At 38.0% G+C, this 144,179-nt stretch overlaps 10 protein-coding genes and 4 pseudogenes across 10 annotated transcripts; 2 read left to right on the top strand and 12 right to left on the bottom strand.

Moving 5' to 3' along the window:
- Positions 1-38,010: 38,010 nt before the first annotated feature.
- Positions 38,011-38,925, bottom strand: LOC113294266 (annotated as a pseudogene).
- Positions 38,926-44,127: 5,202 nt separating this feature from the next.
- Positions 44,128-46,703, bottom strand: LOC113293004. The gene is made up of 7 exons (XM_026541789.1): positions 46,594-46,703; positions 46,414-46,480; positions 45,567-45,681; positions 45,278-45,356; positions 45,078-45,170; positions 44,737-44,828; positions 44,128-44,281 (listed from the first exon to the last, which is right to left on the bottom strand). Exons 4-7 carry the CDS (start codon positions 45,344-45,346, stop codon positions 44,131-44,133), a joined length of 405 nt encoding a protein of 134 aa, XP_026397574.1. The 5' UTR covers positions 45,347-45,356; positions 45,567-45,681; positions 46,414-46,480; positions 46,594-46,703; the 3' UTR covers positions 44,128-44,130.
- An 11,078-nt stretch (positions 46,704-57,781) lies between these two features.
- On the bottom strand, positions 57,782-59,513 carry LOC113294265 (protein MAINTENANCE OF MERISTEMS-like). Its single transcript, XM_026542666.1, has 5 exons — positions 59,454-59,513; positions 59,016-59,375; positions 58,291-58,935; positions 57,965-58,067; positions 57,782-57,831 (listed from the first exon to the last, which is right to left on the bottom strand). Exons 1-5 carry the CDS (start codon positions 59,511-59,513, stop codon positions 57,782-57,784), a joined length of 1,218 nt encoding a protein of 405 aa, XP_026398451.1.
- Positions 59,514-65,307: 5,794 nt separating this feature from the next.
- LOC113294264 lies at positions 65,308-67,938 on the top strand (annotated as a pseudogene).
- Positions 67,939-83,058: 15,120 nt separating this feature from the next.
- On the bottom strand, positions 83,059-85,010 carry LOC113300559. Its single transcript, XM_026549764.1, has 5 exons — positions 84,900-85,010; positions 84,596-84,736; positions 84,364-84,412; positions 84,202-84,279; positions 83,059-83,378 (listed from the first exon to the last, which is right to left on the bottom strand). Exons 1-5 carry the CDS (start codon positions 84,945-84,947, stop codon positions 83,326-83,328), a joined length of 369 nt encoding a protein of 122 aa, XP_026405549.1. The 5' UTR covers positions 84,948-85,010; the 3' UTR covers positions 83,059-83,325.
- Positions 85,011-94,942: 9,932 nt separating this feature from the next.
- On the bottom strand, positions 94,943-96,817 carry LOC113292699 (annotated as a pseudogene).
- Positions 96,818-97,941: 1,124 nt separating this feature from the next.
- LOC113294263 (pentatricopeptide repeat-containing protein At1g63330-like) lies at positions 97,942-100,225 on the bottom strand. The gene is made up of 2 exons (XM_026542665.1): positions 100,096-100,225; positions 97,942-99,772 (listed from the first exon to the last, which is right to left on the bottom strand). Exons 1-2 carry the CDS (start codon positions 100,223-100,225, stop codon positions 98,001-98,003), a joined length of 1,902 nt encoding a protein of 633 aa, XP_026398450.1. The 3' UTR covers positions 97,942-98,000.
- Positions 100,226-103,029: 2,804 nt separating this feature from the next.
- Positions 103,030-107,670, bottom strand: LOC113294260 (F-box protein At3g07870-like). The gene is made up of 3 exons (XM_026542661.1): positions 107,496-107,670; positions 107,134-107,351; positions 103,030-103,122 (listed from the first exon to the last, which is right to left on the bottom strand). Exons 1-3 carry the CDS (start codon positions 107,668-107,670, stop codon positions 103,030-103,032), a joined length of 486 nt encoding a protein of 161 aa, XP_026398446.1.
- A 336-nt stretch (positions 107,671-108,006) lies between these two features.
- Positions 108,007-111,671, bottom strand: LOC113294259 (annotated as a pseudogene).
- Positions 111,672-113,475: 1,804 nt separating this feature from the next.
- On the bottom strand, positions 113,476-115,415 carry LOC113294257 (pentatricopeptide repeat-containing protein At1g12300, mitochondrial-like). Its single transcript, XM_026542659.1, has one exon. The coding sequence runs from the start codon at positions 115,413-115,415 to the stop codon at positions 114,303-114,305; it is 1,113 nt and encodes a 370-aa protein (XP_026398444.1). The 3' UTR covers positions 113,476-114,302.
- On the bottom strand, positions 113,574-114,302 carry LOC113294258 (pentatricopeptide repeat-containing protein At1g62680, mitochondrial-like). The gene is made up of 2 exons (XM_026542660.1): positions 114,053-114,302; positions 113,574-113,917 (listed from the first exon to the last, which is right to left on the bottom strand). The coding sequence occupies exons 1-2, from the start codon at positions 114,300-114,302 to the stop codon at positions 113,574-113,576; spliced, it is 594 nt and encodes a 197-aa protein (XP_026398445.1).
- Positions 115,416-119,892: 4,477 nt separating the features above from the next.
- Positions 119,893-121,693, top strand: LOC113296537 (cinnamoyl-CoA reductase-like SNL6). Its single transcript, XM_026544842.1, has 5 exons — positions 119,893-120,203; positions 120,279-120,442; positions 120,549-120,743; positions 120,829-121,175; positions 121,304-121,693. Exons 1-5 carry the CDS (start codon positions 120,038-120,040, stop codon positions 121,380-121,382), a joined length of 951 nt encoding a protein of 316 aa, XP_026400627.1. The 5' UTR covers positions 119,893-120,037; the 3' UTR covers positions 121,383-121,693.
- A 2,672-nt stretch (positions 121,694-124,365) lies between these two features.
- LOC113294256 (uncharacterized mitochondrial protein AtMg00810-like) lies at positions 124,366-125,706 on the bottom strand. The gene has a single exon (XM_026542658.1). The coding sequence runs from the start codon at positions 125,704-125,706 to the stop codon at positions 124,366-124,368; it is 1,341 nt and encodes a 446-aa protein (XP_026398443.1).
- A 2,780-nt stretch (positions 125,707-128,486) lies between these two features.
- On the bottom strand, positions 128,487-130,412 carry LOC113294255 (pentatricopeptide repeat-containing protein At1g63330-like). The gene has a single exon (XM_026542656.1). It carries the CDS (start codon positions 130,410-130,412, stop codon positions 128,583-128,585), a length of 1,830 nt encoding a protein of 609 aa, XP_026398441.1. The 3' UTR covers positions 128,487-128,582.
- Positions 130,413-144,179: the final 13,767 nt, after the last annotated feature.

The following is a 144,179-nucleotide window of genomic DNA, read 5'->3' as shown; positions in this document are numbered from 1 at the left end:
AGCTACGCCGACCATGGATCTTGAGTCATCGAGATTTGGGGTGAAACAAAAACCCATCCGGTAGAGCACCTTAGTTGAAAGACTAAGGTAAGAAGCTCTCTACTAAGGAGTGGAGAAACTCGATCAAGGGGTCGAGGTACACAGTTGAGTCAAGAGTGCCTGGGGCGTCTGGACCGTACCTGGCCATTCTTGACAAGTCTTGACTATGATGCACTCGGTTCGAAGAAACCCCACTTAGGGTGTGGTCTTGTAACCATAAACCATATCGGTGGAGGGATAAGAGACCGCGAAAACAACTGGTTGTTGCATTACTGGATGGGAGGAGCCCACCCTAACCCGATAGGGGTACGCCTCCTTGAAGGGGAAATCAGGGGGAATATAAGGACGACACCCTCCATTAGGGAGCTGAATTGTGTCAAAAGATGCAAATGTCATGAGACTTTTTACTCACGGAAGTATTAAGACTCGTCATATTTGCGCGACAATAGAGCCTGCATAGGCAATAATACTAACAGATGATAAGGCGAGATCAATAGGTCATTACGCGAAAGCGTAAAGACCTCCCGCGATCTCGTTGCAAAATAAAATACAATATATTAGGCAAAATAAGACATTTACTTAGGAAGGAAATATAAGACCTCATGAGAAAATCAAAGCTCGCGCTAACCTTATTCTGCAGGTTACATAAAGTTACCTAAAGTTGTTTCCGCGTTTTTTTCCAGGAATATAATAAGAGGCAAGTATGGAGATTCAAATAAATTAAGATATTATCTTCCTTATCAAGAAACGAATGTCAAAGGCAAGAGTAAGTTTCGAGGAATACAAATTAAAAGGCTAAGTAAGAGTATGTCTCAAATTACATGTGCGAAAATGTAAAAAAAAATAGGAAAAGACTAAGCATTATCAGAAAGCAGATCTTGAATAGTAACGGAAGATTCGATATGGGTTTCATTATTAAGATCTTTGGTTAATTCTTCACCAGATTTATTCTCCTCAGATGATCTTCCAGATGAGGAATTTTAGGATCATCCTCCTCATCTCTAATATAATCATAATCGCTATCAGGATCAGCAAGATTTTCGTCATCACTTATATCAAGAGGTGGAACAGACACCAAAGGGAGTGATTTGTCAAGGAGAATCTTGTTCACAATAATTTGAGCTTTAGTATGTACTTGGCGAGCACCTTTCTCATCATTCCTTTTGTCAGCTTCCATAAAGTTCTGAAGAAATGAGAACCTCCTTTCTGCTCGACCGCGAGAAGCAGTGAGTGCGGCTGAAAGATCTTTGGAAGCTTTTGTTTGCTTCACACGCTCTTTGCGAGTCTTGACCAAATCAGATCTTAGTTGAGAGATGGTAGATTGGTATGACTTTTCAGAATCTGCATAAAGAAGTTTGGAGTTATAATAAAGGCGAAGATTAAGATTTAAATATATCAGAGAGAACAAGTAAAGTGAGGCAGTCAGCTCTATGTGACTACCTTCCCTTTGAGAGATAAGATATTGAGTTAAACTAAGGCCACCATTCTTCATATTCTCCATATCTTCATCAAAATCATCACCCACCAAACCTTTAAGAAGAGATCGAATTATTTTCTCATCTAAAGAGAGAGCAGTTTTCTCTTTCATAAGAGCATCATGAGATTCTTTTAGTCGAGTATATTCTTCTTGAAGTTGATTCATCTTCACCGTCAAATTAATCTTACTCTGAATAATCTTTTCGTTAATTTTCATCTGGGCAGTTAATTTCTCAGTGGACTCATCAAATTGATTTATTAATGAGCGAAAATATCTTTCTTGGTCATTGCAAACCTTATGAAGAATAAGATATTGACGCGTAAACATCGCTTCCTTCTTTAGAAAAGATCGCTTCTCTTTAGATAAACCTTGGTTTTCATCTGATAAGTTTGATGCTTCAAATAAGCACTATACAACAAATTAGATAGATGGGAATTTTGGGAGCCCAACGTCTCGCATTGCTGAGATAAATAGATATTCTGATTTATTAGATTTTCAATCTGGCCAAGCGAATACGAATGTTCATTATTTAGCTGAATTATTTGGTTTTGTAGTTCTCATTGTCAGATCGACCGTCTTCAGCAGCAGATTCAAAACTATATCTCTCCATAATATGCTTCTGATTTAAATCTTAATGTGCATGCGAACAAACTCAAAAAACATAGAAAAGAAAAGAAAATCGTGCTAAGAAAGATTTATAAAGGTAAAAAGAAGGTTACCTCTCAGTTTTTCATTCTTCTTGCGGAGATCATCAGATTCGAGTGCGGCAGTTTGGAGTTCCCCTTTCAGTTTAAAAACTTCTTCCTTTAAGGCAGTATTTTAATGGGATAGTTCCAAGGAGGAGTGGCAGGATTCGAAATAACCTTCAGCCAAAATCATACGGCGACGAGCTTCCTAAAAAGGAGAACAAAAGAAGAATAAGAATGAAGCAAGGAGAATATGAATGGAAGAATGTATGCGAAGTTATGTTCACCAGGATATCAAGAAGAATGTGTACACTCGGATCAATTTGAGAGAAAATTTCGGTTTTGGTCGGCTTATTGGGTGGAGAATCACAAACCAACTTGTTCAGAGCACTACAAATGCGAAGCTTAAATGGATCATCAGTAGACGAGTGAGCAGAATTTATGAGATCAGATAAAGCTTGCGAAGCAGAATTCACCCCCTCCAAAATCTCCTTATCAATAGAAATGGACTCTAAAGAAATAGGAGAGAATTTAGAAATGGTTGAAGTAGAAGTAGCTCTTATTGGTATAGAAGAAGCAATGTAAGCAGATATAGGAGCAGCAACATTCGCAATCGGTGCGACATTCTCCACCGATACAGGAGCGATAACATCACCTGAATATGTGACATTCTCTACAGGTGTGGGAGTACGTGAGAAGAGAGGAATATTGATGAAGATAGAAATGGTTTAATCCACTGTTGGTGCGGTTGTCTATGAAGAGGCAGGGTTATTCCCCATTGCATTATCAGTAAAAGAAATCTCCTTAGGAGCGATATTTTCATTCTCTGAAGTAGCTGTACTCAAAGGAGTGGAGGCAATCAGGCCTAATGCAGGATTGTCAAGGTTAATTTGAGAAGGAGCGTCAACTTCTAGATAATTGAAATCGGGAATGATAAGACCCTTGTTAATTGTAGCTTTGCGAATCTTTCTAACTTTAGTCTTCTTCTCACCAACCAACTCACATTCGGAACTCTGCGAAGAACAATGCAGATAAGAAATAGAGGCAAAAATATTGTTTTAGAAAGAAGAAAATATTTCTTACTCCTTTGTCGTGCGAGGATTTCCTCTTCAGAGATGGTTGCTCTTTCAGATTCGAAGAAGCATTAGGGTTAGGTACTGTGAATTTGATAGTACCAGATGAAGAACTTTTGCTGAACTAGAACCAGTATGGAGATTAATACCATAGAAATTAATAAAACAACAGATTAACATCATGATAAGATCTATTTCAGAACGTACAAACCTTTGTTGAGGATTCATGGAGACAACAGCAAAACTAAAACTGAAGCTATAAAGAACACGAAGATGAAGAAACGTGGAGGGGATGAAGATTTGCAGAAGAATATGTTTACAAAGATAAAAAGGAGAGACGAACTGAAAGAGAAAAGTTTATCTCTCTACAAACTCAGCTGTTAAATAGACAGAAAGACGACCGGTAAAAATCGAATGTGCCGGTAAAAAAAGGGAAGAAGTCAACACGTGTAGACGGTCACACTGAAACCACGAAAATTTGTCGGCAGAAAAGAATACGAAAAAGTGAATGGGTGCGGCATTACAAATTAGAGTTTCTCATATCGCTACCTTTCCAAAGAAACGACATGAGAAGAGGAAAAATGTAGATACTAAAAACTGCATGTTTATTATGTACGCAAAGTAATAGTTCGATAAACGAGCGAAGGGTATCGCGTACAGTAAATTTAAGATGACGCATCAGATGACGTCAGAAGAATCATGAGTAAAGTGTGATGGTCGTGCGAAGTTATAGAGCACGTGCGAGAAGAGTCAAGATAAGCGTGCGATAATGACGCACGCTAGATCCGCTAATAAAGGTTTTATTAGCTGTCATCCACTATGTAAATCCCTATATAAGGGGACCGGGCGACCTTGTAAAGGGAGAGATCTTTTGAGAGAGTTTTAGGCTTGGAGTTTAGGAGAGAGAAAGACTGTTTGTTCTCCAAGTTAGAATTCTTCTTAATCTTTGTAATCATATTAAAGATTTTATGAATGAATGTATGAAGTTTAAGATGATCACTTGAATTGTTATTAGATTTCATTAAGGGTGTAGTGGTAGGATTTCCTGCAACTACAGATGCATCAACCCCATTATTTGTTGAGAAGATTCCTTTGAGAAGGGATTATCACCCACCAACTCTCCCATTTCCCATCTTCATTCTCGTTCTCTTCCTCTCCCTCTCCATCCTGTTTCACAATTTCAGGGGTTTCAAGAACCGTATAATGTGAGATGGTGAACTTGGGCTTTTGGAACGTAAACCCATGAAAATCTCGAGGATTGGATAGGCCGGATCCAGCAGGATTAGGCTCCAATTACAGGGTATCAGACCCATCTCCAGATTTACCACCAACAACGTCTTAACGATCTCCCGCCAATAATAATAATTGTTTCTTCAAAAAATATTGAAACTCAAGAAGATTTTTGAGTATGCTCAAAAAAATCAGCCACCAATCTGCGGTATCCCCCCAAATTAGCCCGGATTGTAACAATCCCCAACTTCATGACTGCTCAGAACACTTGATTGAACAAGCTGTGGAAAGTCTCTATCATCATGGACTGGATTTTCAACTCCTTTCCAAGTTCAGAAGCAACTCAAGCAAGTGACACTCAACTCACCATCTTGTTGCCTTTCAGAATACAGTACGATTTTTCGGCATCGCCTCTTCCCAATCTTGATTATTACATAAATAAAATCTCCAGCTAAATTATTCTCAACCGCAATAAGAAAATCGAATCCCCATCCTGGTTTGGCAGTTGACAATAACTTCAAAATTACCTTCAGCATCTCTAACAACCAAACAGAAATCTCACCACAGAAATGCATCCAAGAAAGAAAACGTCCTCTCTGCCTCTCCACCAACAGTCATATCAATAGAGATAGGCAAAAAGTTTCACTCTAAAAAGATCTCCTCATTCTAAGTTTTGTTTGATCCCTAGAGAAGCCATTCAAGGGGAACAAAAGCATGACAGATTGACAGCTAAAATATTATGAGAAAACTAAACACCCATCTTATATAACCAAATTCCAGTTGCAGTGATCAGAGATTGATAGTGTAATTGGGACACAAGGACTCTCTGCGCCACAAACCAGCAAAAGTTAAGAACTGTACACAAAAACAGCTTTGGAACAAGCAGACAAATAGTTAACTGAACTCAAGACCAGTTAGTCGATAAACAAAGAAACGCCTCCAGCGCAATAGGTCCGTCACTGTGAGAAGGTAACTAGAATGAGTGACCCATCAATATATGTATGGTGCTTACACACGAGAGCCTCAGTAGCCTGCTCCTCTGTGTCAAACATGACAAGTGCATATACTTTACCATTCTCTTCAACAAGGCTGGTACTTATAATTGTTCCATGCTCCTCAAAGTGGGAACTAATATCCTCTTCTGTAGTTTGAGGCGAAAGTTTGGACACGCGGATCAGCTTTGTAGGTGAACAGCAGGAGGAGTAATCCATTGCCCCATTTAAATCAGAGTTTTTGTACGAATAGGTGTCGCTTGTTGGGGACATGCTGTGATGCCTAAGCAGGTGGTAGAGATCTGCACGGTCTCCTCTCGCAGAAGACACAACGAACTGATTAAACCCCCACAAAGCTTCAGTAAAACAGCATACTCAAGTTTCTCTCCCTACTGCCATCTCACAGAAAGCAAATAGCTGGTGTACTACTTTTTCTCTGATGCCTACAGTAATAACACATCAAACTAAATTGCTGAAGCAAATCCATACAACCTCAAATCAGGTGGTTGTTGAAGAAGTTAAGCTACATCACAACTAATTAAATTTACCATGGCAGGGTTACTGTGTTCATGTAACTATTTTTACTGGAACTGAACTAAGATAAAAAATAAAATAAAAAATTGAACAACTGAACTACTTGAGTCTTATTTAACGATTTTTTTAGGTTCCATAAAAAATCCAACACATATCTATCTCTGTATATATACACACAATTAAGCTATAGATCATTTAATTAACATAATAGTAAAAGAATAGTCAGAGATGAGTCACCTCTCCTGGGGAAGACACCGATGGGACTGTTTTGTGCACCCTTCCAGCGGAGAATGCAACATTCTTCTCCAATTGTGTTCGACCATCTTTCCTCCTCCCTTTTCTGTGAGAAGTCTGTCCAGTAGGAACCAGGGTCTTCTCAATAGGAGCCTACAAAAATAAAACAAAACAATATTTAGTTTGATCAGCAAACTGATTGTTCTAGGTTCAAGCATTAACTCAGAAAGAACACTTATTCTTTAGTAACATGTATTCAACGCCAAATATCGAGTAGAAGGTGGGACTCATCCTTAGGAGAATTTTCTTACAAAAAAGGAAAAAGTCTAACACATATCTATATCTACCGCCAGCTCTGGTTGTCTAACACATACAAAAAATCATCTTACTTAACCCATAAGACGTTAGTTTCTCTTCATACAAACCTAATCTTTCCTACAATTCCACGGAAAAAAGGATATCAGAACATTAGTTTCAAGAGTAGTTTGGTGCGTCAAAGCTAAGCTATCAAAATCATTGATGCGAGACGACAACAAATTATCGAAACAAACAGAAGATATTAGTAAGGTTTGCATCTGTCAATTTTCTTGCCACAGTCATTCGTATGTTGTTGTTCAGATTCAGGATCGTATATGTTTAATTCAAAGCTGTGGCATAAAATTAAAACATTCCTCACCGGGAGAAATAAACTTGGAGAACGTATGTCACCTATACCCTATCTTAATCTGAGGCTAACATTTGCTCTAATTCTCTAACCTCTTCCTATAAGTATGAACAAAATCACTCACAGTCCACCCGAATGATTGTTTCCCAATCATTACGACTGGCACATATTATTTGGATTCCAGGATTGCTTTTGAGGTTCCGTATCCCTGCAGACACACACACACATAAAATGCACCACTCACCCTCTTAAACACTCAATCTCAAATCTCCTAACCAAAGCAGGCACCAAAACTAATTTAAATTTACCAGTGTAGGGTTATTGCATTCATGTAACTATTTTTAATTAGAACTGCTTAAATCTTTTCATGTTTGTAACCCAATAGTTAAACTCTCACAGTGGACCACACAAGAGTGTCTGCAGTATCTTCTACTCTCTGTCACATTACCTGAAACAGGTTGGTCTCACATCCCACACCAAACCGAGGTTTAAACACAAAGTTTACAGATTACAATCTAATGGCAAACTACGTACCCACTTACAACCAAATGAAATACTATGTAAGCTCAGCTCGGTGGTATCAACTTACTACTCCATTAGACCAACTCTCAAAATTAAACAGAAATTGATGGAAGTAACACATATCCATATCTATTTATATACACACACAAACACATATCCTGTGCAGGTTCTTCCTCTTCCTCCTGAACTTTGTTTTTTCTAGTCCTTGCTTTTACTTGGATGCTCCCTTGTGACTCATTCAACTCTTCCTTCTCGGTAGTTTGAATCGACTTCGACTTCTGTTTCAACGCTTCACTTCTCGTCACCATCTTCTTCAATATATATATATGGATTTTCAGAAACCTACTCTAAATTGATTGGGATGAACCGAGAGACGAAATATCGAACCCCCAACCTAAATTGATCGGGAATTTGGACCCCTCACTCTCACTTTACACATATACTCGATGCATTTTTACCGACTCGTGTAACGAAGCATTTTAGAATTTCTTTCTTTTTTTAGATAAAAGAAAATTTATTGATGAATCTCACGATACAACAATGAATTCATCAGACCTGACTTTTTTTGGAGATGGCATTTAACATAGTTTTGATATCTCTAAGAAATACTAGTATATTGTTTTCCCATCTGACATAAACAGTATCACTATCAAATATCTATTTACATTGCTTTCAGTTCTCAATTTAAGATTACACATGATGATCAAATATCTTCCACTTGAAGTATGAACTTCACTCTATGCTTTGCATGTCCAGTCCAATTCATTGTTTAATAACCTTCTTTATCCACTCTGCTGATTATCATAGATTCATACAAGAATCATGGATCATCGAAATTCCCACCCAAGTTCCAAATCCAAACATAAAGAGGAATAAAAAGTATCTGAAGTAAAACCCAATACCCATGCAATCAAAACTCTGCTAAATCTTGTCAACTTGTGGAAGTGTGAACAACAGGGTAGTTGAGATGGAGATGGAGATGGAACAATAGCCTTTTCATTTGGATTCCGAATTTGTGTTTTAGAGACCTCTAGTTTTGCTCTAGACGTTGACAAAAATCAAGTATTTTCCCATGAATCATGACTATCAAAATTCAAAATGTTGATATTCGCTAAGATGAACGGATCTTACCATCCATATGTTCCCTAGGAGTACCTCGAGGAACAAACTCTGTAACGATAATGCCCGCGTTCCCTTTGTCCACATAACCAAGTAGCTTGACTAGACTACGATGTTCAATTTTATAGCAGTTCAACTTCCTTGTAGACAGTTAAGGTTTTCCTGTTTCCATTTCAACACGAAATTAGGCCAACTTATTTGTTGAAACTTGAAAGCATTTTGATGAATGCACCAAAAACAAAATAAATCTTAAATTAACCACATCAGCTCTTAAATTTAGAACAGCACATCATACCATGATAATTCAGCAAACTGTGGTTGCACAGAAATAAATAAATTCTACAAAGTAAAGAAAAGAATTAACTGATCAACAACTTGACATTTAACTGTCCCTACTAGTGAGTTCCGATTCACGACTACGAAGTTGTTACTGCTTTAAGATGGAATCTGATTCTTCGGTCAATTTTTATCTAAAGGGTTGGGATTCTTTTATGATGTGAACAAAGGATAAGGATTCTATACCTTATTTAAGATTCGCTGGTGCTTCTCTCCTCGACAAACCATTCCCCTGTACATCTTCCTATCTTTCTCCTATTGTCGAAGTGATGCAGAATTATGAACGATGTTCTCTTTTTATAAGGTTGACCTTTCAGATCACCGAATCAAACTGAAGGGGTACAATCAGAAAGAGAATATCATTCAAACTCATGGTTTGATTTTTGTCCGGAAAAATTTCTGTCACTCAGAATAGATTATTAATCATCTGTAGACGTTCTCATTTTCCCATTTGGAAACACCAATTATGTACCATCTGGTTGTTTAGACCATACTGTAGACAGATTTACAACACACTAGCTCCTAACCTTAATAGTTTCGGGTTCACACTACAGAATTGTCATTTAGAATGCGATTTACGGAAAAGAAGATATCCAGAAAATTTAAAGATATGAGTCAAGAGAGAAAGGAAGGTTCTTCACACAAGGTGGTGGGAAAGTACACCCTTCTGTGAGAGCATGACCGTCTTTTCGCTCACTTATGAAACAACACGCTCTAAGTTAAGGATACAAGTGAACTATGAACTTAAGACTTGTGAGAATGCATTGTTTGAATTGAAAATAAATTTCAGTACCAGTGGAGCAGCAAAACCTACCTCGACATTCCCACTCTCCAGGGAGAAGCTGCCTCTTCAGACACTTGGCATAACGTTACAAGCAGTCAGAATATTCTTAAATCACACCTGAAACAGATATCCACCGCCATTTAGTCAAACGAAAAATTATTCCGAAACTGAAGATTGAAATTCATGAAATAAATCAAAAATAATACCTTGTGTTGTTGACATAATTGCTAGTGAACTTTCTTTCGTAAACACATCATCTAAATGAAAGCACCATGTTCCAACTCTAGGGAACAAGCTGGGAGTATTCGAAACCACTAGTAATGTAAATGATCTTCTGTAGAACCCAGATTCAAGATCTTTAGGATTAGAGCAACAACGCTCAAAGGTCTCTATCACTGAGCTAAAAATTTCTCTGGCAACTGACAACATGGGGCAACTAGATAAAGCGGAAGCGGCTCAACCCAACAGATAACCAAATGCACAACTTGTTACCCTATCATTCAAACTTTTCCTGAACATCAGAAAAAGGAGAAACATCTAATACATCCTGCCCAAGAGATTGAATCTTCTTACCATTTATGTATATGGGAGGGAAGCTCACTTTGGATAAAAGACTGAGCAAAGACTGGATGTAATTTAAAACCAAAAACACTTGATATAAAGTAGGGAAAAAGAATCCCCAATGAACCTTCAAAAACTTGAATAGCAAATTGACCAGTTTCAACAATGTCAACTGATGGAACAAAACTAACTAATAGAAACTATAAATTTCTACCGAATATCTTGGCATATATACCCAACCTGCAGGTTTTTTATCCTCACTATCCATAGTCTGCCAGAAATCCTCGCAAGTAACGAATTTCTTAGTTGCTTCTTCACGGACAAAGGTTTTTAGAGAAAGGATGTTCTCCGGTTGAGCGTGCAGCTGATAATCCATGTACGGGCAATGACCTGGGGGATTTCCTTTCATCTTAGATTCAAAAATATCACGATTCCACTTATTACTGCATTTGACCACCTTGATCTGTTTCATTTGCAAGTTGTAGAATACAAGACAGCTTCCATCAAACCAATACAATAACAGCTGATCATTGAAACTTAGCATGCGTGTAGGAGGAGGTTTAGTAGTGGTTTTGTCAAAGTAACTAGAGAATGCAGCTGGTAGTAAGCCTTTCTCCTTGAGTTGAACATCGAACATCTCCTCCTCGATCCATACTTGCTCAACCTTGTCCTTTAATAAATACAAATGAATCTTAACAGAACAACTACTACTCTTATTAATACAATGACGGAGAAAATGACGAGGATTGCTACTGTTGCCGTCTAACATTAATGTTTCAGAGCGTGCAACACAAGGATATCCTTTAAACTCCAGAAGATGATGATCAACCACTAAATATTGTTGGTCATTCACTGTAAACGACGGGGTCAGACTACATTGATCAGTAGGGAGCCGCACAAACTGAAGCTTCTCATTGTGGATGTCGAACGAGAGCAGCATTTCGAACTTATTCTTATGATTACTATTACCAGTAGTATTAGTTATCCACCAGAAAAGATCACCGCCGCAGATAGTAGCTGATTTACGAGTAACTCTTGAAGCTGTTGTTACCATTGAACTAGGAAAGGAAGAATAACCTGGTGGCGGTTTGATCTCAGAAGTACTGATGACTATCTTCCTCCATGAATTACTTCCTCCTAGTGTAACGACAATGCAAACAAACTCCTGATGATTGATTGCTGTTGAAGGAGTACTAATACCCATTTCCTCCTCCCTTTTTCTGACTGAAGGACTAGTAAAGATAATCACAACCTTATACTCTTCTGATAAAGAATCAAAACCAAAACCATGACATAAATAATTCCATAATCTGGTACTCTCTGAACGTGGAGTTACATAGTTGAGGACTAGTGATTCATGTTAAAAATATAAATTAATTTGTGGTGTTAAAGAGTGCATATGGGTTAAATATGAAAAGCCCAGAAGAATAGATTTATCCGGCCCAAAGGGAGAGCTAGAGTACGGGGCTTCCTTCTCCAGCATCTTCTGTAGTTTTCTAGAGAATTCTTTCTCTAGATTTTTCCAAGTTTTTAGGCACGTGTTTCTCTAGAGAATTTAGTCTCTAGACTGTTGCTGTAAAGACGGTCCACTTAGTCTAGAACCTTCAGTGCCTTCTCATGGTCGGTTAACTTAGCCTATAAATAGGCAATGCTGGGTTCATTTGTAATCAATCCAAAAACTCAAAATGAGTAAACAAAAGTAAGAGTAGAGTGAGAGTTAGAGTTAGAGCAAGAGCCAAAGTGCCTCTTTGTAAACAACTAGTGTAAGCCAAAGTTGCTACACAAGCCTCTTGTAACGTTTTCATTTTCATACTAATCAAAGCCTCACTTTCAATTAACCAACCTCTCTTCCAAAATCATTTCCATAAACCCATCACATTTCCGCATTGTGCCAACAAATTTGGTATCAGAGCAAACCTAACCCAGTAATCCTAAAACTCTACCCATGGCAATTAACCAAAGTATTCAAGATTTCAATTATGCCCAAAGTCTAATTCCAATTTTTGATGGTGAGAGTTATGATTATTGGAGTTTACAAATGAAAACATTATTCATTTCACAGGACTTATGGGATTTTGTAGAAGATGGTTATAAAGTACCAGAGTCGGCAGAAACTCTGTCGTCATGGACGGACGCAGAGAAAAAGGAGTATAAGGAAAATAAGAAGAAAGATGCTAAAGCACTACTGTTTCTACAATAGGGCGTAAGCAAAGCTATTTTTCCTCGAATTTCGGTGGCAAAAACTTCAAAGGAGGCCTTGAATATTCTCAAAGTAGCATTCCAAGGATCAGAAAAGGTAATCTCCATTAAACTACAAAATTTATGGCGAGATTTTGATAATTTACTTATGAAAGAAAATGAAACTATCCAGAACTTCTTCTCAAGAGTTACTGGCATAGTAAATCAAATCAGTAATTATGGAGATACCATTGAAAATAAAAGAGTGGTAGAAAAGATATTAAGAAGCTTACCATTCAAATTTGATCATATCGTCTCGCTGCAATGAGGAGTCAAAAAAATTTATCGACTCTCTCGGTAGTTGTACATGAATAATGGGTCATCGAGGCGCACGAGAAAAGATAAATAGGTTCGCGGGGAGAAAAACCATTTGAGCAGGCATTTCAATCAAAAATAAATTCGGTGAGAAAGAAAAATACAGCAGAAGCCAGAAAAGTCCAGAGGGGGATCATCATCCAACTCGCCAATACGAGGGAGGATCCACGTCAAATCAAGGTCCCAAAAGTTTTACCGCGGGATGTGGAAAAGGAAAAGGAGGTTATAAAAACAAACAACAATCAAAGGTACGGAAAAAATTACTCCTCAAATCTCGATGCGTGTTTGCAAAAAGTTTGCCATTTGGCCATACAACTGAAAATTGCAAGTACAAGTGCCACCAAATGTGAAACTAAATCACATGAAAAGATGTTGGCTAAAAATAATGAAGCCAACTATTCCGAGAAAAATGATTCTCAAAATCAAGTATTTTATTCCTGCCTCACCTCGCAACAAGAAGCGCAAGGTATATGGTAAGTCGACAGCGGATGCAGCAGCCACATATGACAGGAAACAAAGAATATTCGTAAAATTGGAGGAGCAAGAGATTCCACGGTCAAGCTTCGAAGATGGAAAGTTCCAGAAGTTGGAAGGAAGGGAGTCATATCCGTACGTACAAGGTCAGTTAAAACTCGATACATATTGATGTTCTTATCTTCCTTGCCTAGCTCAAAATTTATTAAGTGTTGGACAACTATAAGAGAAAAGGGTACTCACTACATTTACGGAGAATGCACATTTTTGATAAAATTAATAAACAATTGGTGGCAAAAGTAAAAATGTCAGGAATTTTGTCTTTCCTTTATCTATGCCATCAATTGAAAATTGTGCAATGAGTACCAATCATATAAATGAATGCAAGCTATGGCATATGAGATACGGGGCATCTCAACTACAAATCCTTGAAGGTTCTAAATCAAAAGAACATGGTAATTGGTCTTCCTAATATCAACGGTGGAGATAAAATATGTGAATGTTGTATTTTGCTGGGAAGTTCCATAGACTTCCATTCACAAACAAATCGTGGAGAGCAAGAAGGCCCCTCGAATTGGTGCACGCCGATATCTGCGGTCCGACAAGAACAACTTCACTCACAACAGAAGAGATTTTCTCCTATTCATGGATGATTATACCAGGATGATGTGGGTGTATATTCTCGAGCAAAAGTCCGAGGCATTCCCTAAATTCCTAGAGTTCAAGGCGTTGGCAGAGAAGCAAAGTGGTCACCAACTAAAGGTTTTCGTACAGACCGTGGTGGAGAATTTACCTCAAATGAGTTTATCAACTACTGCAAAAAGAAACGGTATTAAGAAGGAGCTTACCGTCGATACACTCCACAACAAAACGGCGTCGCGGAAAGGAAAAGAAAAAATCGTACGATCGTTGAAATGGCTTGCAGCATGTGAAAGCAAGGAAGCTACCCAACAGTTACTGGGCAGAAGCGTCAACACGGCGATCTACATCCTTATCGTTCGCCAACAAAAGCAGTTCTCAACAAAACTCATATGAAGCTTGGCATAAAAATAAGCCCGAGGTAATTCTTTCAGAATTTAGGGTTGCGTAGCATACTCACATATTCCATCCCAACATAGAGAAAAGTTCGATGAAAAAGGAGAAAAGCTAATATTCATCGGATACAGCGAAGATTCTAAAGCATATAGACTTCTAAAGCCAGATACAAAGGAACTGGTAATTTCAAGAGATGTTATTTTTGATGAATTCAAATCATGGGATTGGAATGATGAAGCAGACAACTACGAGTTGCCACTACTCATCGCAGACGAGCCAGATCAGCCACGTCAAGAAGAAAGTACTCCACCAGCAAGCCCGCGATCTTCTAGTCCAACACAACAAAGTCCAAGTTCATCGGAAAAAAGTCCCCCACCTAGAAAGGTGCGTTCCCTAAGAGATATTTATGATACATCTAATTGTGCATTTATAGCACTAGAACCTCAAAAATATGAGGAAGCGGCAAAAGAAGAAAAATGGAGACATGCCATGGACGAAGAAATGCGAGTGATCGAGAAAAATAAGACATGGGAGCTTGTCAATCAGTCAATTGATAAAGAAATAATTGGTCTGAAATGGGTCTACAAGACAAAGTACAACGAAGATGGTTGGATTCAAAAGCACAAGGCAAGGCTAGTTGCAAAAGGATATTCCCAGCAATCAGGAATCGACTACAACGAGACATTCGCCCCAGTCGCTCGCATGGAAACAATCAGGATGGTGTTAGCTTTGGAAGCTCAACTAAAAATGAAGGTCTACCAATTGGACGTAAAGTCGGCGTTCCTAAACGGAGAACTTGAAGAAGAGGTGTACGTTGAACAACCTCAAGGATATGTCCGAAAAGGAAAAGAAAACATGGTTTATCGTCTCCGCAAAGCACTATATGGCCTCAAGCAAGCACCGCGTGCATGGAACAGCAAAATCGACAAGTATTTCCGAGATAATGGATTCGAAAAGAGTCCAAGTGAGCCATCCCTCTACATAAGAAAACAAGGTACGGATTTCCTAATCGTCTGTCTCTATGTTGATGATTTAATTTACGCCAGCACAAAACAAGACATGGCAGAAAAATTTAAGAAGGAAATGATGAAAGAATATGAGATGACAGACTTAGGATTTATGCGATATTTTCTTGGGATTCAAGTAAAACAATCTCCGGAAGAAATATTCATTTCCCAAGAAAAATATGCAGAAGACTTACTGAAAAGGTTCAACATGATGGATTGCAAACCAATTGCAACTCCAATGGGTACCAATGAGAAGTTGGTAAAAAATGATGGAGCGAAAAAAGTTGATCCAACCTTATTCAGAAGTCTAGTCGGCTCAGTGATCTACTTAACAAATACAAGGCCAGATATCGTCAATGCAACCAGCATTGTTTCTCGGTTTATGAGCGAGCCAAGCAAATTACATTATGTCGCTGCAAAAAGAATTCTTCGATATATCAAGGGAACAAAGGATTTTGGCATCAAATATACAAGAGAACAAGATAATGATTTAATTGGATTCACATATAGCGATTGGGCAGGTTCTATTGAAGACCGAAAGAGCACATCAGGCTATGTTTTCTGTATGGGAACAAAAGTTATCTCTTGGAGTTCTAAAAAACAAAGTACGGTGGCACTATCATCAGTCGAAGCAGAGTACATAGCATCAACAAGTGCAGCATGTGGAGCAGTATGGTTGAGAAGAATAATGACCGACCTACAACAAAAGCAAACGCATCCGGCAACTATCTACTGTGACAATATGTCTACAATTGCAATGACAAAAAATCCAGTCTTTCATGGACGAACGAAGCACATAGAGCTACGACACCACTTCATCAGAGAGATGGTCGAAAACAAAGAAATCGAGCTCCAATTTTGTCCAACGCAAGAACAAAATGCGGACATTTTCACAAAAGCAGTCACGGTGGATAAGTTCAATCATTTCAGAGAAAAGCTTAACATCACAAATTAAGAGGGGGTGTTAAAAATATAAGTTAATTTGTGGTGTTAAAGAGTGCATATGGGTTAAATATGAAAAGCCCAGAAGAATAGATTTATCCGGCCCAAAGGGAGAGCTAGAGTACGGGGCTTCCTTCTCCAACATCTTCTGTAGTTTTCTAGAGGATTCTTTCTCTAGATTTTTCCAAGTTTTTAGGCACGTGTTTCTCTAGAGAATTTAGTCTCTAGACTGTTGCTGTAAAGACGGTCCACTTAGTCTAGAACCTTCAGTGCCTTCTCATGGTCGGTTAACTTAGCCTATAAATAGGCAATGTTGGGTTCATTTGTAATCAATCCAGAAACTCAAAGTGAGTAAACAAGAATAAGAGTAGAGTGAGAGCTAGAGTTAGAGTAAGAGCCAAAGTGCCTCTTTGTAAACAACTAGTGTAAACCAAAGTTGCTACACAAGCCTCTTGTAACGTTTTCATTTTCATACTAATCAAAGCCTCACTTTCAATTAACCAACCTCTCTTCCAAAATCATTTCCATAAACCCATCACATTTCCGCATTATTCACCCGTGAGTGGGTGAACAATAAAGACCACACCATTACGATCAGAAGCTCCACTCACTACTTTTTTACAAGCTAAACCATTACAATAACCTACTAGTTCACACGGGAGCTTGCAATTGAAGTTCCCTAAACATTTGTAAATGAGAAATTTTTCATCATCATCATCCCTTTTTCTCTTTTTTGAAATGGGAGGAGGAACTGTGGTGTCGTCAAATTTATCCTTTCCTAGAGTGAAAAAGTAAGCACCTTGAGATACATTGGAGAGACTAAAGACTAGGTTTAATTTATTCTTATTTTGAGTAAAGTTAGAAGAAGCAAATTTTGAATCTTTGAAAGTGTAATTGTACCATAACTTACAGACGCAGCTGTACCTGGCTACATCCTGAGCTTCTAATCTCGTTAGAATATTTTCCAAAAATATTTCCTGAGGAAGATATCGAGGAGAAGGATCATCAAAATCGGCATTTTCCAAAGATATTTCTCTTTGCATCTTCTTCTGCTGCTGCTCTTCATAAGCCATAATTTAACATATATACATATAAATTATACTGAAGAAGAAAAACCCACACTCGTTTAGGAGATTATATACGTCTAGGATCTAATTGACTCAGAATTGATGGATGAAGAAGAAACCCTAATTGAATTGAACAAGCACAGAGGGGAAGAAGAACAAGTGAAATGAAATTGGGAAAGTTAGAAGGAGATAGACTAATGAAAGTTAACCGGTTTGGTCGGTTTCAGGTCTTATTGCACACGTGTAAAGTTGACTGGGGAACTGTTTTTCTTTAAAGACTTGGCGTCTGACCATGTCCTGAATCTCCGTTGACCGTTCTACTTTTATTTAAAAAGAAATCTCCGGTGTTGAAGAGTTCTAAATTTTGATCAAAGATCCGATCCGATCCGATAAACGAATGACGACGTGGGAGTGCGATCAATCATAACAAAAAGTTCAAAGGAGCAGAATGGATTTTTATGAGATACCACCAACCAATAAGCTTTCTTATATATACCTCAATAATTCAAAAATATTTAGACGAAAAAAAAAAAGAAATCATCTAAACTAGGAAATAAACCAAAACGAGTAAAATAAAGAAATCACCTCAATAATTGGTGAGGCATGAAAACTACCATCTTTAATAAGACCCAAATTTCAGTTATCGATAAGACTCACATAATCCGGCATACAACCATACACATATTTTTTCTTTGTAATGATCTTCTTTTGATGAATATCTTGATACTTAGCCAAACAACTTTCATTCACAAAATACAGTCTAATACTTGATACTCACATAATTTAAACGCTTCTTGATCCCACATAAGTCTTTAAACTAGCGGACGTAAGAGATTTCGCCCAATTAGGTTACTCTCCACTCCAAGATAGTATTACAAGTAATAGTATTAGTCGGCTAGCACAGTGACGACAAAATGAAGTGCCTATATTAGGTAAGTTTGTAAGATGAACAAACTTCACTATTTATGAACCAAGGTAGATTAGACACCGAGGAATTTCCATATCCGAAAATATCTAAAGATATGAAATAAACGCTAATTTTCGGTTTTGTCTAATTCCAACTAATATACCGAAATATACCATGGATGACAAATCAATATTAGCTAGTATACAAGTATACTTCCAGAGATATGTTTTACTTGCTGGAAAAATAAAACATATAAATTCAAAAATGTCAATAAGATACTCTCAAACATTTTGGTTTGGGATCTCGACTTGAGTATCAAGGAATATCTTTGAACAATAAAAAAAAAGTTTTAACTCATATTCAAATTACTCATTATGTCGACATCTTGAATTTTCCTTAATAGAAATTCATATTCCGATATTCACAAAACCCTAAAGTACATGTAAAACCGGAAATATAAGATTTGTTGTTGGAACCAGTCATGCAAGAGATCCCCAATAGGGATTGGTCATGTTATATATCCCAAATAGGAACCAAACCTCTAATACGATTGATTCCTTTCAACTACGAAACAAGTTTCGCAAGTCTACTTCCTTAAATTCAGGTAGTTAAACATAGTTTTCTAGGTATGCAACCAATCCTAAGTTCATTACACAATCTAGTAACAAGCTACAAAGATAGTGCATGTCGAAATTACGAGGTTCAAAAGATAAATGTTAAACTTCATAATTCAATATACTAAAATTATAATACAACTTGTATATGTCAATCTAAACGACTTGGAAGTAACGTAGATAGAACTGGAAACAAATAAAGTATTGTATTTCTAAGCTCGAGCTGAAGGATAATTTGTTCAGTGATGTTGATATGTCTTTAGATTCTCCATATTCTTCAGAGTAATACTTGTATGTCTCAACATTTTTATAATTCCTAGTCTAACCTAACGAAGTTGATTCTAGTAATCTAATCAAGCGACCTTGAGATTTGAAACTAAAATATTGAAAACATTGGGGTACCAAAATACACCACCAACTTTTTCTTAGGCAGCTTGTATGGAATAAACTTGAATACCATTCTGAGAGTTCAACTTAATGAATCTCAATCAGGAATTATATGAAGAGCTTATATCTCCTTCTCTCACAATCAGAATGTAAACAAAGACAAGTCCATGAACATGATTATTCCGTTAGAGTACATGGACGATTCCAAATATCAATATCCAAGATCAATCAAGTTGTATCCAACAATCGCGATGGACTTATCTACTTGAAATGATTTACATATAACCTATAATATTTCAATTATAAAGATAAACAATATAATGCGGAAAAAGAAATAACACAGACACCAGAATTTTTGTTAACGAGGAAATCACAAATACAGAAAACCCCGAGACCTAGTCCATATTTGAACACCAAACTGTATTAAGTCGTTACATACTCTAGCCTACTATTAGAACTTCGGATTAGAATGTAGTTGAGATCGAATCTACCGTCATAGCGATTCAGTTACACTCGCGCTCCTTACGCCTCTTGAATCCTAGCAAGACTCCTCACAATTGATACCTTTAGATGACGTCCTTTACAACCTAAGAGTTGCTTCAACTTAATTGAAGACTTTAAACCAATCTGCCTCCCACATATAAGCTTATATGTGATTTCTGTTCTAATAAAAGATCAAGGTTATGTAGGAAACGATTGCAATATACAAAGTATAGCAAACCTCAAAATATGGTTTTATGAATTCCAAAGAGCAGTCTAGATTATTATTCACCTCACATATAGATACTTGTGGAATCACAAAAGTCTGAGATGAAAAGCTTTGTGATTTTTATCTATCTTGTTTGTTGGAATGAAGCTCAACAATCAAAACAAGATCATGATACGAACTATCAAGATAAGGATAGTTGGACCAGATTTCAAGAATCCCTAGGTGAAGTCTTTTTAGTTGCTAAACCTAAAAAGGAGAGGACGACTCTGATTTACAACTAGGACACACAAGAATAGTGTCAGGGATTCAAAGATCGATCCAAGTTGTTTGAGGTTCTCCTTATATATATATACTTTCAAGATAAAGGTTGTTGTAGATTTAAGCTAAGGTAGCTTTAGAATCAAGCAATCAATAATCATCGTTATATAAAAATATTGACTTGAGATTAACATAACAAAATATACACTATGGTTAGGATTAACCATAACGGAAACATGTACAATGATATGTTCATGAAGGTTAGCCCGTACTAGCCAATTCAACGATAAGCTTAACCATTTTCATATAACACTTTAAGACTTTAACCTTGAGTCACAAATGTGATAAAACATGTCTAGATAGTGTTTTTAGAGAGTTGTTGTTATCTCATAGAAATACTTCTGATGCATGCGAAAATATTCGACAAGGTAAGTACGTATACCTGGTATGTGTACTGTATACCTTTTCATGAATGTTTTTGTCATGGTATGTGTACCGGGTATGTATACCCTTAAGACAAAAAAGGGTTGAGGAACTCATAGATCTTTTATAGTTTGCATACTGGGTAATAGTACCTTTTCGCTTTGGAAACCAACAAATCTTTTCCGATTTGCATACAGGTATGCATACTTTCCTGGTTCACGAGTCAACATACTTTTATGATATGCATACCGGGTATGTGTACCAAAAAGTCGCTGTCGAACTATAGCTACGCCGGTACGTGTACTGGGTACATGTACCGCGGCTCTGGATTTATAACAGTTCTCCCAGTATAAGAACCAGTATACATACCGTCCTGTATCTATAATTATAGTAGTTTTATATCTCTCTAATAATCGATTTGAAACATTCCCGAATAACATCAATGACACATATCACTGTTCTAGTATATTTTTAATAATTAAATATAGAATCATAATTAGGTCATAAAAAATAAATTATTCTTAACCAAATTCATCAAGTATAAACAAATGCTCTTAAGCTTAGCATATTTCGATAATGATTATCAAGATAAACTTGATTCTAAATTTCAGTTATGCATTTAATGTCTAATTTAGTCATGCGACAATGTCTCATAGATACAAAGGTGAAAACTTGATAAAAAGGTGGTTCAGTCTTCACTTACCTTTTGTTGATGAAGTTCTCCAAAAGCTTCGGTTGATATTCTCCTTCAAACGGTAGATAGCAGTGATGCATGGTACTCAACTACAGATTTCTGTCCTAATCCGAGACTTGACTAAATGTAGACTAGAAATCAAGATATAGTTTTGATCAACTAAATCTTACAACAAGATTGAGATAGAAATACTTGTGAGTTCGACCGAGAAATGTTCCAACAAATATGACAGCGAACCTTGAAATAGCAACGCTGCGTGGGTTCAACCGAGCAATGCTCTAACAAAAAGAGAAAGTACAACATCACATGGTGAGTTACAAAATATATCCAGATGAGTTTTTTATTTTTACTTTTCCTTTTGGTATAAATAAAACATACCACTCTTTTGTGTATGTACATGATTTTATTTAATAGAAGTAGAGATAGTAACTTCACTTTTAAGTTAGAAGACAAGCATTGATACATAAAAAAGAAATATATGATAATATCATGTGATTTATAAATTAGAGAAACAAATATATCACTTTTAAAAAAGAAGTAACAAATATATGATAATGGAAGGAATCTCTGAGGTACATCTTCTATTAGAAAATCTTACTTGATTTAAGGATAGTTACACCAACTATTTTGTGAAGGATCAATGCTCAACTGAAGAAAACATCATGTTGGTAACATGTTTAAGGGAAATATATAGAAGCCAGAAGGTAAATGAGAAGAGAAGAAAAACAGTTATTCTCATTCATTGGCTTTTCTCTTATAAGTTCATGAAAATGATAGCTCTAGCTTACAAGTGTTACTATGTATACGAGATAGTGTTACATGTGTCTAGTGTGCAGGCGAAGTTACATGCAACATGGCACTTGGATGGTCAACTGATGAGTGCCAAATATTGTATATATTTATCCCTTTTTGTTGGCATTTAACTCATCTTTTATGCATTAATTCTACATTTTATCCCATATTCTGTATTTTCATTGTTTTCAAGAATAAATATTTTTATTAATTAATTTTGCATTTTTAGGTAATAAATAAAGTCTGGATGACTTGCGGAGCAAAAAGAGCAGAAAAGTAGTGAAAAGCCGGGAGAAATCACGCAAGGAAGCCGCGAAGAATGGTGCGCACAACCTCATTTTCTACACACAAAAACGCCTCCGTTCTCAGCCATCAGATCAGTTCTCAGAAGCATCCGATGGTCGCTCCTTCATAAAGCATCAAAATCTGAAGTCTCTGCCAAGCACCACAGCGCTGAAATTCCAAGCCTTCAGATTAGATGGTAGTTAAATCCAACGGTCGCTCCCTTGCTGTGCATCGAAGTTTGATATCTCCGCTTTACACTACAGTACCTAACTCCGTCAAGTACCGTTCGTTTCGTTGTATCTCTTCATCCGACGATCGCTCATCGCCTGCCTCCGCATCGCCGTCAGATCCACCTACCATCTTCCCATCCATCGCTCCTTGTCGCAGATCATCAAACCTCGCTGAACCCGCCTCACACCCGAGCAACCTAACCCTATACCCATCGCCAAACACTCCCCTCCTTCTTTCCATCGACTTCTTTCTCCCTCACCCTCTGCAACCACCATACTCTGCAACCACCATCACCTTCACCACCAACTCCATCACCACCACCACTCCCTATGCCACCAAATCACTCTACTCTACCTATAACCAAAAACCCATCATCACTATCACGTTTTACCTCTTTTTCATCAACTAATCTCCTCAATTTCTCATCTCTCATCACTGAAACCCTAGGTGAGAAATTGAAGATATAAGTTGATGTTAGAGCAGCAATTGGAGCAGGAGATGACCCAGGAGAAGCAGAAGAAGAGTGGGTCGACGAGATGGAGTGAGTATCTCATCAAAATTAGGTAAACCAAATTTACCTAATTTTCTGTTTTTGGGGAAAAGGGGCTGTGAACCCTAAACTGATAATTGGGGGGTATAAATTTGTATTATGTGGTATGTGTGAAAGTCTCTGGGATCTCTGGACTAGCCAGTAGAGAATTAAAACAATTTTAATTTTGCAATCCCAATTTCTGATTTTTGCATCACTGTTGATAGTTAATTTTGCATGTTGTTTCTAGAATTTTATCTTGAATGTTTGTGATTATCTCGTGAGCACTGTGTATCTCTCTGGACTAGCCAGTAGAGAATTGAGACAATTTTTAGTTAGTGAATTTCAATTTCAGGTTGCTTATCAGTTAACAGTTGAAAGTTGCATATGTTGTGAGTTATCTTAAATGTTGCTAATTGTGTCTAAATTATCACATATGATGAATGTTATTGCTTTATCCATGTTTAGCATGAGCTAAACAGCATCAGGCCAAGGCTGTGATGAAGCCTTGGTGCACTGTCAAATGATAAATTGCTAGGATAGGATGCCATATGCTTGTTCTTCTTGTGCATTGGGAAGAAAGCAGTGCTATGATTGCTTGTGATTGATTGTGCTGTCAAAAGACAGTCAATAGTAGGGGTATTTCTGTTAGCAAGCTGTTTTTCTTTCCTTTCTATTGTATGCATTGGACTCAACTCAACCTAGGAATATGCTATTTGATTAGGACACCAGGTGGATCCTAAGCTTTGGCTTAGCCACAAATCCTTTGCAATCACTTATAATTTCAGTTTACTTCCCTTGCTGTTTTACTTGTCTGTTTTTCTTGCTTTTTGAAGTTGCTGTGCACTGAAAATAGTGCACAAAATCCCCCTGCCCTTGGCTCTCAGCCTTGGTTCCTTGCTTTCCGCCTTAGTGTCTTGTGCTCTGTCTCCATTTCTAGCTTAGGAAACTCTCTAGTTTGCTCCCACTCCCTGCGGAATGACCCCCTGCTTACCTTCTATATCATAACTTGGCCTTGTATACTTGCAAGCTTCTGTGTGTCTTTGCTTGTCACACCAAGTTTTTGGCGCCGCTGCCGGGGAGTGGTGCTGCGATCTGCTGTTACCTGAGCTGCTGTTGCTGCTGTCAAGCTAAAGCCTGCTGCTGCAAAGCCTGCTGTTGCTGTTGCTGCTGCTGCTGGTGCCTTCTCTGCCAAGCTGTGCTGTGCTGTTGCTGCCAAGCCAAAGCCTGCTGCTGCTGTTGTTGCTGCTGCTGCTGCTGCTGTTGTTGCTGCCAACTGCCTGCTGCTGCTGAAGCTTCAACGTTGCCAACTGGGCTGCCAACTGAAGCTGTCAACTGGGCTCGCTGCTATTTCTCTTTGCTGTCGGGCTTGTGCAACCTTTCTGCTGGGCTTGAACCAACTGAGCTGGGCTTAGTAACCTCATTCTCTGCTGGGCTTCGCTGCAGATTCTGCTGGGCTTGTGTTGCTGAGTCACTTCAATTGCTGCTGGGCTTGACGTGAGCTGCTTAGGACGATCAAAGCCCAACTGGGCTGTGCAACTAAAAGGGGACTAAAAGCCTATTTTTGGGCTTCCCTCCAAAAACAAGTAAGCCTAACCCATGAGTTAACCCACTTGGGCCTCATTTAAATTCAAATTCGGGCTTGTAATAATTAATTTAATTATTTATTTGGGATTGTAATAATTTTTATTTTTTTCTTTTTCTTTTTTTTATTTGGGACTGTAATTATTTTTTTGTTTTCTTTTATTTTTCTTTTTTTTTTATGGGTTGTTTAATTATTATTATTGTTTTTATTTTCTTTTATGAGTTGTGCTAATTTATGCTAGGTTTAGTTCAAAAATTTTCCAAAGCCCAATTTTTAAACCAAAAACAAAATCCCTTCTTTCCAAAACCCATTCAAAACCAAATCTTCATAACCCTTGTGGGCCAAATTGTTTCCGATTGCTCTGTCTGACCAACATGTTAGTTAAGGTACCTACTAGGACATGATTGTGACCTACAGAGACCAGACAAACAGACTTGTTAGAATTAACCCAGACGAACCTATCGAAATTCTAAGTTCTGAGGGAGACAGTCCAGATCAACCAGAAACAATGGGAGAACCCCGTACCCTCAAGGATTATATGTACCCAACTAGAGCCAGTCAACCTTCTTGTATTTTGCTGCCCGAGGCTAATGGCCATTATGAGCTGAAATCAAGCACAATACAGATGCTTCCTATTTTTAGAGGTGTTGAGAATGAAAACCCGTACCACCACGTGAGAGAATTCGAGGAAATTTGTGGAACTCTGCGTTTCACTCAAATGACCGACGAAACCCTGAAGTTAAGGCTTTTTCCTTTCTCCCTGAAAGATAAGGCAAAGGCCTGGCTCTATGCTTTACAGCCTCAATCCATCATGACATGGGATGACCTCATAAAGGAGTTTTTCAAAAAGTTTTTCCCGAACCACAAGACTGCGACAATTCGTCAAAGTCTGAATAGCTTTGTGCAATTAGAAGGTGAGACCTTAGCTAGATACCTGGAGAGATTCAATGAATTATTGCTCCAATGTCCCCATCATGGTTTTGAAAAATGGAGACTTGTGCAAATTTTGTATGAAGGTCTAGATGTGTCCACCCGAACAACGGTTGAGTCGATGTGTAATGGTCTATTCGTAGATAAAACTGCTGACGCGTCTTGGGACTTCTTGATTGAAGTAGCTGAAAAGACGCAACAGTGGGAATCCATCCGTGAAACCAGAAAGACTACATCCGAAGCAAAGGCTTTTAGGATTGAAGCGGATTTTGAGGGAGAGCAAACATGGCATCAATAGTTAGGAGATTAGAAGAGTTAGAACTACATAAAAATTCAAAACCTTCCACCACTACTCTCCGAGAACATGTCGCTTCGTCTGTTTGTGCTGCTTGTAACGACCCCAACCATCAATTCCAAAATTGTCCATTTGCTTGCAGTCCAGGAGTCTAGGCTTGAACAGGCACATGCCATGTTTCAAAAACCAGAGCATAACCCTTATTCACAGACCTACAATCCAGGATGGAGAAACCACCCTAACTTTTCATGGTCAAAAGGACCCACTCAGGAGGACCATCTCAACCCAATCAGAGCTATCAAAACAATCAGGGATATCAGAACAATCAAGGTTATCAACACCCGAGAAACCCTCAACAACAATCAAACTCTCAACAACAATCATATCCTCAACACAATACCGACAAGAGATTATCCACCTAGAGGAAATGTTCCAGAGTTTGATGCAAAGTCAGAAAAATCTAGATCAAAAGATGGATCAAATATGTGAGAGAGAAAAGGGTAAACTTCCGAGCCAACCCCAACAAAATCCAAAGAGGATATTTCAAACAGGCACAACATCCTGCACTGAAACCTCACCTGATCAAATCCATGCCATTACCACCCTCCGAAGTGGTAAAGTCATCGAGTACAACGTGGGCGAACCTAATGAATCTGATACAAATTCCACGCTGTCTCCACAACCCCAGAAAACCAAAGAATCTGAGCAAGTTGGAAAATCTGACAATTCTACTGCTGTGAATGTCCCTTTGCCAACTCATTCTCCTGTTGCCCCATTTCCTCAAAGATTGATCTATCAACAGAAAAGTACCCATTACAATGAGATGTTAGATCTGTTCAAGAGAGTCAACATCAACATTCCTTTTCTTGAAGCAATCAAGCAAATCCCTGCTTATGCCAAATTCCTCAAAGACTTGTGTACTCAAAAGCGCAAGCTCAATGTGCAAAAACGTGCTTTCTTAGCTGAGCAGGTGAGTTCCATCATTCTGAACAAAACTCCACCCAAGTTTAGGGATCCAGGATGTCCAACAATTTCTTGCACTATAGGAGAACACACGGTCAATAAAGCGTTATTAGACCTAGGTGCAAGTGTTAACCTACTGCCATATTCTGTTTATGAGCAGTTAGGTCTTGGGGAGTTGAAACCAACATCTATCACTCTACAACTGGCAGACCGATCTGTCAAGATTCCTCGTGGAGTGGTCGAAGACGTTTTGATCAAGGTTGACAAATTCTATTTTCCCGTAGACTTCATTGTCTTAGACACTCAACCTGTACAAAACCCAGACTGTCACATTCCTGTCATCTTAGGACGTCCTTTCTTGGCTACGTCCAACGCGATCATTAATTGTCGAATGGAGTGTTAAAACTGTCTTTTGGTAACATGACGTGTAGAATTGAATGTGTTCGATATTAGTCAACAACCTGTGAATCTTGATGATGATGATGTGCATGAAGTTAATATGATTGAAGGATTAATGCAAGATTCGTTGACTAACATTCTATCCGTCGACCCCTTTCAAGCATGTATGGAGAACTTTAACCCTGATTCCTATGATGATGCATACTGTAGTGACGTCCTATCTCTGCTCGAATCTGTACCTCAAATGGACGTCACTGAAAGGAAATATGAAGTGGAACCACCCTACTCTCTGATTCCAAGCTTATTCCATCCATTGTTGAGCCACCCAAGCTTGAATTGAAAACATTGCCTAGTACGTTGAAGTACGCATTCCTAGGTTCTTCTGATACTTTACCTGTCATTATTCATCATGTTTAGACACGGAACAGGAAAGTAAGCTTTTAGAAGTACTTAAGGAACACAAAGAGGCCTTAGGATGGACCATCTCAGATCTCAAAGGAATTAGTCCCACCATTTGCATGCACCACATTAACCTTGAAGAGAATGCCAAACCATCGAGGGAAATGCAAAGGAGACTTAATCCTAACATGAGAGATGTAGTCAAAGGAGAGATCCTGAAACTACTTGATGCGGGTATCATATACCCAATTCCCGATAGCAAATGGGTTAGTCCCATTCAAGTTGTGCCTAAGAAGTCAGGCATTACTGTAGTTCAGAACGACAAGAATGAATTAGTCCCTACTCGTACAACCACAGGATGGCGAGTATGCATCGACTACAGGAAGTTGAACACAGTAACAAGGAAGGATCACTTCCCGCTCCCTTTCATTGACCAAATGCTAGAACGTGTGTCTGGACACAGTCACTACTGTTTTCTAGATGGCTTTTCCGGTTATAACCAAATTCACATTGCTCCGGAAGATCAGGAAAAAACTACATTCACGTGTCCATTTGGGACGTTTGCTTATAGACGTATGCCCTTCGGGTTGTGTAATGCACCTGCTACTTTTCAGCGTTGCATGATGAGCATTTTTTCTGACATGATAGATAGTTTTCTCGAGATCTTTATGGATGATTTCTCTGTTTTTGGTTCCTCGTTTGACGAATGTTTGAAGCATCTTGCCCTCGTGATATCCAGATGTAAAGAAAAGAACCTTGTTCTAAATTGGGAAAAATGCCATTTTATGGTGAATTCAGGAATAGTTCTAGGACACATCATCTCAGAAAAAGGAATTGAAGTGGATAAAGCTAAAGTTGACCTCATTCAACATCTACCACAACCTTGCTCTGTGAAGGAGATCAGATCATTTCTAGGTCATGCTGGTTTTTACCGGCGATTCATCAAAGATTTCAGCAAAATCTCCAGACCTCTGTGCAGTCTTCTCTCCAAAGATGTTGCCTTCAATTTCGATGCTGCTTGTGTGAAGGCATGGGAGGAATTAAAAACCCTTCTCACCACCGCTCCTATAGTCCGACCACCCGATTGGAAGCTTCCGTTCGAACTTATGTGTGATGCCTCTGATTATGCTGTTGGTGCTGTTTTAGGACAGCGAGTTGATAGACTACCATATGTGATATACTATGCTAGCAAAACCCTTAATGATGCCCAACTCAATTATTCAACTACCGAGAAGGAATTGCTTGCCGTCGTTTTCGCATTAGACAAGTTTAGATCTTATCTGATAGGGTCTAAGATCATCATATACACAGACCATGCGGCTTTGAAGTATCTTCTTTCCAAGAAGGATGCTAAAGCTCGCCTTATTCGATGGATACTCTTATTACAGGAATTCGATCTCGAAATCCGTGATAAGAAAGGTTGTGAGAATGTGGTTGCTGATCATTTGTCTAGATTAACTTTAGAGTCTATTGATGAATGAGCTGATTAGAGAATCATTCCCAGATGAACAGCTGATGTCTATCTCAGACCTTCCTTGGTTTGCTGATATTGTTAACTACCTCGCTACAGGTAGGATGCCCTCACGTTGGTCGAGACAAGACCGCTCTAAATTCCTGGCTGAAGTCAAACATTTCCTTTGGGATGACCCATATTTGTTTAAGTACTGCCCAGACCAAATCATTAGGAGATGTGTCCCCAACACTGAACAGAAAGATGTGATATCTTTCTGTCATGACCAAGCATGTGGAGGCCATTTCAGTGCCAAGAAAACCGCTGCAAAGATCTTGCAGTGTGGATTCTATTGGCCATCATTGTTCAAGGATTGCCATGATTATTGTGTTGCTTGTGAACGCTGTCAAAAGCTAGGAAGCATTTCGAGGAGAAACATGATGCCATTGAACCCCATTTTGATTGTGGAGATTTTTGATGTTTGGGGGATAGACTTCATGGGTCCATTTCCCATGTCTGACAGCAAGTTGTACATCCTAGTCGCAGTTGATTACGTTTCTAAGTGGGTAGAAGCCATAGCAACCAGAACAAATGACCACAAGGTGGTACTTTCATTTCTAAAGGAAACATATTTGCACGTTTTGGTACCCCTAGAGCTATCATCAGTGACGGCGGTTCACATTTTCGTAACAAGTACTTTGAGTCTTTAGTACGCAAGTATGGCATAACTCACAAGGTTGCTACTCCGTACCACCCTCAGACTAGTGGACAAGTGGAAGTGTCTAATAGGGAAATTAAGCACATTCTGGAGAAGACGGTCAACCCGTCCAGGAAAGATTGGTCATTGAGATTGAATGATGCTTTGTGGGCCTATAGAACAGCTTATAAGACACCAATTGGCATGTCCCCCTATCGTCTAGTGTATGGAAAGCCGTGCCATCTACCTGTGGAATTAGAACATCGTGCCTACTGGGCAATCAAAGAGCTGAACTTCTCTGGACGAAGCTGGAATTCAAGGAAACTTCAACTCAACGAGTTGGAAGAATTGAGAAATGAGGCTTATGACAGTGCCAAGTTATATAAGCAGAAGATGAAGATGTTTCATGATAAGCGTATTCTACGCAAATCCTTCACTCCTGGTCAGAAAGTCTTGCTGTATGACTCCCGATTACATCTTTTTCCAGGAAAACTGCGTTCCAGATGGAAGGGTCCGTACCTAGTACGCACAGTTTTTCCTCATGGAGCTGTAGAGCTGGAGGATGTCTCCAACAAGAACGTTTTCAAAGTCAACGGGCAGAGATTAAAGCCATTCCTTGAGCCATTTCCACCCGACATTGAAACAACCAACCTGGAGGACCCAGTCTATGTGGACTAAACTGGTCCACTCTTTCCCTAAATAACCAAAAAGTTTTCCAAATCTTTCCCTAAAAACCAAAATTTTCGTTTTCCCATCAAAACCAAATGTTCCCAACAAAACCAAATTTTTCCAAAAAGTCCAATCCCATTAAAAACCAAATTTTCTTGTAGATAATGTGTTAGTTAAATTTCCTTTTGTATATATTTTGTGCTCATCCATTGTGACTCCTAATATGATGGATTTTTGCCTTGAATAACGGAGTTTTAATCGAGCTCGCCGTACAATCGGGTATTCTCTCTCCTTTTACTCTACTCAGCATGTTCCTCTTCATATATTGTTTATAATTCTTTCCATATTTTGAAACATTGAGGACAATGTTTAGTTTAGGTTTGGGGGTATAGAGTAGATACCATGATAATTGCCATAATTGAAAACGAACTCCTTCTTTTGAAAAATTGAAAAATTCCAAAAAAATTGAAAAAAAATTCAAAAAAAATTAAAAAAAAAAAAATTGAAAAAAAATAAAAATGGAGCTCATTTACCTTGAAATGTTGACTCTTGTGCAAATATGTATTTTATTAGGAGTCTTAGTCTAGATATTTAGGCACCCTGATTCTAGCACAATTCACATAGTGATAAGAAATTTGCACGCGCACGATCTACCAATACATGTATGGCCTCGATCTTCAAGGTGTTTGATAGGAAGTTACGATTGACAATCACTTTAGAATACTGAACGAAACTTGACTAGCTTGTTCTTTGGTTGGTTGGGATAGAAGGTGGAGGTTACATTAAGAAAGACAACCATCGAATTTAACTGGGTGCATCAAAAAGGGCTACCTCTTGCAAAGTGTCATGTAATTTTTTGTTTCTTTTGTATATGTATCAAAAGTGTTTCCTTCTTAAAAAAAAAAAAAAAAAAACGATGTATATATTCAGAAAAAAAAATATCAGAAAAATACAAAAAAAATCAAGTATTTATCAATTCCATCATCTCTTGTTCCAAAAATAAAAAGAGAGTAGTCAATGTAAATAAGAGTCATGTAAATAGTCATTTTGTTGTTTCATTGTAATAAGCAAGGAGGGTGTATGCCATTGATGTACAACGCGAGTAATTGTGAAATACCTCCAACTCATTCACAATTCTCGTAAAGTCCGGACAGCTAGCTAGATTTCGACCTTGGTTCTTAGCCTGAGAAACTATCTCTTGGTGATTAGTAGTCATAACTTCAGATCTTTCTTTACACATGTGTAGATACACTTTACACTCTTATCACATGTCTTTATTTGTTATCAGTGCTAGGATTGTGCCTTTGATAGCTAGATTGACATCTCCATTTTGCTGTGAGCTTAACTGACTTGCACATGTCACATTTGATGGAATCTGAGCTTATATTTTGACCTAGAACTTTATAGGTACGTTCTAAGCAAACCTTCACGAGACTTCAACTCGTCCACTAGGGACACTTAGTGGTTTAAAAGGCTTAGTGCATACGCTAAATGCATTCGAGAGACCAGCGACAGTGGTATAGTTAGGATTTCCTTAGTTTTGTTTTACTTGAGGACAAGTAAAATTCAGGTTTGGGGGTATTTGATGAGTGCCAAATATTGTATATATTTATCCCTTTTTGTTGGCATTTAACTCATCTTTTATGCATTAATTCTACATTTTATCCCATATTCTGTATTTTCATTGTTTTCAAGAATAAATATTTTTATTAATTAATTTTGCATTTTTAGGTAATAAATAAAGTCTGGATGACTTGCGGAGCAAAAAGAGCAGAAAAGTAGTGAAAAGCCGGGAGAAATCACGCAAGGAAGCCGCGAAGAATGGTGCGCACAACCTCATTTTCTACACACAAAAACGCCTCCGTTCTCAGCCATCAGATCAGTTCTCAGAAGCATCCGATGGTCGCTCCTTCATAGAGCATCAAAATCTGAAGTCTCTGCCAAGCACCACAGCGCTGAAATTCCAAGCCTTCAGATTAGATGGTAGTTGAATCCAACGGTCGCTCCCTTGCTGTGCATCGAAGTTTGATATCTCCGCTTTACACTACAGTACCTAACTCCGTCAAGTACCGTTCGTTTCGTTGTATCTCTTCATCCGAAGGTCGCTCATCGCCTGCCTCCGCATCGCCGTCAGATCCACCTACCATCTTCCCATCCATCGCTCCTTGTCGCAGATCATCAAACCTCGTTGCACCCGCCTCACACCCGAGCAACCTAACCCTATACCCATCGCCAAACACTCCCCTCCTTCTTTCCATCGACTTCTTTCTCCCTCACCCTCTGCAACCACCATACTCTGCAACCACCATCACCTTCACCACCAACTCCATCACCACCACCACTCCCTATGCCACCAAATCACTCTACTCTACCTATAACCAAAAACCCATCATCACTATCACGTTTTACCTCTTTTTCATCAACTAATCTCCTCAATTTCTCATCTCTCATCACTGAAACCCTAGGTGAGAAATTGAAGATATAAGTTGATGTTAGAGCAGCAATTGGAGCAGGAGATGACCCAGGAGAAGCATAAGAAGAGTGGGTCGACGAGATGGAGTGAGTATCTCATCAAAATTAGGTAAACCAAATTTACCTAATTTTCTGTTTTTGGGGAAAAGGGGTTGTGAACCCTAAACTGATAATTGGGGGGTATAAATTTGTATTATGTGGTGTGTGTGAAAGTCTCTGGGATCTATGGACTAGCCAGTAGAGAATTAAAACAATTTTAATTTTGCAATCCCAATTTCTGATTTTTGCATCACTGTTGATAGTTAATTTTGCATGTTGTTTCTAGAATTTTATCTTGAATGTTTGTGATTATCTCGTGAGCACTGTGTATCTCTCTGGACTAGCCAGTAGAGAATTGAGACAATTTTTAGTTAGTGAATTTCAATTTCAGGTTGCTTATCAGTTAACAGTTGAAAGTTGCATATGTTGTGAGTTATCTTAAATGTTGTTAATTGTGTCTAAATTATCACATATGATGAATGTTATTTCTTTATCCATGTTTAGCATGAGCTAAACAGCATCAGGCCAAGGCTGTGATGAAGCCTTGGTGCACTGTCAAATGATAAATTGCTAGGATAGGATGCCATATGCTTGTTCTTCTTGTGCATTGGGAAGAAAGCAGTGCTATAATTGCTTGTGATTGATTGTGCTGTCAAAAGACAGTCAATACTAGGGGTATTTCTGTTAGCTAGCTGTTTTTCTTTCCTTTCTATTGTATGCATTGGACTCAACTCAACCTAGGAATATGCTATTTGATTAGGACACCAGGTGGATCCTAAGCTTTGGCTTAGCCACAAATCCTTTGCAATCACTTATAATTTCAGTTTACTTCCCTTGCTGTTTTACTTGTCTGTTTTTCTTGCTTTTTGAAGTTGATGTGCACTGAAAATAGTGCACAAAATCCCCCTGCCCTTGGCTCTCAGCCTTGGTTCCTTGCTTTCCGCCTTAGTGTCTTGTGCTCTGTCTCCATTTCTAGCTTAGGAAACTCTCTAGTTTGCTCTCACTCCCTGCGGAATGACCCCCTGCTTACCTTCTATATCATAACTTGGCCTTGTATACTTGCAAGCTTCTGTGTGTCTTTGCTTGTCACACCATCAACCACATTATCTAGTTGGCCACCATAATGTTACTACAATAGAAAAGTCTATACGTTTTTGTTTTTATACAAGTTCATTGTTAGACGATTTTTATTTAAAAAGTATACATGAATAACAAATCTTGTAAAAGCGATTTTAAAATCTCCTTTAGTTATATGAATTCACGAAATCCTAAATTTAAACAAAACAAAAATAAATAATGGGTGCATAAAATATGATTTAAATAAATGAATACAATCAAATCGAGTATTATTAATAAACTTCAGGCGCTTGGTCGGCCTGCAGACTTGTGAGGTAGGGTGGATGGACGAGCGAATGAAGTCCACTTCCCGTTCAAGTTGCCGAAAGTGAGTATGTATGTCTTTTAGTTTTTCAAATTTGAAATCAAGAGGGGAGGGGGGGGATATAATTCCAACTTTCTCTTTCAAATGTTCAAGCAATCTTTCGGTTTTCGGATATTGGTTACTTTTGTATACGAAGATTTATTAAAAAGTATAATTTTACTTTATCAAGGAAGATTATTATAAATTTATAAAAATGATATTATCGCATACGATGAGTGATAACTTATGAGAAAATAGTATTGATCGATTAAAACCTATAAGAAAATTTGTTGTACATTTATTGATCTATGTCTCTTTTTTTATAACTTTGCAAATCACAATAGAAATGGTAAATATATTTTGTTATGCTTTTATGTAGAAAAAAATGTTATTTTTCGTACATAGTTAAATAAATTAAATTGATAGATCCACTGGATTGGATTTTACTTCCATATGGTATTAGACTAGGTTAAGTTATTGTAACTGGAAAGTTTGGTTAATTCATTGTTATCTGGGAGACATAATATGAGTCTTTAAGCTTAACGCCACATATATTAAATACAATAAGAAGCGTATGACTCTCAATATAATAAAAAGTTGATTCTGCTCCCGAAAGACTATTGACGTGGAATTCATATAATACTCGAAAGACTATTGATGTAGAATTCGTATAAGGCTCTAAAACTTTTAAAGAGACATGAATCACATTACAAGATTAATATCCTTACAATATGATTTAAAATGGTGGAAAGGACAACTAATTTTAGGTACTACTTTAATACTGAGGATTATAATCTGTATAAACCGGTTTTTAGTTTTCTTGAAAGATAAAAGTCAAAATTAAACCGTCGTACAGAGGTTTACTGAAAGTAACAAGTGGTGAATGCTTTATTGAAATTAACAAGTGGTGAGTGTTTATCACGTGGTGATGCTCCACCTAATAACCTAACTAAAATTAAAGGAAACCATCTTACCCTATTTTCTAAAACTCAATTCATCTGCTAATAACTTTACTAAAAGAAAAGGAAACCATCTTCCTCTATTTTTTTAAACTTAATAACTGAATTAAAAGAAAAGGAAACCATCTTCCCCTTTTTTAATTAAGTGGGAATTAAGTATTGGGACTCTTGTTCCTGAAGAAAACCAAAGTCCTTCCATTTGAGTTGAAAATCTTGCTATGATTCAAAAAGATGAGGATTATCTCACTGCTTTTATGGTTCGAGTATAAAAATAGCGAGAACCATCTTCCCCTATTTTTTTAAACTTAATTCATATGCTAACCAATTCAACACCTTATTCAATTTAGATCACCTGTTCAAAATATTTAATCTTTACCTTACGTTGTTACCACATATAAAAGAAAAGTGCTAAGTTTTTTATCTTGTTTCGTAAAAAAGTAGATATATTCAATTTACCGCGAATTAAGAGATTCTCAAATGGAATGTGTGTGAGGAAAAGAGTCTTCGTACATGTACGATGCACATCCAAATACCTAAATTCTTTCTCCATCCCTAACCTCTATGACCAATATATAGATGAGATGGCATAGTTTAGGGTAGACATCCTGTTGCTCGACCTATTGTTATATAGGTTCACATGGAGGGTGTCTACTCATCCTAGTCATCTTTTCTTAAAAAAAATAAAACCAGAACGATTTCTTTCTTCCATTTTGTTTCAACGAGACGAGCCAACGAAAAGAGAGATACAAAATCAGTATCCTACAATTATACACTTACTTTGAATCAATCATGTTTTATCAATACTAATCATATAAAACAACCAAAAAAAATCATTAACATTATATCAAACAGATCTAAAATTTCCAGTAGCATATAATTGAAGATATTTCTTTCAAACACACAGATATGATTGCTGAAGTGTCTCTCAAATTATGAGTTCCATATATCATACTGGCGATTTCAGAAATGACCCATAATACCATAGAACCCCAAATTTTTGAAACCAAAATCTAAGTCGATCTAAAGGATTAATTGATAGATTGGTTCCATTATGGCGTGAACTCTACTTAAGTGATAGAAAACAATCAACCACAATTTCGTAAATTCAATCAAAACAATAATATTATTTCCTACAAAAAATAAGTAAAATTGATTATTTTTTTGGGTCAATAAATATAAAATAAACTCATTTATACATTCGAAAATAAGAGACGGTTCGGTAAAAATGTAGGTGAGTACCAATGGAGAGATCCGGTATTCAATATATTCTTGCTTGATATTCATTGGTAATTCTGCCACCTCGCTAATACCGTTAGCCCCATGTATCAATCTTGTTTTCAGTGTAGCACCTAATTCGGCACTAGAGAGAGGTATGACGGGCCAAAGGGTAAAAGCCCATGTCATTACGTTTCAGTAATATTGGTCAACGGGTGTACATTTGGAAGAGTGAGAGAAACTGAAAACTTGGAAACCCACGTTTTACGGAAGCTGCTGGCAGTTGTAATAACCAGATAGCTGTAAATTCGAGGTAATGAGATAAAGATTTTATTGATCGTTCGGTCAAATTGATGAGTTTATTGCAGGTGTGACCTCTTTCACTAGATAAGGGGATTATTTCCATCTAGATTTTAACCAGTGATTGATTCAACCTCTCTGAGCTGAATTTCATCCCTCTTCTCACAGTCCTTCGGATGGTGTTAAAGAATAAATGACCAGGAAAAACTTGCAATATCACAAAAGACAAGAAACCATATGCATAATAAACAATACCCTCACATTAAAGCTAAATTTTTTGTCAAAAACCTTTCAAATACAAAACACAATCTTCATGTGTCAGGAAATTTCAGTTTCATCAACCAAGTGTTCAAAGATAATGCGTCCCGACAGTATTGCTAATCACTTTTTAAGATGATGACAGGAAGAATAATTAAGCAAGCAAAACAACTACTGAATGGGCATTATCTTCAACCAGGGTTCTGAAGGTAAGGCGTTAAATCCTTTTGAAAGGTGCAATGTAGCAGTAACAGAGAAAAGGTGATTGATTCAACCTCTTTGAGATGAATTTTATCCCCTTTAAATTATATTATTCAAATAAAAATCCTAAGCACAGGTATAACTCTATTTTTGTTAAAAACATGTTTCCTTTTTTATCTAAATAAAAAGGGTTATTTGAAGTATTATTATTGAAATGAAACAAAAGAGTACAAGAACTTCTTCCAAAAAAAGAAATAAAGAGAAAAAAGAGAGGCCACGTCATCAACCCACAACACAGCTACTGACACCTCTTATGAGTGCCAGAATTTAAATAAAAACAAAATAAAACAAAATAAACTAAACTAAATGAAACGAAACGAGAAAATCAAGGATCAACTAATACAGCTGACTCAACGAACCTTGGAGCACAAGAACCGATCTATCGAGTACTCCAACGCCATACCTAAAGGAATAGAGCCTCGAACAACAATAGAAAGCTTGAACCAGTTTGACCAACATTACACACATCTCTCAATTTAACTTTCAAGAATCTCAAAAGAGACTAAAAAAGTTAAGCTTATTAATTCCAATCAAAATTCAGTTATGCAAGTGACATGTCAGCAACTCCATTATCTATCGTTCCATACTTGCTTCCAAGTTCCTTGATGATCTTTTCAGCACCCTCAATAAAACTCTTAACAATGTCACCTGCAGGAAGAATATCGTTCACATGTCCGACACCCTGTCCTGCATGCATGACCATATTTTCATATTCCCCGGTTGTTGTTTTGTTCGCTACTTGTAATGCAAAACGACGTATAACGTTTCCTGCACGCTCACAAAAAATGTACATAGATAGTTATATTCCTGATTAATAATAAATCTATTAAATTAGGATTAATAATATTTATGTATACATACGCCTCCATAAATGATTGAGTATCCAATAATAGGTTGATCCGTATTATTCTCAACATCTTCCGGTGCTAGTTTCCATTTCTGGTGGAAAGGGATGTTAAGAACACGAGTTGGTGCTCTCCAGCTATCACGACTGTAAATGTCTGTGTAATCAGTGTCTTCTCCGGTATACTTGAGCAGTTTTTCCTTGTAGTAGTCATGTGCATACGACTCTTTGGTAGCTATGAATCTAAACATTTGATTATTCCATCAATTACGATTCCTCAGTAATTGGGTTTCATATATATATATATATATATATATGACCTAGTATCAATTACCTTGTTCCCATGCAGATTCATTTAGCTCCAAGTGATATGACACCCACAAAACCACGGGGGTCTGCAATGCCTTCAGGAGCAACAACTGTTATATTCTTGTCACCGATTAAATCGACGATTCTTGAAACCAAAGCATGCCAACTGACCTGTATATGTAGACACACACGAACCATAAAAATAACGTGTGATTAATTAATCGATACCCATATAAACATAAGTTCAACCGTATGGGGAAATTAGGCTAAGGCCCAATGACAAACATACATTCCCAATAACATGTCATAATCAATTATTTTTTTCAACCATAAATATTTTTGTTTTTATACAAGTTCATTCTTATGCTTCAAAAACTAATACTCATAGTTAACGATTTTTATCTACAAAGTATAGATGAATAAGAGCGATTTAAAAATCTCCTTTAGTTATATAAATTTACAAAATCCTAAATTAAAACAAAACAAAAATGAAAAATGGGGACATGAAATATGATTTACATGAATGAATACGACCAAATAGAGTATTTTTGGTTAACACGCAAGTCTTTCAGTTTTTCAAATTTGAAACTAAGAGGGAAACAGAAAGATAATTCTAACTTTCTCTTTCAAATGTTCAAGCAGTCTTTTTCTTTTTCCGGATATTGGTTAATCTTATGTACAAAGATTTACTAAAAAGTATAATTTTACTTATTCAAGGAAGATTATTTCTAACTTACAGAAATTGATATTATCGTATACAATGAGTTGTACTTTATAAAAAATTATGTTACTTACTTTACAAAACTATAAGAAGATTTTTTACATATTTAATTGATCTATGTTTATTACTATATAATTTTGCAACTAACAGTGAAATGGTAAAATAGATTTTGTTATGCTTATTTGTAGAAAACACATGTTAATTTTCTGTAGATGGTTAAACTGATAGATCTACTGAATTTTATTTTACATCCGTATGGTGTTAGACTAAGTTAAGTTATCGCAATTTCCAAGCTTGGTTAATTCGATCGGTGGTCACTGGGAGACCTAATGTGAGTTTTTGAGCTTACTGCTATATATATATTAAATATAGTAAAAACGTAAAAATCTCAATACAATAACAAGTTAATTCTCACCCTAAAGACTACTGACGTACAATCCATATGATACCAGGAAAACTGCTGAAGTGGAATTCGTATAAGGTTCTAGAACTTGTAAAGAGACATGAAATTACATCAACAGATTTATATGCATACAATGTGATCTAAAATGTGGGAAAGGAAAACTAATTTTAGGTACTAAATTAATACTGAGGATTACCATTCATATAAGCATTTTTTTATTTTTAAAAAGGGAAAAGTTAAAATAAAAGCGCCATGCGAAGCTCTATTGAGAGTAATAAGTGGTGAGTGTTTATTGTATGACTTTGGTGATGCTCCATTTTACCTTGATAACTTAACTAGTGAACTGATTAGTGCTCATCACTCGGCTAATCTAACAATTGAAGAGGGGTCACCAAAGTTGGAGTTAATCTTAGACAATATATATTCGATTTATTTAATTAAGCAGGAATTAAGTATTGGAACATGTTCTTATAGAGAACCAAAGTCCTTCTATTTGAGTTCAAAGTCTTACCGTGATTTAAGAATATGAGGATTATCTCGCTGCTAGCAATTTTTCAATATTTATTGCCAAGAAGACGGGAAAGAGATTAATTGGAACTTGAACATGCTAAGAAGAGGGAGGAGGGAATAGTTAAAATGTGAAGATGTAAATGAAATTGTAACATTTAAAATGCTATGACTTATATGCGCTTGAGGGAGATAAATTATGTGGCTGACTGCCTTTCAAGATTGGCATCATGTGTAGCCGGAAGAAAGGAAAGGAGAAATGATCAAAATTATGAAAATGAATATCTCAATTAGTTCATAAATAATAACAAAACGGGATCCTATCTTGGGTACAAAAAGGATAGTCCTCGCAACTTATTGTAAGAGAAGATGTACCGTTACCTACAAAAAAAAAGATGTATCGTTTAGAGAAAAATGAGAAAATTCTCATGGCTGATAATGTTATTTGTGCTATTTTATTTCGGAATTTTTAAAACGTTTCTGTGTGGAGCATTTCTTGGTTGAAATCACAAGTTTTGCTATCTCAACCTTGTTGTCAATGATAGATGTCCAAAATTATATTGATTTATAGTCTACTAAATTCAAGTCTCAGACTAGGATTAGAGTATGGAAGTTGTGTATCAGACATCACTGAATAATCATCAAAGATTGAAGGCTGAATAACAAATGAAGACATTCACGAGAACTTCATCAACAAAGAGGTATGTGATGCCTGACATATCCTATTTTTTCATGGCATATACCATTTTATCTTATGAAACTATGTCATATGATATTTTTTGAATTCGAGTTTGTCTTGGTTAAACTCTCGAAATATGATTCAAGAAATGGATGTTCATAGATCCCTAGTAATCTTAGTTAGAACAATTTATTGTTCACAAACTACTTTTGTTCAAGTTGATCATTTGAAAATTTCCCAAACAACAGTGCAAACTGCCTATGCATATATTGGGAATGTTTCAAATTGACTTGTGAGAGAAAAATTGTTTGGTGCAAGTTACATGTACTGGTATGTATTTTCCTGGTCAGTCTGAATTCTGTGAACTATATAGGTTTGTGAAATGACGAGGGTACCAAGTACACCACAATCTTTTTGATATAAACCTATAAGTCTTATACATTGTGTGGTCTAATATAGACATATACTATCAAGAAGAAGCAATCACAAGTTATACACTTGGTATATAGTTATTAATTCGAAACCGAACCTTAACTATAGGGATCAACCCAAGTGTTTTGGGATTAATATGCAGTGTATTTACTTTTAATTATAACTAAAACAATAATTATAATTACGGAAAGTAAAAGTAAAGACATAACAAGATTTTGTTAATGAGGAAACCGCAAGTGCTGCAAAAGCCCGGGACCTAGTGCAGTTTTGATACTCTCAGAATCAAGACGCTAGCTATACAAATACCACTACCAACTTCGTATAGTTGAGACCAAGTAAACTATATGTAGTTACCTAGTTTCCTAAATATTCCTGCGCCTACAACCAATATGTCCAACGCACGTGAATCCTAAGATAGAGTCCACTATCTTAAGTTGTTTCAGACTCTATGAAGACTTTAAGCACTCAACCCTTTCCATCGCTTCCAAATGACTAATTTGTTTGGTGTCTACTCTCTTATCTCAGGAAATTCATTAGAGATAAAATGTCTGAGCGTAACAAAGACTTTTATGTTTAAAACCAATTAAACTCCTTTGTAGGGTTTAGGTCTTCTAAGATCTAGATTAACAAGTTAACCAGATTGAGTCAAACAGGACTACCAGATTGGATTATTGAAATGTACCACCAAATGATAGCTTGTCGATCTAAATATGACTAACAATATCAAGTCTATCAAAAGATAAACTAGATCTAGTTGGATCCCAGCCGATCAAGTTTCTTCCCGAAGCAAATCACAAAGATACGAAACCAATAAGAAAAATATTCTTGTCTTCAAATCTTCAATAGTCTTCTTTGCACAGTAACAGACTTGATTCGAACTTATGATCGATCACACATGGAATGGAGTCTGTCAACAATGGATGATCACAAGTCAACATCATATCTAAAAACAAATCTGAATTAATGTTAATCTCTTGATCTAGTTTGAGTGAATTTATGTTAGAAGAGAAGTCTCTCAAGAATAATCAAACTAGGTGCAATCAAGAATAATTTAAAAATAAAATAATAATGCAATTCTAGTTTCCCGCCAACGGTACTAGTAGACGCTTATTGATCCCAAAGAAGTCTTTAAACTAGCGGATATAAGAGATTTCGCTTAATTATGTTATTCTCCTCTCCAAAATAGTATTACAAGTAATACTATTAGTCGGCTACAAATGTGACTACGAAACGAATTGCCTGGCTCAGGATAAGTTTGTAAGAAAAAAAAACTTCACTATCTATAGACCAAGGTATTTTGGACACCAAGGAATTTCCATAACCGAAAATATTCTTAAGATATGAATAAAGCTACTAAATTCGGTTTTGTCTAACTCTAGCCAATATCTAAATTTATAACCACGGCAACTCAATATTAGCTAGCACTTAACTAATATATATTTCCAGAGATATGTTTTACTTGCTGGTAAAACAAAACATATTAATTCAAAAAATTCTCTACTATTTCGGTTTGGGATCTCACCTTGAGTATCAAGGAATATCTTCGAACAATTAAGAAATAAGATTTCAGCACATGTTCAAATTACTCCTTATATCGATATCTTGAAATTTCCTATTTTACAAACCCAATTTCCAAATCGCACAAACCCTAATTAAAGTGTACCTGACTTAGAGAAATTGGTTTTGCTTATTGGGACCCGTTCTGCCATGACTCCTAAAACAAGTTAGCATCGGTTTCACCTTGACTTCCAATATAGGTATGGATCGATTATAACTTAACTACCAACATAAGCTAGGATCGGGTCTACCTTGATTCCCTATATATTTTAGGATCATTCCAACCTTAAGATCTTCAATGAAAACCGGACCTTTAATCCTCTTGCTTTCCTTTCAACTACGAAACAAGTTCAGACGTTAACTTCCTTAAACTTATGTATTTAAACATAAATTTCTAGGTATGAAATCCAACCTATGGTCTTGATGTCGCAATTACGAAGTTCAAAAGATAAGAATTATACTTCGTAACTAAATACACCAATATAAAACACTCATCACTATTGATATATTGTTCCTTGACACTTTGATCAAAATACAATGATCAAGTCTTTTAGACCATAATTTCATGTATATAACTTCGCATGTTATGTTTTCAATATATCAGAAATGAATTGAAAGCTTATGATATATAAATGGAAGTAAGTCAAGTCATGTATTACTAACCTCAAGTGGAAGGAAGATGTCATCGTTGATGTCGATACGTCTTCTTAATTTTCAGGTCTTCAGAGTAATACTTGTATGTGTCAGCATTTCTAGACTTCCTAGTCTAACCTAATGAAGTTGATTATAGTAATCTAATCAAGCGACTTATGAGTTTTGATACTAAAATATGACAACCAACCTTGACATACCAACGTTTGGTGGGTTCAACTGAGCAATGCTCTAACAATCTCCCCTTTTTCAATTTCAGTGAAAAAACTCTATTACTTATGGAGGATACATGAATTAAAAAAATACAAATATTACATTACATAACATTCTCTTAACTGATTTTTCATACATTTGATTCCAAGTTTCAACAACACAATCACCTCAAAAATAAATGCTATAAGCACATACATTATTTCTTAGTGAGTATAAATCACCCATATACTCCATATATTTCTCTCCCTTTTTGTCACAAAAATGACAGGTATGACACTACACCAATTTACCGTTTAGCAACAGTAAATGGAAGTTGCAAAACGGGGTCGCAACAGTTTGGCTCTATTATGAAAGTCGATGTTGCTGCTTTTTGCAATGGCGAAATTTCCGTTGCAAATTTTCGGTTGACACTTTTAATCTGTTTTGACACCAAAATTGCGTAACAGCTAATAACTGTTGCGACCAGCTGAAGTCGCAACTGTTGCAACTCTTAAAACTGTATGATACATAGCAACAACTTTACTCAGTTACGAAATTTTTACCCAGTTTTTTAAAAACCGGACAATGTTATCCGATCCGGCTATGATAGTTCCGGTATAAAATTAGCAACAGTGTACAACTGTTTCGAAATATTTGTAACACCAAAAATTGTTCCAGGTCAATTTTGACCTGGTTAAAATTAGGGTACCTGCAACAGTACCTACTTTCTAAAACAGAGTTCAGTTGCAAGCTTTTCAGCAAAACATTTACAACATACAAGAATTCTCTACAACACATCATTGTTACCCATTTCCACACTCTGCAGTTTATAAAGAATGAGAAAGGATATGTAACTAACTAAACATAGTCATTTCCTAAGTTGTTTTATTCTCATTTGCTAAGAAATACTTAAAGGTTTTGTCTAAGACATACGAAACTGAAAAAATGCAACAGTGATTAAATCGTACTTACTACAAAGAAGCATTAACAGTGCTCTTTTCATATTCTATATCCTCAACTTTATGTAGAAGACCCAACTCAGAATCTGTGATACCCAAGAGAACCTACACAAAAATTATCCATTTATGAGATACAATCCATGACACATCCATCATTACGAAGAAAAGCAAATTCAAACTCCACTGAAGTAGAAAAGAATGATAAAAACTAACTGCCAAAGGAAAAAAAACAAGCTGAGAACATTTGTAATAGATACGAAACATTAACTGCACCATAAACAAGGTATACTTAAAGGTTTTTTCTTTAAGACATAAGAAACTGAAAAAATGGAACAATGATTAGAGAGAACTTACTATCAGAGAAACATTACCAGTGCGCTTCTCATATTCTACATCCTCAACTTTATCCAGGAATCCTATCTCAGAATCTGTGATACCCAAGAGAACCTGCACAACGAACACAATAAACAAATGAAGGATTGTATATCTATGGATTCTGTATTATACCAAGGTAATCTTACAAAATTATGATTTGAAGTAAAAAGAACTCTCACATTAGATGTCCTCAGGCAACCAAGGAATTCTGTATCACACCGCTTCAAAAATAAAGTTCCCTGTAACATGAAGTTGTCCCTGTTCATTTGGAAATCAAATTAATAAGAATTGATAGCTTATGCTCTTATTCCTAGCTTATAACCTGTCATGTAATAAGAACTTAATATACAAAATGCATAACTGTACACCTACGGCAACCAATAAAAATGTATCCAATCTTAAATAGTCTAATAGATACTACATATACGAAGTAAAAGAGGAGTCCGGTCCTTCAACTACAATGCTTACTTTTTTTTTGTTAAAATTCTTCGATGTTCTGTAGGACTGTCGACTGATTATCATCATCTCCTCCAACTATGTCCATGATAGGATCCTTTGATTTATCATCTAAACCACAAGCAACCTGAGATATAAAGATATGCATTAGTTAAACACACTATAACTTATGGATTTCTGCAGACCAAAACATCGAATCACACCCTGAATCTCTAAAAACATGACAAAATGAAGATCCCGAAAGATGGATAGCACACAATTGACCATCCTATTCATTTTTCATATACATTAACAAGTGGGCTAACATTTGTTGAGAAATTACTAGCATAATTATAAATCAGATACATATAAGAGTAAACTAAAAGAAAAGACATGATTCCAAAAGAAAAGACATTATAAATGAACTAAAAAACACTCAAGTATAATCCACATCAAGATACCATCAATTGCCAGCAAACTGGCAGTATAGAAAATGAAGTGCAAATGTTGAGAAATACTACTTTAATGAATCATCAATATCCCTACACATAATAAAAAGCTCAAAGGTGAACATAATGTGATGCAAACAAATTCTGCAGGTCTTGCATAGATCTACTACATACTACTAAAATATATCTAGATAAGCATCAAATTTTTTTACGTAAATGTATTATTTGGTTGTTACCCATGTTTATAATTCAGTTCTCATGGACTCCATGTTTTAACATGCAGGAATTTGGGCTTATCAAGGTGGTAGAGAGGTTTTGACCAGATATTGCACAAGGATGTCGACTATCTGATAACTTTAAGAGCTTCCAATAACAAGCGTAAACCCACGTCAACCTTTACAAGCAGTAGAAAAAGGATGCAGTTGCGTTACCACTATTGACCATGATGAGATCCAACGCTAAGTATTCCACAAAGAACTTTGTGTTGTGTTTCATTTTCTGACCATACAGAGTGTACAACAAAGCATGGCCGATCAGACACAGGTTCAGAAAAGCTTAAATGAATGATTTAAGACATCATATGAAGAAAAAAAGCATGCACCATAAAATACCTTTCTCGTAGTCCAGGGCTTTGACCACCAAAAGCACGCTAATAAATTTTTCCTTCTTTAGTTCGGCAAAGGAAAATGGTAATCCTTAATTTTCTAGCTCTATGACTGCTTTTGGTGCCTCCCTGCACATGTACTGAATAACATCCTGACCACCTACATCAAGCCAAATAGTTCCAACAGGTCAACACAACAAGGAAGAACTTTAGATGAAAATATATTAAAAAACTTGTACATAAAAAGATAAGAAAGTAAGCAAACACTCTGGAGTGACTAGGAAGTTAAATGGGTATTAGTATTTAACATTAACCTAACCAGTCACTTCCTTTAACTGTATCGTACATGTGCCAACTCCAATCATCTTCGAACATATTCCCTAGTGTTGCATTTATACCACCCTGTAGTAGCTCAAATTGGTGATATATTCAGGTATCCAAATTCTGAAATGTGTCTGTAGATGCATCATTTCTGCAGCAGGTACGTAGTTTGATGAAGCTAGCATAGTAAAAACGCTAAAAGATGAATCAAGCAGTAAAAGCATGAGCGGAGTATGCTTCCCTATAATTTGCTTCAAAGTTCTGTAATTTCTGGCGCATCCCAATTTATGCTAAACAATTTATGCTTCTCGCTTCATCTAAACAACACCTCTAACTTCTACCAGTTAAGCATGACTCACAAATGAACATTCGATGGTCGATAATACTCCTTACCTGTGCAGTGATGGTATGAGAATGTCTAGGAAATAACTTGGTGATACAAGCTGTATTAAATCCTTGCTCAGAAAGCCCATTGGATTCTACAAGTCATGCACCACCAGCTCCAACCGCAAATGCATCATATGTATGATCAACAATCGTAGAAACAGAACAGTATCCAACCCTAACTTTTAAGAAATAAGTGGGGAGCACATTCAGTACGAATAACAAACCTTTGGAACTGAAATAGTTGAAATTAAGATGTATAGAATGCAGAGAAAAACATTTATGTCAGAGAAAATGAAGAAAATACAAGCACGATGATATACTTGTACACAAATTCCCGCAATAAAAGAAGTTGGGTAAGGAACCTCGCCACTGAAATCCATATGTGGTTCTTCTTTCAGCAACTCCTCAGCCTCCTTGTATACATCGAAAGCAAGAGAATTTGGATGGCTCCTGTGATATTCACAAATTTGTGCAGATAACAAATGTAACAGTAAGAAACCAGGAGAGATAAGTAATAGCATTTCACAGTTAACAATGTCGACACCATGAAATCTATTTTATAGTACATACCAATCATTTACATACACCACTAGAAACTCAACTCCATTTCCACCAAATCTTCAATTCAAAATTGAATATAACAATACCCAAATTTGATAATACAACTTCATGAAAGAAATTCAATTCAAATGAGTAAGAAAGATTACCTCAGAACACAAACTCAATCTTCTTCTTTCAGTTTCTCACCATCAGTTTCATCTTTTTTATCTGTAATTCAAATCCATGAAGCCTAAGTCCCCGATCTGTTAGAAACCCTAATCCATGAAACTCGAATCCATTAATGAAGCAATTTTAAACCCATATTAAAACAAACTCATCTGTTGATTCTGTTTAATTCTTCAATTTGTACCACGAACAAAACCCTAGTTTTCTCAATTAACTTCTTAATCTTAGACCTAAAACGAAAGCTAATTCTTCAATCACTGTAATTTGAGAATCAATTTCTAATTCCTCTTTTTAACTCTCAATTATTTCTTGATTTCCTCTTCTTATAGTCACCAAGGAGATCGGGAGCACACGGGCTGCTTCTTTCACTAACCCTAGTTTCAACATCTTCACTATCTTCTTCTTCTTCTACAACAACCATTAGATTTAGGTTTTGGGGGTTCTACGGGCATAGAGAGATTTTGACCGTAATGATAGTAAAAAGGGAAAAGAATTGATTTCAATGTTAATGGTCATTGTGCAGCAGGGTGAAAGTAGAGATACAGGAAGAAGGAGAAGGACAGAGAAATAAGATAATGAGATAGAAGTCTGGTTGCTTGATAATATTAGGGTTACCGAGTCAGTTTTGAAGCTGAATGGGCTGAATAGTGAGACAGCTTAAATGTGTTCCGAGCCACACTCATGAGTGGCACGTGTAAAAACCAAAACGTTCCGATTCGCAACTAAAAACTGTTGCGATTTTGTAACTCAAATATGGTGTTGCAATTCTTTCGCAACCGAAGATTCGCAACAGCTGCTAAGCTGTTGCGAATTTGAGTTGCTAAACTCCATATTTGGTGTAGTGTGAGAAAATACAAGATCAAACCAAAAGGATCTTACAAGTTTATAAGAGTCAAGCACGAAGGTCTAACATACCTTTTTTAATAAGAAAATATACTAAAACCGAAACTACCTAAGTTTGTTTCAGCACCTTATCAAGAAAACAATTGCCCGAAGAAATTTTCCCTTAGATTTGATAAGTCAGGAAAAGATAAGAGTTAATTCGGTTGATTATCAGGATCTAATTATTCATAAATAATTATACCTCATTAGAGAAGACAAACTAGGTTACTAGTTTTATCAATGATTTGATTAGACCTGAATAATCGTACTTCGTTTTGATAAGCCTAAACTAAAATTATAATTAATTAGTTTTTCTTATTAGGAATCAATTGGACTAAAATAATTGAACCTCCTATTTCGTTAAGCAAAAAAAAAAAAAACCAAATTTTATTTAGTTTTTCTTAATCGGGACCAATTGAAACATAACAATTGTAGCGTACTTTTCGTTAAGAAAAAGCAAAAATAGGCATTTTAAATTAGCTTTTCGTAATAGGAAAACGATTAACAAACATAAATAAATCGTTACCTTATTATTCGATATGACAAACTAAGTTCCGAACCGATCAAGTTTTCATATAAGGAAAGATTATCAAAATAATTATTCCCTCGTTTCCACAACCACTCTCCCCAAAAAGATATGACGATTAAGCACCAGTTCATTAAAGAACTCTCCCGATGTGAGTTATTATTCCGTGCAAGACAAAAGTATAACAACAAAGACACCCTTTACCATAGAAAGGTCAACAAAGTCTTGGATTATAAGTTTCCAATGTAACAAACTAAAACTGAAACTCATATGTATACCAAATACATAATTTATGAAATATAATTTGATAATAGTATAATCATGACTTCACACATGAGTTTAATCAATATCTACATATGATCATTTGATAAAGCATCATTTAAATCAATATAAGCAAAGTAAAAGAAATAATCATTCAGATCAAGCAATGCAATCGTAACTTCAAAAGAATGACACAAGGAATTTAAAAACAAAAAATTAATCATTCATATTATTGATAACTTGAATAAACTTTACACAAACATGGAAATCAATCAACAATTTATTAGTTTATTCATATATAGTTTATCAACTAAAGCTTTTTTCTGTGATTTCTTTCAGTTCGGCTTCCAATTCTAACAGATTTTTCTTGTAGTAATCCAACAACTTCATATTATAAACATCTATATCCTTATAGGTAGATGACCATTTGAGGTGAACTAACTTTTGTTCATGAAAAGCAATTCCATGTTTTGCATGAGAAATCAGTTCCTTGAGCATTTATCTCCTTCCAATTAGTTCCAAGATTCCTTCAAACAAACTGGTTTCTCTAACCTCACTAAGAGAAGATTTGATAAGAAATGGACAATATTCAGAATAAAGCTCGAATCTTCCTTTCCAAGTGGTGGTTGAGTCAAGAATTTTCTCAACTAATTCAATACAATACTCACATATGTAGTCACCAATTTCTTCCCTATTCTTAATAAAAAGAATTATATGAAGTTTTCTAGATAAAACTCGAAACCTGCACGAGTTTATTAGAACTGAAATATCTTTGCTCAAGTCTTCCACATATTCTTTTTCATTGTTCTTCTTTTTGGGAGACATTGTAAACAATATTTTTAATAAGCCTGAAAATTCTTTCGAAAACACAAGGAGTATAATCGAGAATATATGTGGAATTTCGGACCATCTAAAACATCTTCTTATAAGTAAGATTCATGGTCTTATAAAAGGTAGTTTTGTTTCAAAATCGGAAGTTCATGAACTTCAGAAATATTACCAAAATTCGGAAGTAAGTCCTAAAGGAAATATTCTTCTTTAAGGTTACCATGATAACTGAAACTTATCTTATTCTTTTATAATTATACAAAATCCTGTTATACTGCAATACCCCGATATTCGGCAGTTTTTGGCCGAATGAAATATAATTAATGGGTTGCCCTTTCCTAACACCGAGGTCTTTTTAGCACAATTGGCTCCAGAGTTGGTAGAAAACTCTGCAGTTAAGCTTGTCGGGTGGGAATAATCCAGGGATGGGTGACCTCCTGGGAAGTGACTGCTGGATAACCGCAATAATTCCCGTTGAAAACCCCACACTGCCTGATAACCACCCCACACTAAGTGGAGATAATATTGGTAGAGGCACGAGCCATTACAAATGGTATCAGAGCCGACGACGGGTCACCTGCCGAGGATCGGAAGGTGCACTGGACGGGGTTGGTCCAGGTGCTTCTCATGATGGGTAGGGAACGTCAGAGAACTGGGCTTGCAACTATATTCTGGAGCCGAGGACGGCTCCAACTTAAGGTGATGGTATTTTAATACCCCTATATTCGACAGTGGTTGGCCGAATGAAATATAAGTAATGGTTTGTCCTTTCCTAACACCGAGGACTCTTCAGCACAATTGGCTCCAAAGTTGATAAAAAAACTCTGCAGTTAAGCGTGCTCGGATGTGAGTAATCCTGGGATGGGTGACCTCCTGGGAAGTCGTTGTTGGATAACCGCAGCGATGCCCGTTGAAAATCCCACACTGCCGGACAACCGTGTTGGCTAAGTGGGGATAATATCGTTGGAGGGACGGGTCATTACATATAACTTTAAGTATCATGAGTTTTTTCAATCATTAAAAAAACATGAGATGGTATAAGAAGATAAGATTAAAAGAAGTCAGTTATGGTTGACCGATTTCCCTTTTGAGTCTATTGGCCAGAAACTTATAACCATATGTATCTAATATCAACGACTGATTTTCTTTCTCAAGATCTATTTTAGATATCCTTTTTGTGGTTTGAGTGCCGGACTTAGGAACCCTTTTGGAGAAGGGTTTAATATGATAATACTATTGAAGATCCTGTGAAACCTCTTCTCTTCAAGATGTAACATCAGATCTTGTCTTTGCATTGACAAAGTCGTCTCTCTTTCGATTATCAGTTCTTTTATGAGATGACCTTGTTGAGCGATTGGAAAAGTTGAACTATTATTATAATAATGTTTTTACCTAAACTTTGGACGATAGTAATCTGTGTTCTTTACGAGGGCAAATTAGCCAATTCGTTTGATACAAAGGAGAATGCATCTTACGAATTTTACATCCCCTTTACAAGTGTCCTATATTACCACAAAAATAACAATACTTAGTAACATAAAAGGTATGGGTTTTAATGTTACCTTTTTATGGATCTACTTGCGATGGAGATATGTTTTTCTTGTCTTTTATAGGCATTACTTGCTACTCACTGGTAGAGATCAAGGTAGTTAATATCGCGTATCGGTATCGTATCGGTCAGGTCCTATACACTTATACGAGTGATAATATCTATTTTTACAGGCGATACATCATTTAATATGGATTTTCAAATAATTATAAAACCATAGTAAAAAATAATAAGAATCATACACATATCTTAAATTTCCAAAATACAAGGTGGTTTATTAGCCAACGTTGTGATTGTTGTCCCATTATGCCGGTAAATCTTTTTTATTATCCTTCATGTTAATCTTTTATATTTCTCTGCCTTGCAATCGAAATATGGTTTCCATCTTATATCTTACCATATAGTCATTGATTTTATAATTATAAATATATTAGGGCTTTTTACCTGCTCCAATTGACATTGTACTTGTCTGTAAAGACTAGATGCATGTTGATGAAAAATTTATTCACGAAACCGATATTGTCGGTGTACAAGTAAAACCGATATATCGGTTTGTACCGTCCTGTACAACCGATAATATCATTTCGTTTTGTATCACCGATATTTTTGATATCGTATAGGTATTTTTCGATATCCGATAAAAACCTGTAATATCGGCCTGTTCAACCGATATTGACTACCTTGGTAGAGATGCTTTCATCCACACTTGTACAAGAAGAGTTCAGTTGAACCTGGTTTGCAGGCTTGACAATCTCAACTTCTTTACAAGGATTATGAGAATCTTCATCACCGATGGAGGCCTCTGGTTGAAAAGAATCCATAGCTTTGACAAATATTACCTCTTTGTTAATATTTGAAGCATCTATTCCCTTATAGCCCAATCCCCGTGCATCACGATGATTTCTACTTGCTTCTAGCATTGAGGTTAAATCGTTTGAGCTATTATTGAGCTTTTTCAAGTTCAAATTTTCTTCTTCCAATGTCTTGACTTTATCAAAAGCACTTGCTAGATCAGCCTCAAGGTGTTTTTCTCGAGAGAAATAAGCACCTTCTTTCTCTTCAAAATACAATTGTTGAGAATTAATCATTACATCAGATTCAACAAGTTTCTTTTCCAAGAAATACACCTTTTCAAGAGCAGCATCGCGATCTTTCTTTAATAAATCCGCTCGAGAAAGACTAGCCCTTACTTTGTCTTCAAGACTTTGTAGTTGTTGAGAATCATTTTCCCTCAACCTTTCGAGGTTTTGACAAAGCCTTTCACATTTAGTAGTCTTTGATTATAAATTAACCTGAAGTTTCTTTATTATCTAAGAAGACATACTTAGGTGGAGGGTGGTAACAAGCAATTGATCACCGACTTGTTTCACAGAGGTTACCTTATCCACAAAATTTGCGTCGTCCTTAGAAGAGTTTCTGTTTGAGTCATCAGACATACCTATAGGATTTAGTTTTAACTCATCATGAGATCCTCTAGACTCATTCAAAGTATCAGAAGAACATTCCGAACTTGAGGAAGAACCATTATCACTGTTTGAAACCTCTGATTCAGAGAGTGGTTTAACAACCTCTTGTGATACGTTAATTGAGTCTTTTACTAATTTTCTCTTTCGCTTAATCATACTTTGACCCATGTCTTATAGGTTGGATCACACGAAATACATATTGTTAAATCTTTTCGTATTTATCTACTTTGATACCAATTGAAATGACGAAGATACCAAGTTGATAAACACGTAAGTGCAACACAATTATACCCATTATTATGTTAGCTAGACATCGTTATTTCGCTAATAATAATAACTTAGTGCTTTTGTATAAAGTGTAAGCAAATCCTTTTTACGAGCAAATCCAATAGTTGGCTTATTAAAAGCAAAATTGACATCGACTATTTACGGTGCCAAAGGAGCCTGGGCCAACTCGTGTGCCGCACCACCTGAGACATTGACTCGATTAGAGGAAGAAGAGTTTTGGTGTGATTCCACTAGTGGCCCAAGAGGAACAGTGGACGTGTCCTCTAACCACAATATTTTGTGGTATTTCATTCACCACGTCTCATTCTTTTGCGAACAGAAGAAATTCAAGCAGGTGGTGTTCACAAGCAGTTGCCGTCATTATTAGGTTGGAATGGGGTATACAACACCTCGATGGGTGCTTCAATTTCATTTGCAGGCGAGAGTGAATGGTGGTTTTGAATGGCATCTGTATGTGAAGCTGTAGACATCAAGGAAGGGGGAAGTGCTGTAGCCGAAATGTTGATGCGACTGGTTATGGAAATGAAGTCTTGAATCAGTTGGTCATGTGGACGGATTAGTCGTGAAATGTTGGCTGAATTGGTTGGATGTGGGTTGGTTCTGCCTGATTGCAGTTGATGGAGATGATATGGAGATGGACATAAACTGGTAATGCAACCTGAATTTGGAAGTACAAAAAATTTGGTGCAGTCGGCGACGATCCACCGTTGCCAAAGCTTCCTTTAGCTCATTAGCCCACCATCAACAAATATGGTTGGCAAATTGCATTTCACAAAGTAAGGAAAAAATAAAAGTGAGATTGCAAAATCCCCAAATTAAAAACCCTAAATTATGTTCATCAAAAAAGAAAAGAAAAATCCATACATATCAAACCCTTAACAAAGCACAAAACACAATCTTCTTCTTCTGATTTCTATATTAATCAATGACACAATCTCCATCTTCATCTTCTTCTTCAACTACTGCTACAACTTGAGCTGCTGCTCCTAAATTCCCAAGCTGAACTCTCACATCTACACCATGATTCTTCATCATATAATCATAATACACTTTAATCAACCGCTCCTGTTTCTTCTTCTCAATCTGAAAGAACTCTTCAACTCTATCTATTTTCGAATCAAGCCCTGGGACCGTAAGAGGAATGTCGGGAGACGATTCCAAAAACCGGTTTTGTTTCTTAATCTGATTATTCGACTCATACATTTTGATTAATCCATCGATTTTCGTATGAAGACCATCGAAAGTGCGAGGAATTGTTGAGAATACGAAATTTTTGTTGAAATTTGTTTCTTCTTCATCTTCGTCTTCGTTTTCTGATTCGCAATCGGACATTGCAAAATCGTGGTATCTTTCTTCGAGAATCGTTATAATCTCTTTGGATCGGTTCGTGCATAATTTGAAAGCTGCGATTATTCGATCGAATTTTGTGTGGAATCGTTCTATATCATCGAGTTCCATTGCAGAGAAAAAAACCTAAACCCTAACTAGAAAAATGAGCAGAGAAAATCTGAATCGAACAAATGAAGAACCCAAATGAAAGGGGCTATAACTGGATCCGGATGTAGACTATGGATCCACTTTAGACCTATGCCCGATGTTTTTTAGAAGCCCAGTGATTACTCTCGGTTATTTTTTAGATGCCCAGTGAATTGATTACTCTCGGTTAATTTGGTTCGGTCTTACTTTTTCGGTATGCCGCTTCCCGAGTAATGAACACCGGGAGCACAATGAGAGAAGTAAGTGGGCTATGGTCATGTCAGAATTTGCACCGCAAGGACCATGAGATATACTCTAAAACAGTCTATCCCTTTCAAAACCTGGCTTGATTTGGATATACCCAGATTAATTGGGGTATATCCAATAAGACAAAATCTGGTCATTATGAAGTAAAACCAAGCCACTCCTTAACCTTGTATTTTCTAAATGGCTAATAAGCCCTTGTTTCATTAACATTAAAAATTCTGATTAGGTTAATTAATTGAGTTTAGATTGATTGAATAGATTAAAATTTAGGAATTCAAGTTATGAAATTTTGTTTTTGATTGAACTTTTTTGGGATGATTTTTGATGAGAATTTTTTATTTTTGAGAATATTTGTTGCAACGAAAATGAAGCACAGAACCGAAACACTTCTAAAAGGTGATTGCATATCTGTTGTATGAAATCCTACTCAAAATCAAAGAAGAAATCCGCACTTTCAATTCTGAAAGTATGAAAGGTCGTCAAGATCGACTAATGAAGATCATGCCGACCATTATAGGCCGGCAACGTATAAGATTGAAGAAGGTGTCGGCTAGATATGGCCGGCAGGGTATACGAATGAAGAAGATGCCGGCTGTAATATTTTTGACACACATGAGACTGTTATAAATGCGCAGGTACTCGGCATGGTATTGATTTATTACCTCGCCGGCTTCCCTGTTGTCGGCATTTATTAACTTTTTTACCTGGCCGGCTAGAATTTAGCCGGCATGGTTGTAATATTTCAACCTTGCCGACTTTGGTTATCCACCCAAAAAGACTGAATTCTAATAGATGCAATTCACTTTATTCATGCAATTTTGATTACTACATTGATTGAAACATAAAATAAAACTCCTTGTCGACGGAAAAACGAATGCACTTAGCATGTGCATCAAGCCTTTGAACCCCTAGGCGACCCTAGTGGACGAGTTATAGTCTCGTGAGGGCTTACATAGAGGTATACCCACAAAACATATACAAAAACTTCTAAAGCCATCAATCTTCCTCGGACGAAGACGATACAACATCCAAGTAGTCCGGGTTATCCTCCGGGATTCTTTCGGCCAAGAAGTGATAGCTTGCATCGAAAGAAAATGCTTCCCCCTTTTCCTCCAAGTAGCACGCTTTCATGACTTCGTACTACAAAAACAAACTTACATTTGTTAGTGGTGTTTCATTGGAAGATAAAACAACATGGATCACGTAAAACAAACCACAAAAATACTCAGAAATTGTGCAATGGACAAGGTGAAAGGGAGAGTGTTAAAAATACGAGGTTGGAGAGCTAAAAATGCAAGTATTGCATTTTCAATGACTACGTGCCTCTCATGCACTTGTTGAACACTTCTTGAATTTGGATTCCCAAAGTCTTGGATAAATTTGTTGTGTACCCTAGCCCAAAAGGTTGTGGAATCCACCCTTTCGGAGGATTAACGTCTAAGCTGTTTTTCCGCATACCAAGCTTTGGTGATTACCAAATATTCATTTGAATCAAATGAAGTCATTGTTGTGTGTATAGAGCTATTGGGTGAGTTAGATGGAGTGTATGATGATATGAGCTTTGGAGAGTATATGTACATAGTTGTGTGTTGTTTTGTGGAGATAAGTATTGTATTTATAGGATGGTGGCCAAATTTGGCCGTTATAGTGTATAAGTACAAGTCAATCAATGTAATTGTACTTGAAAAAATTTGAAATTTAAATCGGCCGGCATGTTACAATTTTGTTAAAATGCCGACCTTATATGATTTTAGGCATCAGAAGATCATTTTCTTCTGTGTATCCGCCGGAACCGTATTGGGTCATTATCATGCCCGCTATGCTTTGGCCGAAAAGGTATAAATTTTGTTACCATGCCGACCTTATATGATTTTAGGCATCAGGAGGAAGGTTTTCTTCTGTGTATCCGCCGGAACTGTATTGGATCATTAGCATGTCGGCTAGTATTTGGCCGGCAAGGTCTTAATTTTGTTACCATGCCGACCGTATATGATTTTAGGCATCAGGAGAAAGGTTTTTCTGCCACTCATAGCCGTCACGGGTAGATAACATATTACCTTGACGGCCCTGGTAACTACACAATTTTCGCTATCAGGGCCGGCAGTCTGACAATTAACAACCTTGCCGGCCTTGGAATAATCGGCAATGTAACTTAAGAAAAGCATGCCGGCATAAGTATTGAAACTTTACATATCTAAACAAACCATTCATTCAACAACTAGAAATCCAACACTTTTTGTCTAAAATATGAAAACAAGTCCCACAAACCTTAAAAAGACATTTGTCCACATCATTAACTTAAACATTTGTCCATCACAACATAAATAAATAAACTAGGAAAGCATTCATTCACCACGACCACGACCACAGCCCCGTTTAGGAACACTACCACTACTACTACCTTCACCACCACGACCGCTACGAGCCCTTTTTTTGTCACCATTCAGCTTGGCTTGTGCTTCCCTCCTAGCTTTTTCTTCCATCTTTACTTCAGCCTCAAGTTGCTTGAACAATTCATGGGAATCCTCATTGTCAACATTCCAAGCATAGTCAATGTGCTTGCTTTTCTCTTCAATCGACAAAGGCTCTCCTTTGTCTTTCGCACAACATAACACCTTCACAAAGGTCTTCAAATACTCCTTCTATTTTCAATTAAACAACAAACAATTAATAGAATGATTCGATAATGTAATCTTAAAATAGTAAGAGCAACTCTAAAATACATACAAAGAACTTAAGACTTGCTGCTGGGTCTTTCGATGCCATCTTTCTCTTACGAGCCAATTCTTCAGCAGTCATTTCCCTAAGCATAGTAGGATGAGCCCAACCCAAGTACCACGCCATGTATCTCTCACTAACTTCATTATCGGTGGTCACCTCGTCCAAAAGACTCACGTCGATGTTACAGCCACGTCTTCCGTTCCAATGTTCTAGAGATGGCGGAGGAAAGTAAGGGACGCTGATAGTTTTTTGGGACGTGGAGCAGTCATCCTTTAACAAAGTAAAGAACGTCTTTTCTTCATCGAAATGAGGTTCTTCTTGGATGTAACCCAATTGTCGTATTACCTGATGTGGATCGTACATTGAATATCCCGGTGAGCACAACAAGGTTCCGTAGTATAATGCAATTTCATCTCTCCTTTGGATTAAACCTTGATTTCTATCATCTCGATACAGATCAAATATCACATCATCCGCAGTCAATTTTTCGATGGCGATTCGGAGTTTGATAAGATTTTGCGGTATTTCCTTATCCTGAGTACCCTTAAAACTGTACCTTTGCGCTCTTGGCTTATCAACCGCAACATTCGCATCCACTTTGACGTATGAGTTGGTTTTGAACAAAGAAGGGAAGGGCTCATATATCCAAACCTATGCAAAAAGAAAAGTTTAGTAAAAATCTTATCTTACGAGAATTTTGCAAATATAAATGATTTAGACAATAAAATTACCTGGAAGAGACATGTGTTTCCGTTAACTTGCGCAGTGAGTGCCCTAGAACACTTTGTCAAATCATTGTTCAAGAAGGCGACCACCGGAGTACCCCAAGAATACCCAAGCACCTTATCTAAGGGATCCAATAGTTCCATATAACTGGCATCTACCAAGCTTCCGGAACTTTCGGGGAAGATACATTTTTCCAGGACGTGTAGCAAATAAGCTGACGCGGTAGCATTTATTCGCACCGGGTTCAACCTTCCTTCCGTATCAAAGATTTTCTTGGTCCCGGATAATGTGTCCCTCAACTTCTTCAGATTAAACTTCTTGGTTAGACGACCATCCTTCTTCTCAAGAACAGACTCTGTCTCGTTCTGATTCCAACCGAATAATTTCTAGCTGAATTCATAAATATCCTTGAAAGAAAACTTATTATTGAATCCCTCACTGACTGCTTTTCCATCAACTTTGAGGTCTAGAATTTGTTGAGCATCATCGGGAGTTATCGTCATGTCACGGAATGGGAATAACATTGTATCAATCTCTCCGTAGAACCTCTCACAGAATGCAGATACGGTAACTTTATCATGCTCAATATTCGAACTCTCCACCGCAGGCCACAACCCGGAGTTCTTGACAATCACTTGCACCTCCTCACATTCATCCTCAAGTTTCCAAGTGTTATTCACTGCACATGAAGCTTGGTACCTCATGAGACGGACGACATGCTTGTGATCCTAAATACCAAAAAAAAACAAAATAAAAATAAATAAAAACACTTGACGCAAATTTAAAATAGATACACACTTGAATAAAGAACAAAGAAGGATTGAGATTACTTCCGATAGTATTATGGATCGTACATTCCCATGAGTCTTTGTATCCAAAAAGAACATTTCCACCATCTCTTGGGGTACCCCCTTGGAAGCTCACCTTTTTTCAGTGTAAGCATCAAGTGAGGGGGAGGCATGTGATAATTATATGGTTTAGTGATCACCCTCTTCTTCGTTCCGGTTTCTGTTGAAGTTGAAGCTTCGGTTTGTTGAAATTAGCTTGACTTTGTTCTCAATCGTCTTCTTCTTCTTCCACTGCCTCTTCAATAATTTGTTCTTCGATTTCCTTGTCTTTATCTCCATTACCATCATCATCACCATCATCATCATCATCACCTCCTCCAACATTAGGAATGTCTTGATCACCACCATCATCATCATTGTTACCTCCTCCAGCAGACGGAGTGCTTTCATCAACATCATCATCATCACCTCTTATACCAGATGGAATTGATTGGTATTCATCTGGAGTCTCGTCTGAATCACTGGGTTCAGATGGTGGTTCAGAATCATTCGTTATACGGATCTTTGTCGTTCCCGGGACAACGTATGCCCCTCGATGTGTTAAAGTCAAGAGTTTTTCACCAACACGAGGAGGTCTTGTAGGAGGACTACGATCTTTCAGAGATTTCTTATTTGCCTTTTCCAACCTGAACAAGAACGATTAAGAAACAAAACTATAAGTCGGCAGGGTCGATAAATATGACCAACCCGGCAGAATAATGGCCGACATGTTAGACTAAAACATATAAGACGGCGGAAGTATAGACGGCAGGGTAGCATTCAAATATCCTTCCGACTTATAGCAAATATGAAAAAAAAATTTCCACGTTGCAGGTCGGCAAGGTACATTACCTATACATTGCCGGCCAACTAACAACCGACATGGTTTTATCCATATACCATTCCGGTTTTAAAAATTCAAGGCATCAGGAACCAATATTTTCAAAACAAGTAGCCGACAGGGTAAAATATTATAATACGCTGGATTCATTAAAAAAAAACTGCCGCCGGCAAGTTCGTCAACCTTAGAGCTTGTCGGCCCTGCTAGTAGCAGTTACAGATACTAAACAGCCGGCAAGTTCTTCAACCTAAGAGTCTGCCGGCCAAACCCTAACTATGAAAATCCGGTAAGGTCGATAACATAATACCTTGCCGGCGTCGCAACTGCCAATTCATAATTTCGATTTTTCTGACCTAATTTAACATGCAAACATGAAATTGAAGTACTAGAGTGAGTTTAAGTAAGCCCTTACTTTCTTAATCGCACCATTTATCGTGTTTCAGTGGCTGCGAATTCTTCCTCTTCAACCGTTTTTTCTTCTCTTTTTGTTGAACTAGTTTTGCAAATTCAGGGTTGTATTCATTGCGCTTTCTATTTGTTTGCTTCATCTTACTAGCCCTCGGAGGTTCCATGGTTGAAGATTAATCGGAATTTTCGAATCGACGATCCACTTGATTTAATCGTCGAGTTTCGATGGTGGTGGTGGGGGAGGTCGGTAAGGTAGAGAGGTGGAGGAGAAGAAGATAATAAGATGAAATGGTATAAAATAAAACTGATTTAGGGTAATTAGAATTATATAGGGTAAGGGTAGTATTGTAACTACACCCATATTTGGCCTCCCCTTAGTAAGGGCACTATGTCCATATAAATATGGGTATACCCCAATTAGTTTGGGTATGCCCCAATCAAGCCAGGTTTCAAAATGAAAGAGATCCTGACTGGGTGTAAAGTCCAGCATGGGATAGAAGGATAATAAACAATACAACAACCTTTTATTTTTGTTTAATTTTAGTTTCATAAGGTAGATTGTTCGCTTTTTTTTTTTCATTTTAATTATTTTCTTTATTTTTATTTTTAGTTTTATAAGGCAAACTGTTTGTTTGTTTTTTTTTGTTTTTTTTTGTTTTTTTTGTTTTTAATTTTTGTTTCACAAGGCAAACTGTTCACCGTTTTTTTCCATTTTAATTTCATAATGCGAACTGTTTGTCGTGTAATGAAATCTTTCACTCACTTGTTCAACTGAAAGAGAAGATGATTGAGTTTGGGGTCCTTTGCTGAATGACATGGTACCCAACAAAGAAGAAAATATGTGAATGACGGTTTTAACATAGTTTGTTTCCCCGTTCATAGAGAAATTTTGAAAACTAAATTAAAATGATAGCAAATGTGTCAACCACCCCCAGACTTATTTTCGATACCTAGGACAATATCTATAGCAAGTTTCAAAACCAAAAGTTTTAAAGCTAGGTGGTCGGACAAATGTAATTCTCCGCTATGATAAAGTTGTCTCAGGACAATGCAACAAATGTTGTGTCGCTAACAACTATATCAACAACGACTACTTCTTAGCGCAAATCAATGCTTTCTTAATTTCTATCCCTATCCTTATCTCAAATCACAACCCTCTTAGTTACACGAATCAGTGTTATTTTACTTTCATTCAATTTATTTTTTTCTCCACCATGAATTATGATTTTGATTATTTTAAAGAGTAAATGAAAATGAGTATAAAATTATACGAAGAATAGCAAAAAGAGCATATGGATATTCTGTGATAATTGTATGAAGATTCAGCCGCGGCTAAAAGACATCGAAATACTATGTTGATGTTACATTTAGTGATAATACCTACAGACTTAGAGATAAAAGAAATCTTCAGAGGAAGATGGACGTGGCGAGAGCGCCACCTTTACCACGAAAAGTTGATGTATGATTATTTTTTCAGTGGATGTGTATAGTCTGATGAATAATTTCAGCGTCGATTCAGTATGGGTCGCAACTTGCTTCAAATGATTATTAATGAGGTTTGTCAGGTAAAACCTCTATTTGAGTATTGGTATAATGCACCACATGTACGAGGATTTATTCCTGCACAAAAGATCATTGTATCCCTATGAATATTGTTTTATCATGGAATACTAGCGGGTTCCACCGATAAGTATATCCATATGGGTTAAACAACCATATTCCAATATGTTGGAATGTATTGTGAAACAATCAGCAATATTGACTGGGTAGTCTACTACATAGATTGAGTGTGGCAGAATTCTTAACGAAAACAACTGCTCTATATTGACTATTGAAACCTACTTAGATAGATGGAAAAATTCTTAATGAAACACACAATAAGGTGTTCCCAGGAATTTTAAGTAATCTTGATTGCGTGCACTAGGCGTGACAGGGATATCCAGTTGAATGAGAAGGTTACTATAAGGATCGTTACTCAAAACCAACTATAATTTTAGAAGATTCACCACTTATGAATAATATATTTGACATGTTTTTTTTCGGAATTTTTGTTCACAAATGAAATCAATGTTTTGCATAAATCATCATTGTTTGCATATCGGGAGCATATAATCGCTCATAATTGTAATTTAATCATCAACATTAATAACTACACTTAGGGGTATTATCTAGTAGACGATATTTGTCCACAATGGTTAACTTTTGGTCAATCCAATAATAAGTCCGACCTTGGTGTCAATTCAAAGGATGAGAAGTATTTTAGTACATAACAAATGCCTTTGAGGAATGATCGATGTTGAGCATGCATTTGGTATCTTGAAAAAAAATATTCACCATATTTTGTAGGCCATATCGTTATTATGATCTTCAATGAATGGTCAAAATTAGGCTCACTTCTAAAATTTTGCATAACATGGTCATCGAGGAAACCCAACGTGATCCTACTTGGACTACTTATCCAAACAAAGATTTGAACCCTGATCTTGAAGTGTTCCATGACCATCCTACAAGAGAATATAAGTTTCCACTGAAAGAATTCAAAAACGCCATCTCTATAAACATCTTAGAGAGGATTTGACTGTACATATTTGCGCCATAAAAGTAGCCACACGCTGCTCAATGCTTGAACATTTTGAGTTTATAACTTTGGATTTTAGCATTTTTTTTTTGTTTTGTTTTCTTTTATAACTTGCAATTGGGGGATATAAATTACTTCCCCCAACCAATAGTGTCTGCTAAGGGGTGATTTTTGGGTATGAAAATACAAAAATACCCTTCCGTAAAAATAAAAATCTAAAAACTTAAAATCAAAAAACAAAATCATATCTCCCGTTTCCATCTTCACTTCTTATTAATCTCTTTTAGGGTTGGGGATTTAAAACCTAAATATTCCCCACTCCCTTTCAAATTCTAAATTTTCCATACTCCCTTTCAAATTCTCTTCTCCTTTTCTGTCGGCTCCTCACTTTGAAAACGAATTTTTTTTTACATTCGGAAGTGATGAAGACCATGCCGGAAAATGGTGCAGGCTTACTTGGTAACTAACATTTCAATGTCGTAACTAAATGCCGGCATTCTCGATAGAAATCTATCAATGCCGATAGTCAAGTGAAAAAAAATTCAATTTTCTGGATACTTTACATCGTGTGCCGGCATACAAATCTAAGCAATATACTATGCCGTTAGCAGTACCGGCATGCTCGAGAAATAACTGACTGTGCCGGCAGTGGACTGATGAAAACCAGAAAAATTTCAAAACGGAATAGGTTTTGTACACTATGCCAAATTCAAGGATTAGTAACTAGATTTCGCAATAGCTTTATCCCTGTTGCGAATTTTCAGTTGCGAATTTCGGTTGCGAAAATTTTGCAACAGCTAATCTTTGTTACAAAATTCGCAACTCGTAGTTTTTGTTGCGATTCGCAACAGATTGGAGTTGTATGCGTGCGACTCGTGAGTGTGCCTGCCCACACTTTTAGCTGACTCACTGTTCAGCCCATTCAGATACTCGGAAAAGCTGACTCGGTTCTCTATCTTTTTTATTATCGATCACAGCCTCTCATTCTCTATCTCATTACCTTCTCTCTCTCGTTCTGCCTCACTACTTTCTCCCTCTTTCTCCTATCAGCGGAAACCATCTGAAACCCAGTTTAAATCATGTTTTTTTCATCTCATAGCGGAAATCATTTCTAATCAACTTTCTATCTTTCAGAAAAAAATAATAAAATCATTTGATTCAAATCGTTCAAATGAAAACCTAGGTTCTTCATCACTGTCTGCTGCATCTTTTGGATGACTCAAATTGAAAGCCAAAATATAACCCCTAACCCTAGATTTACTTTAAACAGATGTGATGTTTCTGATGAACTAGTAGATCTGGCTTGGATGATAACATTCTCTATTGTTATCGTGTTTCTAGGTTGTAGCTGTTGATATTCACGATAGGGGGTAATCTTATTGATGTATTGGTTGCTCTAAAGCTTTAATCAACGTTCTGCAATCAATTGGTGGTGGTTAGTATTCTGTGATATTTTCTTAGATTTAGGCTTTTTTGAGTGAGAACATATAATCAAGCAATTGAGTTTTTTTTTTGTTGTTATTGCGATTTTTTCTTAATTTTTTAGGGTTTTTATTACTTATTTATTTGGTTTTTTTTGTGGGAGAGAAGGAGGTGGTGGTGGTGGTGGTGGTGGTGCTGGCGGTAGTGGTTTGCTGGTTTTAATGGTGTTTCTGTTTGATAATAGCTCTAGGGAAGTACAAAATATAGGTGAGATTTTGATTTTAATGATAAATGGGTTTTAATTTTTCTAGGTTTTATTCATAAATTAGAAATATAGCTAATTTTTTTGTGTTTGTTAATGAGGTTCTCTTAATTTTTCTAGGTTTTGATTTAGAAATTATAAAAGAAGGCTCATTTTTCTGATTCTGATAATGGGTTCTCTTAAATTTTCTAGGTTTTGATTCATAAATTAGAAATCAAGCTTCTCGTTTCTCTGAGTTTCATTTTGTGTCTATTTTGACATTGTTTGATTTTGAGTTTGGTTGGATTTATCTAGGTTATGGATGTGATGATCTATATTCAGAGTTATGGAGAGCTTGTACTGGTCCTCTTGTTGATGTTGGTGAAAGGGTTTCTTACTTTCCTCAAGGTTATATGGAGCAAGTAAAGACTCGTCATCTCTAAACTGATTTTCATTCTCCATTCTTCATCCATTTTGTGTTTTTCTGGTAAAATTTTGAGCTAATTTGGTACATTACATTAAAACCTGGTGAAACCGTCACTGTCGAAGTGCTTTATGTACTAACACGTTTGTTAGAACCGTTTCCTGAAGATATCAATCAATCAGAACCACAATTTGTGTATTTCCGTGATAGTGCGATTATTTTATCACCTTATCATGTTAAGGAACATATAACATTTGTTAAAACTCCAAGCAATAATGTTGAATCTTTTACGAGAGTTGAACCTACTAACCGTGCTGGTGCAGATATCAAGTATGGGAAATATGATAACCGTACTCCTTATATTCATATTCTACAATACTTGTTCACTTTGAGAATAACAGTCCATTTTCGGTTGTTGAGGAACTTGTACATGAGGTTGAAATATCTCATTGGGGAAGCCTACAAATTACAGAGCACTATGCTCTGGCCCATGCTGGCGCACGTCATAAGGGCATCTTCTCAAGGTTAATTATTAGTTCATAATAAGGTTTTCGTATCATTTCTCGTGTAAGTATTGGTGGAATTATTGCACCGTAAATGCACTTAGCTTATCGTTTTATGGCATGTTTACTTCATGAAACCAGATAATCTGACATCCTATGAAGTCTTCTAATATTTTGAAAGAAATTCAATTTACTTTTGATACATTGTTGATTTGCGGATGTTTGTATTGTTTCTACTTCTAAATTGTTATCTATCATAATCCTCTGAACTCTTCATTCTTCCAGGGTTGAATATCAATCTAGGGCATCGATTAGTGGTATATCTCCATTTAAGCAGCTAATTGCAAGACTACCCCCTCGAGTGCACTCCGTCTACTATCACATCACACTTGCGTACTAGTAATTCAAAGGTTTTTTAAACATCTTACACTTCTGTACTGCAAAATTTTCTTACTAAGAAATTGCTTCATGGGGTTCTTTATAAATCACTATAACCGGAATTTTCTGTTTCAGTCCGAGCTTGAAATAGAGCCACGTTATCCATTGTTTGGAGGATGGAAATCCACTTCCGTTATTGGGTATGGACTACCATTAGAGGACTTACTTTTCGAGTCGGCTGATGGCAAGCGTTACCTTAACTTCAGTTTCGGATGTCCCCTTGTTAACACCGTAGTTGAAAATTTTACCATGAAGGTACAAATAATATCATAGCTGTGTTAGACTATTAATTTTATTCTTACCGGATCCTTTCATCCATGATCTATTAAGTGATATGGAAATGAAAAACGTACAATTATCTGTTTTACATACTGGTTGATTGTATATACGTTATGCATCAGGTGGTGCTACCCGAGGGATCAAAAGATCCTTCTGCAATCGTTCCTTTTCCAGTTGATCAACATCTCGAGGTATTTCTTCTCGTACACAGTATTAATGACTTACTGCTAAAAGTTGCTAGACATTTGTGTATTTCTGTTGACTCTACCATGAGAAATGTACTCAATCACCCATATCTAAAACATTGTATCTTTGTGGAATTCTTGCAGACAAGTTACTCGTAAGTTGATGTTGTTGGAAGGACAGTGGTGGTTCTTGAGAAGAAAAATGTAGTTCCTGAAACCCGGTATTCCTTTCCAGGTAATTATCCAACCTATTAATCAAATAGACCAAGGGTTGAAATTAGCACTAAATATGAATCCTAGTGTCTAGTGTACCTTCTTTTTCTTTTCTCTATTCTAATTTCACTTTCTGGCTTTTCACCGTTCAATCCTTTTATGAAGAATTTTGTTTTTATAGTTAGAAGAATCAACAAATAAATAATTAGTGGAGAGAATTCTTATGTTTACTCTACCTTCAAGATTCTTTGTCGAGTTGTTCATATCGAATTACTGGCATGTATTAGTCTTGGTTCTAATCTATGTTTATATATTTTTTATGTTATAATGTCTAGTATGATGCTAATTGGACTTTGAATATTTTGTTGTAGGCTGAACAAGAAGCCGACGAGGTTTATGCAAGAGTGACTTTGCAGTCAGAAGATGATGCAAGGAATCAATCTTTTTTTGGGGTTTATGCAAGAGTGACTTTGCAGTCAGAAGATGATGCAAGGAATCAATCTTTTTTTGGGGTTTATGCAAGAGTGACTTTGCAGTCAGAAGATGATGCAAGGAATCAATCTCATTGAAGTGTTTTTCTTCTTTTGATGATTTGTCGATTTTCTTTACTTATAAGCTTTTTTTTTTAGTGTTTGTGTGTTTTTGTTGCATTTTAGCCGAATGAACCTAGTAGTCCTGATCCGTGTACACAAGAACCACCAAGAAAGGTTGTTCAATCTTTTTGTAAAATTGTTTTCACATTTGGAAGAGATTTTAGTTTGTTGAACTCGTAAAATGAAGTCAGTTAATAATGTTAATTCAATTTCAATTTTTTTTTCAATTTTTTCGGTTGCAACAGTTGTAACCCCAAAGGTGTCACTATCCACCCATAAAAAACCCATCAAAACAAAAGTAACACAAAAACCCCATCAAAACAAAATTAACACAAAAACTCCAAAAAATTAGATGAAACCAATATGGTTTCATCAAAAAAAATATGATGAAACCAACATAAAATTTGGTGAAACCAAATTCTGAAAATTGGGGTTTTTGTATCAATTTTGTTTTGATGGGGTTTCTGTATCGATTTTGTTTAAGCTGGAGTTTTAATGGTTTCCAACATTTGAGTGAGGTTTTTGTATCACAAGTTTGGTCACCTTGATTTTTTGTCACTAACTTTGTAACTAGTATAATATTAATTTATGTAACTTGAACGAACATTTAATCATGCTAACAAATATTTAAATTCAGAGATAAGTTACAAGCTAATACATTTAAATTTTGCTTATCTATTACATCAATTGAAACTAAAATAATAAGCCGTTACATTTAAGTATAACAATTATATTTCCATGAACACTTCAACAGCAAATCAGCAGCCATATTTAATTTAATCATAACTACTACATTTAATAGAAACTAACTTCAACAACAACTAATTGAAGTAAGAAAATTCAATTATTAATGTTGTAGGCATTTTCTTCATCCTAAGAGGCATTGGCTTTCTTATAGTGGATAGTTTGCATGGTATTTGTAGTTCATCCAATTATTTTTGTACCTTATTACATTCCATTTGCCATAATCCTAATGGCTGCTGATTTGCTGTTGAAGTGTTCATGGAAATAATTTTTTATTTTTTATAGTCAGGGTAATGTTTGTCACGTGAAAGATAACTTTTTCAAAGCTTCCTAACTACCAAAACAAATTGTGTTAACCTTGCTTGTTCCGCCAGATGCTCGTGCTCCATGTACTCAACCATGTGAAACTCAAGTTGATGAAGATGAATTTTCTTGGGATTTTTTTATCGCTAATTGTTAGTTTCTTTACCCCCAACTCTTTTTTTTTGGTAGTGTTATGAACTCTCGGATTAGAACTTGAATGCTTCAAGTTTTGGTTCTGTGTACACATATATCTCACTATCAGACACGTGTATACAGAAAGGTACGTGGAAAGCATGCAAGCCAAAACATCAAAACATGATGCGTCACGAAGCACCAAATAAACCCCTAGGAGTTGCTTTATCTCATCCCCAGAAGAGGGGCCAAGATCAACGGTGGAGAGAAAGTTAGCTGACACGGACTGACAGGGGCAGAAGACACTTGTCTGACACGAGCAGACCCCTCAACTACCCGCATTAAACACTCTGAGCAGTGCACGTGTCGACCAACCTGTGGAACGAGCGAAGATGCCTCCGCGGGATCGAGGGGGAAACGCAGACCTCCGCGTGATGGACGCAAGGACACGAGAAGATAAGGTTCCAACGGTCTTCAGAGATGGGTCCCACGTTCCAACCTTATAAATACCCAATCTCCACAAAGAGGAAAGGGAAAAAAAAAAGAGCAGGAGAGAGAGAGAGAGAATAGTAAGGGTAAGTTAATCCCTTAGTGGAGAGAAATATGTAAACCCAAAGTCATTCAACTATTCGTGTAACCGTGAATAATATAGTAGAACAACAAACCCCGTGGATGTAGGCCTTAGTGCTGAACCACGTAAACCTTGGTCTTATTTACATTTCAGCACTTTACATTCATTTAGCTCCGCACGTATTGGCTTATATGTTTTGTTTTCCTTTAATACTTGTATCCCCTGCATGATCGCCACGCACGGGGAAGTTGGAGGAGGCCATGATAAACCCGAAGGTTTTGAGCCAATGAATCCACATCGGGATATCATCATCGTAATCTCTTTAGACGTTAACGATTGATTGTGGGCATTCGGACCCCCACGTAGTTCGTGTGTCCACAATTTGGCGCTAGAAACAGGGACTTCGTCCCGGTAAAAGATTTATCTTGTCCTGTGATTTCATTCTAATTTGGCATATGATTGCTCCGATTTTATCAGCTCGGACCGTATAGATCATTCGTCAACTGTATTATGTTCAAAAACCCACCTTTTGCCTTCGATAAGAGTTATTGTTCCAAGCAAGGGTTATTGTCCTAATCCGTCGGATTTACAATTTTCGCAGTTTTTTTTTATATACTGAGGATCGCCTTTAATGAAACTTTAACCCATATTTTATATCCGTCTGATTTACTATGGTTTTTTTTTATACTAAGGATCGCATGTCCCATATTTTATAGTTTAATTCCCTCTTGAAAAATTGTATTTCGCCAACTAACCCGCTTCACGCGGATATTCCCGTTTCTGTTTGAAATAATTTATACAGAGAAAACGTGTTGTGAGTAAAGAAGGCAAGTTTACGCGAGACTTCGTCATCAACAAAAGGGCACGTGATGGAGAAGACGCAGGAAGCAGGAAAGTCCAAAGCTTTGTCAAAAGAAACACCCCGGACAACCCCGATCATCACCCGAAGCAAACAGAAAGGAGATAAAACTAAAATGACCAATCGAAGGCAGGATACCGCAGAAATCACTTCACCCATGAACGCTAATTCTGTTGCAGTGGCGGCTCTCAGAGCAGCAACGATAAAATACGGGGAAGCTGCGGTAGTCCCGAAGGCTGCGGAGGCTAGCAATACCTTCGCCATGAGTCAACTTAACCAACCAAGGGAAAGGGTGGATGAATCCAGAACATTCCAACCCGCGCATCTGCTAACCTTTGGAATGCCGCTAACAAATAACCAGAATCAAACCATACCGGCGGCTCTGGCACCGCAGAGGGGCGCTCACTCCAATTTGGAAACACCAGCAACAGAAGCTGAACCCCTGCCACCTTTAGTACAGACCATGGAGGAGGGTGGCGCCACGGCTGTAGCGGCACGCGCGGGGACTCCCAATCAGGGGTCCAACCAATCACACCAACTAATGGCTGAGCTCGAGGAACTGAGGAGGAACCAACAGGTTTACGCAGAAGCTGTAGCTCTGTTGGCCAGAGAAAATCAAGATTTAAAGGAGCGGATTGCTCTAAGCACAAAGACCAGCCAACAACTTGATGAAGCAAGCTCCAAAGCACCAGAGCCAAACCAAGACTGTAGAGTCGTCCTAGCGACTAATGAAGACGCGACAAGGAGACGTAGCGTATCCGACCCGGATTATGACGATGGAGAGTCAGACGGAAATGAGCTGAAGAATTTAGAGCACCAACGCGCAATGGAGGAACTGCGGGATGAGATGATGGCAGAGATCAGGCAATTGAAAAATAAACAAGGTGGGGGAAGGTTAGAAGAGGTCATGAGAGAAGCTAACTCCACGCCCCTAACGCATCGCTTGGCCAACACCCCTATTCCCCTGAAATGCCCTGTCCCGACGTTCGAATGCTATGATGGGTCCAGCGACCCTGCTGCACATGTTCGGTACTACAACCGTGTCTTAGCTAGATGGGGACAGAACGACGCCGTACTCTGTAGATACTTCCCGTCAAGCTTGAAGGGATCGGCGTTATCATGGTTTGATAATCTGCCACCAAACTCCATACACTCATACGACCAACTTGGAGAAATTCTTAAGAACATACATGTACAACAAGACTGTAAACACCGGGATGGATAAGCTCTTTTCACTAGCAATCGGCTACAAGGAAACCACGAGGGAATACACAAACAGATGGCATAGGATCTGCCAAGCCATAGGAAGCGTGGACCCAGTGGTAAGCATCAATTGCTATAAATGGGGCTTAGACCGAATGAGTCCCCTATTTGTTGAAATTCACGGGAGCGTGCCCAAGACAGAAGGCGATCTCCGAATAATTATCGAGAAGCACGCTCGACTTGAAGAAATTCAACGGGAAAACCCGAGGGCATATCCGCAGAGGTCTCATCGCACCAATTCAGCAGAACAAACCAATGGGGCCAAAAGGGGTTGCTCAGATGAGAGACCTCACGAAGATAGAAAGGAACGGAGGGATGAACGAAGAACAGGCGACCGAAAATTCGAAGATCAAGTTTACAAAACTCAACGCTAGCTATGCTCGTATCCTACGAGAGATCAAAGGGAGGGAAAACTTAGAATGGCCATGGTCTAAGGGAAAGCAACCCCCGAGATCCGAGAAGTCTAAAGATTACTGTGAGTATCACTGTTTCAACGGACACCAGACCGAAAAATGCAAGAACCTTAAAATAATGATCCAAAAATTAATTGATGCGGGAGAGCTCAAACATTACATACGGAAGGAGGTTACCGAGGACAGATCCAAACGAACCAAACCAGTCCAACTTCCGGAAGAAAACCGAACAATCAACACCATCTCGTGTTCCGAAGCCACAGGACCCTCACTCACAGCACAGATTGGAAAAAGGTTACGGAAGCAATTCGAAGATCGCTGCGAGTTATATAAGGTCGATGGGATAACAGTGGACGACATGAAAAATGGATGGAATTTCCTGTCATCTTCGATGCCGAGGATATCGAAGAAGATATGGAAGACCATAACGATCCCTTGGTCCTAACATTACCAATAGCTGGATGTAACCTCAAAAAGATCCTCATAGACGGGGGAAGCTCTGTGAATGTCCTATTCTATGATGCATTCAAGCGGATGAAGCTCCATGATGAACAATTGATGACCTCTTATCACACCATCTACGGATTCAATGGAGCGGCCACGAAGCCCTTGGGAGACATTGTGTTACAGGTTAACGCAGGGCCCATGAAGCTGGATACCCGATTCAGTGTGGTGGATACCCCTTCCCCCTACAATGCCATTATTGGACGACAATGGGTACACAAGCTCAAAGGAGTTGCGGCAACATACCACCAGTACCTCAGATTTCCAACACCTGAGGGAATCATGGAGATCAAGGGAGATCGAATCGCTACACGAGAATGCCAGGCCACTCAGGATCATATCAACAATGAGCAAGAAGAACAGCGAAAAATCCGAAGAGTAAGAAATCAAGAAACCACGAAAGAGAAAGCCGTAGACCTATTCCTTAAGGAAACTACAGGAAAAGGCTTGACGAAAGGGTAATGTCCGAGGCTCGGAAACAAGTACCTCAACAATCAACAAAGAGCAGAAACACGCCAAATAGCAATTAAAGAGCGCCCCAGTCCTCGGAAACCCAAAGCCTATGTTCACACCAGTGGAACCCACAAAGGAAATCAACATAGGAACGGAAGAAGACCCGAAGATGGTCAAAATTGGGACCATCATGGGCGAAGGGAGAGAACATTCCTTAACCAAATTACTTAAGGAATATGCGGATGTGTTCGCCTGGAAGTTAGGAGATATGCCGGGGATTGACCCAAAAGTAATCCAACATGAACTACGCATCAAACAGGGCACGCCCCCGTTCAGGCAGAAAATACGAAAAGTGGCTCCAGAATATCATGAGGCGGTAGAAACGGAACTTCGGAAGCTACTAGATGCAGGATTTATCAAGGAAGTCAAGTACCCTACCTGGATATCCAACATGGTCATTGTTCCTAAGAAAAATGGAGGGGTTAGAATATGCATCGACTTTACTAATCTCAACAAGGCATGTCCAAAGGACAGTTATCCCCCGAGCATAGATCAACTGGTTGAAGCAGTTGAAGGATACGAGGAGCTGTCGTTTATGGACGGATACTCTGGTTACAACCAAGTAGCCCTGGCAGAAGAAGATCAGCCACACACAGCATTCTATACACCACATGGCCTTTATTGCTATACCAGAATGCCTTTCGGGCTCCGAAACGCAGGGGCAACATACCAAAGGATGGTCGATGCTATCTTCAAACCATGGATCGGAGGAACCCTAGAAGTCTACGTGGACGACATGCTCGTCAAAAGCAAGCTGCGTAAAAATCACCACCAGGACCTGAGGAATATCTTCAATGCAATGAGACAGCATCACATGAAAGTAAATCCGGAGAAATGTACTTTCGGTGTCACCTCGGGGAAGTTCCTCGGTTATCTGGTGACGAAAAGGGGCATCGAGGTAGACCCAGCTAAGATTCAAGCCATAGTAGAGATGCCGTCACCAAAGAATCTGAAGGAAGTGCAGAAGCTCAATGGGTCCATAGCAGCGTTGGGCAGATTTATTGCACGGTCTTCGGACAAGTGCAAACATTTCTTCAATATTCTTAAAAAAGGGAGCAGGTTCGAATGGACCGCCGAATGCGAGGAAGCATTCCAAAGGATCAAAGAACATCTGGCTTCAATCCCCATCCTGTAGAAGCCAGACCCTGATGAAGTTTTGGCACTGTACATAGCAGCGACGGAGGACGCAGTCAGCGCGGTATTAGTCAAAACCAATACAAAGATAGAACAACCTATCTATTACGTCAGCAAGACACTCAATTCCGTGGAAAGAAATTATACTAAGATGAACAACTCATCCTCGCACTGGTATGGGCTACCCAAAAACTAAGAACCTACTTCCTAACTCACTTCGTCAGGGTACCATGCAAAGCACCATTGGAAGCAGTCCTCAAAAGCACGGGAAAAGTGGGCCGAATAGCCAAATGGAACACCCATCTGGACCAATTCAACATCATTCATGAAATTCAACATTCTCAGAAGTCCCAAGTTCTGGCAGATTTCTTAGCAGACCTCCCTCTAGACAACGACGAAGAGATTAAGGGAATACCGGAAGCCGAGGAAGCAATCAAGGATCCAATGGATATCCTCGAACCTGCGAGTCATAGACAATGGGAAGTCTTCGTCGACGGATCTAAAAATAAGGAAGGAGAAGGAATAGGTATTGTCATTATCACCCCAACTGGAGAAAGGATCATACAGGCACTTAGATTGGAATTCAAAGATCATACCAATAACATTGTTGAATAAGAAGCTGTCGTACATGCCCTACGTATAATAATAGAGATGGGGGTAACCGATGTAAGGCTGACAAGTGATTCGCAGCTGGTCATACGACAAATTGGGCTCGAATATAATGTGTACGATGACACCCTTTCAGCTTACATGGCATTGGTCCAAACATTGGCATCACAAATCCCGAACATTAAGTTCCGGCACTTATGCAGAAGGGACCTCAGGCACGTGGATGCCCTAGCATACATATCATCCATGCTGAGGGATAAAAATGCCGAAGGTATTAAAATAGCAAGGGTATACGAGCCTTAGATTGCATCTCAATTCTCCTTCGCTACCAATCAAGATACGATGGAAGAATATATTGAAGACCAGGTAGGAGAAGACATCCATAACGACTTTGATGAAGAAGACATCTTGTCAAAAGCAAATAAAGACGAAGATTTCAGCAACGAAGATGACTGGAGGGTGACAATACATGCCTTCCTCGACAAAGGAAGCCTACTTGCGGATCGGAAGCAAGCTAGGAAGATGCTCTCCAAAGTGGGAAGATACGATCTTCGGGAGGGGGTCCTGTATAGAAAATCCTTCCTCGGACCATTACTACGCTGCTTGTCCCGGAAAGAAGGGCATCGAATTCTAAATGATATCCATTATGGTGACGCAGGGAATCATAGCGGTATGAGATCACTAGCTGACAAGGCAAAAACGCAAGGATATTACTGGCCGACCATGATACAAGATGCTGCGAGGATGTCCCGACGATGCGAAGAATGTCAGCGCTTCGCGAGAAAAATCCACGCGCCGGCAACAATGTTAAACTCTGTCGATAGCCCGTGGCCATTTGCAAAATGGGGAGTAGACATCGTCGGGCCTTTCATCGAAGGATCAAGGAAGAGACGATTTTTGATAGTAGCCACGGACTACTTCAGTAAATGGGTGGAGGCTAAGGCCTTGGCCAGGATCAGAGACGCGGATGTGTTCACTTTCATATTCCAGAACATCATTTGCAGATTTGGTATACCTGCTGAAATTGTATCTGATAACGGCAAGCAATTACAGGGAAAAAATATAGACATGCTCTTCGACACCTTCAAAATAAGAAAGAACAAGTCCACCCCCTTATACCCTCAAAGCAACGGACAAGCGGAAGCTACCAACAAGACCCTCGCCCTTATACTCAAAAAACAATTAGACGAGCATAAGGGAAGATGGTGCGAACAACTGCACAATGTCTTATGGGCATACAGGACAACACGAAGGTCCGCTACCGGGGAATCCCCGTTTCTTCTTACTTATGGAGCTGAAGCAGTCATACCTACGGAAATCCTCATGCCAACCACGAAGACCGAAGCCTGGGAGAAAAACCTCACAACAGATATGATGTTAGAAAGGTAGGACGACTTGGAAGGAAGAAGGGAAGTAGCATTGCAAAAGATGGAAAATTATCAACGAAGACTAGCAAGGGAGTACAACAAAAAGGTAAAGCTACGAAATTTTGTAGAGGGACAGTATGTGTTGAGAACAATCCCACGATATCAGCAAGAAAAGAAATGGGGAAAGTTAGCACCTACATGGGGAGGACCGTTTATGATCCACGACATTGCGGGTAATGGTTCCTACTACCTTCGTAATCTAAAAGGTGAGGTCCTCCGGCATCCTTGGAATGCTAAATGGCTCAAACCATACTTCCCATAAAAGCAACGCAGATTTGAATCTGCTGGGAGTGTACCAGAAGAAGAAAGGAGCCTAACCGCCCCACATGTTTCTATCTCTGGAAGAGGAATTGCAGACCTCAACTTATCAATCAAACAAGATTTCAAATTATCAAGTCAGTGGAATCTACCTACAATATTGGGTAAAGTAGTTAATCTACAATCTCTCAGGGCTCCCCCATCAGTGTCCATAAGTGTAGGACCAGGGGGAAGGCACCCAGCAGAAAGAGATACCCAACCAATCTTAAGGCAACGGGTCGACGGAATGGGTGCGTACATATTTTACACCCTATATCCTAGAACGTTGCCCCGGCCCCCACCGTCTGGGAATCCTCTGGCCCAGGGTTTGCCAGCGGGGTGACAGGTATCAAGACGATCACGAAGGTACCTTCCTTCAGTATCGCACTCAAAAACACTTAACAACTTTTGTTTTGATTTTTCACAAACTTAAAATACAAACACTTAAAACAACATTGTAGGTATATCAAGAAGAGGATTCATTTCATAAGGGGTGATTACAAGAAGTGAACGGCCAAAGTCAAGGATACACAATCAAAAAACATCCTTGTTACATGGTTACAAAAAATATAATTATGCCGCGGACCCTACAGAACGCTGCGATCTCTACCTAGTTGGCGGTCCCGTCGTCAGGATTATTCCGAAGACTTGATGGGACGCTCCCACCAGAAGAGGGGCCCGAGAAGCTGGGCAATGCAGCAGGAACGGGACGACGAGGATAGTTCTTCACGAGACCATGTTCATTCCTTAGGCCAAGTTCTATCCTCTCCAGCATCTTGTTCGTCTCCTCAGCCAATTGACAACGAGCCTTATGTTTAATAACTGTTGTCCGCTGTTGGGCTTGGGATAATAACGAAGATAGCCGATTCACTTCTCTGGAAGCAGCACCAACGGCCTCCTCGCGGGTGGCTGCTAAATTCTTGAAGTGATTGGTTTGTTCCTCTTGCTGTGCTAAGGAAGATTGAGCCTTTTCAAGTTCTTCATTTGTGACGCGAAGGCGTCCCTCGAGCTCTGAAAAAGACAACACCACGGAGTTAGCGTAGAAAAAAAAACAAGATCACACTCGATGAATTGGGATTATACCTTCGACACAAGCCGAAGCCTCTTCATACTCATTAACAACCGCATCTCGCGCTTCATCAAGATGATCATATTCCGCGGATAATTTCTTATAGTCTACTTGAAGGTTGGTGAGAGTAAATTGACAGGCATCTAATTCTACCTGCTTCATCGAGTCCATATGACGAAGGTGGTCGACCTCTTTATTTATCTCTGAGACCCCTTTGCTGAGTCTGTACATGCACACTTCAAGATTCTTCTCAGACTCAGCAAGACGAGCTACATCGGCACGAGACGCGGAAAGAGCATTGCTGAGAGCGTAGACTTCAGCACGAGCATCATCTCGTTCCCTAGCAAGACCGAGCATATTATCTTGGACCCCTGAAAGAGACATGGATTGCGCCGTCTGTAATTCTTCTTCCAATAGCTGAATCCTAGATTCCAACAAGGAAGTACGCTCACGGGCTTCCCGCAGATTATCACTGGTCCACAGCAGTGTGCCATTAAATAAAGCACGATCATGGTTGTACAGATTTTGCATGTCGACCATCTGAACATGCCGCGCGCGCCATACCTCAGCCCGAGCATCCCATTTCTTAGCCTCACTCTTAATCTTCTCAACCAAATCTCTAATACGAGATTTTTGCCGAGCTCTTTCGTTTCGAAGCCATATCAGCTCGGGGATGCCACCCACTGGACATAGGGGGGGAGACTCAGACAGAACAACTAAGAGATAAAAGAATGACGACATACGGCGAGGGAAAAGAACCAAACCTGTGAAAGTGGAAACTTGGCTACGAGTTTGCTCTAACTCAGCGCGCACTGCAATAAGTTCTGAACGAAGATCAGCCTCTGCTTCACCCAGCTTTTCTTTCTCCTTAAGGCTTTTCTTCAGCTCTTCTATTCCACCTCAGCCGCAGATAATTCCTTTTCCCGGTGACGAAGCTTAGCCTCGAGCTTCAGAGATTTCGCTTTAAAGAACTGATACAGCACGTGGTTGCAATGCTCGCTCCTCATCATCTACACATCAAGATGACAAAACATTATTCAACCGAAGCGTCCGATTCTCACGTACAAGCATGTACGAAAATTTACCTCCAGCACACACTGCTGCGGGAAGCCATATTGATACCCGTCGGCAATAGCCATCATATCGGCAACAGAAGTAGGAGGCTCCGGTACGAGGGTAGCTTCGGGAACAGTCAACCTTTTTCCCCAGGCTTCAGACACCTGCGCCTTCGAAGACATCTCCATCATGCGACGGGTATACGCGGTTGATTCCTTTTCCCCAACAACCACAGGAGCGGGATGAGAGACAAACAGAAGATTCTTCTCCTTAAACCAACTCATGATGGCGTCCTCACCCTCAGACATCGGCGACTGGGGAAGACTATCGGCGGGCGCGTCAACAACAGATTTTCCTTTCTCTGACTCGACCCCCTCAGCATGAATGTTGGCATGCTCCTCCGCGCCTACATGCACAGCAGGCTCCTCCGCACCAACACCTCCTACAGTAGCATCCCCATTACCATCACCACCAAGAACATCCCAATTATCATTAGGGGAAAGCAAAGAGAAGTCCTCGGGAAAATCGAGGGCTTCGTCAAAGAACTCCCCCGTGGAATACATCCGATCGAAAGAAAATTCTTGAGAAGTGGGAAGGGTATCCGCGACATCACCAGCAGGGACGGAAACATCCCCGATGACAACATCATCCGCCACATCTTTGTTCCTTCCTTCATCACCAGCGTGACCAGCGAAGACCTCTTTCGACATTGATAGGAGGTACCAGTACGTTCCTCCCCATCTGTAATCTCGTCCTCAGCAAACTCTTCGTTCACTGGACTGGTAACTTCTTCTTGGGCCTCAACCTCGCCCGTCACCGTAGTAGAAGACTGCTTCGGCCTAATCTTTTTCTTCTTCAATACCTGAAACCGACACAAAAGGAATTATTCTTCCCGTCTGATGGAAGTTATAAAAACGAAGCGCAGCTAGAATCTGCGTACCTGAGCAGCTGAAATATTCTTCGGTGGGGGTATAGCACCGGAACCATCCTCCTCGTCTCCCTCTACGACATCCAGGGCATAAGGAAAATTCATGCCCGCAAAGTTCAGACGCCAGGGGCAGAAATCTCCATAGCGAACAGGAGGAGATTCGCGCGGCTTACTATTCTCGGTGGGCCGCCATCCGCGGGGACCAGGAATCCAACCGTAAGCCCACGGACCAACTATCTCAATAACAGTGGCGTGCCACTCGTAGTCATGATCGCGCTTGATCCTTTCTCGCGCGGGGAAGAGTTTCCGACGACTGGACGCCTCCGTGCCAGGAACATACTTCAGCTTGGCATCGCTGACCTCATTTAACAGACGAATCTCGCCTCGAGGAGCAGGGAGATTCCGAAGGCTGACACTCCACGGCTTGCGATTCCTACTATTGACGTAATCACCGAAGGAGTTATTGAAATTCTCAGGAGTATACCATTCCTTCTCCAAGGGATTGGGGACGTAGCAAGTCATCGACGTCTCCCCCTTACTCCGCAGATAGCATTCCTTCAGGGCGCGAAGATAATTTCCCGATAGTTGGGATACGGAACGGCTATGAGTATTGGTGGAAGAACCCTCACGACTAGCGAGCACGTCGTAGTAAAAGGAATCACCCGATTTGTACAAAGGCAGCATCAGACCAGCCTCGAAGGCCCCAACCGTCGTTAACAAATGAAATTCATCGAATTCGTACTTGGAGATAAGCTCATACGTAATATCATCCTCGGGGGCATAGAAACGAACCGAAGGCTTGAAGCTCATGCTTTTCCTTGAATATTTCAAGATCGATATGCTTGAAGGTTACTTTTTTCCTGCTAACAGAGACACTGCGTATCAAGGGAGCAGCCTCATCCTCGGCGGGGCCGGACGAACTAACAAACGCTTCAGACGCTTTTCTCTTCACGGGGGATTCTTTGAAGATTCAACCCTAGGAGCTACGCCCTTTGTATTCTTCCCTTTAAAAGTTGGAGAAGACCGTAGATGATGCTCGGGCACTAACGAACGTAAAGGAGGAACGTCAAAAGCAACAGCGCGGGGCGGAGCCTGCGTACTCCTAGTATCTTCACGAGGACGCACCATTGAGTGATTAAAGACTCTTCGTGAACCAGACGGAATTATCGAAGGAATCTCTTCCCGAGAGGACGAGGCTTTCGCTCCAGAAGAAACTCGACTCCGACGAACATCATCTTGAGACTCTCGACGCTGAGGAGATCTCGACAACCTAGAATCAGGAGTCTCATAAGTAGGCCGCGGACGGTCAGACATGGCTGCGGAAAGAATAAAATCAAGAACAAGTTACACACGATAACCAAAAATCAAAAAAAAAAAAAAAAACACATCCATAGCAATACAACAAAGATAACATAGCAACTCTAAAATTAGGATACATGCTCAATATTTCACCCTCGAAGTAATGGCTTCCTTAATTTAAGATGAAGAACAAGGGCAAACTAGTATGCAAGCATCAGAAAAAGTTCTTCATCACAAACAAGGAACAACAGTAGCAGAAAATTCACAAATCAACACGGCATAAAACAGTGAAATAAAGAAAAGAAAAACTCACCGGCAAAAACAGCAAGTAGAAGAAACGAACAGGGGAAGATCACAGGTGCAACGAAGGGAGAATTTAAGATCACAGGTGCAATAAAGACTGACAGAATGTAAGATCACAGGTGCAATGAAGACTGACAAAGAATTTAAGGTCACAGGTTCAATAAAGGCAGGCAGGAAATTTAAAGGAAGAACGAACTGAGAGAGTGTTTAGGAAGAATGAAATTAAATTTCATCTCTATCCTTAAAATACCCGAAAGAAAAGAGGAAATTAAGGGAGAAATAGGAAAACGTGCCCGTTACATAAGCAGTTAATGCACGAATAAAAGACGTGCCCAAGTATCTAGGAGAAGTTATTAGGAGTGAGAAGAACGTGCGACGATAGTTTTTCTTCAAGGCACCCATTAGCCATTTAAGCCCGAAGAAAAGGGGAAAATTGTGTACACATATATCTCACTATCAGACACGTGTATACAGAAAGGTACGTGGAAAGCATGCAAGCCAAAACATCAAAACATGATGCGTCACGAAGCACCAAATAAACCCCTAGGAGTTGCTTTATCTCATCCCCAGAAGAGGGGTCAAGATCAACGGTGGAGAGAAAGTTAGCTGACACGGACTGACAGGGGCAGAAGACACTTGTCTGACACGAGCAGACCCCTCAACTACCCGCATTAAACACTCTGAGCAGTGCACGTGTCGACCAACCTGTGGAACGAGCGAAGATGCCTCCGCGGGATCGAGGGGGAAACGCAGACCTCCGCGTGATGGACGCAAGGACACGAGAAGATAAGGTTCCAACGGTCTTCAGAGATGGGTCCCACGTTCCAACCTTATAAATACCCAATCTCCACAAAGAGGAAAGGGAAAAAAAAAAAGAGCAGGAGAGAGAGAGAGAGAATAGTAAGGGTAAGTTAATCCCTTAGTGGAGAGAAATATGTAAACCCAAAGTCATTCAACTATTCGTGTAACCGTGAATAATATAGTAGAACAACAAACCCCGTGGATGTAGGCCTTAGTGCTGAACCACGTAAACCTTGGTCTTATTTACATTTCAGCACTTTACATTCATTTAGCTCCGCACGTATTGGCTTATATGTTTTGTTTTCCTTTAATACTTGTATCCCCTGCATGATCGCCACGCACGGGGAAGTTGGAGGAGGCCATGATAAACCCGAAGGTTTTGAGCCAATGAATCCACATCGGGATATCATCATCGTAATCTCTTTAGACGTTAACGATTGATTGTGGGCATTCGGACCCCCACGTAATTTAATAAATTTAATTTTTAAAGTCAAATTTTATAAAATGTTCTTACCACATCAACTTCAATATCGTTTCTTCTTTTGTATCAATTTATTTGAATAACCGCAACTAAGGGTGCACAAGGTACGGTTCGGCTCGGTTCTTGCTGAGGCCAAGTACCTATACCTCCCTAGTCTCGGTTCTTTGATTTTGGACCGGTACCTGTACCTTTCTCCTCGGTTCCGGTACCATTCGCGACAAGTACGGTAGCACGGTTCCGGTACCAGTCGGTACTTTCTATCAGAATTCCAGACAGATTTTCCTGTCAGTTTTCCTACCAGAATTCTAGACAGATTTTGGTCTGTTAAGCAGCTTAAGTACCTGTTTTACTGAGCAACATATATTAAGCAATATCTCAATCAAAGAACAAAGTAACAACTAACAAGCAGCAATAATACTAGCAAAGCAAAGTTCCAAATTCTTGAAAATATGAAAAATAACAAGTAGCAAAGCTGCAGACTGCAGTACACTACAGGAAGCAGAAGCACACAGACACACACACACAAAAACAATACTACAGTATTCTTAAACTCTTAAGTGTTGCTGTCTTAATAACTAATAGCCGCAGTACTACACACTACACTGACGAAAAGAAGAATTGAAGTGGTAGCAGTGGTGGTGAAGTGGTTGTGGAGATCTATTCCATGGCAGCACTGGTGGTGGCATTATTGTTGATAGGATCCAGTAACTCTATAAAAAAAAAAGTAATAACAAGTTAGCCAGTTGATCACTGACAAAAAATATGTACACAAACATGATATCAAATTATCAATTCAATGAATCAATAGAATAACTTCAGTTGATAACATGGGGTTGCATGTGCTGCTTGTCTAAACCAAAGAAAGACTAGAAAGTAGAAGTATGTTCAATGAAAAAAAGTATATCTTTCCATTCCACAATGATATTCGACTAACACTAACACTTAAAGAAGATACGCAAATACACTGGTATTGTCTAAACCAGATGTGAAAATTACCAAAACCCCAAAATAGTTAAAAACTAAAAAGATAACATGAAGCCTGATATCTGAAATTGTTGAAGCCTAACCAGCAATATTACAAGTTTTCAACTTTGACAATTCATGTTATAACCTATAACAGCGGTTCACATATTTTATGTCTCAACTACATCTCCAAGTTTTTTTTGATCAATTTTAATTGTACAACAAATGTTCAGAATTATGTAATATCAGAACAATTTCATGGTTTAGTAGTAACAGCAGAGAGTTGAGACCTAATTAATTTGGCAGGATTTTTCCATCAATTATAAAAAAACTAATAACAGTGTATATTACTAACAGAAAGACAGAAACCCATCAAAATCAAAATCATGATTTGGAAGAAGAAAATGAGAAAGAGAGCAGAACCCATCAAAATCAAAACCATGACCAACAGTGTATACTAACAGCAAACTCTTGATTTTCTCATGATTTCAATCAATCAAAATCAAACCATATTAAACAAATAATCAAAAACATTAATTTCAAATCATAATCACAATTAAAATTGATTACCTTGGTTCGATTTCAACTCAAGTACCCAATAGTTGGATCGAATCAATCGATCTCTCCTCAGTAAGTTTAAGTGTTTAACTGGACATAAAAAAGAAACAAAAACTAAAAAAAAAAATGATCGATTGATATAAGTAACAACAGATGGACAGATCGATTTGTTACCTGTTGTTGCGAAGAAGAAGGATGAAGAAAAATAGGAGAGAAAGAGGAGCTGCGAAGAAGAGATGAAGAAGAAAATGAGAAAAGAGAGAAAGTAACCCATATATTCTTCATCTGACCTAATTTCATTATATAACACCATCAGATGGTTCAAATTTAATCCCTAAATCTAATGGTCATTATTACTCAGTACAAACGGGACGGGACGGTACGGGACATGAATAGGACCGTGTACCTGTACCCTTAGAGACCGGTTCTCAGATTTTGGACCGATACCTGTACCCCTTCCTCGGTTCGGTACAAAAACAGGTACGGTTCCACCGGTTCCGGGACGGTCCTGTTTTTCGGCTTGGTTCCTGTGCATCCTTAACCGCAACTGCATATTCAACAATTTCTTTGTTGATATGATGAAAACGATGATAATTTATTAAAATTTTTTTTCCAAAAAGTTACACCATGTTGTTGCGCACCATTAATATCATCGGCTATAAAAACAATAATTCTATGGATAGATTCATTTTCACCCATTAAAAACTTACGTCCATGAAGGAAGCTTGAGACGATCTTTGTTGCGAATTTAATGTCATTTTCTGCAAAAAAAAAAAAATGAAAATGAAAAAAATGCTTTTGAAGACATTTAGAGATGATAAAAGAAGGTGTGGATAAGGTGCGCTTGAAATAGGTGAAATGGTAAGTACTTATAGAGATTTCAAAAAGAGTTGTTGGATTTATCCGTTGAGTGGCTGAATATTATATGCCTGACTCAACCACCATTGTTTAGCCGAAGAATTCATGTGGCGCGGCTAAATGTTGGTCGTGCAGTAAAAAAGTTATGTTGCGCGTCTCAACGTATGTCTCACAACTGAACATTTGTTGTTCGTCAAATGTTCCGTCTCGATCTACAAACCTTGAAAATTAAGGTTTTTCCATCCATTTTGGAAATTTGTTGAGTCTAAAGTGGACTGAAATTGAACAAATTGATTTTCCTATTCCACAAGAATCGCCCAAAGTAGCAGTTAAAGAGTTGCTTCCATTTTTCATGATATTACATATATATAAAGGAAATTAAAATATAATATGATCAGTTCTTCATATATATATATATATTGCATGTTTTCGAATCTTCATATCTTGAAAGGATTTTGTGATCTCATTTATAATTGGATATCTATGTTTCTTATGCTATTATTGTTAACGATGCTTCAGGTTACCTCTGTACGATAAAATCACAAGTGTCAAGGTCACTACAAATAGCCCCCTTTTTTTTTTTTTTTTTTTGCAGATGATTCTTTTCTTGACATTTATGGCAGCATTGCTCGGGCTAGAAATTTATTTGAGATTTTAAAGATTTTTAGTGAACCTCTGGTCAAGTTATTAATTATTGATTTCTTTTAAGAAGTCTGGCATATACTTTAGTAAAAAAGTTAATAACTAACACCGTAAACTATTAGCTAGGATTCTTAAGTTGGCAAAATAATTAAAAATGACACTTAGCTTGGTACTTCCTTTTTTTTTTTAAATGAATCTAAGAGCTTCAACTACCAAAACATGCTAGATAAAGTGTATACTAGTGCTCAGGGCTGGAAAGAAAATTATATTCTCAGGCAAGAAGAACCACTATCATTAGTTCAGGGGCTATTGATATACTCATATATCTGATGATGTGTTTTTTACTTCCTAAGAAATCTCTAGATAAACTCAATGATTTGCAAAGACACTTTCTAATGGTGGAAAAGTAAATGTAGTAAATGGGTATATCTTAAATCTTGGGATGATGTTAATTTGTACAAGCAAAACTTACAAGTGGGAGTATGAGTATAAAAAACCCAAATAAATTTAGTTTACCTCTCTTAACTAGATTTTCTTGGAGACTTACGGAAAGTCCAGATCGATTATGATACACTATTCTTAAATGTAAAATGCTTTCCTAATAGTAACCCTCTCAAGTACAAGAAAAACTCAGTTAAATCCTGGGTTTCAATTAGCATTTTGCACAGAAATAGATGTCATTAAAAAGAAATTATCGTTGGAAAATAGGTTGTGGAGAAGATACGATTTTTTTTGTTTTTTATAACATGAATCCCAAATGACAGTTCTCCTAAATAAAAAACTATAGTAGTCTGACTTCTGTCACAAAAGTTTTGAATATTGTTGACATTCAGGGTAACTGGAATTTTAGGATTGTTCAGGATCTGTTTGATGAAGATACAATACATGAAATCAAGTTGATATAATCTTTCAGTAGTATATATAGATGGAAAAGATCTTAGAATGGTTAGGAACTAAGGATGATATTGTTTCGTTCAAATATGCTTATAATTTTCTTTGCAATAAAAATCATGTAAGTCATAGAGTGGAATGGTCTTATACTTGGTATTTTCATATTGTGCCTAGAGTTAAAGTTTTTCTTTGGAAAGCCTTAGACAATTGTTTACCGGTTAGAGAAAGATTAGGTAAGTTTATATCCCGATAGACATTTAGTGTCCCTTATGCAACAATATGTTAGGTGAGAATATTGACCATGTATTTACTAATTGTATTTTTCATAAGCTATTGGAGAGGTTTATCTATGTCAAATATTTTCTATAATGCTGCTAACTTTGGTTTCAAACATTGGTGTTTATAGTGGATGAATGATGAAGATAACAGAGATACTACGCTTATATTCTTTGGTTCATATGGAAGTATAGGCGTAAGGCTTTTTTTGACAACATTATACATAATCCTAAAGGATTTGATATCTAGTATTCAGAAAGATTTTCCATAGTTAATGGAAAATTTGAATAATAGAAAGACAAATTCTAAATAAGCTTCTGTCTGTAACTGTGAACATCCAGAATGTAATTCTGAAATGATCTTCATAGTAAGTCTACTATATTTACTTTGACGGAGCTTTCGAAAAAAAAAACTAGAAAACATTCTTACGGAATAATTTTGATGAACGATGTTGGAAATGTCTGCGATTTTACTGGTGGAACATGATGGTGTTCAGCCTGTGATGAAGCTGAATCAAGAGCCCGCATAGAAGCAATTAAATAGGTCCAACAATGCAGAATGACAGACTAGTTTTCCTTAATGACAACCAGAATGTCGTGAATGGTATGAAGAATAAACTTTTTGCTGCAAACTGGAGATGCAAAACAATTTTTCTTAAAGCTTTGAAAAGTAACAACAATTTTGCTAGTTCTCCATTTTCTTATATTCAGAGGTCTTTCAATAGTATAGCTGACAAATTAGATAAGTACTTAAATAAGTTTGGTGATGTGTATGTGTATGTTCACTCTAGGGATTGGGATGTCCAAAAAAAAAGTATGGGTTGATAAGTTATGCAACACTAACATTGTAAATCTGTTCCCCCAATTCTATGGATTTTCCTTTTATCAAATAAATAAATAAAATAAAAACTAATTTACTTTAAATCGAAAAGTTTTTTTTTGCCCATAAGATGATCAAGTACCTGTATAGAATAGTCTAGTTTTTTTCTACTCACATAGGATAGGTTAGCGGTGTTTTACTAAAAATAATTAAATTCTCTACCTGAGTGAGTGTATAGACAAAGAACCATTAATAGGCTGATGATTCTTAAGTTTCGGGATTAAACCTTTGGAATAGTATATATGAATGTAGTTCTAGGGACCATTGTTCTATCTCAAACAAAAATGTGTGGACATAAATGTTAGAGCACCCTAACACGATTCTTAAAAAGACATTTTTATATTATGTCCTTAAGAACACACCTTGACTTTTGCTTGGGGTGTATCGAAAATCATATAAAATAAAAATTCAATAACCCCTGGAGTTCGTACACCCTTAAATAATATGATACACCCATTAGCAGCAATGTAGTTCGATCTAGTATTTGGCCAACATCAACAATGGTCTAACTTGGGTGTAAAAGAAAACAAACCAATTTGGGTAGCATTTAAAACGGCTTATCTCTGTTACGAATTTTTAAAAATTTCGTAATGGCCTCTGCCTGTTACGATTTTCTCGTAACGGACATTTGTAACGGGAATTTCGTAACGGCTGACTGGCCGTTACGAATTTTAGTTACTAATATCAGAATTTGGTGTAGTGTGTATTTACTAGTTGTATCTTTTCATAAGCTATTTGGAGGGATTTATCTTTGGTAAATATTTTCTATAATGTTGCGAACGTTGGTTTCAAACATTGGTGTTTATAGTGGATGAATGATGAAGATAAGAGAGATACTACACTTATATTTTTTGGTTCATATGGAAGTATAAGTGTAAGGTTGTTTTTGACAACATTAAACATAATCCTAAAGGATTTGATATCTGTTATTCAGTAATATTTTCCACAGTTAACCGAAAATTTGAATAATAGAAAGACAAATTCCAAATAAGCTTCTGCCTCTAATTGTGAAATCCAGAATGTAATTCTGAAATGATCTTCATGGTAAGTCTACTATATTTACTTTGAAGGAGCTTTCCAAAAGAAGACTCAAAAATATGCTTATGGAATAATTTTGATGAACGATGTTGGAAATGTCTGCGATTTTACAGGTGAGAACATGATGGTGTTCAGCCTGTGATGAAGCTGAATCAAGAGCCTGCAGAGAAGCAATAAGATAGGTCGAAGGATGCAAAATGACAGACTAGTTTTCCTTAATGACAACCAGAATGTCGTGAATGGTACGAAGAAGAAACTTTTTGCTGCAAAATGGAGATGCATAACCATTTTGCTTAACGTTTTGTAAAGTAACAAATTTTTTTCTAATTCTCCATTATCTTATATTTAGAGGTCTTGCAATAGAATAACTGATAAATTAGCTAAGTACCTAAATAAGTTTTGTGATGTGGGTTCACTCTAGGGATTGTGGTGTCCAAGAAAAAATAAAAAATTGTATGGTTAGATAAATTATGCAATTCTAACATTGTAAATCCGTTCCCTTAATTCAACGAATTTTCTTCTATCAAAAAAACATACAAATAAATAAATAAATTAATTAAATAAGAGCTAATTTACTTTAACTCAGAATTTTTTTTTGTCCACAAAAGATCAAGCACCCGTATAGAATAGTCTAGTTCTTTTCCACTCACATACGATGGTTTAGCGGTTTTTTACTCAAAAATAATTAAAGTGTCTACCCGAGTGAATGTACGGACAGAGAACTATTAAATGGTCCGATGGTTCTTAAATTTCGGGATTAGTAATCGTAGACTAATACACCTAAACGTAGTTTTAGGGACCATTACTCTATCTTAAAGAAAAATGTATGGACATAAATGTTAGAGCACCCTAACATGATTCTTAAATTTTTATTTTTTTTAATATTATGTCCTTAAGGATACCCTATGCCCTTGAGATTGCTAACTAATAGAGTACTATTCTATCGGGTGCATCGAAATTCATATAAAACAAAAATTCAATAATCCTTGGAGTTGGTACACCCTTAGGTAATATTACACACCCATTAGCAGCAACGTTGAGTTTAATCTAGTATTTGACCCACATCAACAATGGTGTAACTTGGGTGTAAAAGAAAACAAACCAATTTGGGGCGCATTTAAAAGTCTTAATTGCTATTATAGTGCATAAATCGGTGACTTATCCCTGTGAGTTGTCGGCGGTTTCCTGACTCATTGATTAGCATGAGCCAGATGCTAAAGTAGAAGCATTTAGCAGCAGGAAAATGACCCGACTAATCAGACTTGATTTCTTACATACGTTCTTAATCATTCAGTTCAGGCTCAGTTAGCTTCAATCAGGCCGAGTTTAACTCATCTTATCAGATGCCTGGACTGTTGGGCCTTCAACCTAAGCCTTTCAATCTTCGGCTTAGTGTTTTCATTTATGTTGGACATCTCCGATTGAGATAACTGTCTCAAGTAGTGCTGCAATCTTTGACGGATGTAACAAGAATTTCCGTGGGTCAATCTATCTTTTGTCTAGATATTTTCACTAGGTACTTCTACTGACCTACAGTTAAAGAGAGGCTGACATAAAATCGCAAATGTGTCTGCAAGAGATTCAGCTGGCAACTATCCTCTTTTCAGAAACTGAGCTGCCACTGCCGAAACCATCAAACCAAATTGAATATTGGGCATGTTGGTTAAACTTCAACATAGAAGTCACTAACAAGCTAGTTAGGAAAAGATTAGGAAATTGATGTAATCCTAAGGGAATTAGAAGTCATCTAGTTCTAAGAAAAGGAAAGACATGTAATAAGGTAATAGGACTAGGAAAAGGAATTCATAGTTTTATATATATATATGATCACCAAAGTTGTGGTTGATCATATGAGCAAGATTAGAGCTTGTGTTTAGTTTTGAAAGATTTTCTAAACATCAATAAAGAGAGTTGTCTTTATATAAGCTAAGTTTCATCTTGCAGTTGCCATTAATTGGTATCAGAGCTTGTTTCTGAGCCATGGAAAACAAAACCACAATTGTGGGTGCAAAACAGTTCACGCCACCATCAATACAAGTTCCAATCTTCAACGCCACAAACTACACAGTATGGGCCATGAGAATGAAGGTACTGATGAAAATCTACAAAGTTTGGGAAACAATTGATCCTGGTACATTGGACCCAGACAAAAACAATGTTGCCATTGGATTACTCTTTCAAGCAATACCAGAATGTCTTGTTCTACAAGTTGGTGAACAGAAAACTTCAAAGAAAATTTGGGATACAATAAAGGCACGTAATCTCGGAACTGATTGAGTTAAAGAAGCCAGTCTGCAAACCTTAATGTATGATTTTGAAAGAGTGAAGATGAAAGACACTGATACTATTGATAGCTTTGCAGGAAAGCTATCATAGATAGCCTCAAAAGCTGTGTCACTTGGACAATCCATTGATGAAGATAAACTGGTAAAGAAGTTTCTCAATAGTTTACCAAGATCCAAGTATATTCATATCATAGCTTCTCTCGAACAAGTCTTAGATTTAAAGAAGACTAGCTATGAAGATATAATTGGAAGATTGAAAGCATATGAAGAGAGAATCCTTGATGAAGAAAACAATGAAGAAACTCAAGGAAAACTCTTGTACACAAACTCTTACCAACAAAACTCTGCGACAAGAGGAAGAGGTCGTGGAAGAGGTGGTAGAGTAAACAGAGGCCGAGGAAGGGGAGGAAGGTTTAACTCACAAGATAGAACAAAAAGTCAGAATGATCAAAACCAAGGGAAAGAAAAGAAGGATAGATCAAACATTATTTGTTACAGATGTGATAAACCAGGACACTTCTCCTCTGTATGCCCTGAAAGAATACAAAAGATGGAAGAAGCAAACAAGAATGAAACAAGGGAAGCAGATACAGCTCTTTTCATGCACGAAGTTGTATTCTTAAACGAAGGGAAACTAATACCAAAGAACTACGAATCAAAGGATGGAGAAGAAGGAATCTGGTATTTAGATAATGGAGCCAGCAATCACATGACTGGTAAGAGACACTACTTTTCTGAACTCAATGAGAAAATCAAAGGACAAGTGAAGTTTGGGGATGGATCTTCTGTAGAAATTGAAGGGAAAGGATCAATTCTATTTCAGAGCAAGACCGGAGAACAGAAGCTTGTCACAAACATCTACTTCATCCCAAACTTACAAAGCAACATTCTAAGTTTAGGACAAGCTACAGAAGTTGGATGTGATGTTAGAATGTGACAAGATTATCTAATAGTTCATGACCCAAGTGGAAGACTTTTAGTTAGAGTCTCACTCTCACAGAATAGACTCTACAAGATAAGTCTCATGATTGGAAGGCCATTGTGTCTGAATATGAGACTGGAAGATCAGACATGGAAGTGGCACGCAAGGTTAGGACACATAAGTTTCAGAACCTTAAAAACTATGTCTCAGAACAAGATGGTTCGAGGGCTACCACAACAAAACGGAGTGGTGGAGAGGAGAAACAAGACTCTAATGGAGATGACAAGAAGTTCTTTAAAGGCTATACAGGTACCTAATTATCTATAGGGAGAAGTTGTACGACACTCCACATACCTAATAAACAGGATACCTACGAAAGCTCTGAAAGACATGACTCCATATGAAAGTTTGCGAAAGAGAAAACCAAACATAAATCATTTAAGAGTGTTTGGTTGCAAAGCATACGCAAAAGTTGATTCTGAAACTCTTAAGAAACTGGATGATCGATCTCAGACTCTTGTGCATCTAGGAATTGAGCCTGGATCCAAAGCTTACAGATTATTCAATCCAACAACGAAAAGAGTAATAGTGAGTCGAGATGTGGTATTCGATGAAAAAGCAAACTGAAACTGGAAAGAAACTAATGATGGACCAAGTAGGGATCCATGAATGTTTCACATGAGATGGGGTGAAGTAATTGATGAAGGCGAAGGACCCATAATCATCAATACCAATGGAAACAATGATGTTAATCAAGAAGAGAATAATGAAAACACTGAGAATAACGAAGAAGTAGAAGAAGAAGAAGAAGAGGAGATCGATGAAATAACTCAACCCATTCCACTGTGAAAATCAACAAGAAAGATACAAAAGCCACATTATCTGGAGGATTATGTTCTTCAAGCTGCATAAGAATGTGAGATTATGCTACTTTCTGTTAATGATGAACCAAGGAATTTTCAGGAAGCAAAGGTCTCGACTAAATGGACACAAGCATGTAGAGAAGAGATTAATTCAATCATCAGAAACAAGACTTGGTTTCTAGTTGATAAGCCAGGTGGGGTAAAAGTGATTGGCCTCAAGTGGATCTTCAAGGTTAAAAGAAATGCTGATGGAACTATTAACAAATATAAGGAAAGACTTGTAGCTAAGGGATACGTTCAAGAATCAGGCATAGACTTTGATGGAGAACTAAGTGAAGATGTGTATGTTGAATAACCAGAAGGTTTCGAAGTAAAGGGACAAGAACATAGAGTTTAAAAGTTGACAAAAGCTCTCTATGGTCTAAGACAAGCCCCTCGAGCCTGGAATACAAAGTTAGATCAAATCTTAAAGGGAATGAGATTCATAAAGTGTTCTAAAGAAACTTCTGTATACAGAAGAGAAGAAAAGGGAACGCTTCTTGTGATTGCAGTCTATGTAGATGATCTATTTTTGACTGGCAACTCCCTTAAGGTGATCAATGAGTTCAAGAGAGAAATGTCATCAAAGTTTGAGATGTCAGACCTCGGAAAACTCACTTATTACCTTGGCATAGAAGTCCATCAAGGAGTAGATGGGATTCATATTAAACAAGAAGCTTATGCAAGGAGAATTCTGGAAGAAGCAGGACTTGAAACTTGTAATCCAACTAAGATACCAATGGAGTTTGGACTTAAAGTTTCAAAGGCACAAGAAGAAACAGAGATTGATTCAACGTGTTATAGAAGAAATGTTGGGTGTCTTAGGTACTTGTTACACACAAGACCAAACTTGGCTTTCTCAGTGGGAGTAGCTAGTCGTTATATGCAAAGTCCACGCAAATATCATGGTGACATCATGAAGCAAATATTAAGATACCTAAAAGGAACAATCACGTATGGATTGAGGTATGGTCGAGGAGGATCAAAAGGAATTGTTGGGTATAGTGACAACAGTCATAATATTGACCAAGATGATGGAAAAGGTACAACTGGTCATATATTTTATCTAGGAGAAACACCTATTACATGGTGTTCACAGAAGCAAGACACAATAGCTCTGTCATCATGCGAAGCTGAGTTCATGGCCGCAACAGAAGCAGCTAAACAATCAATATGGCTTCAAGAACTGTTGGGTGAAATCAAAGGAAGAGAACCTGAAAAAGTTCTCATCAAGATTGATAATAAGTCTGCAATTGCACTCACTAAAAATCCAGTGTTTCATCGGAAGACGAAACACATTCACAAAAGGTATCATTTCATACGAGAATGTATCGAGAAGGAAATCATCAACGTTGAACACATACCAGGAACTGAGCAGAAAGCAGATATATTGACAAAGGCATTAGCTCGGATCAAGTTTTAAGAAATGAGACAACTGATTGGAGTACAAGATATGTCACGGGTAAGGTTGAAGCTTAACGGGGAGAATGTTGGTTAAACTTCAACATAGAAGTCACTAACAAGCTGGTTAGGACAAGATTAGGAAATTGATGTAATCCTAAGGGAATTAGAAGTCATCTAGTTCTAAGAAAAGGAAAGACATGTAATAAGGTAATAGGACTAGGAAAATGAATTCATAATTTTATATATATATGATCACCAAAGTTGTGGTTGATCATATGAGCAAGATTAGAGCTTGTGTTTAGTTTTGAGAGATTTTCTAAACAGCAATAAAGAGAGTTGTCTTTATATAAGCTAAGTTTCATCTTGCAGTTGCCATTAGGGCAGGCCAAAAACAAACATAACAGATGTAGAGTTATAAAAGAAGCGTATGGCATTCTAAGTTCAAGTCAAATCCAAGAGATAGAACAGTGCACAGTAGCCTGGAACCTTACACTGCTAAAAGATAATTTTCAACAAGAATTTCAAAACCAGATAGCAGAGTTTCATACTACTGTATGATGCTTTTTCTCAAGTATTATCTACTGCACTACCATTATGACAGAAAGAACTAGATTCAGGCAAAGAATGATTAAGCCGAGCAAATGCTCCTCAAGTTTTTCAGATTTTCTCTGTAACCCTAAACAATTACAAGGTCTCACAAAAACAGCAAAAGATTTCTCAGTTCACCTGCTGAGAGTGTTTTTGTTAGCAAAGATACAACAGAATCCCTTGGTACAAATTTTTTTTCACGCATCTTGCGAAGAAATAGTAATGCCTTCTCAATCTCATTCCCTTCAAGGAAACCCTTGATGATGGTATCATATGTTATAGAATTTGGTAAACAACCTTTCTCTTCCATTTGGATGATTAGTTTGTTAGCCTCCGAGGACATCCTGTGATGGAAGAGGCCAGCAATCATTGTGGTATATGTTGCTACATTAGGAACTAGTCCTTTTTCTGGAATCTAATTAAACAGTTTTCTTGCATCTTCCAACTGCCCAGCACGGCACAAACCATAAATATGGGTAGTGTACATTTCAACATCAGCTAAGATACCAGTACCATCCATGGATTCAAACAATTCTATTGCCTCCACGATTTTTCCATTTTTGCAGAGACCATCCAAAATTGTACCGTATGCAACTTTGTTTGGTGATACAGCAAAAGATTGCATCTCATTAAGGAACCTCTGAGCAGCCCTCATTCTTCCATCCCGGTATAGTCCCCTTAATAGTATATTATAAGTAATAACTGTGGGTTCCAGTCCATTTTGTTTCATGTTCTTGAATAGGAGCAAACCTTCATCCAACTCACGGTTCCTGCAATACCCATCAATTAATATATTGCAACTGATAACATTCGGTTGAAGACCCTTATCCACCATTGAGTCAAACAGTTTCACCGCATCTTGTAATCGACCTGCCAAACAAAGACCGTCTATATTGAACTGTAAGTAATCTGATCAGGTTTAATATTTATCTTGTCCATCAATTTGAACAACCCCAAAGCATCTTCTGTGTTCCCATCTTTACAAAGTGAATCTATCAATATACTAAAGGTTATTATATTGGGTAAAACCCCGCGATCAATCATTTCATCGAAATATCTTCTTGCTTCTTTTTGTTGACCATGAAGGCACTGACCATGAATCAGACAATTAGAAAGAGTATCCTTGCTTCATTTAACCGCCCTGAATTACAAAGTCCGTCAATCAAAGAATTGTAAACAACTACATCGAGAACAATATTGAAGTCTCTGTGCATTTCAGAGAAGAGAACCAAAGCTTCATCAACTAGACCTCCTTTACAAAGTGTAACTATGATGGCAGAATACGAAACAACAGTTGGTCTGCAATTCCATTTAGACATGTTGTTTTTTAACTGAAGAGCAAGACCCACTTGACCAGTTGAACAAAGCCCATGTATAAGAGTATTACAGGTAAACACATTAGGTTGAATACCTGTTTCAGTCATTTTGGCAAACATTTTGAATGCAGGATCAATCTTCCCTTGAATACACAACCCTTTAATCAGTGTAGTGAATGTGATCACATTAGGCTGATGCCCTCTCTTTAAAATCTCTCCAAGCAAACAGAACCCGTAATTCACTTTTCCTAATTGGCAACAGCAGTTAATCAAAATGGTCAATGTATAGATATTGGGTTGTACTCCAACCAAACTCATCTTCTTATACAACAAAATGACATCTGAATAACATTTGATTTTGGCTAATGAATCCAATACCTGATTAAATGTAACAGTATATGGAAATGTCCTTCCTAAAATCAGTTGATCAAAGTATCTCAAACCATCCTCAAGCTTATTAATCCTTCCAGATTTACACTCATCCTGCACATAACTCTCAAGCTGTGATATTCTTCTACGCTTGATACCTCCTGACCCATGATAATCTCTCACAGATGATTGATAATAATAACTAGAGATTACTCTGGTATTGTGCTTCAATCTTTGAACCAAATTCATTCTCTCCCTTCTTCTTGATTCATGGTTCAGGTTCTCTTTTTTATGAGATTCATTGTTTTCGAATGAAGAAGAAAAACATCAAGTATTTCAGTACTGAAAGTGTAACCCAAGTGTAAGTTAGTTTATATGTAAAGTGCAAGATTATCCTCATTCGAAGAAACACCTTGCTGAGTTCCCAGGTGTTGGACCAAGTCCAGCCTTCACCATATATTGACACTTATTAAGTACATGACATTCCTTCATCAAATCTTCACTGAACTCACTTGGCAAACCAAGCATATAGATTTTTTTTTTTTTTTGCTCGATAAAGATAAGATATATTGAGAAGATTAGCAGCCAAAAACAGCAGCTAACCACCAAACAAAAATACAAGGATACAAAGCTAGAAGACTAGCAGGAAGGTCCCAATTTCGCCTCAATTCCAGTTGCCGAATCCGTTTCAACAGAATCATTATCATTCTGATCAACGGGTTCATTCCTACTCTCTGCAATAAGATCTTCATTCCTGGGTTCATTGATTTCAACTGGGTGTTCTTCAAGCACATAGTTCTTTGTGGTTTCTCCAAAAATGGGTATACCGGCGTCTATTGAAATAGATCGCATCGACGTAATACTATATACATATAGATTGAACCTTGCTTAAAATAAAACAATAAGGGCCATAAACCAAATGAAACAAAAATAACAAACAAGGATAATTGATGAAATGAAATACTATATGGGTATGCATGAGGTATTAAATGTAGTTTAATGAAACATCCAATATTTTAGACTAATGACTTTATAATAATCGGCGTAACTTGTGAAAAGGAAGGCAAAAAATGCAACAATAGAACTGGAAAAAGAAGAGAATTGGGTCATTGTCGGTCACATTGTTCGCATCTTTTAGACTGTCAGATGCCTGGAACCTAGTCACTGCAGTAGCCTGGAACCTTACAATGCTAAGAGAGAATTTTCAGCAAGAATTTCACAACCAGTTAACAGAGTTTCATACTACAGTATGATGCTTTTTCTCAAGTATTATCTACAGAACTACCACTGTGACAGAAAGAACTAGATTAAGGCAAAGAAGGATTTTAATATATAAGAACTTGAGATAAAGAAAGAACCTTAATTAAATATATCAAGCCGCACAAATGCTCCTCAAGTTTTTCATTTTTCCTCTGTAACCCTAAACAATTATTACAAGGTCTCACAAAAACAGCAAAAGATTTTTTAGTTCACCTGCTGAGAGTGTGTTCATTAACAAGGATACAACAGAATCACTGGGTACAAATTCTCTTTCGCGCATCTTACAAAGAAATTGTAATGCCTTCTCCCACTCCTTTACTTCTAGAAAACCCTTGATGATGGTATCATATGTTCTAGAATCAGGTAAATAACCTTTCTCTTCCATTTGGTTAATTAGTTTGTCAGCCTCCAAGGACATCCTGTGATTAAAGAGTCCAGCAATCATTGTGGTATATGTTGCTACATCAGGAACTAATCCTTTTTCTGGAATCTCATTAAACAGTTTTCTTGCATCTTCCAACCGCCCAGCCCGACACAAACCATAAATAAGGATAGTGTACATTTCAACATTAGCTAAAATACCAGTACCCTCCAAGGATTCAAACAATTCTATTGCCTCCACTATTTTCCCATTCTTGCAGAGACCATTCAAAGTTGTACTGTATGTAACTTGATTTGGAGATAAACCAAAAGATTGCATCTCATTGAGGAACCTCTGAGCAGTCTTCATTCTTCCATCCTTGTATAGTCCCCTTAATAGTATGTTATAAGTAACTTTGGTGGGTTTCAATCCATTTTGTTTCATTTTCTTGAATAGCTGCAAAGCTTCATCCAACTTACAATTCTTGCAGTACCCATCAATTAATATACTGCAACTGATAACACTCGGATTGACACCCCTATCCACCATGGAGTCAAACAGTTCCACAGCATCTTGTAACCGACCTACCAAACACAGACCGTCTATTATTGAATTGTAAGTAATCTGATCTGGTTTAATATTTATCCTGTCCATTAATATAAACAACTCCAAAGCATTTTCCGTGTTCCCATCTTTACAAAGTGAATCTATCAATATGCTAAAGGTTACTGTATTGGGTAAAATCCCTCGATCAATCAATTCATCGAAATATCTCCTTGCTTCTTCCTGCTGACCATGTAAGCAATGACCATGAATCATACAAGTATATGTCGTTACATTTGCAGAGATTCCTCTACTAACCATGTCGTCAAAGAGTCTCTTTGCCTCATTTAACCGGCCTGAATTGCATAGTCCATCTATCAAAGAAGTGTACACAACAACATCAGGAACAACATTCAAATCTCTGAGCATTTCAGAGAAAAGAACCAAAGCTTCATCAACTAAACCTCCTTTACAAAGTGCATCAATTATCGCAGAATATGAAACAACAGTTGGTCTGCAATTCCATTTCGACATGTTGTTTTTTAACTGAAGAGCAAGACCCACTTCACCAGTTGTACAAAGCCCATGTATAAGAGTATTACATGTGAAGGCATCAGGTTGAATATTTGTCTGAGTCATTTTAGCAAACACTTTGAATGCATATTCATTGTTTCCTTGAAGGCACAACCCTTTGATCAATGTATTGAAAGTGACAACATTAGTCTTTATGATCTCTCCAAGCAAACAAAACCCATGATCCACTTTTCCAAGTTTACAGCAAACATTAATCAAAATGCTCAATGTATAAATACTGGGTTGTATCCCAACCAAACTCATCTTCTTATACAACATAATGACATCTGAATAGCACTTGATCTTCGTTAATGAACCCAATACATGATTAAATGTATCATTATAAGGTAATGGCCTTTCCAAAATCAATTGATCAAAGTATCTCAAACCATCATCAAGTTTCTTAATCCTTCCAGACTTACACTCATCCTGCACAAAACTCTCCAGCTGTGATATTCTTCTGCTCTTGTTATCTCCTGAACCATAATAATCTCTCACAAATGATTATGATAGTAATAGTAACTAGAGATCGCTCTAGTATTTAGTTTTAATCTTTGAACCAAATTCATTCTTTCTGTTCTTCTTGATCACTTCTTGTTTATCAGATTCAGTTTTTGAATGAAGCAAAGAGAGCTGAAACTAACATCTTCACTACTGAAGTATAAGCAAAGTGTGAGATTAGTTTATTTGTACAGTACAAGATTAATAACGGTTTCGATGAGAAATGAACGTATATCTGGGAACCAATTTTTTTTTTCATTCATCATGAAAGGAAAAAGAAAAAAGAATACAAACACACCACGTTGATGAAAACATTCCACATTAGTGCACACCTTTTTAACATTTCTGTAGATACCATAATCTGTATGGACACATGGAGGATGATTAGAAGCTGCAGCTGGACACAAGAATACAGCAGCACACACCATATCAACCCCAACACAGCTTCAATCCTAAGCTAAGGATAGAAGAGTAATTCTCCGGAAGATATTTTCCCTTTATAAACCAAACGATTAGGTCTAGAGAGGGGGACTGGGTCGGCAGAAGAGAGAGGAGGGTTCTGTTTCTATTTCTTTTCTCTTTTCTATTCTTGCTATGGATTACTCACAGAGAGATTGACGAAGCTCCTTCAATGTAACCCAACAATCTTAATAAACACCTTAACTCTTTTTCACCCGTGGATGTAGACACTCCGTTGTCGAACCACGTATACGCTTGTGTTGATTTCTATTTCATTTCATTGCACTTAATTTCGTTCATGATTTGAGTCTATATCTTGTTATAGACAATACTTTATCATGTGTTTCAATTGGTTGTGCTACCAAATTAATGGTGTTCACAATTTGGCGCTAGAATCAGGTTATGAGTAAAGAATTTATTCTACCTTCTCAAAATGTATTTTCTTTTAAATATGATAAGAATTTCTGAAATTTGTTTTCAGTTTTCTATCTCTTTCGACTCAGATTTCTGTCAATTTGTTATTCTTACATAGAGAATCTGCTGGGATGCCACCCAAAATCGAACGAATCCCATGTGAAAAGCCAGATCTGGAATGCCTGTTAACTGTTTGCCAAAATAATCCAATGAAAAACAAGTTTTAACTTTTTAACTTACTTTAGTCTTACACGAACTTGTGCAAGTGCTTATAGTTCGTATCTTGTTTAGAAAATGTTCAGTGAACCTTTATTCTTATACTTGTTTTTTGACCGACTTTGAGATTTGTCTCAGCCAGCTCTGTTGGGTTACAAACCAATGTCGTTTGTTTTCCTGAGATCCTTATGGCTGTCATATTTGGACGACCAAAGTTTCTCTTTGGGTTTTGAATTGTAGTCCATGTTCTAGTCCTTTACCTTACAACCAGTATGTTTCCCAAGCATTTTTTGATGTGCAGGGACTACACACCGAAGATGCAATTCATACCCAGGAAACGATGCTGCAAAGGATGGTGGTACAAAGTGTTGCCGATGCTCCAAATGAACCCGTAGTCTTAAATACAAAGACGATGACACCAACCGAAGTGCAAACCCACTGATCAGGTCCTCATGCCAATGACGATGAAGTACAAAGTTCACCCAAGTGAGCGATGAAGTACAAAGTTCACCCAGAGGACTAGTCAAATTCTGATGCCGACAATACAAAGCCATGCAGCGATGAGCAGAGTCCGATGCCAAAGCTCTGTTAAAGAAAACCTGCGACGATGATGTTTTTGGACCAATCAAAAGTGGCAATGCAGCCGCATAGCCACCTCAAATCGTAAAGACGGAGAAGTAAGAAACCCACTACCTCTAGAAAGAGGAATAATAGCTGGGTAATATTACTATCTTCGTTCCCCCACACCACCAATATAATACTCCTCAGATGATGTACCTTCATTCCCCCACTCCAGCGATGGTGTACCTTCGTTTTCTCCGATCCAGCTTCGATCTCATTCCGATGATGCCAAGCTTCTGTAAACCCAGCTGCTTAATAATGGCACAGTCTTTCCACGCGGGGTAGCATTACTACATACCACCGTTGTTGCTGCCCTGATGCGATTAATCTCACTCATTAATACTTGGGTTCTTTAGTGATCTAAAGCCCGAAGATGATCTAAAGCCCGAAGATGATGAGCCAAAGCCTTGCTACGATGCCAAAAGTCCGAAGAGTTCAAGCTGAAGATCAAAGCAACAGAGTTACACGAAAGTTCCAAGTATTAATACTTGGAACATTACCAATGAGATCCGATAATAGAGGCATATCTTCATGAATAAAGAGATCGAGATATGAAGATATCTCTTTCAGATTCATGAAGATATTCCTTACCAATGAGATGAAGACATCTCTTTCTCTCTCCGTTCCCTATCTCCGCTCACTCAGGGGCAGAGTCCAAATACCGCTGATGCTTCGTTCTCTTTAGCATGGAGTACGTAAAGAGCAATATCAAATAACCATTAAAAGTAGTTCTGCCGATGATGTCAAAGACAAATCCCTAGATACTCCTTGTTACTGTCAACTGATCTTGTCGCTACGAACGTAAAGCTGCTGCTGGCTGATGGTATAGACTTCTTCCAGTATAGAGCATACATGGGGAAAATAGCTTATGAATATATCAGACGGGAATGCAAAGCCTTGCAACGACCATAATGAGCGGTTGTCTGACGTCGACGATGGCATGAAGATACCAAGTCTGATGTCGATGAAGCTAAAAGAGTTTAGCCAAGCTCAGTTAAAAGCCACGGTATAACTCAAGTCTGATTTCGACGATGGCATGAAGATGCCAAGTCTGATATCGATGACGATGAGTTAACCCACCTCTGATGTCGACGCGCAATAAAACCGGAAACTCATTACTCCCAACAGTATTGGCTCCGGAGTTCTTATATTATACTCCTATTATTCAGCGACCGTTGTCTCCAGTGCTATCAGTTGGCAAGCTTCGCGAAAATATATCAAAAACACGAAGAGTACATTGTTTCTGGGTTAATACGATGCATTAAAACCGATACAACACCAAAAACGAAGATCTAATGCCCGAAGGCTGGAGTGCGATGACAATGAAGAGCCGAAGTCTTGCTACGAAGAGTTTTTTTTCATGATGTTAATTAGTATTCTTCTTTATTCATAATATTAATTTCAACGTGTTGTGGAAGACTATCACCAAGGAAAAACACGGAAAGATTTTTCTTCTTGGTATTCTAAGGACAGTTTTTGTGATCCTTAATGTCCGTCTTTGGGAGGACGGACGGGTGTTAAATCAACCACTTTGCCAACATTTTCCATCCTTGCGTGCTGTTGCACGCTCCAAAAATAAGCCGATAGATGATGCTTCCTCGCATACTTGCAACCGCTGCAAACAGAGAATTAAATTGGTTAAAAAGTGCTTACAACCGGTGCAGTTCAACCTGTTGTGTATATGCCATAATAGGCTATCTTCCAAAATGACTTGTTAAGACAAAGGAACGAAGGCTCTCCACACAGCGATGACTTGTTTACACGAAGCATTCGTGTTTACACGAAGCTTTAACGATGACTTGTTAAGATAACTTGTTAACACGAAGCATAGTTTACTCGAAGATATGACTTCACTTCACACAACGATGATATAACTTCGGTCACACACTACAGCGACGCAGCTCCTATCTTCACCCCAAGATTGATGTAGAGCCATCTTCTTTATAACCGACGACGATGCCGCGTAGCAAGATCGTGAGCTGTTAACCAATCGTATAACCAAATTTCAAACGGCGTTACACGAAGACACCAAGAACCAAACAATGTGTCAGCAAACTCAACAAAACCTACATGACTCGAAGCAGGGGCAAAATAATGGTACGACCATCGACGACACTGCCTACCCAAAGCTTTCCAAACAGTAGATAAAGCTTCGGTCCAAAATCCGATACTCGAGCAGGACGATCAATGTTCACGAAGCAATCTCACTGAACTTCATATCTTCATGAATGAAGAGATACCTTACAAAAGAGATATGAAGATATCTCTTTCGGATCTTCATGAATGAAGATATCCCTTACCACAGAGATATGAAGATATCTCTTTCATATTTTCATGAATAAAATTCCAGTCTTCCCATAAGGAACAACAACAAGGATGATCAACCAATGTTTACGAAGTACAATGGGACAACTTGATACAATCCTGATACCGACGATATAACGCTCCACGAAGACCCGCTCATAGCAAAGTTCTGCCACAATGGACCAGACTCCAACGACGGTGATCCAACGTTCCAAGACGATGATGGTGAAGATGCCAAGTTGATGTCGACGATGGCATGGCGATGCCTAGTCTGCTGTCGACGACGGCATAAAGATGCCTAATCGATAATATATCTTCGGTCCTATAATTTAAACTAGAGTTCAAGCAATGATGTTATACGAAGACTCCCAAGTATCAATTTTGGCAGCATCAGAAATACAACGATAGGGCAAACCCGAGGGCTGCAACGGTATAAATCCAAGGGCGATGATCTAAGGCCCAAAGATGATGACCCAAAGTCTTGGTACGACGATACAAATCCCAGTGATGATGATCTCCCAAGGCTGTCACAAAATTCCTAATAACAATGCTGATCTCCAACAACGAAGGCTCTGTTGACGAAGGCTCCAACAACGAAGCTTCTGCTATTCATCGAAGACTCAGGTGAGGAAGGTCCAAACAACAAAGGCTTTGCTCCAGCAACGAAGGCCCTGTTGACGAGGACTCCAACAACGAAGGCTCTGTTGACGAAAGTCCCAACAACAAAGGCTTTGCTCCAACAACGAAGGCCCTGTTGACGAAGGCTCCAACAACGAAGGCTCTGTTGACGAAGGCTCCAACAACGAAGGTTCTGTTGACGAAGGCTCCAACAAAGAAGGCTCTGTTGACAAAGGCTCCAACGAAGGTTCTGCTGTTCATAACTATGATCCAGAATATGATGGTCGAGCAGGACGGTCAATGTTTACGGAGCAATCTCCCTGAACTTCATATCTTCATGAATGAAGATATCCCTTAAAAAAGGGATATGATCTTCGTGAATGAAGATATCCCTTACCACAGAGATAGGAATATATCTCTTTCGCATTCACAACGATGACCCAAAATCCGGTGGGGATGGTCCAAAGACATCAACGATGCATAACCCAATGGAGAGTGCAAATCTTTGCAAGGACGATTCAAAGACGAAGGCGTCTGTACAATAAATGAGAAGTAGCGCAGACATGATGCTTGCTGAAGACGACGATTATTGCTCCAGACACCGCACTAGTTAACTACTGAGAAGCATAAGAAGCTTGGCCAATATGGTGTCGGCCCCACTCCGAAAATATAGCTTCGGTGAAATTCCGATTCCCTACAAGCTCCTAAAGTGTCCTTGGGGTTTAATAATTTTAACCCAATCAATAAACAAAAGTCAATCTCAAGGTCTTTTTGGCGGTTTTCAAGTTGCTAATTGAAATTAAATAATTTCATAATGTTGGTATTACTAACGAGTATCTTGAAGCACAAGAAATAAAATAATTTATTGTCCTGGACCGATCCTAAAACGAGCGGGTAATACAATATGAGATTAAATATCTCACGTGGATACCAAGTAAACAAGCCTTCTACTGTAACCTCGAAACTTTTTTCACTCAAAGATGCCCGACGGCAATACACACAGAAGCATGTGCTAGTTGTTACAGATCTCCAGCAAATCATGATTTTTGGCAACTGCAATAGAGAAAAAGTGACAGCAACGGAGAAGTTAATAAATTCTTCGTCGGGGCAATCATTTCAAAAGCACAGTTCAAGGGGCAGCTCAAATTCGACAGCCTAAGCATCCTACGTTAGAGCAGATACTTTTGCTTTCGCAAGCTTCAAGAACCACCTTCTGAAACCAAAAGGGGGCATACACACAACTAAAGAGTTTGCAAATATTCAGACTCCTTGCATCTTGTTTATATTAGCATACATTGTTATATGCATTTGATACATTTCAATTCAGAATAATGCATACATTTCCATAAATTGGATACGTTTTTGAATACTAATGCATATAATGGAGAACCGGGGCAAGCACCACCGGTCTCATATCTTCATACTGGGTAAAGCGTTCACACGCAATCTCTCCGGACTCCCCCATAAGCGTCTATGAGTGTACGACCAGGGGAAGGCTTCCATAAGAAAGAGATTCCCAACATGACATGCCTTTGGCAGCTCAGCGAAACGGGTGTTTGCAAAACATTTAGTTTTACACCACGTCTCCGGGAGATTTTCAACCCCCACCGTTCGGTAATCTCCTGGCCCGAGATTGGCCAACGGGGTGACAGGTTCAAACACTCATCTTACCTCAGCGACAATCGATTTACGATTCCCCACAATGCAGGGGCAAGATCAAACCATACAAATACTTAATAAATTTGTTACTGTTCATAAGATGAATTTACCTTATTTATTATAATACAAAAAACTGATACGAAATGTCGTCCACTTACATTTTTGTGCCAGATAAATTTGAGTAATCCTACGAGGTCCTGTGACCCCAAATAATACGGTGTTGTGAAGTAAAAGTTGTCGACGCTACGATGTATAGGTTGTTGCTGCTCAACCGGCCTTACAAAGCATGTTCAACTTGAAGCATGCAACGGACAAGCACCAAGCCGGGTATTGAAAATTTCAATGCCAAATACCAACAAAGAACAAGCCACGAAGAGTGCTTGTACCAGTACGATAAGAATGCAGAACCTTTCGACAAGGAGCGGCCGAAGAAAACAACAACCGAAGCATGAACGATTATGGTGAAAGGAATTTTTCTTAAGGATCGCTTATCATCGACCCTCAAGAAAAGGGGCAAATTGTAGATACCATAATCTGTATGGACACATGGAGGATGATTAGAAGCTGCAGCTGGACACAAGAATACAGCAGCACACACCATATCAACCCCAACACAGTTTCAATCCTAAGCTAAGGATAGAAGAGTAATTCTCCGGAAGATATTTTCCCTTTATAAACCAAAACGATTAGGTCTAGAGAGGGGGACTGGGTCGGCAGAAGAGAGAGGAAGGTTCTGTTTCTATTTCTTTTCTCTTTTCTATTCTTGCTATGGATTACTCACAGAGAGATTGACGATGCTCCTTCAATGTAACCCAACAATCTTAATAAACACCTTAACTCTTTTTCACCCGTGGATGTAGACACTCCGTTGTCGAACCACGTATATGCTTGTGTTGATTTCTATTTCATTTCATTGCACTTAATTTCGTTCATGATTTGAGTCTATATCTTGTTATAGACAGTACTTTATCATGTGTTTCAATTGGTTTTGCTACCAAATTAATGGTGTTCACAATTTCTCCATCCCAATGCCTAGAGTGTATACCTGAGTAATTCCATAATTTAGGTCTCTCCTGGAATAAGGAATTCTAACAACTTTGTACTCTTTGGTTGAAGGAGTGCATCCAAATCCATATAACAATTGTTTTCTTTCGAAATTTGGAAGGACAATATATTCTCTGGTTATTGGATTACAGATATAAGCAGACTGCTTGTAGAAACCATCAAGGTATGTACTGAAACAAACTAAACCATTAACTGAACCTAGAATGTAAGAACCCTTAAATACAGGTCGTAAATTTATCCTTGCCGTTTTAGTAAAACGGTTTAAATTCTCATTATACTCGACATAATAATAATACGGATCTTTATCGGTTCCTGGGGTGTCAAATATGAAACTCAACTTACCTGCAGAATCAAAACCACTGAGATGATGATTTACGTGCATCTGTGAGAAGGATAGATGTTGAACCAGATTCCTCCATGGTTTAGATACCGATTTACACTCAAGAATAGATTCAGCTGGTACACGAGACAAAATTTCTAACATGATCTCTTCTGGAAGCATATTAAAGTTCCCCATTGAAATCGTAATTGAGGAGAAGCACAAGAGAGTAAACGAGATTGATTTTGTTTTAGGGTTTCAAGGAAAACGAAGGAGAACGGAGTTTTTTTTTCTTTCCATGTCCCGAAATGGATGGTATTTGAGAAACGGTTCTGGACTTGGGTTACAGGTTATAGCCTGTTAATAGAAAAAAATCGATTTTATTGTCATCTACCAAATTGCATTGCACAAGTGCATATTTCAAGCCAAACTCCCAACATTGCAGATTTTATTTTGCTAAGTCCAAACACAAGCTAAAAGACATGCGCTTCTTTATTAATTGGGCGACAATACAGCTAGGTGAGACACTCTTCTTCAGTAGGCGACACTACTGGTTCTTATTTCTGATTCATCTAGATTGTCAAGGGAGGAGCCACCAGGTGCAATTGCGTCTTCCGCTTTTTGTTTCCATTCCATGGCTCTATGCTTCATTTCCTTGCCTTTTTCTCCTTGCAGAAGTTCTTTCACTGACCTCTCAACCTCAATTCTTGTACCTTATGATCAATATCCATTCCGACTCCACAATCAACACACGAATACCTATAATTCGTATGTTGTTCAGAGAAAAATGGGTAACAGATCACAGGAACTCCACCACAAACAAGCTGTTGAGTTGTCATTGTAGTGATGCTTCCGAAGTTAACATAGACAACTGAGTTCGGTTCTCTCGAATCAAGCCATTTAAGACATTCCATTTCTTCTTTCCATAAATTGATCAACATAGACGTTGTTTTTGAACCCATGTTGTTTTTAGTTTCCGCTGTGATATCATAGTGAAGTAATTGGTGTGTAGGACCGATTGTGTATAGAGGAGGTAGCGATAATTGATCAGACTTGAGTGCATTCAAAACGTCTTTCTCTAGAGCATCAAACATATTGATAATCAAACCTATAGCTTCATTCATTCCTGCAAGATCCCTAAAACGGATTGTGGGTACAAAATACCGCACACTCGTTTAGTATGCGAAGTAACTCTTTAAGTGATAAGCGAATACGGTCGCATACAACATATTCAAGATGACAAACCAGATGACGTCACCTAATCACGAGTAAAGTACGAAGATCTGTGCGGCTGTAAAGAAACCGTGCGGCAATGGTGAATCCCTATGCGACAATGACGCACATCAGATCTGAAATAAGGGGCTTTATTAGCTGTCATCCACTATGTAAACTCCTATATAAGCAGAGCCATTGTAAAAGGGGAGAGATCTTTTTGGAGAGATTAGACAAGAAATTTAGGAGAGAGAAAGATTATTTGCTTCCAAAGTTAGGGTTTTCTCATATCTTTGTATTTGTTCTAGAATTTTAATAAAAGTTCTTGAGATTCTTATGATAGTTTCTTAGATTGTTCTATAGATTTTACTAAGGTGTAGTTGTGAGATTTCTTGCAACTACATTTTGGCGCTATAAATGAGCTCGAAATGATATAACGTGTTGGTGAATTTCTTTAAAAACAAGTTTAAAATTATTCATAGTCTTTCATCGCTGGATTAATAATCTTTGAGAGTTTTGGAAATTTAGATGTAAAAGTTTCAACAAAAGATTTCATCTCAGAAAAACAATTTTCTTAGTAAAAATTTCAACTCTTTAGAAAGTACTTTTTCCTTCGTCAAGAGAAAATCGTTCACAGAAAAACAAATGGCGAGACAAGCACCTACAGCATAACAAGCAGTAGCAACTAGGAGGAGCAGAAGAATAGCTGGAAGAAGAAGAAGTGAAGTTGCTGAATCATCAAGGATCGGAGAAAGAAACAATCGAGGAAATCAAGTCCAAACTCAGATTCAACGCGAACCAGTGCAGAATAACACCATTGACTACGATAGAGTAAGTGTTCATACTGCAAATACAGATTCAACAGAGAAAGATGAGCAAAGAACTGGAGACGGAGGACCGTAAAAGATAATAAGGAGAATATGACCATAGAGACTCTCCGACAAAGATTAGTCGAAGAAAGAAGGAGAGAAGAAGAAGTACGTGCGAATCTGACGCGTCAGAACAATGAGTTAAGAGAAGAGAATATCAGATTACAAGATCGAAGGTCATGAAGTACGATGTGTACAAGCTCAAGATCTAGAAAAAGCAGGAGCACGTCAGGACGTAGTAGATCCAGCCGCAGACATGCCAGACAAGAGCAGCTTTTAGATAACAACATTATATAAAATAATCAGGTAGGTGACAATATACAAGAACAGCGCGATGGTAATCGCATATAGCAACAACCAAATGATGATAGATATGTACAACAAGGCGAAAACTACCGCATGCGAGAAGATCATAGAGCCAATAGACATGAGCAATGAGGTGAACGTTATCGCACACATCATGACCATGATGATGAAACTAATGAAGAGCGGGGAAGAATGATATTACAAGGAAGAGAAATGTTAAGAAATCACCGTGACCGCGAAGATGAAGATGAAGAATACAATGACGCACAGAACAATGCAACGAATGAAAGAGAAAGGCGAAGGAGAAGAAGAGAAGAAGCTGAAGAGCGCGAAGTACAAGAGGCAATGCGTCAAAACAGGCATGACAACCGAGTAAGACAAGCAAGGTTAAAAAGGCCAATGCAACAAGATACAGATCAAGTCATGAATGAACAAATCTTAAGAGAATTAGCAGAGGTAAGAGCGATGAAGAAGAAGAGGATGACGCAGACACGTGGGCTATAGATAGGATACTGATAGATCCTGGCAGTTCAGTTGATATACTGTTTTATCACACTTCTTGTCACCTTATGATCAATCTCCATTCCGATTCCCCAATCAACACACGAGTACCTACAATTCGTATGTTGTTCAGAGAAAAAAGGGTAACAGATCACCGGAACTCCACCACAAACACTCTCTATTGTTGAATTCCAACCACTGTGTGTCAAAATGCGCCTATAGACGGATGATTTAATACTTTTTCTTGTGGACACCAACCAGCTAACAAGCCTCTTTCTTTGGTTTCTTCTGCAAACTCCGGTGGCAATGTTGCGGTATCGCCTTTTACAATATCCAATCAAACTATCCATAAGAAAGAGTGTCTGTTGTTAGCTAACCCCGAAGAAAACTCAATAAGCTGTTGAGTTGTCATTGTAGTGATGCTTCCGAAGTTAACATAGACAACTGAGTTCGGTTCTCTCGAATCAAGCCATTTAAGACATTCCGTTTCATCTTTCCATAAATTGATCCCTATTGACGTTGTTTTTGAACCCATGTTGTATTTAGTTTCCGCTGTGATATCATGGTGAAGTAATTGGTGTATAGGACCAATTGTGTATAGAGGAGGTAGCGATAATTGATCAGACTTGAGTGCATCCAAAACGTCTTTCTCTAGAGCATCAAACGTTTAGATTACTCTCATCTTCCAACAATTGCATGCACATAATTAAAACATAAATTCTGAACCCAAAATCCAAATCATAAGAAACTTTTAACATAACGTGTACTAGGATATAGTTACCTTTCAGTGGTACAAGACCTCTTTGGATGAGTTGGGAGAAATGCAAGTAAAAGATGAGTCCACATGCACTAGCAGTCCAGAATAGAGCTACTGGGATGCCAAGTTCCACACCAACTTTGAGAGCAAAACTCATCATTCCATCCGAAACTATTCATGTAACAGGAGGTAGGATATCCTCAGAAGAAGGTGATAATAAACTGCTCTTGCTGTTGTTCTTCAGTTTCTGGATTAGGTTCCTAAAGGGTATTAGCATATTGTTTCTGAAAGCGTGGAGGAGATATGGAACGGGTTGGGTGGCATTTAAATCGTCGGGTATGGGGAGACCGTCGGGGATTGTTTCAAACAGGAAGTCAGGTAAACCTTTAACGGAATCAGGTCCTCTCGAATTTATTAACCGTTGGTGACTGAATTCTGTATGACAAAGGTTATAGGAAATCCTTTGAAGTGGAAAAGCTTAGCTAGTGTCATCATGGGAGTCACATGACCTTGTGCTGGGACTGGAATGAAAACAGCATGAGGTTTCATCTCTTCTGTAATTTCTCACTGCAGAAGTGGGCTATCATGCATGACTTATATATTTTTATGAAGGGATGCAATATATATTCCAAAAAGAGATTTGCCACTAAGAGAGTGCTAGTCATAGGGGACAGAATATGGCTCCTGTGAATGCTACTCCTGGAATATTGTTATCTTTGGAATGTGATTCATTGACTAACTGTTTTTGGCCAAGTGAAGACTAGTTTATTTGTAGAGTACAAGATTAATAATCGTCTTTCAAGATTGATTATTTTGAAGCAGCCTTGCTAAGTAGGACAGGCTAACATATATACTCTTTATGTTTCAGGAGAAGTGATATATATATATATATATTTTTACCTTCGTCTAAAATATAGGCTAGAATTGGAAAAGGTGAAAATACCACTTTTCTTGAAGTGAAGGATTCAGCTTCTCCCCAGGTTTCTCACACTTCGCTTACACTTAAGTAGGGTTGGTGCATATATATGAATAAAGCAGAAATTGCAGCAACTCAGTAAGTATTAGCTAAAACTAATTCAGAACCTGTTTACATAGAATTAAAGATCCATATCAAAATTTTCACTGGTGGAAAAACATCATCCATGAATTTGATTACTCAAAGTTGCAAAAACCAAAACATCTGGTCGAGCTGTACAAGTAAATGAACACACGCCAAATAACACACGTTGACAGCCCAAGGAAAAAAAAACAGTTGGTAGTTCATTAACTTCTCTTTCAATTCTACTTTTCTTCTTTCATAAGCTCGTCCATCATGTAACTAGATTTATCAGAGAATAAGTCAGGTTCCTATACCACCTCATTTTCGCTTGGTGAATCCGTTTTCAATAGAATCATTATTGTTCTGGTCAGCGGGTTCACTCCCACTCTCTGCAATAGGATCTTCATATTTGGGTTCATCGATTTCAACTGGGTCTACTTCTAGCACACTGTCTTTTGCGGTTTCTTCGATGATTCATACGGTACCCACCGAAATTGATTGCAGAGATGTAATACCATATACAAAGCCAGCCATTAAAGTTTGAACCTTGTTCCTACTACTAAGAAAAGCTTCAAAAAGAAAAAAACAAACCAATAAACCAAGATTGATGCCGACACATTCCATTTTATTTCTCCTCCACAATCTCTAGAACAAAATTTCCTGAGATGCTCCTTATGAAAGTGTTACAAACCCACAATGTGTTGCACGAGTGATAAGTCTTCCACAATCTATGAATCTTTGTCAAGATATCTCATCGCGTCTGCTGACCAATAAACAAAGAGAGGCAAACATACAATCGCAGTTGTGTCTGCATGAGATGTCAGTTGGCAACTATCCTCTATTTAGAAACCGAGCTGCCCCTGCCGAAACAATCAAATGAATTTGAACATTACGTACCAAAATTGCAGGCAGAAAAACCAAGCAGAAGATGCATAAATATAGAAAAGAGTATACCTGTTGAGTTCCAAGTGAAATCCAACAGATGGAAAAGTTCACCAGAAGCCCAAGTGAAGAGACTACAGCTGGTCATGTTACAAAGCTGATGGCCATAATTGTACAAGAATAACCCTGTATACATACCATATCAATCTTCTTTAATTACCATCTGAAAGAAATTTCCATCCAGTCTTAGCGTCAGGGACATCCTTAAATCACAGCAGCAGCCTGGAACCTTACATTGCCAATAGAGAATTTTCAACAAGAAATTCAAACCCCAGATAACTGAATTTCATAGTATGATGCCTTCCATAAAGTATTATCTACGTCCCAACTATTATGACAGAAAGAACAAGATTAATGCAAAGAATGATTCATAAGAATTTGAGAGAAATAAAGATCCACATTTAAATGTATCAGGCGACACAAATCCCCCAAAGTTTTTCAGATTTTCACTGTTACACTCAACAGTTACAAGGTCTCACAAAAACAGAACCAGATTTTTCAGTTCATCTGTTGAGAGCGTTTTTATTAGTAAGGATACAACAGGATCACTTGGTACAAATTTTCTTTCATGCATCTTGCGAAGAAATTGTAATGCCTTCTCAGTCTCCTTTCCTTGAAGAAAACCCTTGATGATGGTGTCGTATGTTCTAGAATCTAATAAACAACCTTTCTCCTCCATTTGGATGATTAATTTGTTAGCCTCCAGTGACATCCTGTGATGGAAGAGGCCAGCTATCATCGTGGTACATGTTACTACATTAGGAACTAATCCTTTTTCTGGCATCTCATCAAGCAGTTTTCTTGCATCTTCCAACTTCCCTGCCCGAGACAAACCATTGATAAGGATACTGTACATTTCTACATTAGCTAAGATACCAGTACCCTCCATGGATTCGAGCAATTCCATCACCTCCACAATTTTTCAATTCTTGCACAGACCATCCAAAATCATACCGTATGAAACTTCATCTGGAGATTGACCAAAAGATTGCATCTCATTAGGAAACCTCTGAGCAGTCTTCATTCTTCCATCCCAGTATAGTCCCCTTAACAGTACATTGCAAGTAACTATTGTCGGCTTCAATTCATTTTGTCTCATTTTCTTGAATAGCTGCAAAGCTTCATCCAACATATGATTCTTGCAATACCCATCAATTAATATATTGCAACTGGTAACATTCGGTTCAAGGCCCCTATCCACCATTTAGGCGAACAGTTTCACCGCATCTTGCAACCGGCCTGCCAAACACAGACCATCAATCATTGAGTTGTAAGTAATCTGATCAGGTTTTACATTTATCTTGTCCATCAGTTTAAACAACCCCAAAGCATTTTCTGTGTCCCCATCTTTACAAAGTGTATCTATCAATATACTAAAGGTTATTGTATCGGGTGAAATCCCTCGATCCATCATTTCATCAAAATATCTTCTTGCTTCTTCCTGCTGACCATTTAGGCAATGCCCATGAATCATACAATTATATGTCCTTGTATCTGGAAAGATTCCTTTACTAACCATCTCGTCAAAGAATCTGTTTGCCTCATTGAACCGGCCTGAATTACAAAGTCCGTCAATCAAAGAATTGTGAACAACTACATCGGGAACAACATTTAAATCTCTGTGCATTTCACAGAAGAAAACCAAAGCTTCATTAACTAAACCTCCTTTACAAAGTGTGTCTATGATGGCAGAATACGAAACAACAGTTGGTCTGCAGTTCCATTTAGACATGTTATTTTTTAGCTGAAGAGCAAGACCCACTTGACCAGTTGAACAAAGCCCATGTATAAGAGTAGTACATGTGAAGGCATCAGGTTGAATACCTAATTGAGTCATTTTAGCAAACACTTTGAATGCAAAATCAATCTTCCCTTGTAAACACAACCCTTTAATCAGTGTAGTGAATGTGATAACCTTAGGCTGATGACCTCTCTTAATAATTTCTCCAAGAAAACAGAACCCATAATTCACTTTTCCCAATTGGCAACAGCAGTTAATCAAAATGGTCAATGTATACAAATTAGGCTTTACTCCAACCAAACTCATCTTCTTATACAAGACAATGACATCTGAATTACATTTAATCTTCAACAGAGAACTCAATACATGATTAAACGTAACATTTGATGGTAATGGCCTGTCCAAAATCAATTGATCAAAGTATCTCAAACCATCCTCAAGCTTCTTAATCCTTCCAGACTTACACTCATCCTGCACATAACTCTCAAGTTGTGTCATTCTATAATCTCTCACAGATACTTGACGATAACCAGAGATTAATCTGGTATTACGCTTTAGTCTTTGAACCCAACTCATTGTTTATCAGATTCAGTTTTTGAGTGAAAAAGAGAGAGCTGAAAACAGACATTACACTTCCCCTACTCAAGTGTAAGCGAAGTGTGAGACTGGTGGTACTGAAAAAATCCATAGTGGAAAAACATCGTTCGTGAGTCGTGACGTGTACTCAAAAATTCAAAAAGAAAAAATATTTGACAGATTAGAAGGGTCTGGCCGTCAAGCTGTACATGTAAATGACCACGAGCCATAACAACACCGTGGACAATGGCAGCTATATTTCGGAAACAATAATGGATCTTGTGAAACAATTGGAAGTAGAGTTTGGAAAAGAATCTAGCTGGGTTATTTGTTTCTTTTTTTTTTAACGATTAGTTTGGATCTGACATGTTATATCTGATTCCGACTACATTTGATTTAACAAAAAAGATTTACGGACCGAGAAAAAAATCGTGAAGGAAAAGCTCTCACAAACCCCCTGGCCCCTGCTGTCCTCCGCGGGGTCCACCGGGACCACAAAAAAAACCGTGAGACAAATTTTGTGATTCGGTTTTGGTGTGGTCCGTTTTCACGGTTCGTTTAGAACCACTCGTAAGATAACAAAATAGTAGAGTTATAGAAACTTTTGAATCCAGTTACAAAATGATAACCGACTTAAATAACTATGAGTCAGATGTATGAGCTGAGACCTCAAGTTCGACACAAACGAGTTGATATTTAACTTGACCTGAGTCAGATGCCGAGTCAGTTCGTATCGCAAGTCAAACCTTAAGTCACATATTAGAAAAAAATATAACAAACAATGTAACGTATCGCCCCAAGTCGGATACCGAATCAAATTCGTATCACGAGTCATACCCAAATAAACAAAATAGCTAGTTCTACGCATCACTTACTTGTAACACCACCTCCCATATTGGTCCTAACTATCTAAAGTGTAAGCAGATTGTGACACTTGTCTAGGCAAAAGTTATAGTGAGTGTTAGAGCATTGCTCGGTCGAACTCGCATGCGTTGCTATCTCAAGCATGTTTGTCAATGTTAGTGATCAAAACTATAAGTCTTGATTTCTAGTCTATTATAGCTAATTCTCGGACTAGGATAGAAAGTGTAGTTGAGCTCAAGGACTTCATGGCGATTCATCATACAAGTAGAAGAACTACTCAAGGAACCGGTGGAACTTCTCTACAAAAAGGTATGTGAAGACTTGAACTTATCTATCGCTCAAAAGTCTATCTACTCTATCTCCTATTCTTTGAGACAAGAAGTCGTATGCTATATATATAGACTTGGATTTTACACATTTGATATTTCGAGCGGAGTATACCTCGCCTATCTATATCTCGAAATATGTGTTGGTAAGCTTTTCGCTTCGATCAAGTTTATCTTTACCATGTGACGAAAGTCATGATATGTTTCAATCATCTTGAAAATTGCTTTGACGAGAAATGGTGTAACAACTGTATAACATCCTCTAAGAATGTTTCAAATATTGAAATGAGAGTTTAGATTACATAACCAATGATGGACATAAGCATTGTTGTGGAAACACATTTATGTATAAGTCTTATTCCTTGAACCAAAGTTTGCGAACTTTGTTGATCAAGAGAACCGGAAGAATGGCGTGAGCCAAGTCCGCGAACTGCCTAAGTTCTCAAACCCGAGAATTTCTGCTGGAGTTGACAACCTGTTGCGTGATTACCAGTCCGCGAACTGGCGATGTTCTCATTCCCGAGAATTTCTGCTGGAGTTTATAAACTCTGCCCAGTAACTTAAGTCCGCGAACCTAGTATGAGAACTTGAGAAGGTTATATATCTGAAGATGATTTCTGAACTTAAACTTAAAAAGACTAAGGAATGTAGTTTGCAAACCGTGGATATAAAAGTCCATGAACCGATTCAAGTGAATCAAATCATCTTTGCTTCAATTGTGTCTTGTGTAGAACATGAGATTTCCTTGCAATTGAACAACTCTCTAACTAGTTCATCTTGAAGTCATTTGAACTAGTTATGGTGAAGAAGAACATGGTTGATATGAAATGCTCATATGGCTAAGCATTTGGTTAATTATTGTTGAACCAACAAGTGCATACGTTTGGGTACAGTTAACAAACCTAGAAGCGTGCATTGTCAAGTGTGTGTAACAAGCTAAGTTTTCGATCTAACAGTTGAGAAATATTAGCTTGAATCTAAATCAGGTTTTCATCTAACGGTGGATATTGATTGCTTTGTTACCAAGGCAACCTAATTGCAAACCCTGGTTTGAAAGACTATATAAAGGAGACATCTAGTATTGTGCAAAACTAATCCCCACACCTTATGTGTGATACTAGTTTCCGTGCTAGAGTCGGTTCTCCTTTAACCTTTGGTTTTCTTCTTCTAAAACCAGGTTAACGTCTTAAAGACTTCATTGGGATTGTGAAGCCAGACCGATACTACTTTTATCGTGGTTGTGTGATCTGATCTTGAATCTTCTATCGTACGAGTACAATCAGATTGATTGTCTTGAGATTGATATCTCCGATAGGAAAGATATAAGAAGTAATCACAAACATCTTCTTCTCATTGTTTGTGATTCCGCAACATCTTGTTTCGCTACCATACGATTAAGATTGTTGGGGAGTGATTGATAACTCTAGCATGCTCTTCGACAATATAAGACCGGATTATCAATTGGTTTCTGTTCACCTTGATTATTATAAAAAGACGGAACAAAACCTTTAGGGTTTATCTGTGAGAGACAGATTGATCCTTTGATAGACTTGTCTGTGTGAGACAGATTTTTTTATTGTCAAAGCCTGCGATTTTGGATCATAGCAACTTTTAGTTGTGGGTGAGATCAGCTAAGGGAATCAAGTGCGCAATATCCTGCTGGGATCAGAGGCGTAGGGAGTACAACTGTACCTTGGATCAGTGGGAGACTTATTGATGATTAGCTGCAGAGAAGTCTGAATTATATTTGTTCAACACCTTCAAATATGATAACAACTTTCGAATGCAATTTTTTTTCCCATTTTTACGCTGCCATTTTGTACGAACATGTGTTTTAACATCACTATCCACAAGACCACTCTCCCGGCCTCTCTTGGCTTGCGTTATTGCAAAAACATAAGAGGCGAATTCCTTATTGATTATAATGAATCATTGTGCTAACCCAGTTGCATCACGATCATTGATGTTCATGATTTTATCTCGATATCTCAGAAGTATGTTAGCCCACATGGTGTTACTATGCTGATGTGCACCATCAATACAATCTTGTGTAAAATAAACATAATTGTGACAAGTACATTCATCTTCTATGATGTTAAACTTTGCACCCTGAACTTTGACCTTTTTACCTTTACCTTTGCCTTGACTTTGAGATTGTAAATCCATATTACAAGAAATTAAGAAGTATAGAGAACATAATCTTGTTTTAGATCAGAAGAATATTGAAAGATAAATAAATTGTAGAGAGATTTAGAAATTCTGGAGTGAGTTGAAATGAATTTGAACTTGGGTATTTATAATGGGGGGAATTGTAACCATTGGATGATGAGCAGCTGAGCGATGATCTAATCCGCGAGCGACGACATGACTATCGTTGGCGCTATAATGACCAGAGAGCGATATTAAGACCGTATAGCGATGACAGTCTATCGCTCGCCGCATGTATGTCTATGTAGTATATTTGACACATTGGCACATACATTTGCCACTATGACATACCATAATGGGTGTAAAGTGTAAAAGTAAAACACCAATTAAAGATCATAATTGATTCAATCGTTAGGAAAATGAATGGGCCTTTGAAGATTAATTATTTTCATAGCACTATAGCAGCATCGCTGAGTACGAGGCTATCATATATATTACCTCCCTTTTTATTTTTGCCTAAAATTAATATGTGAAATTAAAAAAAATATAAATTTTTTTTCCTAAAACGGAAAAAGTATATAGCTTGTATTCAGGATTCTCACGATAGCATACCACTTGCCCCGAGTAGAGTGCACATCTAAATGAAACAGAAATTGCAGTAACTTACTAGAACCAAAACTATAAAACTTGTTTATATATATATCAAAATTTCCACCAGTGAAAAAAAGCATCATCCATGACGTTGTCGATTACTCAAAATTGCAAAAACCAAAACACACTTGCCAGACAGATTAGGGAGGTTCTAGAGGTACTCGAGCTGTACAAGTAAGTGACCACACGCCATAACAACACACGCTGACAGCCCAATCGAAACAAATGTTGAAAAACAGTTGGAAGTTCATTCAAGTGCTTCTCTTCTTCTTTCTGCTTTCCTCTTCCAAATCTCAAGAAAGTCAAATATTAGAAAAACTCCATAACAATTACTACAACGTATGTGGATAGCTATCACTAGTTTATAGACAACGCTAGGTAGTTTAACAACTCCTCAGTTGCACACATTATGCTCCTCTTTTTTGTATCCTCCATCTACCTACCTTTTAACAACCACTTCCCAACTATCTACTGGTCTCCCACACTCTTTGAATGCGCTTTCTCTTTCTCTCTTTTCTTCCTTTTAAATACCAACTCACTCGCACCTTTTCCTGATAATCCAAATAACACATTTTTTCTATTCTCAAACAACTTGCACTTTCTCTTTCTCTCTGAAACAACAGCAACAAAAAAATGTCTCCAGCAGCAGAAATACCACTTTTAATTCATGAAGAAGAAGAAGAAGAAGACTTCTCAAAAAGGGTATGTGTAATGGATGCATCAGGAAGATTAGGTTCAAGCTTGGTTGAAAGTCTACTTCAAAGGAATTACATCGTTCATGCTGCCGTCTCTACCTATGGTAATTAAATCCCATATTTGTTCACACCAATTTGGGTTTCATCTTAATTCTAAATTTCTTTTTTTGGGTGGACAGGTAATTTGCAGCCATTAAAAGGGATAGCTAATTGTCTGAACAACAAGAATCTGAAGATATTTGAAACGGATCCTTTTGATTATGAAAGTATTATCAACGCTTTGAAAGATTGTTCTGCCTTGTTTTACTCTTTCGAAACTCCTCAAGAACAACCCATCTTTGATGTATGTGTACTATACCCTTTTCAATTACGTAATTCGCTGAATTGATTAGATGTTCATTTCTCAATAATCAAAATCCAACTCTTATTTCCATTGCTTGCTTCCACAGGAGTTGATGGCTGAAATTGAGGTCAGAGCAGCTCATAACGTATTAGAAGCTTGCGCCCAGACAGATACAATGGAGAAAGTGATATTCACATCGTCAATAACAGCAGTTATATGGAGAGAAGACCATAAATCCACCACCGCCGACCAACTTTCCGAAAGGGATTGGAGTGATGTTAATTTCTGTAAGAAATTCAAGGTATTTGAAAATTAAATCAATGTAATTGCCTCTAGACACTTATCAGGAATGATAATAATGTAAGTGCCCAAATTGGTTGCTACAGTTATGGCATGGACTGTCAAAGACACTAGCAGAGAAAACAGCCTGGGCATTGGCAATGGACAGAGGAGTAAACATGGTGAGCATCAATGCAGGATTACTAGTAGGACCAGAAATTTCAATGAAGACATCATATCTAAAAGGTGCAGCTGAGATGTACGAAGATGGTGTATTAGTAACAGTAGACCTAAAATTCTTAGTGGACGCTCATATCTGTGTATTCGAAGATATTTCGTCTTACGGACGATACTTATGCTTTAATCATGTCATTAATCAACCTGATGATGCCGTTGAGTTTGCGAAAATGTTAACACCGTCAACGGCGACAACAACTTTATCAGCTGCTACAAGGTTAGTAGTGCAATGAACTTAAATTTGGGTTTTATCTTTAACAGTGCAGGATCATTAAGATTCGATGCCTCCTTCCAATATTACACTGTTGCTTACACTCGACTTTAAATCTTTCTCGTGTTTAACAGCTATGAAGATTTGGGGATCTTTGAACAAAGAATTGGTAACAAGAAGTTGAACAAATTGATGGTGGATTACAAGAACTGATGATATGTGGATAGAATAGTAGCCTCACAGATTTCAAGTATACTTATGTCTACAAAAATACAAAGTAAAAAAGTCATCGCTGCTAATGGGGTACCAGTATGCTTTGGGGGCGTACCAATCTCTTAAGAACAAGTGTTTTGTCTTATATGAAAATATGATAGACCCCCAGACATTATGGTACCTCCATTAGCAGCATTGAAAAAAGTACACGGCATTACCGTTTGGCAGTAAATTTTTAGGAAAAAGCAAATGCAACCCCCCCCTTAAAGATTTAAAATTTGATATCTTCTGTGGTGTTTGATCATGATAAATTGAGCACAAGCGTGAGATTTCGGCGTAAAGTCATGATAAACACTAAAATTATCCATAAATCCTCTAATGGTGGAGTTTATAATTTTACATAATCAATAATGGCAAGGTTGCTAATGGAGGGTACCATTTTGCTTGGGGGTGTACCAACCCAAAAGAAATTATTTTTTTTGTCCTAAGGCTGCACATGGTACGAGACGGTACGGATTTTTTCCTAACTCAGTACTTGTACCTTCCTATGGACGGTACCTGTACCTTGTATCTGTGCAGTATGGGACGGGACGGGACGTGTACCTGTTTAACTCGGTACGGGACGGGACCGGTTCTTTATCTATAGCATTTGTAAAAAAGAAAAGAAAAGAGGATTACCACTCTTTAACGGTTTGACCCGTTTGAGAAACGCTTGGACTAGTGGAGTATGTGTACCGGGAGTACACTAGATTCTTTTCCTTCTTATCATTTTTGAAGTCTGACCAGGATAGTAATTGAATCAGATTTCTTCCGAGCACTAAGTATCTTACGGCAACAACAGGTCATGAGAGATTTGTTCTGGTAACGAATGTTGGTCTCGAAGAAGAATTAGTTTGTTGGCATAGCTCGTGGCAGTGGTGGGGTTAATTTTAATCTAAGAAATTGGTATCGTCTAATCGTGAACTGAATTAAGATGGACAGGTTGATGAATGAATTTGGGTGAGCTAATGGCTGTAATCAGTAAGGCAGTGGTGTTTATTGCCTAGTACCTGCAATGAGTTTGCTTAAAAATGGAATTGGGGTTGTCTGGTGCTGTTATCTCTAATGGATTTGAACATTTGTTCCAAAATCAACATCTGCAGATGTGAGGATTTCTAAACATGGACCAATTTGGTTTGTATGGGGTTGTTGTTCAACTGAATTGATTCGGATTGATTTTTAAATGGTGGTTGTATGGAAGAGCTGAAATTGGTTTACTTCGCAACCAAGTGAGAAGATTTCGGGATGGAGAATACGATAGAGAAAGGGTATAACTCCTACTATCAACGACTAGGATTTAACCCTAATTTCAACTGATAGAGATCCTCGGGACAGGACGGGAATAGCATAGAACCGTTACTCGTACCTACTCTAGACACGGTACCAGTTTTTGGTACTTGTACCTGTCCCATCTGACAGCGGTTCCAGGACGGTACCGGTGCGGTTCCTGCGGTTCCGGTACGGTTCCATGGGACGGGACGGTTACTGTGCAGCCCTATTTTGTCATATATGTAAATTGGTACACCCCCAAACAAAATGGTACCCCCGTTAGCGGCCTCGAAAAAATGGTACCGACTATACATACATTTTGAAAAAAAATTTCTTGCCCATTGCAGTGACCAAAAGGCATACGTCTTTTTTTAAAAGCACCAAAGGAACAAGTACCATGTATGTGTGCACACTTGGTGGTGTCATGTGAACATGCAAGATACAGCTGAGAGAGTAAATAAACAGCAAGATTGTGCTTGAAAATGAAAAGTTAAGAGCTTTTAATTGAGATTGAAGATTACATAGAACCAGAAAGTATTAGTATAATGTTTGGCTGAAATTTAAGACGATTGTTAAATATAACTAACACAAAATTTGTAGACCCAATTTGGTTGATATGCAAATTAATGATTCCTAACTAACCCAACAGAGACTAAACAACCAACTGATACGAGTGGTTGCTAATAGGACCGACGGCCAATGGTTCCAATCACTCGTAATTAGGGTCGATGAAGTTGTTTTCACAATCAAGAATATTTCCTATGTTCCCACCCTAACTAGCTAGTGAATGCGAATACAGTAGTGTACATAATTTGCGATATGATTGAATCCTGAAAATAATGGAAGACGATTCCTAACCAAAATTAAAAAGCAGTAATAAAAATAGATAGAACCATGTAGAGTAATAACACCCTGCACCATTCAAACAAGCTATTCTAACAAAATTAGTTCACCTGCTGAGAGTGTGTTTATTAATAAGGATACAACAGATGTTGGCGAATAAAAAAAACCTATTCCCAACAGGTGCAAAACCCTTTATAAATAGCTTCTCCCAGTTTCGTTTAACATATAAGAAAAATCAATCTGTTTTCTCTGTTTCAAAAAGCATCATCAGAAATCAGAAATCTCTTTGTGTGTTCTTGATTGAATCAAGGGGTACAAACCTTGAATTCAGTTTTCGTTGCAGGGCTTTCATTGTATCCTGAAGGCAATATTTCGCATACCTGTTGTAATCGCCAATTGTTATTGGGAGGGTAGAAATATTTGTCTAAAAGAAATTTATACAAGCCTTTAAAGTTTTGGAGTGCAACACTTTCTTCTCTGTGTCATTCATCCTTTGTGAAACCCATTTTTTTCCAACAACAGAATCACTTGGCACAAATATTCTTTCGCGCATCTTGCGAAGAAATACTAAGGCCTTCTCAGTCTCCTTCCCTCTAAGAAAATGACAATCTAAATGCTAAATGGCTGAATGCCTTCTCTATTCATTTCATTCCGTATAAATAAGATCATTGTACAGCCTATAACAGGCAACAAAATATAGAACTAATGCTATATACTATTTGGCTAACTATTCTAAGTAATATATACAATTACATGCAAAGAAGAATAATCCTAATTTGAGCCACAATATATCTGCAAAGAATCCTGAATTAACTACCAGTGATATCCCCCCTCAAATTGATGATGGATGATTGTGAAGCATCAATTTGTCAACCAAGAACTGATGACGTTTTCTTGAAAGAGCCTTCGTGAAAACATCAGCTGTTTGAAGAGAAGTATTGATATGAGGAAGTGAAATAACACGACTATCATATGCATCACGAATAGAATGACAATCCACTTCAATGTGTTTTGTACGTTCATGAAATACTGTATTTGCGACAATTTGGTTGGCACTGGTATTATCTGCATGAAGTTGAGTAGGCTCGGCTTGAGAGAAGCCAAGTTCACCCAAGAGACCACGAAGCCAAATAATTTCTAAGCATGCAGAGGACATAGCACGATACTCAGATTCAGTTGAAGATTTAGATATTCGTTGCTGCTTTTTGCTCTTCCATGATACAAGAGAGTCACCAAGAAACATACACCAGCCGGTAATAGAACGTCGAGTATCTGAACAACCAGCCCAGTCTGCATCACTATATGCATCTAAACGAATGGAAGTACCCACAGGAAAGAAGAGACCTTTATCAGAAGTGCCTTGCAAATAGCGAATAATGCGACGAACAGCAGCTAGATGGATGTGTGTAGGTGCTTGCATAAATTGACTAACTTGTTGAACAACAAATGAAATATCTGGCCTTGTAATCGTCAAATAATTGAGGCTTCCCACCAATCTACGATACAAAGAAGGATCAGAAATAAAATCACCATCATCCCGACGATATTTGACATTTACCTCTAAAGGAGTGTCAACTGAGCGACCATCTTGTAGTCCAGCCAAAGAAATAATATCTCGAGTATATTTATGTTGGTGTAAAAAAAGACCAGTGTCTGTCGACTGAACCTCAAGACCCAAAAAATATTGCAAAGGACCTAAATCCTTCATATGAAAGGACTGACAAAGATGCTCTTTAAGTTTGGAAATCAAAGTAGAGTCTGTACCCGTAATAACGATATCATCAACATAAATCAAGAGTAAAACAATGCCATTTAAAGTTTTGCAAAGGAACAGAGAAGAATTATACTGACTATGGACAAAGGAGAAGTTGATAAGTGTAGTGCGAAACTTGTCAAACCAGGCTCGTGGTGCCTGTTTCAAGCCATAAAGTGATCGTTTGAGCTTACAAACATCTGTCGATGGAGTGGAGAAGAATCCAGGTGGTGGAGTCATATAGATTTCTTCCTTAAAATCCCCATGTAAGAAAGCATTGTTAACGTCCATTTGACTCAATGGCCAACCTTGAGAGGCTGCAATAGCAAGAATAAGTCTTACAGTAGTCATTTTTGCGAAAGGTGTAAATGTTTCTTCGTAGTCAACTCCATGCTGTTGCCGATTACCAAGTGCCACCATCCTTGCTTTATATCTTTCAAGAGACCCATCAGAGCGTAGCTTAATGGAATATACCCATTTACATCCAATGGGTTTTACACCCGAAGGACATGGGACAATATCCCAAGTATGATTCTCCTAAAGAGCTAGAAGCTCTTCTTTCCTGGATTTCGTCCAACATGCAAGTTTAGCTTTAGAATCACATGTGGGAATTTCAGTGTTAGTTAAAGTGGCAGAGAAACCATACCGAGCGGGGGGCTGAGTGGTACGATGTGACCTGCGGAGAGCCACTGGAGCAATCACCGGATCAGGGTCGGGAAGGATTTGTGAAGAAAGGGGCCGTCTTCGCTGATAAACATGGTTGCGTTTAAAACGCTCAATGAGTGGTGACAGATCATTGATATGCTCAAAAGTAGGAATACAAACATTATCAAGATGAGAGACATGCTGTTGAAAGAAATACTCATTTTCAAAGAAAATCACATTTCTAGAAATACGCATGCGATTAGCAACACTATCATAGCACAGATATCCTTTCTGAGTAGTAATATACCCCATAAAAACACATTTTACTGATTGAGCCATAAGTTTGTGACGCTCATGAGAAGGCAGATGAACGAAACAAACACCCAAAAGTGTGCAACCTGTCGTACTGAGGATATGTGCTGAAGAGGCGATAATAAGGAGAGTCAAACCTCAATTGTTGAGGGGGTAAGCGATTGATTAAATATACAGCCGTAGATAAATCTTCCACTCAAAAATTTTCTGGAACAGAGGACTCCAAAAGCAATGTTCGAACCATATACAACAAGTGACGGTTCTTACGTTCAGCCACCCCGTTTTGTTGAGGTGTATTAGGACAAGATCTCTGAGATATAATACCTTTCTGTTGCAAAAATCCCTGAAATTCATGTGACATGTATTCACCTCCATTATCAGATCGCAAAATCTTAATACATGTAGAGAACTGTGTTTCAATATAGGCTAGAAAAGCTTGAAACACAGTGAATACTTCAGCCTTGGTGCGCAGGAAATAAATCCATGTAAAACGGCTGTAGTCATCAATAAACGTAACAAAATATTTATATTGAGCATGTGAGATAACAGGAGTAATACCCCAAACATCAGAATGTATAATCTCAAAACATGTAGTAGCATGACTACCAGATGTAGGAAAAGGTAAAACTTTACTCTTCCCCAACTTACAGGTAGAACAATCAAAATCGAAACTTTTATATTTGTTACCAAGAAAACCACGATTCATTAATGTTGATAAAATCTCATTATTCGGATGACCCAAGCGTTTATGCCAAATGGAAGCCTTATTCTCAACTAAAATAGAAGCTAAAGACAAAGTTCTAGGAATCGAAAATTGCAGCGGAAAAATTCTGCCCACTTTAGGCCCCTTCGCGATCACCTTCCCCGACACCTGATCCTGTACAACACAACCATTGCGAGAAAAGTGCACATCACAGTTATTATCCACCATTTGACCAACTGAAATAAGGCTAGTAGATAATCCAGGGGAAATAAATACATGACGAAACGAGGGTGTAATATCTCCAACAGCTGTAATTGGAAGTTTACTGCCATTAGCAATTTCAATATTTTGTGTACCAGTATACTCCCGTACATTGTGTAATAAATCAGATGAGCCAGTCATATGATTGGACGCTCAAGAATCAACAATCCAAGGAAAGGTAATTGACTTACTATTACCTTGAAGTCCAAGCGCAGAGAAAGCTGAAAGAATCATTTGTTGTATCATTTCTGGAGTAATTGTTGACTGACTAACAGTAGAGGATGAAGCAACAGCTTGAAATGCTTGGGCTTTTCTATTTTCTGGACGTGTAAGACACTCTTTGATAATGTGGCATTGTTGTTTGCAATAGTTGCAGAATTTCTTATTGCAATTGCGTGCAATATGCCCAAACTCTTTGCAACTACAGCATTGTGATTTCCCTTTCTCATGATTCCTCCCTTGAGCAGCATAGGCCAGATTGATCAAATCAGCCGTTTCTTTCTGCCCACTTATAGCCGCTTGTGTAGCCATCCTTTGTTCCTCACGCAATAATTCACCAACACATATATCTAATGAGGGAACCGGATTTCTGTTCAACAATCCAGCTCGCGCAGTCTCAAACTCTGGTCTCAATTTCATCAAGAATTGATCCCGCTTGGTTTCCTCATGCACTGCCTGAAGACCTTCCAACGTCTCTTGAGAGACCTTAGAATAAATAATACCAGAATACTCGCTCCAGAGGTTAATAAAATCAGAATAATATTGCTCAATGGAAAGATTACCTTGACTGAATTGACTGATTTCAAGTTCAAGTTGAAAGCGCCGCGCAGTATTTTCTTGGTGATAAATACGTCTCAGGTAATCCCACATTTGTTTTGCTGTATGAAAAGAACGCAGATTATTGACCATACGTGGCTCAATAGTTGCTAAAATCCAAGAAATGATGCGAGCATCTTTGGTTTCCCATTGCGCAAGTTCCTCAATGTCTGTAGGCTTTGAAGAACTGCCGTCGATATGATTCCAAAGCGTCTTCCCTTTCAAGAACATTCTGAACTGAAACTCCCAGGCAACATAGTTCTTACCTGTAAGCCTGATTGCAAATGTCTCCGACGATTTGCCAGAAAAATGTTCGATAGACATCTCTAAAAAAAATAAAACCAAAATTGTTGAAAATCAACCCAAAACCAAGACGAGACGAAAAGACAGCCCAAAGAGAAAAAATCAGAAACTGATTGATGGCTCTGATGCCATGACAATCTAAATGCTAAATGGCTGAATGCCTTCTCTATTCATTTCATTCTGTATAAATAAGATCATTGTACAGCCTATAACAGGCAACAAAATATAGAACTAATGCTATATACTATTTGGCTAACTATTCTAAGTAATATATACAATTACATGCAAAGAAGAATAATCCTAATTTGAGCCACAATATATCTGCAAAGAATCCTGAATTAACTACCGGTGATAGAAAACCCTTGATGATGGTACCATATGTTCTAGAATTTGGTAAGCAATTTTTCTCGTCCATTTGGATGATTAACTTGTTAGCCTCCAAGAACATCCTGTGATAACAGAGGCCACCTATCATTGTGTTATATGTTACCACATTAGGAACTAATCCTTTTTCTGGAATCTCATTATACAGTTTTCTTGCATCTTCCAACAGGCGAACCCAAAACAAACCATGAATAAGGATATTATACATTTCAACATTAGGTAAGATGCCACTACCCTCCATGGATTCGAGCAATTCCATTGCCTCCGCAATTTTTCCATTCTTGCAGAGACCATCCAAAATTGTACAGTATGTGACTTCATTTGGAGATACACCAAAAGATTGCATCTCAGTAAAGAACCTCTGAGCAGGCTTCATTCTTCCATCCTGGTATAGTCCCCTTAATAGGATATTGTAAGTAACTGTTGTGGGTTCCAATCCATTTTCTTTCATTTTCTTGAATAGCTGCGTAGCTTCATCCAACTTACGGTTCTTGCAATACCCATCGACTAATATATTGCAACTGAAAACATCTGGTTGAAGGCCCTTATCTACCATCAAGTTAAACAGTTCGACCGCATCTTGCAATTGACCTGCCAAACACAGACCATCGATCATTGAGCTGTAAGTAATCTGATTAGGCTCTATATCTATCTTGTGCATCAATTTAAATATCCCCCAAGCATCTTTCATGTTCCCTTCTTTACAATGTGAATCTATCAAGATATTAAAAGTAACCGTATTTGGTGAAATTCCCTGATGCATCATTTCATCAAAATATCTTCTTGCTTCTTCCTGCTGACCATGTAGGCAATGCCCATGAATCATACAAGTATATGTGTTTACATCTGCTAAAATTCCTCTATTGACCATCTCGCCTAAGAGTTTCTTTGCCTCATTTAACCGGCATGAATTACAAAGTCCGTTGACCAAAGAACTGTAAACAACTACATTTGGAATAACTTCCAAATCTCTGTGCATTTGAGAGAAGAGAACCAAAGCTTCATCAACTAAACCTCCTTTACAAGGAGCATCAATTATCACAAAATATGAAACAACATTTGGTCTGCAATTCCATTTTGGAATCTTGTTTTTTATCTGAAGAGCAAGACCTACTTGACCAGTTGAACAAATCCCGTGTATAAGAGTATTACATGTAAACTCATTAGGTTGAATACCTGGTTGAGTCATTTTAGCAAACACTTTGAATGCATAATCAATCTTCCCCTGAAGGCACAACCCTTTAATCAGTGTAGTGAATGTGATAACATCAGGATGATGACCTCTCTTAATAATCTCTCCAAGCAAACAAAAACCATAAATCACTTTTCCTAATTGACAACAGCAATTAATCAAAATGCTCAATGTATAAATACTGGGTTGTATCCCAACCAAACTCATATTCTTATACAACATAATGACATCTGAATAGCACTTGATCTTCGTTAATGAACCCAATACATGATTAAATGTACCATTAGAAGGTAATGGCCTTATCAAAATTAATTGATCAAAGTATCTTAAACCATCATCAAGTTTCTTAATCCTACCAGACTTACACTCATCCTGCACAAAACTCTCGAGCTGTGATATTCTTCTGCTCTTGTTACCTCCTGAACCATAATAATCTCTCACAAATGATTGATGATGATAACTAGAGATAACTCTGGTACTATTAAGCTTTAATTTTTGAACCAGACTCATTCTTGAGCGCTTCTTGTTTATCAGATGTTCAGTTTTTGAATGAAAAAGAGAGAGCTGAAACAAACATTATACTTTCACTACTGAAGTGTAAGCCAAGTGTGAGACTAGTTTGTATGTAAAGTGTAGGTAAGAATTATTCTCATTCCTCTGACCACTAGCATTAGAGAAGGTAAAAATTGCTTACAGGCAACAAAACACGCTCAGGCTGAGTAGGGTGCATATGTAAATGATTCGAAGCAGCAATTCTCAGCATCTAATTACAGACCGGTATCAAAAACTTTACACTGGAAAAACATACGTTGTCGTCGAATGCTCAAAATTCCAAAAAAACCAAAACACTTGACAGACAGATTAGAAGGTTCGAGCTGTACAAGTAAATGAACACGCGTTTACAGCCCAATCAAAAAAAAAGTTGGCAGTTCATTAACTACTCTTTCAGATTTCCTATTCCTCAAAATCCCAACAAAATAAAATATGAAGAACTCCTCAACGTGGATAATAAGCCTGGCGTTTTTAGGGGCCACTCAAAAGGATTTAGGGGCCATCAATTTATACCCAGCCAAAGACTCTAGCTAAGGGGTACCCTATATGATATTGAAGTTACATAAATGCCCTTCTGGTAAAACTGTATAAAAACCAAATCAAAAACAATTCTACTCATTTCAACTCTTCTTCTTCCAGTTTCATATTATCTTCCGATTGTGGAAGAAAAAAAAATTTTCCTCGTTCAACCGAAACATCGCCGCGAATCGTAAAATCAAAACATCGTCGATTCGATTATAAAACAATGGATAAGAGAAATGAAACCCACAGACCTAGAACCAAAAATGTTGCTCGGGGTATCGATCCAAACATTGGAATTTTAGCAAGAAATAAAGAAATTCTTGCTGCAAATGAAGAAGAACGCGAAGAACGCGAAGAACAAGTACCCGACAATGTAGTCGGTGGTGGCGATTTCGAGACTCAAACACTTCGTCAACTTCAAATGGCCCCAATTAGGTAAGAATCTATCATTTTTGGGGTTTATTTCGCTTTAATTCGTCGAATCGAGAAAAAAAATTTCTAGGGTTTTCGGTTATTTATCCAAATTCGGACGATATGCATGCTCATTTACTTCCGAATGTAGTCGTGTTCTTCATTTTTCAAGAACATCGACAGTATTTGGGAGAAAGATTTGATGATTATCTGCCGAATATTGGTGGCCATATCTTCCTGGATACAAACTGCTAATAATCGGTAGTTTAATGAATTTTTTGGCTACCGAATATATTTAAGTAGACACAAAGTATTCGGAAGAACACTCACTACCGAATGTATATATTGAACAAATCTCAAAATTTATGATATAGGAAAAATCTCATTTTGGGGCCAGTATTTATTCGGAAGACAATATAATGTTTTATACCTCCGATTGTGTAGGATAAAATTTTAGAGTTTCTGAACTCCAGTTGATGAATATTCGGTTGTAAACGTGTTTATTTATATTCCGATTGTTTTTCATTCGGAAAAAATATGTGTCTTCTTACTTCCGAATTTGTACATTCGGGTTATAGAGGTGCACTTTTTCTTCCGATTGTGTAGGATGAAAAATTTACAGCTTCTGAACTCCAATTGATGTATATTCGGTTGCAATTATGTTTAGTTAGCTTCCGATTGTTTTGTATTCGGGAACAATATGTGTCTTCTTACGTCCGAATGTGTACATTCGGGTTATATTTCCATACTTTGTCTTCCGATTGTATAGTTTGTAAATATTGTTCCTTTCTTTGTTGTTTAGACAAAGTCGAGAAGGGGGGAATAAAGTGACAGCTAGTGCTAGGAGGGAAAGGAGTGCCAAAGATAATTCAGGTGCTCAACAAAGCGAACAAGAACAAAGCAGTCAACAAGGAGTGCAACCAACTGTTGAACAACAAGGCAGTGAACAAGGGGTGCGACCAAGTATTGAACAAGCCGCTCAACAAAGTGCAGGACCAAGTGTTGAACCAGTTGATCCAGTGGAAAGAGTAGAAGAAGAAGGACAACCAAGTGGTACCCAAAAAGCCAAAAAAGGAAAAGATGTTGTAAGGAAGGATATTGCTAAGAAAGCATCACATCTTGTCCCTCAGCACTTGAAGAAGAAGGGTATTCCAGCAGGCACAATCCTTGGACTACCAGCGGATGGAGGAAAATTGCTATTTGGATACAAAGACTCATGGGCCAGAGAAATATATGAAACCGAGGTAATAAAATTACTATTTTTTATTAATGTATTGTCTATGTGTTATATCGTAATACTTGTATTAATAGGATCATCAAGATGCGGTCCGTCTACTCAAACCTACCGCCGCACCAACAAAAATGCTTGCGTGGCCTTTATCCGGTGAATGTGAAAGGTTCAAGACAATTGTTGCCAACTCGGGGTTAGCTAATCCGCCGAGAATTCATTGTTGGAACATGATCGTGTGGCCATATCGGCGTTCGTGGAGAGAATGTATCCTGAGACCGATACTTTCCATATGCCGTTTGGGGAGATGACGATCACCCCGGATGATGTTGTGCAGATTCTTAACCTTCCCGACCAAGGCACAGCTGTGAAGTTTAACTACACAAAGCAGTTAAGTTGGGCACAACTTTATTCTCTAACTAACAAGTGCTTAGGTTGGGATGAAGAGACAACAACAGCAGAGTTTAGGAGGCATGCAAGTTACAGAACAAGACAGATCAACATTACAGCTTTGATGAATATGTTTCGAGGCACCTTGGAGAAGGAAAAGAATGGAACGTTAACTGATGAGCAAGTGAACCACGCTGCCACCGCATATCTCCTTTGTGTATTGGGATGTGTCATATTCCCCAATACTTCTGGCAACCGGATCGACGCCAACCTTATACAACTTTTGGATCCTCTCCATGAAGTCGGTGACTATTCTTGGGGCACGGCATGCCTAGCATTCTTGATGGAAGAGTTGAGAAAGGCTTCGAGGCTAGGAACCTGCCAAGTTGCCGGGAATGTGGCTCTATTGCAGGTTTTTTCTTTAACTCTATAACTCACTCTATAGTTATTCAGTAGACAATACATATGATGCATATCCATAACTCCAAATGACGCATATTCGGTAGGAAATTATCCATCTCTTTCCCGAATTGGTTATTCGGTGGTTAAGTACTTACTTTGTTTTCCGATTATATACAATCGGAAATATTCTTTTGATATTAGAACCGAATATACAGGCCAGAAAAGCTATAGGTTACTGAACTCCAAATGACGCATATTCGGTAGGAATTGATCCATCTTATTTTCCGAATGTTGGTTATTCGGTGGCTAGGTACTTAATTGTTTTCCCGATTATATACAATCGGAAATATTCTTTTGATATTAGAACCGAATATACAGGCCAGAAAAGCTATAGGTTACTGAACTCCAAATGACGCATATTCGGTAGGAATTGATCCATCTTATTTTCCGAATGTTGGTTATTCGGTGGCTAGGTACTTAATTGTTTTCCCGATTATATACAATCGGAAATATTCTTTTGATATTAGAACCGAATATACAGGCCAGAAAAGCTATAGGTTACTGAACTCCAAATGACGCATATTCGGTAGGAAATGATCCATATATTTTCGAATGTTGTGTATTCGGTGGATAGCTACTCAGTTTTGTTTCCGATTATATATAATCGGAAATTATTTTGGAAATTACTACCGAATATACACAATCTATTTACTAAAACTTGGTTTCTTATGTATATAGGCATGGATCTATGACCACTTCCCTATCCTGAAGTTGGCCGGAGAGAACCCGGGGTGGTGCAAAGGTACTCCTAGAGGAACAAAGTATATATTTGAAGACAACCGTTCTAGGACAAAGGAGCAGCAGTTGATTCGCATGAGGGAGATTTTGGACCAATTGAAGGCCTCAGACGTATGCTTTGATCCATACAAGGAAGATCGAGTCAGTGGGCATATAAATGTTCGGTCGGACTTGTCCCTTTATTTTGGACCATTGTGGCACCCCACAGGATATGTGATGTATAACCCCTCTAGGGTGATGCGACAACACGGGTATATACAACATCAACCTCTGGAGAAAATGGGGGATTACTACAAATTGGAGTTGGAGTTGTGTTCTTCTAGTGGTGACATCTCACGATTGTTCACACAGGCCCACCTACTGTTCTTGATAACTGGGATAAGAGGAATGACTTCATTATCGACACTGGTAGACGAACCATCCGAGGTGATGAAAATTCTCCAGACTATATGAGTTGGTATAACAAGGTATCACATCCTTTGGTTATCCGTGAAATCAAATCCAACACTACTGCGGCGGGTTCAAGTTATAATTGTATCATCAAAGACAAACCAGCTGGTTATGATAGACTGGTGCGTGTTCTTATATTTTTGTTCATTTTATATTATTCCTATAAATCTTAGGTAATTACCGTTTGATGTTATGTCATTACGTATAAAAAACAGGTGAATAGGTTCAAGCGTGTTTCCAAAATGTTAACTGCATGCTTGAAGAGCGGAGATCCCATGCCAGCTGAGAAGATCAAAGAGGCTAGAGATCTAGTTGATAATATGGATAACGAAGATTATGCTGCCCAGTTTGGGGAGAAAGTCACGAAGAGGCATCAGCCCAAGGTGGCAGTATCAAAGACGGGTAAAAGAACTCGAGCTTCATCGAGCGCTGAAGCTGCTCCAACTGAAGCTGCTCAACTGAAGGTGCTCAAACTGAAGGTGCTCAAACCGTGGTCGTGCAGGACTGGGAGGTAGTCACGGTCGTAAAGTAAAGAAGAGCAGATAAATGACAATGATTTTTGTTGTACATTCGGAAATTTGTTTGGGTAACTAAGTTAGACAAGTTCAAATGACAATGATTTGTGTGGTATATTCGGAAGTTTTGGTAACTAATTTAACTTCCGATTATTTCAAAGACAAAATTTGAAAAGTATAAGTTTTTCCAAATTCTGATTTTTGGGCCATCGTACATTCGGAACTTTATAAAAAACCTATCCTCCGAATATCACAAGTTCAAAACAAACCACGCCATGGCTCCAGGTGGTTCCAAGGGCCAATATTGAAGGTTAGACATCCCATATTCGGAAGTTTTGGTAACTAATTTAACTTCCGATTATTTCAAAGACAAAATTGAAAAGTATAAGTTTTTCCAAATTCTGATTTTGGGCCATTGTACATTCGGAACTTTATAAAAAACCTATCCTCCGAATATCACAAGTTCAAAACAAACCACGCCATGGCTCCAGGTGGTTCCAAGGGCCAATATTGAAGGTTAGACAACCCAAATTCGGAAGTTTTGGTAACTAATTTAACTTCCGATTATTTCAAAGACAAAATTTGAAAAGTATAAGTTTTTCCAAATTCTGATTTTTGGGCCATCGTACATTCGGAACTTTATAAAAAACCTATCCTCCGAATATCACAAGTTCAAAACAAACCACGCCATGGCTCCAGGTGGTTCCAAGGGACCATATTGAAGGTTAGACATCCCATATTCGGAAGTTTTGGTAACTAATTTAACGTCCGATTATTTCAAAGACAAAATTTGAAAAGTATAAGTTTTTCCAAATTCTGATTTTTGGGCCATCGTACATTCGGACTTTTATAAAAAACCTATCCTCCGAATATCACAAGTTCAAAACAAACCACGCCATGGCTCCAGGTGGTTCCAAGGGACAATATTGAAGGTTAGACATCCCATATTCGGAAGTTTTGGTAACTAATTTAACTTCCGATTATTTCAAAGACAAAATTTGAAAAGTATAAGTTTTTCCAAATTCTGATTTTTGGGCCATCGTACATTCGGAACTTTATAAAAAACCTATCCTCCGAATATCACAAGTTCAAAACAAACCACGCCATGGCTCCAGGTGGTTCCAAGGGGCCATATTGAAGGTTAGACATCCCATATTCGGAAGTTTTGGTAACTAATTTAACGTCCGATTATTTCAAAGACAAAATTTGAAAAGTATAAGTTTTTCCAAATTCTGATTTTTGGGCCATCGTACATTCGGAACTTTAAAAAAACATTATTCTCCGAATATTACAAGTTCAAAAAAAACTGTTTCCTGGAACCAAACAACACCATAATCGGAAAGAAAGTTGACTCATAAAATAACCGAATATTACAATCGGTAGGTTGTTTAACAAAATAATCTACCGATTTCGTATAATCGGCTAGTTTTTATATTAATAATACTCCGATTACATCCATTACATAAAGTTCAAACGGCCTTAACCTTACAATTTCGTCAAAAGCACCTAAATCCATACTCCTAATTGACCATAAAAGTATTAAAACACATCATAACTTCCAGTGACCATAGAAATTGTCCCTCTTGATTTTGTAGCATCCTTCATGTTTGAATCGTTTCCCGTAGAGGTCCACATACCGGCGATCCGCAAGATTTCTCTGAAATTACGAATGAGTAACAAGTTAGTACTAACTTTTCTTAATGTGAATTGGAGTTACAGAGATACTTACTCGTTTTTCATACGTCCACCAAGGAAAAGCGTTCCTAACAAACCGTTCTTCATCTTCAAGTTTGTCAATCTCCTTATCTAGCGCATTCTTTCTCATCTTAATGTCATTGGATGATCTTCGAATTCAATTACCATCTAAGGCCTCAAATACCATTAAGATACGGTTCCATATCTGCTCTTCGGATTCCGATTTGTGGAGCTTGTGAACAAGATCATGAGTAGTTACCACAACCCACGCTCTATAAATAGCACAATCTTCTTCTTCGGCAAAAGCAATATCCATGTTTTTTGTTATGAAAATTAAAACTGAAGAGAGGAAAGAGTTTGGTGCAATTGGGGTGATAGATATGAGTTTCTTCATATAGGTTTAGCGTCCAACGGCTCTTTTTGTTTTTCCCAAAAACTCCAACGGCTAATTTGACGAAAGTTGAATGTGGAGAAACCAATAATCGGTAGGTATTGGATTTAGCATATCTACCGATTATGGTAGCTTTCAAAATTTGAATTTGCGGCAACTTATAATCGGTAGGTTTTGTAATATATTTAACTCCCGATTAACGCTGAATCCAAAACACGAACCAAGAAATACTGCACCTCGTATAATCGGACGTCTGGCAAATATTTTGGCCTCCGATTGCATTCGGAGGGTAACAATGTTATCATATCCTCCGAATATATAAGGGTAATTTCGCCATTACGAATTACGCGAGATAAGGGCTGGCTACATTTTCCCTTTGGGTGACCTTTTTTGTTTTATTGTTGTCCCCTAAATCCTTTTGAGTGGCCCCTAAAAACGCCAGGATAATAAGTGGCTGCAGAGGAGTTTTGTTTAGGTAGTTGGGAGGGTCGTCATCTAGTTTTAGCAACAACCACCTCCCACCTATATATCACCTAGTACTACTTCTACTACTTCTCTCACACACTTTGAATGCGCTTTCTCTTCCTTTTAAATAACATCTTTTCCTAGTAATTTTTTTTTTAATAAATAAACATGTATTAAACCGAAAGATACATGACACGATAAACAATAACAAACAAGACAGACTGTAAATCACTCTCACATCGGACCAGACAACGAATCTCACAATCACAGATAAAAAAATCTTAGGTGACCAGAATCCGTAAAAGTAGCACCCGCTTACATGCGGGAGAGCTTGAATTGGTGATGCTAAATCCACAGCCCTGAACGTTTTTTTAAGTAAGTCAGGTGATCACAACTTTTCCTAGTATTCAAAATGACACAGTTTCCTATTCTCAAACAACTTGAGCTTTCTCGCTTTATCTCTTACACAGGAAGAAGAAAAAGTCTCTAGCAGCAGCTGTAACACCTGTTTTAATTTATGAAGTAAAAATATCTTCCTTTGTATCACCCCCATCATTACTTGGCTAGTCTGGGGCGTAGCGTGTGATTATTTTGAGCCCGAAATTTCTTCATAAAACCTAAAACTAAAATCAGTTTCAATTCTAACTTAAAAATCGATTCTTCTTCTCCCCCGTTTTTTTTAAACCAAAATATCGTCGATCCAAAAATGATTAGTCGTTTTTTTTTCTTCTATGTAATGTCGAAACCAACGCAAGTGAAGTATGATATTAACATGAACTATTTTGGTGCGAGTAATCCCTGAATTGTTCAAGCGATTGGAAACAAACCGAAGAAGAAAACGGTTAAGGAAGACAAACCATCTTTGATCGCACAAGAGAAGGAAATGGATCGAATCAGGTACTTTTCATCAACCCAATCCTCTAAACTAGGTTTTAGTAACATGCAATCGCTCAAAAATCAAAAAATTTGAAATCAAAATTTTCTGAGTTTCCAAGAATCGGATGATGTTAATGTACTTGTGAACCGATTGTATTTAGAAGCGGTTGATCGATGTTCTTGGTCACAAACACCAATTGTGTTGCATGTGTTTTCTGGTTCGGGAAATTTGAACCAGAATCGGACAATGTTAATGTACACATAGCCCGATTGTGTTACTGTAGGGATAACTATTTTTCTATAACTTTTTCTTGGTTAGAATCGGATTACATACGTGTCCATGTAAGCCGATTGTGTAGCCTTTGGTTTCATCACTGCTTAGCCCATAATCAGATTTCATTTGCATTTATAAAAACCGATTGTTGATGTGTAAGGTTAGAATCGGATTTTACATGTGTATGAAGTAAATCGATTCCTGTAAGAAAAAATGCCCAATTTTTCTGTTACTTGTTTTTGTTAGAATCGGATTACATGAGCATTTATATAATCCAATTGTTATGTGTAATGTTAGGAATCAGATTTTAAATGTGTATCGAGTAAACCGATTGTATACCTTGAATACAAAAATATTTATTCAGTTCTATTTTTGTTTGTCGCTTATCTCCGTATTCTATAGGCCAAACAAGGGAAAGCAACAAAACCAAGCCGAAAAGAAATATAAGAGGAAAAATAGCTTTGATTCTCCTTAGAGTTTGGGACCTCATCGATAGGGCGGTAAAAATTTGAATGCTTCCCACCGAAGGGGCTCGGGGATTAAAGCCAAAGAGATCCGCATCAATGACCCACCACCTCAAGCGGAGCAACCAACACAAGAAGAATCTGATTCTGATACACCTACTGAAGAAGGAGATGGTGATAAAGAAGTTGCTGAAGAAAAAAGTGCTGAGGAGGAAGTTAATGAAGAAGAAAGTGATGGGAAGGAGATCAATGAAGAAGAAATTAGTGGGAAGGGAGTTGATGAAGAAGAAATTGTTGTCAAGGAAGGTGATGAATAAAAAAGTGAGAATGAAGGTGATGAAGAAGAAAGTGAGAATGAAGTTCATGAAGAGATAGAAGAAGCTCAAGAACAAGTCCAGGGAGGAGAAGTTCAACAACAAATCCAGGGAGGAGAGCTCAAGAACAAGGTAAGATATATGGTAAGAAAGATGGTCCAAAGAAGAAGAAAGGGGACCACATGCCCGACCCGATGAAGATGTTTCCTCGTGCCCCTAATGATACCGTTTACGACGGTGATGGAGGACAGTTGTTATGGAGGTATAAAGAGAGTTGGGTCGTTGTCGTCTGACATACCATAATAACTACCTAATACTTATGCTATGTAACATAATACTTATTATACGTGTGGTGTTTTGATTATTGTCCATCATATTTGTTTTGTTTTATAGGATCACAAGGATGTCGTTCATCGTATGAAGCCAGATGTGTCAGTTAGTATGATAAAGAATTGGGTACTGGAAGCACCAGAATAAACTATTGGAGAAGTTGAATAAGTATTCGAGGTAGTCAAATCTACGGGGATGTTTCCTGCGGCCGACCATTTGCTACTTGGTTACAACAAACCTCTTTTTTCCGCCTTTTCCGAGAGATATTACGGGGAAACGGATACTTTGCATCTTCCGTTTGGAGAAATAACGATAAATCCAAGTGATGCGAAGTTCATTACCAGGGGAAGCATAGATGGTAAAGCCGTGAAGAAAAAAGGCTATGCGCAAGAACTTGAGTAGGACAAGATTTATGAGTTCACCAAGAATATGTTACAATGGGATGAGGAGAAGACCAAGTCAGAGATGCTAGTAGACCAATCAAAGCAGAGGATATGCAGTCTTGCATGCTTGAGGCGCAACTTCATGGGAACAAAGAAGTTTCGTGCTGAGGGAAAATAGGTGACCAAAAAATGTATCTTCGCTACGGCTAATGAGTATGTCCTCTACATCCTAGGATCTGTTATCTTCCCCGACATTTCCGGTGCCCGTGTAAACGCCAACTTTATTCAGTTGTTGCAACCATTTGACAAGATTCACGAATACTCTTGGGGAACTGCCATACTTGCACACTCGTTGAACGAATTGAGAAAGGATTTTAGGGCTGAAAGGAACCGAATCAGAGGGAATATGGCTTTGACGGGGACATGTACACCTACAACAGTAAGGAAAAGTACCAAGATGTGGTTTATCTGAAGTTTAGACGCCAGTTGGACAACTTGACGACGAAAGATGTTGTGTTTGACTCTTACAAAAAGAATTTGGCCAAATGAAAAGGAAAGATGGTTAGGTGCGCCGAGCAAGAAATTTATTTTGGGCCTTTGTTTCACCCAAGATTATATGTAATATACAACCCCAAGAGAGTCGCAAGACAATGCATATACGTATAAAAAATCCCAAATGAACACAAGAAGTATAAAATCAATGAGGAAAAAAGAGAGTCATTGAATAATAATATTGGGATTGTTCACCACCCTTTATCATCATGTGAATATTGATAAGAGAGAAGGTTCATCGGATATGGTATGGATGGTCGATCGAGAATGGCAATTCATGGTTACATGTCATGGTACCTCAATGTTTCGCATACTCGAGTTGAGAGGCCCCGGATAGAGGACAAAGATACAACTCTCGAATACCTGGTGCGTACTGTTACTCAATTACGATTTTGTTAATGGATTTAATATTATTTGTTGAATGTTTGTTGTTTAAAATGGAAACAGAGAAGACGATCGAGTTGGGCACTTAATAACCCAAGCAAGACTATATGTCAGGGAAGGGAAAAATGTTAAGGCCAATCAAAAGATGATTGATGAATTGAATAGTCTCAAAAATATAGAAGCGGGTGCAAAATTTGGGGAACAACTGGAAGAGGAACCAAAAAAAACAGGAAGAGATTCACCACAAAAAGAAAGTCTGAAGGTGCATCGAGCAGCATGACATCAATATGTCCATTGGCATGAGCTCGCTCTTAATTGTGTTCCTAGGACTTATTCGAAAACATCATAACAAAGCCAAAAAAAAAAAAAAGATAAAGGCTTCCAACCCGGCAAGAGGATTCTTTTCTTTCCTAAGGGGAGACATGACTTTCTTATCAACTAGTCTTGGAGCCCGATACTTAATCCATAGGGGAAAAGAGGCGCGCTTGTTCTGTTTAATGACAAAATTGGAAGAATCGGCAGGCCGTGTGAGTGAAGCAGCAGAACCACAGAAGGACTCAAAGGCTCTGGTGGAACTGGCAAGTAAGCGCTCACCCGTCGGACGCGGTGAAGGCGGATTTAATTTTGTTTCCCAATACGATGGATTTCCCATTTGCGGCGGGAGTTAATTTTTCCCCCTTGGCGGTGGGGGTTAATTTTTCCTTTTGGCCACTGGATTTAGAGACCCTCCTCCCTTCTTCGACGCCTAATTTTCTTCACCTGCTCCTTATGTGACTCGTCCTTACAACTTATAAGTAAGCCCATAACTTCTTATCTTCATCAGTCATAGCCTCGAAGACCGTCTCCTCGTCATAAGAATAAGCGCCGTCGATAGGCAACCCTGTAGACCACGTCCTCCAAGAAAATAGGAACCTACCCCCATGCAAGAAAGAAAGTGTAAACATGAGACACCGACCGACAACAAATCCGCGTAACATCACACTTACATCTGGCTACCTTCCGATGAAGAGACGCGTTCCGACCTGATAGTGGCTAAATAATCGGGGTTGGAGAAGATGTACATCACCAAATGTGTCCATATAGACGGTGTCACGGCAGTAGATTAGAACTCGATAGTGGGAAGAAGATAATCACCGCGATGAACGGCCATGCATGGAACCTTTTTGAAATAATAGAGAGTCGACTCCTCCGGCTCAGGATGCATAATCCATCCAGGTGGCGGAGAGTAAGGCAGCACAGGAGGATTAAGAATGCGGGGGACGAGCTTATCATTTGTAGGAATCACACTCTGGCCATTACTAAGAAGCCTTGGTCTCAAAGCGCGTTTTAGGAATGCATTCCCTAAAAACTCTTCGATTGTATAAGAATCACCGTCCACGGACTTTGGAAACATCGGCGCCTCCTGATCCTCGGGCTCAACCTCTTCAATTTCTGCACTCATTTCTTCCTCCGACTCCTCCAGACGAGTTGCTTCTAAAAGAATCAGTTGACATGATGCGAGTGTGGTAGGCATAAAAAATAAATAAAAGAAAAACCATGGGTGAATGAAAAACAAAGAGATGATTTAACAAAAGCATATATATATATATATATATATACACGATCTCAGGATATGGATGTGAGAGTTACAGAAAGGTGAAATAACCGAAGGAAACTGAAAGGATTCCTGAAAAGTGGCGGAGAAGCCAACCGTTAGAGTGAACGTGGGGTTGATAAGGGCATCTCCTCTTCTCGCTCCCAGGGGCCGCCCGGGAAAAGATCGGTTGACTATCAGGTTATTTAAAAATTAACCCAATAGTCAGGGAACTTATGTTGATACATAAAATAGTTACCCTCTGGCAGGGTTTAGGAGCCCCAAAAAAAGAGGGCAAGCACATTGGGAAAATGGTGACTTGGGGACTAAAGCCCAAGTCCGATAGAGTTTGTCCATGAAGTAACAAAGATAAGGAGGAAATTAATGATAAACTAGAGGTTATAGTAAGAGGAATGACAACAACAATAGTAAATAAGAAGGTTCCAATGACATGTGGCATGATGTCATGAAAAGAAGGGATTTTGGGAAACAAAACTAGTCAAATAAAACCAAGGTGCTCAAACATGTGGTATAAAAAATCCAGCCATATTATTTTTAATAAATGAAAACCATTTAATTAAAAAGTGACACAAAAACTCCAGGTCAAATAATAATGTGCAAATTTAGTTTTTATTACTTTAAAAAAAGCCAACATACCCTTTTTACCTTGTCTTCTTCTTCTTCTCTCCTTTCTTTTTTCTATTTATGCGGTCTTCATCTCCCCACCACCATTAACACCAGCAGCAACAAATATCTCTCCATGAACACCATCGCAACACCTCCGTCACCACCAACAACAACACCTCCGTCACCACCAGCAGCAACACCTTCGTCTCCTCCACGAAACCTTCGTCTCTTTTTCTTCTATTTCTATTCAGATCTATCACCAACAGTAGCTCTGCCACCATCAAACCAACCGATGTGTCCATATCCTCCACCAACAGAACCTCCGTCTCCTCCATTAACACCATCATCACCTCCTTCTCCTCCATTAACACCATCATCACCTTCTTCTTCTCCGTCTACAGATTTTCCATCAACAACACCGCCTCCTCTTATTTTTGTTTTTCCCACCAGTACATCAGATCCTCCACCAACACTACTTCTACCTCCTCCTTTTATCATCTAAAACCACCACCAATACCTTCAAATCGGCCACCAACAACACCTCATCTACAATCAACACCAGTACCTGCAGATCCGCTCCCAATATCACCTCCGCCTCCTCGTTCAATCCTCTACAATCACCACCACCACCTTATGATGTTTTCATCACCAGCAAATGATGATACATCTTCAAAGTCGAAA

This window comes from Papaver somniferum, chromosome 7, assembly GCF_003573695.1.
Source record: "Papaver somniferum cultivar HN1 chromosome 7, ASM357369v1, whole genome shotgun sequence".
Classification (NCBI taxonomy): Eukaryota; Viridiplantae; Streptophyta; class Magnoliopsida; order Ranunculales; family Papaveraceae; genus Papaver; species Papaver somniferum.
The sequence above is the reverse complement of the archived record's forward strand: the minus strand, read 5'-3'. Positions and strand labels throughout refer to the sequence as shown.

Bases quoted from the DNA above. Each gene is read 5' to 3' on its own strand.
- LOC113294255 (XM_026542656.1), bottom strand. From the start codon at position 130,412: ATGAGTCTGGTTCAAAAATTAAAGCTTAATAGTACCAGAGTTATCTCT.
- LOC113294263 (XM_026542665.1), bottom strand. From the start codon at position 100,225: ATGGTGTGTGCTGCTGTATTCTTGTGTCCAGCTGCAGCTTCTAATCAT. The intron at 99,773-100,095 runs GTGTGTTTGTAT...ATTATGGTTCAG, and splicing joins GGAATGTTTTCATCAACGTG to GAGATAACAAGAGCAGAAGA.
- LOC113300559 (XM_026549764.1), bottom strand. From the start codon at position 84,947: ATGACATTAAATTCGCAACAAAGATCGTCTCAAGCTTCCTTCATGGAC. The intron at 84,737-84,899 runs GTAAGTTTTTAA...TTGAATATGCAG, and splicing joins CTCAAGCTTCCTTCATGGAC to TTGCGGTTAAGGATGCACAG. The intron at 84,413-84,595 runs GTACACGGTCCT...TCTTCTTCGCAG, and splicing joins ACCGGTCTCTAAGGGTACAG to CTCCTCTTTCTCTCCTATTT.
- LOC113294256 (XM_026542658.1), bottom strand. From the start codon at position 125,706: ATGGTGGCACTTGGTAATCGGCAACAGCATGGAGTTGACTACGAAGAA.
- LOC113294257 (XM_026542659.1), bottom strand. From the start codon at position 115,415: ATGAGTTGGGTTCAAAGACTAAAGCGTAATACCAGATTAATCTCTGGT.
- LOC113294258 (XM_026542660.1), bottom strand. From the start codon at position 114,302: ATGGTGGATAGGGGCCTTGAACCGAATGTTACCAGTTGCAATATATTA. The intron at 113,918-114,052 runs GTATGATTTTGG...TGTCTCGGGCAG, and splicing joins TCCAGATGAAGTTTCATACG to GGAAGTTGGAAGATGCAAGA.
- LOC113293004 (XM_026541789.1), bottom strand. From the start codon at position 45,346: ATGTTACAGGGAACTTTATTTTTGAAGCGGTGTGATACAGAATTCCTT. The intron at 45,171-45,277 runs GTGAGAGTTCTT...TTCGTTGTGCAG, and splicing joins GTTGCCTGAGGACATCTAAT to GTTCTCTTGGGTATCACAGA. The intron at 44,282-44,736 runs GTAAGTACGATT...TGTATCATACAG, and splicing joins ACTGTTAATGCTTCTTTGTA to TTTTAAGAGTTGCAACAGTT.
- LOC113296537 (XM_026544842.1), top strand. From the start codon at position 120,038: ATGTCTCCAGCAGCAGAAATACCACTTTTAATTCATGAAGAAGAAGAA. The intron at 120,443-120,548 runs GTATGTGTACTA...TTGCTTCCACAG, and splicing joins AAGAACAACCCATCTTTGAT to GAGTTGATGGCTGAAATTGA. The intron at 121,176-121,303 runs GTTAGTAGTGCA...CGTGTTTAACAG, and splicing joins ACTTTATCAGCTGCTACAAG to CTATGAAGATTTGGGGATCT.
- LOC113294260 (XM_026542661.1), bottom strand. From the start codon at position 107,670: ATGGGGAACTTTAATATGCTTCCAGAAGAGATCATGTTAGAAATTTTG. The intron at 107,352-107,495 runs GTAAGTTGAGTT...CTTACATTCTAG, and splicing joins CAGTGGTTTTGATTCTGCAG to GTTCAGTTAATGGTTTAGTT. The intron at 103,123-107,133 runs GTATACACTCTA...CTCTGTTTGCAG, and splicing joins TAAATTATGGAATTACTCAG to CGGTTGCAAGTATGCGAGGA.
- LOC113294265 (XM_026542666.1), bottom strand. From the start codon at position 59,513: ATGACGATAACTCCCGATGATGCTCAACAAATTCTAGACCTCAAAGTT. The intron at 59,376-59,453 runs GTCAGTGAGGGA...GGTTGGAATCAG, and splicing joins TCAAAGTTGATGGAAAAGCA to AACGAGACAGAGTCTGTTCT. The intron at 58,068-58,290 runs GTATGTATTTTA...GAATTGTTCAAG, and splicing joins CAGCAAGTCTTAAGTTCTTT to CAACTTGAGGCTGAAGTAAA.